The 105,764-nt window shown below is 36.2% G+C and overlaps 2 protein-coding genes across 5 annotated transcripts; one reads left to right on the plus strand and one right to left on the minus strand.

The window, feature by feature from the left end:
* The first annotated feature begins 11,296 nt into the window (after window positions 1-11,296).
* On the plus strand, window positions 11,297-18,411 carry LOC123529431 (ubiquitin thioesterase OTU1-like). Its single transcript, XM_045309759.2, has 2 exons — window positions 11,297-11,424; window positions 17,282-18,411. The coding sequence occupies exon 2, from the start codon at window positions 17,287-17,289 to the stop codon at window positions 18,199-18,201; it is 915 nt and encodes a 304-aa protein (XP_045165694.1). The 5' UTR covers window positions 11,297-11,424; window positions 17,282-17,286; the 3' UTR covers window positions 18,202-18,411.
* A 6,022-nt stretch (window positions 18,412-24,433) lies between these two features.
* Window positions 24,434-61,335, minus strand: LOC123529430 (dentin sialophosphoprotein-like). 4 transcript variants are annotated; one of them, XR_006682138.2, is made up of 6 exons: window positions 61,170-61,335; window positions 47,431-49,257; window positions 45,825-45,926; window positions 43,826-44,407; window positions 38,877-39,267; window positions 31,415-31,550 (listed from the first exon to the last, which is right to left on the minus strand). XR_006682138.2 is itself a non-coding variant. In XM_045309756.2 (5 exons), exons 1-5 carry the CDS (start codon window positions 61,326-61,328, stop codon window positions 30,690-30,692), a joined length of 3,531 nt encoding a protein of 1,176 aa, XP_045165691.2. In that variant the 5' UTR covers window positions 61,329-61,335; the 3' UTR covers window positions 24,434-30,689. The 4 variants fall into 4 exon arrangements, 3 of the variants coding, with proteins under 3 accessions (XP_045165691.2, XP_045165693.2, XP_045165692.2); XM_045309756.2 differs by lacking the exon at window positions 38,877-39,267 and having other exon boundaries at window positions 24,434-31,550; XM_045309757.2 differs by lacking the exon at window positions 31,415-31,550 and having other exon boundaries at window positions 36,137-39,267.
* Between the last annotated feature and the right edge of the window lie 44,429 nt (window positions 61,336-105,764).

Raw genomic sequence — 105,764 nt, forward strand, 5'->3', positions numbered from 1 at the left:
CCTTACAGGTGGCATAACTCTGGAACCCATAATGGAATCTGGCCAGTTCAAGAAAGGAACCAAGATCTTATGGTGATACAAGTTGTGTGCAAGTCTGATAAAAATCAAATCATAAATAAAGCTGCTATTGTGCAGACAAGGTCAAAATAACTTATTTTGGCCCTTTCAGGGGCCATAACTCTGGAACCCATAATGGGATCTGGCCAGTTCAAGAAAGGAATCAAGATCTTATGGTGATACAAGTTGTGTGCAAGTTTGGTTAAAATAAAATCATAAATGAAACCACTATCATGCAGACAAGAAATTGTTGACGCACAGACGGAGGGACAGACGACGGACAAAGGGTGATCACAAAAGCTCACCTTGTCACTATGTGCCAGGTGAGCTAAAAATACCCACGGTGATGACACATAAAATTTGTCTTGAAGAGGCAAGAGGTTATGCAAATGGGATACTTTAGGTATTAATGCTATCACTGGCTGCAGAGTCTGCAGCACGCTTTGACATGATTAATAACTTTTAAAGGCACAAACAAACTGATACCTTTGTAATTTTGGGAGAATAAAGTTAAACGAAATTTGTATGCATTGAATTTTTGCTCAAAAATGCTTTAATGACTGCTCTCTTCTGTCATCCCTTTGAACTCTGCCAAAACTTTTATTAACCAATATATACTCATTTTCAGTTTGCACTTAAACTTACCCCTTCAAGTTTGTCGGGACAAAATTATATTGCCTTTTCGGCTTAACCATGAAACTTGTGCAATCACACATATTTAATGATGGTATCTTTAACAGTCATTAATCAATTAACCATTTACAATTATAATATATGAGTTTATAATTAAAGGGAAAGGCAATGTTGTTTTTATGTTAATTCTCTCTGCTAGATTTTTTTTAATCATTTAAAGAAGTGAAAGAATTTTCAAAATCGGCTTAAAAATGAGAATGTTATGAGTATTTAGGCTGAACACCACTAAATCCAGCTGTTCTTTATTTCATATAAAATCCACTCACTTCATAACGGTGTTTCGACATTTTCTAGCATATCAGATTTTCAGAGACTTATATTCCCATAAAGAACTAGATCGCTACTTTACAAAAACAAAAAGAAAAGGGGGTGTTAACTTTTATATAAGAAAACTACAGTTCGTTAAATACAACACGCTGATTTTACTACTTTTCGCTTCTTTCAATTTCTCTTTTCGTGACATTAAATTCTTACGCCGCCATTTTTATCTAGCAGGCAATAGGAACATGCCGATTTCATTAGAATGCAAAGTGATACATACTGAAACGCGGTAGGGTAAAAGTAAGCACGTTGCTGCCGAGAAAATGCACTAGGAAAGGAAAAAAGATTAGTACTATTTATATTTGGACTACTTGTGACTAGACCTGCGGAGGCTTACATTCTATTTGGTAGTGATCAGCCTATAAGAGAATTTTTTTGTTTAATTTTTTCATGAATTTGCATTCATTCTCAAGGTACACCTATTTCACAATGATTCTGCTTTGTTTTGGTGCAAAATATTGAGAAAATGTAGAGAAATGACAATTCATTACAGGTCACCCCCATCCCCAAAAATATGCAAAATCTAGCCCTGTGCAAGCAATATTTCAATTAATTTTACCTTATTCGTGGAATTTACATTTAACATCCATTTAATCGTTACAATGTTTGTCATTTTCATTCAGAAACATGCTAATTTCAATATTATTTAGAAAACTGAAGAGCTAAAATGCGAGAAAAGACATTTACTAGGCCCTAAAACGAACCAAAATAGTGCCACCTGGTCGAAAATTCTATCTAAATTCCAAAAACACAAGAAATTTAAGCGTTTTCAGCCATTTGTTACCGTTTTACATCATAAAGAATAGATTAATGGCATTTCCATTCATTTTCGAGGGGTTTCAGAAAATAACATGTATCATACATGTGATAAGTTCAGAATCCCAAAACTGGAGGTTTGCCATTTTTCAGCTGGAGTTGGGGTCTCAAAACAAAATAAAGCGCGCAGACACAAAACTAGGGACAAAATCCAACATTTTAGGCCACACAATGAATCTGATCTGAATTTTGACAGAGTTATGCCACTTTTTAACTAACATTTTTTGGTTTTATATAATGTCCAGTATATGTGTTACATTCAAAGCTATTGACTATTATGCCCCTTTTACTCACAAAGCTTAAATTCAGAGTCAGTCACTGTCACTGAGAAAAGTCGACCATGCTGTCTTACAGAAGCTCACTCTTGTTCTAACTTTAAACTTTCTTAACAGATTAAATTTGTACAAACAAAGTCTCAATTTAGGTCTGAAATGGTGGTGAACATGCATTAACATTATTCTACTCGAGGACTCTAAATTGGTCTGAACACAACTCATAAATTATGTAAATTCCTTACCCCACCCACTTTCGTATAAAAACACTGATCACTAATGATTTTGACATGAAAAACAGAAAACTGAAATGCATCAACATGTATATACCCATACCAAAATAATGTAGATTGATGTTATCAAATAAATGTGTGTTTTCATCCAATTTTAAATGAAATAAGTCCGAGTTTAGTAGCAAATTATTTTGGTAAACATTGGAAGAAAATGGCGTAACTGCATAAGGGGAAATAACATTTCATGTTCTAAAAACAGTAATGGCTTGGTTTTTCCAACAATTATTTATGTGATTTTATTACCGAAGAATAATCTAAAATTCATTTCAGCTGGGAATTATTTCTTATGACTGGGAGTTTTTTTGCTTCAAATTGGTAAAAAATCGAGCCTAATTGGCATTGATATTCGGCCCCGTGAGACAGGTGGAAAAGGCCCTGCTTGTCTAATCCCTTATCAAAACAAACAATTAATCATGTTATCAGAATTCACCTGTGAAAAAACAACTCTTTCCTCCAGCTACATGGGTGTCAAACATGTATAATACACAACAGTCGTTGACACTTTGATTTACTGTGTAAACATGTTTGGCACTCCTCGGTAATTATCATCCCAGTCATAATACTGATTTTAATTTTGAAAAGCGGGAGAATTATGGTTTTGGTCGGGAGACGGGAGGCAAGGTGAAAAAATCGGGATTTTAACCCTCCCGCGCGGGAGATCACATGTATGACATGTCTTGCCCCTTATAGGCTGAACACCACTAAATCCAGCTGTTCTTTATTTCATATAAAATCCACTCACTTCATAACGGTGTTTCGACATTTTCTAGCATATCAGATTTTCAGAGACTTATATTCCCATAAAGAACTAGATCGCTACTTTACAAAAACAAAAAGAAAAGGGGGTGTTAACTTTTATATAAGAAAACTACAGTTCGTTAAATACAACCCGCTGATTTTACTACTTTTCGCTTCTTTCAATTTCTCTTTTCGTGACATTAAATTCTTACGCCGCCATTTTTATCTAGCAGGCAATAGGAACATGCTGATTTCATTAGAATGCAAAGTGATACATACTGAAACGCGGTAGGGTAAAAGTAAGCACGTTGCTGCTGAGAAAATGCACTAGGAAAGGAAAAAAGATTAGTACTATTTATATTTGGACTACTTGTGACTAGACCTGCGGAGGCTTACATTCTATTTGGTAGTGATCAGCCTTTAAATATTTGATAAAAATGGTGGCCATTTTGTTTCCATGGCAACAAAAAACAAAATGGCGGATTTATTAAATTTCTAGATATATATCTGAACTGTATTTACTTATTTCTGTAAAACAATTTCTCTACCTTTTCAAGCTATAATGAAAGAAATTACCATGTTTTATATCTTACACTCAAGAAATATATGAAATTAATCTATTTAAAAGGTTATTTGCTAAATAAAGAATCCTGCAGAGTGTAAATGACGTCATAAACACAATAAAATGGCTGCCTCCATGATCAGCTGTTTTCTTAAATTTCAAACTGCCATATCTTTTTCAATAATTATCCGAGAGCCCTGTATTTTCTGTTTACATGGAACCTATATTTTACATTGTGGCTTCTGCCTACGGAAGTGGCCCATATGCATGTACGATGTCATGAACTTATGACAGACTTGTGAATAGATTTTTCTTTTATATTTTTTGAATGCAATTTCCTAAACTAATAATACTTTTTGAGAAAAAAAATCAAAGCTAAAATTAACTCCACTTTTTAAACAACACTAAAAGAAGTTACAATAGCATTTATTAGCTCTTTTGACTGTGTTTCTTCAGAAGTTCCTGTCTGAGAGATCTTCATCTAGAGTAGATGTCAGGATGTAGATGTTAGGATATACCCATAACCGAAAAAGTAACATATATTAATCAACCATCATTATTGACTCTATCAGGTCTAGGAAAGTGGAGTATTTACAGATTATCTGTAAATTTACAGATAATCTATAAATTTACAGATTTTTCAATCTGTAAATTTACAGATCAAGTGTTTGAAAACTGCTAAAATTATATTTAGACACAAAATCGCAGCTTGAAATTAATTGATTTACTTATGGTATGTATAAATAAAGGTCAATTGTAACTTTCAGTCATTTCTGTTGACTTTGATTTTTCCTAAAATGCCAAAAACTCAGTCAACAAAAATGGCTGAAACCCACAAATGACCTTAATTTATGCATGTTGTAAATAAACCAATTAATTCCAAGCTGCGGTTTTGAGGATAAATGTAATTTCATCAGTTTTCATACACACAATCTGTAAATTTACAGATTGAAAAATCTGTAAATTTATAGATTATCTGTAAATTTACAGATAATCTGTAAATACTCCACTTTCCTAGACCTGTCTATAGTTTTACAACCATTTTACACTGAAAGTGTACTAGTAAATGGGTAGAATACATTAACAGAAGTAGAAGAGGAGTACAAGAACTCAAAAAGATTCTACAAGAAGATTCTACAAGACCAATACAAGTTCCAATACAAGAAAACAAGATTAGTTAGTTTAGACATGAATATTTTGTCGCGAAAACACATTATAAAGAGTAACGACTTGCAATCTTTATATCATTTCTTATCAAAAGTATTACAGATTTATTCTATTGTCCAGCTTACATACCATTCGTCATTATTTCATTCTCTGGTGAACAATAAGTTAACTAAATTACGCACAAATTGGCGTCCAGTTGTCACAGGAAGTGACAAATTGGCGTGATTGAATGTAATCAGAAAATATGTTCTGTTGAAATGACTAATAAGCGCATCACATCACAGGAGTCTGATTCTATAATATCTAGATCTAGATCTTCTATTCTAAAAATACCTGTATATAAAATATTTATATAGATCTAATGTTTATTTTGTATTTAGGGGGTATTTCTTAAACTTCTGGAGTCTTATTTATAGAATTTCAGACTCCTGCGGTCACATGAAATGAAATAAACTAAGAACAAACACAAAATACTTATTTTCGTTTGCATATTCTTACTTTCGAGAAAGTAACCCACGCATATATTTTAAACACGCTTGTTCATGTTTTAGGTCACAATAGCCTAAATAGTTTCCCCTATATATTCTATATAAAACTGACCTTTTTCAAAGAGCTACCAAACATAGCTAGACCCATTTCAGAGAACAAATCCTTACCTCATTTTAAAGAGTTATGATAAAACTGATATAAAATGAAGAGAAAAGTAGGGGTCATGTATCTTCTAAGAAAGATTTCTCTGGTCACATTTACTTACTGTAAACTGACATCAAAATCACACTGCTGTGACCTGGAAGTACTACTCATACTAAAATTGAGCTTGACTTCACCAAATACAACCTGCTCTCCCATTTTTCCTACCAAAATGTCAACAATACATCCACAATGAAATTTAAACAAAAACTAGCCTCAACTTAGATCTATGTTGCCATGCCAAGTGAAAAATTAGTGTTCAAATACCTGGCAGCCGTTACGCGACTAGACCAGATGGCTCCCACGCTGGTTCCTTTAGTTTAGTTAGGCCTTCAATGAAACGTTATATATTTTTTTAAGTGAATTAACTGAAATAGAGTATTTTCACAGGAAAAAGATATCACTTGTAAAAGACTATAAAATGGGTAAATTTAGTCAAAACATGAAATAGAATTTATTCATTTATTTATTTTGTCGGGTTTAACATCGCACAGACACAATTACAGGTCATATGGCGACTTTCCAGCTTTGATAGTGGAGGAAGACCCCAGGTGCCCCTTCGTGCATTATTTCATCGCGAGCGGGCACCTGGGTAGAACCACCGACCTTCCGTAAGCCAGCTGGATGGCTTCCTCACATGAAGAATTCAAAGCCCCGAGTGAGGCTCGAACCCACATCGATGAGGGACAAGTGATTTGAAGACAGCAACGGACTTTAACCACTCGGCCACAGAGGCACCTGTGTACAATAAGGACCATTTTGCCTCGAAATTTAGCGTCCTGAATGCTATACTTTGGATCTGAATTGGCAGGCTGAAATTGCCATGCAATGAGCACCCTGCAATAAAGTACTATGTAGGTCTGCATGTGATGGATCTCACTAAAAAGTGACAAGAAGCGAGACGAAGCGTCAAGAAGGTTTATTTTTTTTATTCTAAGTTACTTCTTATTTTTTAAAAAAAGACTGACGATATTTAAGAATGTATGACATTATGCCATTGAAAATATTTATTATTATTATTACATGACTTAATAAGACCAAAGAACAAAATCGTGTACTGCCGTATTTCTTGTCGCTTTCGGGCATGCATAAACAAAGGAAGCGTCAAGAAGGTTTATTTTTATTCTAAATTATTTTCAAATAATTTGAATGGTTGTTGATGTTATAGAATTAGCGTTAAGACATTATATCATGTAAAAAATAATTCGTTTTATCTTTTTTTTATCCAAGATAAAAAAAACGTTCACGTCTGTTGTTTTTTTTTTTGTTTTTTTTTTGTCGTTCTCGTGGTCCACATGCTTGCTGTAGGAAGCGCCAAGAAAGATTTTTTATATTCTGTGTTGTTTTATTAGCAAAAGATAAAAGATATAGAAGATATTTGTTTGTTTTAGTGTAAGATCGAAATAAATTTCACCGAGTGAACACTATAATGCAATATTTTCACGAGTGGCCCAGCCACGGGTGAAAATGTAAATTATGGTGTTCACAAGTGAAATATATTTTGATCATACACTGAAACAAACAAATTTTCTACTTATTTTATGCATTTTTAATGGTTTTAACCAAATTATATCCAATTTTCCGCGAACGTCATGTGCATCGCATTATGATGTCATAATGTCAGAATATAATAGAATATTGTTTTATTACCAATAATGGGTCACATTACATGACATAATAATCACATAATTAAACTATTTGAAGGAAATAATAATATTAGTAACACAAATAAGGCATGATTCGTATTGGTGCGAAAACAACTAACTAATGCTTAATAATTCAAACTGTGCATATTATAAGGCTACACCACCCAACAATTTATAGTATACCCAATAGGACTAACACCTAAATATGCAAATATACCACAAATGATATAAACTTCAGATGAAACAGTCTGTTATCACAATCAGGCAATATTCAAAGAATATTTAACCCCAAATCATCAAGGGGCTATCTATAGTTTTGCAGACAGCTGTCTATAGTTAAGCAGACAATTAATTAAATAACATTAAATGTTTATCTTCTATTGAACTAAAGATTAATAAAATATCAAAGCGTATTTATAAGGTATGTATGTCAGAATAATTCGTATGCTTGATATATTGATAATGTCACACATAAGCACAGATAGTGTTTGACTACCTTTTCATGCTGTAATTGCTATAATTATTATTGAATTGCTGTTAATAATAGGATTTGGGTCATTTGTGCCTGATTTGGGTTCACTGTGTCGATAGCTGGATCCTAGCATCACACATTATGTCATATATAATAGTTTTAACAATAGTTAAAGGGAACCAGATGTTTGATAGAAGAAGTACTCGTTGTAAAATACTATGTATAAATTTGGACCAATCAGAACACGTTCTATAAATAGCACCAATCAAAGCTCACGTCTGCTAAGGAATAAATAGGTAGATGGATGACAGAGAGCTCATTCTGTATCAAGCGATCGAAGAAGACACATCGAGGATTCAACTAATAATTTATCCCAGTACCTTGAGGAAGTTATTGCAACTACACTGTCATGGCGGATAAATTATTAAAAAGAAGACGCTCGAAGTTCATTTGCAGAATTTCAACAAGGTTTCGAGCAATAGGGCCAGCGCATAGGAGTTTTACCTTAAGGGTAGTTCAATGCTATAGACGATAGCAAATATAGGCTGAGCATCGGAAAGCTGAGACAGAGACCCAAAGTTTGGTAATCTACTGAGATAGTAGGAGAGTTCCAGCTTATAGACGGTTCAGCGTTATTGGCGAAGTACAGCCAAGGCATCGGGATATACCTATATGGTAGTTGAATGCTACATATGATAGCATATAGGCGCTGAGCATCCAGGAGTTAGGACCATCATTTAGAGTTGCAACTTAAATTAAGAGGACAGAAGCCGAGCATCTATGCGATAGGATTGTATGTTGTTAATTCAAAGACATTGTCTGACGGGAACTTCAACAAAAAACCCAGTCAAGTATAGAATCTCCAGTCTATAGGAGTTTGAGCTAATTATTGTTGATTGAAGATTGTTAGTTTGAAACATTTAGTGATTAGCCTGATCCCTGAAATTATCTAGCTCATAATTGAAATCATTTAAGAATCATTGGGACACGAATCATTTAGGCAAGGTAGCCAGACGAAAGTTTTATATACGAGATATTTGGTCTCACCAGCTATACGTTTTAACAAAGGACATTCTTTTTCGTTTGTCAGCTAGTCTAAGACATAGTCACCTTAGCGATAGGATCCATTTTATTGTTCAAGATACTAAAGGTACTTCCCTGGCTCATATAACTCGTATCCTAACAATGCATTATATCATCTATATAGTATTGCAGATGATTTTACATGTGAAAAAGATTGTGTAATAGTATAGTAAAACCTGCAAGTTATCATTATCAATACTAAAAACACAAAACTTGATAAAGACATCAGATTGTTATATGTAACTTATACACAAATACTGGATGTTATAAAGATCTTGATTATGAGATATTATTTAAATTCCCATTGCAAAAAAAAAAAAAAAACCTGCGCAGTTCGTTCCGCAGAAGCCATCCAATAAACAACTCTTGGCAAATAATGTCATGACGTCAGGATATCTTTATAGAAAAACTTTAAATAGTTCTATTACCACGGGTATGAAACGTTGCCTGCGGCACAAAATGTGCCGCACTGAAATGAAGGCATCGGGCTTCCGACGGCGCAGGCATTGCGCAGGATGTTTACAAGAATAACGAGCACGGTGAGTAAAATTGAAAGTTTCTGGTTATTGTCTTTTTACAGTAAAACCTTTTTAGAAATCGGGGAATGCAGCGGGATGTAGTTGTGTCTGTCGACAAATCCATGCCCAGTTTGGGAAGAAATATGTAATATTGTTATTTTGCGCGTGTTTTTCATCGGATACAGTAACGTGAAAATTACAAAAGCAGTGAATATTCCGAGTCATTTCACCTCCTGCTGAAAAAGAAATGATGTATTTCTGTTGTATATATATATAAAGACATGATATCTGATCGATTGAGAAAAGAAACATGTCAAGGAAAAGGCATATCCACTCGTTCTGCTGACTTTTCAGTCCAGTGCCGCAGGCATCTCGATGGTGCCGCAGGCATTGTAAGGGGCGCAGTCATCTTGAATACTATTATAGTCAGTTGTGCGTGTAATTTCGACCATTTTCACGTTACTGTATCCGATGTAAAACACGCCAAAATAACAATATTACATATTTTTTTTACAAACTGGGCATGGATTTGTCGGCAAGACACAACTACATCCCGCTGCATTCCCCGAGTTCTAAAAAGTTTCACGGTAAAAAGATAATAACTAAAAAACGTTCAATTTTACTCACCGTGCTCGTTATTTTTGTAAACATCCTGCGCAATGCCTGCGCCGTCGGAAGCCCGATGCCTTCATTTCAGTGCGGCACATTTTGTGCCGCAGGCAACGTTTCATACCCGTGATTACGTTTCCTGATTTCTTTTACATTTTATTATGATAGAATGTAAATATTTATGATCCTGTTATCATTTTCATACATCTATACATGTACTGAAGAACATTTTGCAAGGAATTTTCTATCGTTTATAAATTATATTATTCGCATTCAAGTGCAGTTCCGTACCAGTGAAAAATAAAATGATATTTTATTTCACTGATAAATTTCAGTATTTCACTGAAGAGCATAAAATAAAAGGGTAGATTTCTCGGAAGCACACTGTAATAGAAGCAAGAATGACTGGTAATTTTCAGTGTCGCTTCTTTATCGCTAAAATCCGTCTGATTCCCTTCCTAAATTCCTTTTTGTTTAGTTCTGCCCATTGTTTTCTCGTTTGGGGCAAACCCTTTACTTTATCTGGGGACCAAACGCCGCTCTTCATAGAATTACACGCCTCAACACGTGTATCGTTGAAGGTTCCATGTTCACCGCCGTTTGAATACATCTGCGGATGTCACTAAATTGCTTTTTGTACTTTTAGCATGTGTAAATGTTGAGTTCTGCTCAACCCGGGGCTAGAGGGCGTGGACGGTAGCATGAATTTCCACTACCGTCCATGAACAGGCTCGATCAAACCGAGCCTGCAACAATTTCGTTTTTGCCGTGTTGAGCGACCTGTGAAGTTTCCACTTTTTTCTATTTGATCTTGATGTTTTACGGTGACACATCTCATCAACGTTTTCTCACCGCGCCTGCGCCAAATGTTTGGAGCTTATAATTAATCCAACTTTTTAATACTTCTGATAAATGAATCCACAGGATATTCTGAGGTCCTGTAGCTCTGAATGAGATCGCATGGTAGTGAATTCCAATCGCGTAGCGTGTTAGGTATGAAACTGTACTTATAAACGTATGTCCTAGCAGACATAATGTTAAAATGTTCCTCATGTTTGTTCTCAGTAACACGTATAGATTTAACTAGATGGTCCACTGGTACTGACGCGGTGTTATTTTAACCTTTACAAAGTAAAATAAGACGACTCTGTTTCCTTCTTTCCTTTAGATGTTTTAACTTTAAATCGTTTAAGATCCCAGTCATGCTTTCTAGGTCAAAGTTGTAATTTGATGTGATAAATCTTGCTGATCGCTTTTGTACCGCTTCATTTTTTTTTTTTCGTCTTGTCTCTTTTTAGTGAGACGACGTGCGGTACACTCGCGTTGCATCATGTTTTTTTATTCGCAACCTCAAATGTGTACAGATACAGACCGTCAGAAACCGGCAACTAGCACTGCTAAAGGTACACATAATTGGATGACGTTTTACGAACACAGATGCAGAAGACAACCGGATTCTGTGCATATAGATGTCTATACATGTTGAGGTTATAAAGTTTTTATTAAATGTTTTCCTTCAAATTATATGTGTCAAACTTGGTGCAGATTGTTTGTATGACTCTTTCTCGTTACTCTGAATCTGAGCATTCTCTTTGCTCATAGGGCCAGCTACCCATGAATCCCGACGTCATAATGTTCTCGACGAATTCCAGACGTTTCACCCCCAAGACTTTGTATGACTCTTTCACATACATGTCATCACAGACACTTGGGGATCAGAACCTGTCCCCCCTCCCAATCCGCCCCTGCCAACCTTCCAACCAATATATTTTCACTTTTTAAATCAAACTGAGCACATGTCTTGATCATACAACAACTTCTGTTACCATTTCAATATGTTTAAAAAATCTCCCATATACTATCAATGCTCAGAAAAACTAAAGACAACTTACTCCGAGCGTTTTCAACACAAAATAGCTTGTCCAAGGAATAGGAGAATAGATCCCAGCTTGATGTCAAATTTATTAGACAGAGCCGGGACACAGACAATATCGTTAGCGGTTAAAATAAAAATACTCGCTCATGACGTCAACTGCTGCGGTGGCCGAGAGAGTACAGACGCTCGTTCTGTGAGCTGATTTTTGGGCACGGCTCCGGGTTCGCTCCGCGCTATGGGCTATCTTTTTTTTCTTTTTTAAAATATTTTTTTTTTATATCTTGAGAATATAGTGTTTAAAAAGAAAATGAAAATATTATATTAAAAAAAAAGAAAAAAAGAATGCCCGAAGCGCGGAGCGAACCCGTGGCCCTGCCCAAAAAATTCTTTCAGAACCAGCGTCTGTACTATCTCGACCATCGCGGCAGTTGACTCTCTAAGCAAGTATTTTTATTTTAACCACTAACGATATCGTCTGTGTCCCGGCTCTGCGTAGTAAATTTGACTGCTCAACAGCAAGCTGGGATCTATTCTCCTATTCCTTGGACAAGAAAATCGTGTTTACATTGCGAAGTAAGTTGTCTTTAGTTTTTTTGAGCATTGATAGAGTATGGGAATTTTTCAAACATGTTGAAATGGTAACAGAAGTCGTTGGATGATCAAGACATGTACTCAGTTAGTTTTAAAAAACAAAAATATATTGACTGAGGGTTGTCAGGGGCGACATGGGAGGGGAGGGGTGCTGACCCCCAAGTGTCTGTGCATGTCATAATACAAAATTGATTTATTAGCACCTAAAATAATGCAGTCAACACCTATCAACTATTAGGGCTGTCATTGATTGGGTCTTAGGCATATCGACGATACCGATATATCAGAGGACAAATATCGACGATACATTGATATATCGATTATTAAGTTAGATTAACAACCTATTTGTTCATATGCTTACTATATACCTTTCTGTAAATGCTATTTTTAGTTTTATTGCCTACTTTTCATATTCTGTTTGATTGTGTTGAATTTATATTTACTGTATGAAATAAAAGAAATAAATAAAAATTAATAACATCTTCCATTTTTATTTTGCCTTCACTCCTCTTTTGCATTTTTCCAAACTTACAACTTTGTGAACTTCGGTTGTTTTTGAGGGTTTGAGGGTTTTTCTTGATAGTTTTTTCTCTCTGTAAAATATCGATTTTTGAAAATAGGAATCGATAATCGATCGATTAAAAAATATCGTTGATACATCGATATCGTTTCTATCGATGACAGCCCTATCAACTATACATGGTTATTCCATAATTGAGCTCTGGGCTTAATATTAATAGGTGTCATAAACCCATTAATCACCAGTAATAAGGTGTGAACATTTGTGAAGGGAAAATCTTTTCTTCTATACAATCAAAATTTGTGTAGAATGAACAAAATCCTGATCAGAGTTATAACTTTATTTATAAAACATTAATACAACATCAGAACAGTCACAACTGCATATTTACTAACATATCACACTATTAATTCACTGTTCATCGTTTTTAGGTAGGAACTCGCAGACATACCCCCTGCGCGGTAGCTGTAAAAGACATATAAGAAATATTTATAAGAGATAGAAATCACAAATTGTGCATAAGTAGCTGAAAAAATATAGTAAGAGAATGATATGACTGAAAAGAATGTTAATACCTTTTTACACAAACTATAAATAATAATACCTTTTTACACAAACTATAAATAACTTTCTGAAAAACATCTCTTATGATGCTGTTGCTGGAAAAAATTCAGAAACATTTTTATCAAGACAGTTAAATAGGTACTAATAGTATGAACATAATCACCTGTCCCAAGCTGCGAATACCCTGGTTTGCATGGACCTATACTTTTCCCGCTGCATCCTACAGTAAGCCCAACTCCGACACCAACCTTACCGAATTCCCTGATTCCTCTGCTTCTTCGAACAACACCTTTGTCAGGACACAGAATGGCGGAGAGTCACCAGCCCTCTGGTTCAACCGTCTCAGGTCTGTGCCAGACTGCCATCCTAGAAAAGTTGTCAAAAATGTAGCATAGATATATGTATTTATAATTAAAAAAGCATTTTTATTAAATTATTTTATATTTAAAGTATTAAAAGTTTGAAGTCAAATCATAGTGATGAGCCCAAATATTACAATGAACAATAGCTGTCGGTAGAATATTTTGTTATCTTAATTTTGATTTTTTGTCACTAATACAGATTTCCTCATGGAACGGCCCATATTTCTTCATTATATCGAGATTTCTTGTAAAATGATTAAAATCATCTTGTTTGACAAAATGACCATCTCAAACGTATTTTAGAATGTTGAAACTTCAATATGCTTGCTGCAATAAACACCAATCTGTTTTTTTCTTTCTTTATAATTGATAATGACGCCTTAATATGTAACTTTAATACATTGAATATTTGATCAGAAAAATATATGAATTCCCCCACCATCAGGCATCTGTAGCAAATTTTGATCATGTATGACATCATTAACGCTTGAATTTGATATTGTTTAAACTTGTGCATCTATCTTTATGTTTACTGCTGGATATATACTGTTATGAATAACTTTATTAGAAAATCCCCATATTGTATATGTAAATGTATACTTGGGTAGTAATTAAGAAATCTGTCTGTCTGTCTTTTAACTCTGGTACTTGTAAATAAATATTTATCATTTATTTCTCATTTGTTTTTACTAATCAGTTCAATACATACAGAATCTCTTGATTGAATTAAACACCTTTATTGTAATCTGTTCCTGTTATAACACATTATCTATGTATTTAAATATATAATTTTTAAGGGGGGTGTTTTGACCTGGTAATTTTTGGAAGGGGGGTGTCTTGACCAGAAAAGGGGGACGTTTTGACCAAAATGGGGGGTGTTTTGACTAGGGGACGTTTTGACTAACATCCGTATTCTCGAGCTATTATGGAAATGGACGTTGATACCGTTTTCTAATTTCTGTCGCAGTGTAAAAAGTTGTTGGTTATTTTAACTTCATTTTAAATATATTTTTAATGAAAGGATAAAATGCAAGGAAATAACAGTGATTAAATTGATGGCAGTGGCTACGATTACAGTACCGTAATCCTAGCCTTCGATTCTCGGATTACGGAAGTTCCGTATTCCTAGACAATCCTATGAGGATAGGCTAGGATTACAGAAGTATGTAACAGGCATCAAGTATCTGTTAGAACATGCATAAATGATGTTGTAAACTTACTTATTTCACTTAAAACAGCGATTTTTCATGCCTGTCGTAAATACAGGTGTTGATTTTGCCCGATTCTATTTGCACGGAAATCTAAAGTGATAGGCAAAATCAAATCATAAAATTTAAAGTATGAAATATTTTTTTTTTAAATCGTTTTGAGCTATCTGACATTAAGAATATAAACCACGTTTGTCTGTCAATTTCAAAAATAAATAAATAAATAAATACATGTAAATAAATAAATAAATAAATAAAAAAAAAACCATTTAGTATGGTTTTGGAAAGAAAAACATATAAATACGGGCATTGATTTCGCCTTTTTTTTTTTTCGTGGAAAACTCGAGTGACAAACAAACTGATCTCATAAAATTTTAAGTATAGAATATTTTTTTTTTTTTTAATTTAACCCTCATATCTCTATACTGAATGTTACTGTGCAGCCATTAATATATCATTTAAGTTTATACTAACCCAAAATGGCGGATCAATAACACAAAATACACATAACATGGTAGGCATGAAAAAATCGCTATTTTCAGTGAAATATGTAAGTTTAAAACATCATTTATGCATGTCCTTACATATTTCCGTAATCCTAGCCTGTCCTCATAGGGTTGACTAGGAATACGGATCTTCCGTAATCCTAGAACCGGAGGCTAGGATTACGGTACCGTAATCGTAGCCACTGCCTAAATTGATACAGTACAGATATCAGAGTAGATTTATTATTTTTATTGATATCAAAGAACTATAAAATACACAGAATGGCAACTGGAGATAATCTAGCGTCATCTCTTGTTAAACTAGCGCGTTATGTTATTTCAAAGCATTTGCTGACTTGATTAATCATGATCAAATCAACAGACGCTTACTGAAGTATAAAACTGGCAGTACGGCTGGTGCGTAATAAACTGAATCGAGTCCGTTTTTGAAATGACAACTGTTGATTTCTCAGACTTCCAATCATAAATTCATTCTTTCCCCATGTAGAAAATACTAATAAAATTTAAAAAAGCACCATTTTCATTATAACAAATGATCTGCTAGAAAGTTATATTATTTCAAATCATTTGCCAACTTGATCAATTGTGATAAAATCAACATACGCTTACTACAACGAGATCTCATTCAGTTGTTGCGATATTTTGGGGAGATTTGCTCTATACCAGTATACCTTTCAAGTTGCCGATCTGTTTATTTTTATAGCTATTTGTTGATATTTATTCGAGGAAGGAGGGTTAGATCTATATTGCAGATGTTGGGCGGTCTGTCCGTAGACTAATTGGTTTCGGAATGATAACTCAGTAAGCTTGGGCATAGGATCATGAATGTTATTAGGGAGGTTGGACATGAAAAGCAGATGACCCTTGTTGATTTTGAGATCAGTAGGTTAAAGGTCATAGGGAACAGTTAACTGTTAAACCCTTTCTTGCTGATAACTCAAGAAGGTACGCTTGGGCCTAGGATCAGAAAAGTTGATAGGGAGGTTGGTCATGACCAGCAGATGACCCCTATTAATTTTTATATCAGTAGGTCAAAGTCACAGTGACCCAGAACAGTGAAATCATTTCTGGACAAAAACTTGAGAACACTTTGGCCTAGGAATATGAAAGTTGATTGGGAGGTCAGTCATGACCAGCAGATGACCCTTAATATTTCAAGGTCAGTAGGTCAAAGGTCAAGGTCACAGTGACCCAGAACAGTTAAATGATTTCTGGACGATTACTTGAGAACGCTTGGGCCAATGATCAGAAAAGTTAATAGGGAGGTTGGTCATGATCAGAAGATGACCCCTATTGATTTTGAGATTGATCAGTAGGTCAGAGGTTAAGGTCACAGTGACCCGGAACAGTTAAATGATTTCCAGATGTTAACTTGAGTACACTTAAAATTGGGCCAATGATCGCAAAACTTAATAGGTAAATTGATCATGACCAGCAGATGACCCCAACTGATTTTGAGATCAGTAGGTTAAAGGTCAAGGTCACAGGGAACAGTTAAACTGTTTCCTGATGATTACTCAAGAACTCTTTGACCTAGGATAAAAAAGTTGATAGGGAGGTTGGTCATGACCAGCAGATGACCCTATGAAAATTAAAACAGATTACTGAATGCATCAAGGGGGGCATTTCGTGTTTTACGAGTTCTTGTTTTATAAATACCGGTAGTCAATATATTCTGATATTATTCCTAATAATTATGTGTGTCTCTTTTTTGTAGAAACAATGGCATTGCACCTACGTTGTCAGTCCAAGGCAGGTCAGCATTACCTGACCGGATTGACTTTGTCTTCAAGTATTGGAAAACTTAAAGAGTTGATATGTGAGGCTACAAAAATTCCAAAGGATTGTATCAAAGTTAGACAAGGTTATCCCCCAAAAGTAATAGATCTCAGTTCAGAAAGTAAAGAATTGTCATCCCTCCCCTTCAGGTCAGGTGATACGCTTATTGTTGAGGAAGACTCATCCCTGAGAAAACGTCGAATAGAGCAGGTTGATAAAGACATTCAGGATCAGATTACAAATTCAGGGGGCATGTTAATGAGAAAAGTTGTACCAGCTGATAACTCGTGCTTGTTTACCAGTGTTGACTGTGTGATGAATGGAGGCTCTGTGGATTTAACAGCTGCTCCACAAATGAGAGAACTTATAGCAGGCATTGTAATGAGTGACCCAGGTATGTACAATGAGGCGTTTCTTGGAAAAAGTAATGCAAATTATTGTAAATGGATAATGAACAAGGAGTCATGGGGAGGGGCTATTGAGATCTCGATTTTGTCCAAGTATTACGATGTTGAAATTGATGTGGTTGATACTCAAACAGGAAGAATCGACAGGTTTGGCGAAGACATGAATTATTCTAAACGTGTTCTAGTGATTTATGATGGTATTCATTATGACCCTCTTATAATGGAACCATTAATTCCTGGAGAGGAAATCAAAACAATATTTTCCACCAAAGACGAAAGTGTTCTTGCCCAAGCCATGGAGATAGCTAATGAAGCAAAAGCATCTCGGCAATATACAGATGTTGGAAAGTTTACGCTCAAATGTCTCATATGCCAGAAAAATCTTATTGGACAAAAAGAAGCCCAAGAACATGCCAAAGCATCAGGACATATAAACTTTGGAGAATACTGATTCAGTTTGATTGTGTGTCTAGTTTTCTTACGAAATTTTTTAATATCAGTGGCTGAATGTAACACTGCGAATTACTCAAGGTGAACTGTTGTGATACCTTCATGTCCATCGGTATTAGTCATTGGTCATAAACAATTTCACTGAACATTGGCATTTTAGAGATTACAGTATTTTGTTTTGGTCAGTCTTAATAAAATTTGGTCAGAATGATTCTAGACGATAAGTCAGTTACAGAAAAAACCTTGTTAACACTCTATAGAGGTGATATTACCAGGTACATGTATCTATCTGAGCCATATGGAACTTTGAATGTCTGTTTAAATGAAATTTTTAAAACTGAGTCAAAAACAAGGTCACTTTGTAAGTTTGTCATATCTTAGAAAAACGTTGTTAGCACTCAGTAGACCATATTTCCTTCATGATCTGTGTGAAACTTTATCAGAATGTGTCTCTATCAAAATTAGGTTAGGTTCAAAACTGGGCATCTGGCATCTTGATCATCAGCTCAAATAAAAGAAAAACCCCCAAAAAATGTTTACACTGTAGAGGCCAGCTATATGAAACCTACATGTATTACTGTCTCTGGCTATGAAATTTAAGCTAAGATTGAAACTGGGCCATTTGGGGTCATGAACTAGATAAAATCAAACAAAACTTTTTGAACACTGTAGACCGCTGGGTAATAGATAAGTTGCCTATTTGCATAAATGCACAATCAGAATAATGCATATTAAAACACGCAATCAAGTAAATCCAAAATCTGCAATTTTTTATTTGACTTGGGCATACTAGAACTTGGTCAGATTCAGAGTCATACAGACCACGTCTACAGCATGTGTTATTGATCAATAATTATGTCACTTGAGGTGGTTTTTTTTTTTTGCATATTTTGGACTAAGTCAAAAGCCACAACTCTTTCACAGTGAAATATAAAAAAAAATCTCAAGTGCACAAATTCACATGCAGAATATTATTCCTACATGGTTCATGGCTCTAGGTAAAATATTTTTAGATGTATGCAACACAAACTTTAAAGCACTCTATTTGTATTTTTCTCAAAGTTAAGGACCATAACTCTGGTCTAGCTGAAGAAATCTCAAAAAAGAACACCAGGTGCACAGCTTCACATGCTATATAACAATCCTCTAATGTTTTATCACCAACTCAAATACTTTTCGAGATACAAATACATTTGTAACATACTTGTATGCCCATTATGAATATTTTTGACTTTTCAAGGGCCAGAACTCTGGTTTGACTGATAGAAATCCCAAACAAAAAGTTAACATTGTGTTTTAAGTAATTTTTTAAAAGTTCTAGTTTGATTTAGCCAGTATTCGGTTCAGTCCAAAATGATGGAGTTGACCAAGTTGACAATATAAAAGCTAATTAGTTACTCTATGCCATATTCTGTACTTAAAGTGACATATATCTTAAGAAAATCTCTTAGAGTAATGAAATCATATAGGAATATTATCCAGCATGTGAATTTGTGCACCTGAGTTTTTTTTTCACTTTGCAAGACCAGAGTTATGGCCCTTGACTTAGTCAAAAAATAAAGGTTTGTGATGCATGTATGTCAAAATGTACTTGACCTAGAGTCATAAAACATTTGAGGATTGTTTTATTATATAGCCTATGAAGTTTTGTATCAGGTGTTCTCCTTGGGATTGTACTCAGCTAGGCTAAGTTCTAAAAAGTTTGTGTTGCAAAAATCTTAAAAAATATTAAACCTTTAGTCATAAAACTATGTACAGTGACAGGAGTGGGGGCACCTGTTTCCTATGGACACACATCAAGTTTACACTATTGATCTCATATTTTACATGATATTAATGGAACTTTGACACTGTTTATCTTTAAGAAATATAAGTTAACAATGAAACTAGGTCAGCTAAAAAAACGACAACAACAAGTCACTAAATCAAATAATAGAAAAACACTTTTACATACTAAGAGGACACATTTTATTCTTGATCTCCATGAAACCTTGTCAGAATGTCTTTTTTATACAGCTTATGTCAAAGTGGAAACTTGATCATCTTTGGTAAAAAATTACTAAGGTTACAAATTAAAAACATAGACTTTGCCAGATCTGCATTAAGTATGGTCAGAATATTTGTTTGAATAAAATCAAGGTAATATTTGGTACGAGATCTTCTAGTTTTAGGTGAGCGATATGGGGCATTTTGGTCCTCTTTTAAGCTCACCTGTCATGTAGTGACAGGGTGAGCTTTTGTGATCATATTTTGTCTGTCATCCGTCCGTGGGTCCGTTCACAATTTCTTATGAACACGATAGAGACCACATTTTGCAATCAATTTTAATCAGACTTGCACTTAACTTGTATTGGCATAATATCTCAGTTCCTTTCGAAAACTGGCCAGATCCCATCATGGGTTCCAGAGTTATGGCCCCCTAAAGGGCAAAATTTGCTATTTTTGGCTTGTGAACATGATAGAGACCACATTTTGCAATCAACTTAAATCAAACTTGCACACAACTTGTATTGGCAGATCTCGGTTCCTTTCGAAAACTGGCCAGGTCCCATTTTGGGTTCCAGAGTTATGGCCCCTTAAGATTCCATCAGGAGTTCTAGAGTTACTGTCCCTGAAAGGGGCAAAATCTATTTTGACCCTTTCAGTCATATAGAGGTTTCATTTATGCTTTGATTTGATCAAACTTACACAGAATGATTATCTTGAGGATCGAAACTGGGTCATGTTGGGTCAAAAACTAGGTCATCAGGTCAAACCAAAGGAAAAGCTTGTTAACAACTTAGAGGCCACATTTATGACCATATCTTTATGAAATTTGGTCAGTGTTTATCTTGATGATTTCTAGGCCAAGTTCAAAACTGGGTCATACGGTCAAATCAAAGGAAAAGCTTGTTAACACTCTTGAGGCCATATTTATGATCCTATCTTCATGAAACTTGCTCAGAATGTTAATCTTAATGTTATTCCTTTGTGTCGTACCATCAAAATGGTAATAAACGGTGTAATTAATGATTATTTTGACCCGAAGCCTCACTTCTCCCTAATCTGAGAAAACTTCTCCCTATATTCACTGGAGGGAGAAGTCACTTCTCCCAATTTTTCTGGGCCAGCTTGAACCCTGTGATGATCCCTAGGCCAAGTTCGAAACTGGGTCATATGGGATCAAAAACTAGGTCACCTGATCAAACCAAAGGAAAAGCTTGTTAACAATCTTGTTCTTTAGATGTGCATGAAACTTGGTCAGAATGTTCGTCTGCATGAAATATCGAATGAATTTTTATCTGGGTCATGTGTGGTCAAAACCTAGGTCACATGGTCAAATCAAAGAATAAGCTTGTTTACACCCAGGGGGGCATATTTTTGCTCCAATCTTCCCGAAACTTTGTCAGAATGTTTGTTTTCATGAAATTTTGGAAGTTTGAATCTGGGACATGTGGGGTAAAAAACTAGGTCACTTGGTCAAATCAAAGAAAATGCTTGTTTACACTCTAGAGGCCACGATTTTTGGTCCGATCTTAATGAAAATTGGTCAGAATATTTGTCTCCATGAAATCACTAGGTAGAACATGTTTACCCTGTTATGGTGTGTTACTCAGGTGAGCGACCTAGGGCCATTAATCAGCTTAAGTCTAAAGACAGTCTTCCGTGCAGACACTGATACTTTGTATGTCAATATTATTTTTATAATACTCATTATTTATTACCTCTATTCCCCAGCAGGGTTGTCATGCATGTTTCTTTTTAGTTGGTGTCGCTAAGAGAATTCAATGCCATTCTTACTTAAAATTGTGAAAATAAGTGTTCGCTTAATCACTTAATCAATTCCTATCCATTATTCACCAAACTTCATCAGAATGTTTATGGGCATGTTATCTTGGCCAAGTTTTATAATCAACCGGATAGTATTTGTCATTCTAAAGTTATGTCCCTTGAATTAGATGAAATTAAGAAAAATTGCTCAATAAGTAACTAGTATATTTCAAAAGTAATTGTACATGTATACTTCTTATTCACCATTTCAGTTATAATTTTTGTCATTGTAACAAAATATTAGTAGATAGACCAGATCTCATTCTTAAGGGTGTACTCCCTACAGACAAAAAATTGAAATTGATGTTATGCCATTACTTGTGGTTCCTCAAACATGCAGAACTACCTTAAGTAATATTTTTCATGTTCATGAGAAAATTAGTAACTATTCTATAGAAGGTCAGCTTTCTGCAACTTCATTAAATGTATGCAAATAATTAACAAAATCTTCTCCCAGTATGATATATGAAATTTTAGGACTAGATAAAATCCAGTATATATTTACATGTTGTCCTTTGAAAATTGTTGTATTGTATGTTAAGTATTGATATGTTGACATATATATTCAGGTAGACTTTGTTATAGATGTTGTGTAACTACCGGGTATTTTTATGCCCCCGAAGGGAGGCATATTAGTTTTCAACTGTCCGTCCGTTCGTTCGTTAGTTCGTCACAACGGTAACTTTTTGCATGAAGGATTTTTACTCGTGAACCACTGCATCCAGGACCTTCAGACTTCACCTGCTGATAGTACTTATTGAGTACAACACCCCTACTGACTTTGGGATCACCAGGTCAAAGGTCAAGGTTACAGGGGCCAACGTTAACTTTTTGCATGAAGGCACTTTACTCGCGAACCACTGCACCCAGGACCTTCAAACTTCACATGCTGATAGTACTTATTGAGTACACCACCCCTACTGACTTTGGGGTCACCAGGTCAAAGGTCAAGGTCACAGGGACCAACGTTAACTTTTTGCATGAAGGCACTTTACTCGCGAACCACTGCACCCAGGACCTTCAAACTTCACATGCTGATAGTACTTACTGAGTACACCACCCCTACTGACTTTGGAGTCACCAGGTCAAAGGTCAAGGTCACAGGGGCCAACGTTAACTTTTTGCATGTAGGCACTTTAATCGCAAACCACTGCACCCAGGACCTTCAAACTTCATATGCTGATAGTACTTATTGAGTACAACACCCCTACTGACTTTGGGATCACCAGGTCAAGGTCACAGGGGCCAACGTTAACTTTTTGCATGAAGGCACTTTACTCACGAACCACTGCACCCAAGACCTTCAAACTTCACCTGCTGATAGTACTTATTGAGTACACCAACCCTACTGACTTTGGAATCACCAGGTCAAAGGTCAAGGTCACAGGGGCCAACGTTAACTTTTTGCATGAAGGCACTTTACATGCGAACCACTTCACCCGGGACCTTCAAACTTCACATGCTGATAGTACTTATTGAGTACACCACCCCTACTGACTTTGGGGTCACCAGGTCAAAGGTCAAGGTCACAGGGGTCACCGTTAACTTTTTGCATGGAGGCACTTTACATGCGAACCACTTCACCCGGGACCTTCAAACTTCACATGCTGATAGTACTTATTGAGTACACCACCCCTACTGACTTTGGGGTCACCAGGTCAAAGGTCAAGGTGCTGCGGGGGCATTTGTCACCATAAGTGACAGCTCTTGTTTTTACATATTTCTTCAAGAAATTGGATGTTTTGTGTTTTCTGTAAATCAACAAAAGTTGCTTAATAATATTATGAGGAACTTACTGTTGTTATGCTATTTTTTAAGTGATTTCATGTTGGCATTGGATTGTTATGAAATCACCTAATTTAAGAATGACTAATTTGTATTTATCAACTTTTGTAATATTTATGTCCTTCTTTGTAGAAGAGGGGTATATTGTTTTATCCACTGTCAGTTTGTCAAGAGACCTTTAGCTTCCGGTCAATAAATAATGTTCAGTCTTCATAGACTTCATAGGTCAGTAGACCAGGTTAGAAGTTGACTGTTTCGGAAACCTTTTTCAGTCTAGAGGTCATTGTGACTACCCTGCTGACAGGTCACAAAATAATAGTGGTCAGATTCTACTGACAACAGGCAATCATCCTATGAAGTTTGAAGATTGTTGGCCGTGTTTTTCAGTAATTGAGAGAAATCTTTTCCAGTGTGATCAGTACACAGAAACTTGCCATTATGCTTTGTTTGGGCCATTCAGCGTGTCCTGCAGGCATACAGAATTGATATGCAAGCAACTAGCTCAACTGAAACAAAAACAAATTAGGCAAAATCGGGGTACAGAATCAAGCCAACTTTATGATCACTGCCAAGGTTCAAATACACAGCAGCTTAAGACTAATATAGTGAGGATTAAAAAGGTAAACTGTAAAACATAAAATTATGAAAATATTTATTCAGTATTCTCAATTCAGAATCTGTATTATTTTACAACATTAATAATATAAAGTAAACAAACAAAACTACAAGAGAAAATATAGACTAGAAATTGTATTCAGATGTGTGAAAAACTAAACTAATTGAACAGTGTAAAGGAAAAACAGAACAAGAGCTCGTCGAACACGAAATGCCCCCCTTGATGCATTCAGTAATTGCACAAGGAACAGAAATTATATGCTCACTGTAAACAAAAGTTCTACCATTCTGGTTTAATCTGACTTTGACCTTTAACCTAATAACCTAACAAGAGATTACAGAGTGATCTTGGTGCCACCCACTGAGCCATTTTTGAATGTTCTAAATTTCGAGACTAGCTCAAGGTCAAAATCAAGGTCAAATTTCATTTCGGTAAAAAACAATGTGTATGTGGTCCAAATTTGAAAGCTGTGGCTTGAGAAATGTGAAAGCAGGTCACTAGATCAATTTCAAGGTCAAAGTTCATTTCAGTAGACAGAACTATGCATGTGCTTCAAATTTGGAGGCTGTAGCTTGAGAAATGTGAAAGTAGGTAATAAGATAAAATCAATGTCAAATTTCAATTCAGAACACAAAAATATGCATGAGGTCGGAATTTGAAGCCTCTAGCTTCAGAAATGTGAAAGTAGGTCAGTAGGTCAATCTCAAGATCAAAGTTCATTTTGGTACACAAAACTATGCATGTGGTTCAGATTTGAAGGCTGTAGCTTGAGAATTGTGAAAGTAGGTCACTAGGTCAAAATCAAGGTCAAATTTTATTTGGGAACACAAAACTATGCAAGTGGTCCAAATTTGAAGCCTGTACCTTCAGAAATGTGAAAGTAGGTCACTAGGTCAATCTCAAGATCAAAGTTCATTTCAGTACACAAAACTATGCTTGTGGTTCAAATTTGAAGGCTGTAGCTTGAGAAATGTGAAAGTAGGTCACTAGGTCAAAATCAATGTCAAATTTTATTTTGGAACAAAAAACTATGCATGTGGTCCAAATTTGAAGCCTGTACCTTCAAAAATGTGAAAGTAGGTCACTAGGTCAGTAACAAGGTCAAAGTTTTTTTCGGTACACAAACCTATGCATGTGGTCCAAATTTGAAGGCTGTAGCTACAGAAATGTGAAAGTAGGTCACTAGGTCAAGATCAAGGTCAACTTATGTCAAGGTTCATCTTGCCACTCAAAACTATACATGTGGTCCAAATTTGAATGATGTAAGTTATGGACATGAAGATTCTAAGGTTTTCCTTATATAAGTCTATATGAACCATATGACCCCTGGGGCAGGGCCCTAGAGGGATAATTTGAACAAACTTGGTAGAGAACCACTAAATGATGCTACATTACAAAATATCAAAGCCATAGTCTTTGTGATTTGGACAAGAAGATTTTCAAAGTTTTTCCCTATATAAGTCTATGTAAACCATGTGACCCCCAGGGCGGAGCCATATTTGACCCCTGTGGAATAATTTGAAAAATCTTAGTAGAGGACCACTAGATGATGTCATATACAAAATATCAAAGCCCTAGGCCCTGTGGTTTTGGACAAGAGGTTTTTCAAAGTTTTTTCCTATATAAGTCTATATAAACCATGTGACCCCAGGGGTGGGGCCATATTTGAACCCAGGGAAATAATCTGAACAATCTTGGTAGAGGACCACTAGATTTTGCTACATACCAAATATCAAAGGTTTTGGACAAGAAGATCAGAAACCATTTAACTGTTCCTGGCCAATGTGACCTTGACCTTTGACCTAATGACCTCAAAATCAATAGGGGTCATCTGCTGGTCATGGCCAACCTAACTATCAATTTTCCTGATACTAGGCCCAAGCATTCTCCAGTTATTGCCTGGAAACCATTTTACTGTTCCTGGTCACTGTGACCTTTGACATACTGACCTCAAAATCAATAGGGGTCATCTGCTGGTCATCTCCCTATGAACTTTCATGATCCTAGGTCCAAGTGTTCTTGAGTTATCATCCGGAAACCGTTTTACTATTCAGGGTCACTGTGACCTTGACCTTTGACATACAGACCTCAAAATCAATAGGGGTCATCTGCTGGTGATGACCAACCTCCCTATCAACTTTCATGATCCTAGGCCCAAGCGTTCTTGAGTTATCATCCGGAAACGGATTGGTCTACATTCCGACCGACCGACCAACAGACATCTGCAAAACAATATACCCGTCCTTCTTTGAAGGGGGGCATAAAAAAAGAGGGTCATGATGACACTTTAGCACTCACCAGAGATTCACAGCTCTTACATGTGTAACAAGAAACTTTTTTGTCAGATTATTTTGAAAATTTACCTGCAGATTTAGAGATGAAGATTTTCAGAGTTTTCCACAGAGCAATATAGGGCTGAAGATTGCCAGGCATGTAGCAATCTGATTCAGTCCACGGGTAAGCGCCAACAATTTACAGATCAAACCACTAATTTCATTACAAGGCCAATACAGACCAAGTCAACTTAATATTAACAATGAACTGATCATGCCAATATAAATGTGTATTACTGTCACCATATACACAAGTCTACCTACAATACAGGCATTAAAAGAACAGGAATTCCGTCATAAAAATATCAGCACCAGTGGAAACTAATCTAGGTATTTATGTCACAAGAGAAAGATGAAAATGTGGGAGCACTTCGATACGGCCGTTAGCAACACTTGCAGGTAGTCAATATGACCTCACATTATTTCGCAGTATTTTAATATTCTTAACTTTCAAAATTTTTCTTTGTATATATTTATTTTCAATTAGAATATTTTGAAGAAATCTGAGTAACCCAATTCAGTTATTTTCATGCATTTTGAGAGGTCCTTGCAAGCATACTACAGGCCAAGTTTGGTGACAATCCATCATATAGTTGTTGAGAAGTTGTAAATGGGGCCAAACTGAAGAGAGGAACATACAAACTGGCTGCAGTCCAGTGCCTTTAAATGGGCCAACTGTTCCTGTTTAAACAAATCTGAAAGAGGACCATAAAATGATGCTATAGACCAAGGTTGGTGAAGACCATTCAAATTTTTCATGAGAAGAAGTCATTTAAAGTTCATTTTTAGCTCTGATGGACCTAAAAGGGGCCAAGTGTAATCATTGTGAGAAAGTTGGGCAAAATCCATTCCACGATGAAGTAAGCAAAGTTTTGTGTAATTCTGACCAGCAATTGCAGATGTTTAAAAAAAATTCCTTGCAAGTTCATGGACAATGGACGACGGATGCCAGACCATGAAACTATACTTATTATAGCTCACCCTAAATAAAGTTCTGGTTACCAGTATGTGTGACAAAGTGGAACCATTTGAACATCTTTGAAGGAGGATGACCTAAGGAATATCCAGGCCAAGTTTCATCAATATTTCAGAGGATGTTGTTTGAAGAAAATGCTGGACAACGAGCGATCACAACACCTTACCATAAACATGTTGTGCTCTGGTGAATTAGAAATAATTTCAAAATGAAACAACTCGAACAACAAGACTATTGCCCAGCAATAAAAGTCCCCTATAGGAAGGTGCATTAGTCATATATGCTGCTGTAAGAACCACATCTTCCATACTGAAGGACCTGCATATTCTCTAAATAAACCACAATCTATAAGCAACGATTGGAGGATCTATCTTTTGTGGCTGATGGATGAACAGACAGAGGGACAAACAGATGTACAAAGGGACAAAATAAGATATGCATATTCTGCAGAATGCCTTCTAGGTCCAAGGTTTCATGAAAAAATCTCTTGTACTTTCAACAGTTGTTGCAGAATGCACAATTTGTGACTGATAGGACAGACAAATAGACAATGTTGTTTTTTGTTTTCGTTGGGTTTAACATCACATCAACACAATTTTATGTTATATGGCAACTTTCCAGCTTATGATGGTGGAGGAAGACCCTAGGTGCCCCTCCCTGCATTATTTCATCTTGGATGAGCACCCAGGTAGAACCACCAACCTTCCATAAGCCAGCTGGATAGATTTCTCACATGAAGAATTCAATGCCCTGAGCGAGGCTCAAACCCACATTGGTGCGGACAAGTGATCTGGAGTCAGTGACCTTCACCATTTGGCCAAGGAGGCCATCTATCCATGTACCAAGTTTCATGAAAAAATATCTTGTACTAAAGGTTTCATGAAAAAATATCTTGTACTAAAGGTTTCATGAAAAAATATCTTGTACTAAAGTGATTGCAGGATCCTACTTCGTGTGACTGAGGTACTGATGGGGCACAAACCATAGGTCCCCTCCAGTGAAAGGACAATAATGGACTTATAATCATAATAATGTGTGAAGAACAACTTGCTGAATATTTTACAATTTATGTCATCACAACAGAATAATACTGGTTTTTATTATGAAATTCTTGTTACAAACAACAAAATAATATTTTAACAGTGTGTAAAAATGCTAAATCTAAAATGCTACTGCTAAGTGTGGAGAACTTTTAATTCACAGGTTAAGTTAGTTTGATATTGTTTAAAGCTGTTTTGTATCCTGTCTTCCCTGAAGCAGTTCTCTTCTTAGATATTATTGAACACATGACTGGCTACTTCTTTCTATCTAATATTCTATAGATTGAGACAAGGATGCACGACTCTTTCATACATTTAGCACATTACTTGAATCTTAAATGAAAGTCATATACACAAAGACTGATTCAAAGACAATATAAAAAGATTTAGATCTATACATAACTTGATAATATACAACAATATAAACTAGAGCTAACCGGAGTGAGTAATATCTGCAAGAGGAGGGGGGGGGAATGAAGGTTTTATATCGCCCACCTCTGCCTAAGAAACAAATATATATATAAATACACTTTTTGGTATAAATAAAACTTCACTGCAATCCTTTAAGAACTTCTGGAAACTACAAATTTTCTCAACAAAAGGGTATAGGTGGCCCCAACCTTTATTCCTCCCACTCCCCAGTAGAAAATGATCATGTGTTTTCAAACTTGCTAATTTGTTCAGTCAGTCTCTTTCAAGTAGTTCCCTAAACATAGATAATGATCTTACACTGTAGAAACAAAGTGTGGTCTACACTACACTTGATATGTCAATTTGTAACTAAATGTAACATGTATTTCTCAATTTTCTGATATAATCATGTAAAAATTACCAACATGAAAACACAAAGGTATTCTGTGGGGGGTCTTTAACAGTAAGATATATCCCTATCATCTGTACCTGCTGGTACAACAAAGTCCACATAGTCACACACTCAAAACATAGTACATTTAAAACTTCATATATCTCAAACTCGATCATCCCAAAATTTTGGCTATCTTGAAGATATTTGCAAGTCGTCTCCCAAAAACAGCTACACAAAATATCATTTTATTAGAAGTAAAACGCTCGATCCCTTGGAAATAGAAATACCGAGTTTCAACAGTTACTGTATAATTATTATAAAGTGATAAAATTTCACAAGCCTACAATGACAGATATTTTTTTCTGCATTTACTTAAATCTTTCAAATTTACATCTCCGTAGCAACAGGCTCTGTACATGTACACTTACAAACATAGAGAATATTTGTTTGCTTCAATGTATGATTAAACTAGAAGATGCTTTTGTAGAAAAGTGCATGCCTCCCCCACTGACAGTAGTTATGTTTACAAAACTGACTTCTTGCCTATTACTACTACGGTAGTTTTTACAGAATATAGCGATAACACTTTTTATTACCTCAAATCTGTCAATGCACCACAAGAATTACTCACGAGTTTGTAAGCCCAACAATTCATTTTACTTGGCAATAACTTTCACTAATTTGTATACCTCCAAATAAATTTCTACAAATTTATAAACATGAGACAAATAAAATTTCAAAAACATTTAATACTAAAAATATTAAGAATTATGATATCTGAAAACTAAAGCCAGAGAAAAGGGCAAGAATATCTTATTTATATGCAGTGTAATTTTTCTTTTACTTTTATAGCAAAACCTCTTTCCCATATACAAAAATGTATTCCTCTGGAAACAGTGACTGAAGTCATCATGTAACTGTATACAAATCACTAATACCATAATTCAACAATGTTAGTATGCATGCATACTGTAAACATTTTTCAGTAGATGATACAAATGTATGCATTTTTTTTTTATCTAACGTACAACATAACTTTTTTTTTTCAAAAGGTACCGTTCAATGACACTATTCTTGTATTTTTAACATTTCAGATGAGAAAAAGCAAACATCTGATTTCAACTTCAATCAATGACAATCACGTCTTCTTGCTGCTTTTCACTGTCAGCCAGTTTTCTAACTGGTTTACGTCTCCGAATGTTTCCTCTTCCACTTCTTACATTCTGCTTTCCGCGTTTACCCTTTTGATCTGTAGAAGAACTAGCACCAGAAACATCCTTGTCAACTGAGGAACGAGTTTTGATCATACTATTGTGCAAAGCACGTTTTACTGGCCTTCCGCGACCCCTTTTTACAACTTCTTTTGCACTACTTTTAACAACATTCTCACTAGTTTGTCTAGGTTTTTTGTATTTTAAAGAATAAAAACCAATTTTACATCCTCTACTCCCAGTCCTTAATGTACTAAACTTGGATGGACTCTCGTCTTTTTTATCTGCTTTTGATTTAACAAACCCAACAGAAGCACCACGACTTTTTGTACCCCTACCTATTGCACTTCTCAACACTGGTCGGCCTCTTTTCCTTCTAGTTCCTCTTACTGAGCCCCTACCCCTTCCTCTCACACTTGAGTTTCCACTCAGTTTTCGCACACCCCTTCCTGTACCCCTAGTCCCCCGGCCTCTTGGCCTCCCTCTCCCTCTTGTTCCTCGTACACTTCCTAATTTCCTTTTGTTGCTGCTCTCATCATTCACATCACTTCCATCTTTATCATCATTTTCACCACCAAAACCATAATCACCATCATCACCATAATCAAGGAAACTTTCATCATTCATCCTTTGATAGTTCATGTAATCACTGTCAACTTTTTCAATACCAATACTCGGGACACGAGGAAACTGGCTAACACTGGTGTAATGTCCAGGCTGTCTCCAGTCTGCTAACATGATGTTCCCTTCTACTCCACCAGGCAATGCTAAATACTGAAATAAATTCTACATACATGTATTTAAAGAATATAGCTTTCAAGAGGTATGAATTTTGTACTGAAAATACAGGCAAATAAATGAATTGCCTCTGCTTTTACAACGTAACAGTTCACTCCCTTTAAAATCAATTCAGTTCCATTGTGATCTACTATTTGCAATAATCATGACCTTCATGTGGTTTACCATTTGATTTACCATGGTTCTGTTTTCTGATATGCAGGAATTGAACAATGCAGACCTTTGCCCAAGTGTTTAAACATCAAAGCGTTTTAACGTTGAACTATTTCAGATCAGACAATAAACTCAGGAAGGTCTAGTTTATTTTCATTCTAATATGCTCACTGAAATATTATAATGAAATTATGCTGAGTTTCATTCATACTAGTAGTAATGAACCAACATCATGCAGCAATTTGACATAATAATTGATGTCATAATATTCTCTCACTGGTCTGAATCTAATACACTGTTTATTTTAGGATATATATAATGCTTGAATTCTTTCTTTACTGAAACATGTTAGAATATGAAATCAACATAAAATCAATTCAATTCCAGTGTAATCCCCTTAAATAATATGAAAACAATGTGAAGTAAAGTTTGATGACTGTAGTCAGAGTGTTCTTTAGTATATAATAGGGAACCATTTTCAGTCTCAAAGTAACTGTACCCTTGATTTTTGACCTAGTGACCCAAAAAACATTAAGGGTCATCTGCTGACCAATGGCAACCATCCTATAAAGTGTGACCATTGTGAGACATAGAACTGTTAAGTTATTGATCAAAAACCAAAATGGTCCAGAGAAACACATAGACACTGAGCAAAATAAAACACCCCCTCTTTTCTGAAGGGGAGCTTAATTAAGAAAATTCCAGTGCCACTGACTAGTTGTAAAACACAAAACAAAAAAAAACTAGAGTTGCTTTTAAGAAAAGTGCATGTCTCCCACAACTGCCTAATCATCTGAATAGTAATACGAGTCAACCATGCACCAAGACCTCAACTGCCTTATCAGACTTTCAGTGCTTTGATTATCAAAAAACAAGTTTCAAGAGCCATAATTCCAAGTGCCTGGGCCGATTTGGTTAGTTATCGAACTTGGCCGAGGACTTATTGGCAAACACATTTTGTTCAAGTTTGGTGAAAATCGGATGAGAATTGTTCGACTTGTGGAGTGTGGACAAGATTTGTGGCAGACACACACACAGGAGTAAATCAATATGTCTGCCACTCCACTGTGTGGTGGGAAACTTAACAACCTGAGTTGAGGACTGAGGACAGAAAAGCTGAGTTGAGGAATGAGGTTAGGAAAGCTGAACTGATGACTGGGGATAGGAAAGCAGAGTTGAGGACTGAGGATAGGAAAGCAGAGTTGAGGACTGAGGTTAGAAAAACTGAACTGAAGACTGAGGATAGAAAAGCTGAGGAAAGGACTGAGGATAGGAAAGCTAAGTTGAGGAATGAGGTTAGGAAAGCTGAACTGATGACTGGGGATAGGAAAGCTGAGTTGAGGACTGAGGACAGGAAAGCAGAGTTGAGGACTGAAGTTAGAAAAGCTGAATTGTGGAGTGAGGATACAAAAAGCTGAGGTGCGGACTAAGGATAGGAAAGCTGAGTTGAGGACTGAGGTTAGAAAAGCTAAGTTGATGACTGGGGAGAGGAAAGCTAAATTGAGGACTGAGGATAGGAAAGCTGAGTTGAGGACTGAGGTAAGAAAAGTTGAATTGAAGACCGAGGATAGAAAAGCTGAGGCAAGGAATGAGGATAGCAAAGCTGGGGTAAGGAATGAGGAGAGGAAAGCTGAGGTGAGGAGCGAGGATGGAAAAGCTGAATTGAGGACTAAGGACAGCAAAGCTGAGTTGAGGACCAAGGATAGAAAAGCCAAACTGAGGCCTCGGGGTAGATTTTGTTTGTTTGTTTGTTTTGGGTTTAACGCCGTTTTTCAACAGTATTTCAGTCATGTAACGGCGGGCAGTTAACCTAACCAGTGTTCCTGGATTCTGTACCAGTACAAACCTGTTCTCCGCAAGTAACTGCCAACTTCCCCACATGAATTATCAGAGGTGGAGGACTAATGATTTCAGACACAATGTCGTTTATCAAATAGTCACGGAGAACATGCGCCCCGCCCGAGGATCGAACTCGCGACCCCGCGATCCGTAGACCAACGCTCTTACCTACTGAGCTAAGCGGGCGGGCTCCTCCTCGGGGTAGAAAAGCAGAGTTCAGGACTGAGGATAGAAAAGCTAAATTGAGGACATAGAATAGCCTAGAAATGTGTCCATGGGACACAGATGTCCCCACTACATGACAATGGACACAGATCAACTTTGGGAAAACAATACGCGCAACAAAACATTAAAATGACAATTTTTTACTAGGTCAGGGGCCAAAACTCCTACAATACTGAATGAATCCATATGCGAAACCCAGGTGCACAACTGCACATGCTGATCAACATTCCTGTAAACTTTGGTGACTCTAGGTCAAATACTTTTGGAGCTACGCCCAACCCAACATTAAAATGACCAATTTTTAACTAAGTCAGGGGCCATAACTCCTACACAACTGAATGAATCCAGACACGAAACCCCAGGTGCACAACTGCACATGCTGACCAACATTCCTGTAAACTTTGGTAACTCTAGTTCAAATATTTTTGGAGCTACGTGGACACAACATTAAAATGACCAATTTTTTACTAAATCAGGGTTCATAACCCTACATGACTGAATGAATCCGGACACGAAACCCCAGGTGTACAACTACACATGCTGATCAACATTCCTTAAAGTTTTGTGGCTCTATGTCAAATACTTTTGGAGCTAGGCGCGACACAACATTCTCTGAAGGACTGACGGACGGACAAGGGCAAATATATATGCCCCCCTACCAAAGTGGGGGCATAAAAAGCTAAGGTGAGGAATGAGGATAGCAAAGCTGAGGTGAGGACTAAGGATAAACTCGAGTTGGGGACTGAGGATAGAAAAGCTGAAGTGAGGAATGAGAATAGTAAAGTTGAGGTGTTGACTGAGGATAACAAACCCGAGTTGAGGACTGAGAACAGAAAAGCTTAGTTGAAGACTGAGGGTAGAAAAGATGTCTGAGGACTGAAGATAGAAAAGCTGTGTTGAGGACTGAGGACAGAACAACAGTGCAAATCCATCAATTAAACAGTCATATTATTGTAACATTTTATTTTTCAAAACACGTGTACATTTTCACATCAAGCAAAATAATAAAAACATTAAATAAGAGGGTCAATGACCCTAGGCGCTCACCTTTATAAAAGGCTTCAAGTGTGTTTGTATAATGTAATGGTACAAGTTCAGAGTTAGGATTATATAAATATCAAGGGGTTAGCTATTATGGATTCAGAGATGGTATTTAAAATTTCTCTTATATTAGCCTACATTATATACATGTCACAAATATGAGCATGGCCATTTTTGAACCTAGGGCAGTAATTTGAACAATTATGGTTGACAGTCAGTCACTGATATAGTGCGTTTTATTCGACCTGGCGGGGTGGATTTAATCTATGGCTTATGCAAAAAGGAATAGTCTCAAACAAGAGGCCCTATGGCCCTATATTTCATGCTCAACTGTGGTTTATACAATTGCAATTAGAACAAGAAGGTCCTCAAAAAAATAATTTTAAGGCCCAAAAAGGACAAACAAAGGAAAAAACCTTAACCAAAAAAAAAAAAATCACAAGGTATGATGCTTAAAATACACTAAAATTATTGAGGTACACCAGTGTACCACAGAAAAACTGTCTAAGTTCCAAAAGGCCAAAAAAACAAAGTAAGAAATGTATTAAACGTAAAAAGTAAAAAAAAATTTAAATGGTAAGAGATTCAAAAAGATCTCAATAAAATTGTTGAATAATAATTCATGTTGTACCAAGATGGTCTCGGTTTCTACGCATATAAAAAGTTACTAAAAATAAGGTATTTAGTAGGTAAAAGGAAAAATCAAAGAAATTCATAGTAATACCAAAAGAGGATCTAGCCAAATAAAATCTGTTGACAATAATGAAATTTCAGATCAATCTTCATTAGTTACAGATATAAACCATTTTAATTTGAAATAGGGAGGTAATTGACATAAAATCATCCTAGTTATCTACCTGATTGGCTCAGTCCAACTATTGACAATAATGAAATTCAATAGTCCTATAAGTATTACTGATTGAAATCCATTTTGATTACAATCAGGAGTAATCAATATAAAATAACTCTGAACTATGATGGCTGATTGTCAGATCCAATTATTGTGTTGAGAATTTTGAGTTGACAAATAACCATAATAATCCTATATGGGGAAGCCAAATAGCCAATTGGACCTTAAGGCCATAACTTGGAACCCATGATGGAATCTGGCAGTTGAAGAAAGAAGCAAGATCTTGTGTGATACAAGTTTGTGCAAGTTTGGTTAAAATCAAATCATAAATGAAGTTGCTATTGTGCAGACAAGGTCAAAATAGCTAATTTTGGCCTTTCAGGGGCCATAACTCTGGAACCCATATAGGAATCTGGCCAGTTCAAGCAAAGGAACCGAGATCTTATGGTGACACAAGTTTTGTGCAAGTCTGATTAAATTCAAATCATAAATGAAGCTGCTATTGTGCAGACAAGGTCAAGATAGCTAATTTTTGCCCTTTCAGGGGCCATCACTCTGGAACCCATAATGGAATCTCGCCAGTTCAAGAAAGGAACCAAGGTCTTATGGTGATACAAGTTGTGTGCAAGTTTGGTTAAAATAAAATCATAAATGAAGCTGCTATTGTGCAGACAAGGTCAAAATAGCTAATTCTGGCCCTTTCAGGGGGCCATAACTCTGGAACCCATAATTGAGTCTGGCCAGTTCAAGAAAGGAACCAAGATCTTATGGTGATACAAGTTGTGTGCCAGTTTGGTAAAAATCAAATCATAAATAAAGCTGCTATTGTGCAGACAAAGTCAAAATAGCTAATTTTGGCCCTTTCAGGGGCCATAACTCTGGAACCCATAATGGGATCTGGCCAGTTCAAGAAAGAAACCCTGATCTTATGGTGATACAAGCTGTGTGCAAGTTTGGTTAAAATAAAATCATGAATGAAACCACTATCGTGCAGACAAGAAATTGTTGACGGATGCACGGACGGACTGACGACGGACGAAGGGTGATCACAAAAGCTCACCTTGTCACTATGTGACAGGTGAGCTGAAAATGAGATAAGTTAGTAGAGCTACAGTGGTTACAGTGCAAGGTGGATGGCCAGTGAGTAAGAAGTCAGATTGCCGAATATACTTACACTACATATCCTACACAATAATGCAGTGGACAGTCTTGAAACCCCGCCCCGCCAGGTCGATTAAAATGCACTATATCATACGCCAAATATCCAAGACACATTTTGTGTAAAATCATTTTAAAATAGGGCTGACAAGAACAAGGATCATACATTTATTTATTTTTTTTTGTTGGGTTTAACGTCGCACCGACACAATTATAGGTAATATGGCGACTTTCAAGCTTTGGTGGAGGAAGACCCCAGGTAGGACACAGGGTGTGCCCCCCACTGGTACATTTGTCACAAATAAGGGGCAAGAATTCAAATTTTTGCAGTCTTATGTGGGTAATATAGCCTTAACAAATATTTTATGAAAAGGATTCATTATTCTAGGCCATATACTTTTTGAGCTGTGAGCATCACAAACAAAAAATCCACTATTTTGGCTATTTCAAGGGTCGTAACTCTGTAATAAGCAATAAAATTACCAAAAAGAATGCAAAGTGTGCAAGGTCATGTCATGATAAAGACTCAAGCAAGGTTTATGAATTTACATCAAAATTTTTTTTGAGCTAGGCAAATTATTAGATGGAAACGTGCATTTCTGACTTATTTCAGGGGCCGTAACTTTAAAAATAGGGGGTGGAGCCACCCAAACAAGAGGACCATGATGGTCCTGAATCCCTCACCAGTTACCACATGACCCAGTTTTGAGTACGACATCGTTTTTTTCTACTATTTGACATAGTGACCTAGTTTTTGTGCTCATGTGACCCAGTTTTGAACTTGACCTAGATATCATCAAGATAAAAATTCTGACCAATTTACATGAAGATCCATTGAAAAATATGGCCTCTAGAGAGGTCACAAAGTTTTTCTATTGTTTGACCTATTGACCTAGTTTTCGAAGGTACGTGACCCTGTTTTGAAATTGACCTAGATATCATCAAGGTGAACATTCTCACTAATTTTCATGAAGATCTCATGAAAAATATGGCCTCTAGAGAGGTCACAAGGTTTTTCTATTTTTATACCTACTGGCCTAATTTTCGCTTGTATTCACTCTGGACTATCGGCAGGGAAAATAAAAATAAAATTAGCAAAATCACTTTTATGTTCATTTCAAAATCGAAAAAATCAGGTCGGCGCTTCCGAGAACCATAAAATTAAAAAATTCTGGCCCAATTTCGAGATTTTCCATGATCTGTTTGGGATTTCCATGATAAAATCTATTTTTTCGAAATTCCATTGTATTTCCATGATAGAGTGATTTTCCATATTTCCAGGTCTGTGCAAACCCTGGTTGAGGTTATTACAGCTTGTGATCTCAGTGTTAGCATGTTTTCTCTCCTGTTAAAACACTTCTTGAAAAATATATGTCTCCACCAGTGATACACTAGTAGGGGACAAATAGGCAAACATAGACAACAATTATCATCAAGCATGTTGGTGAAAAAATGTGGCAAAGTTTGAGTTAATGTTCATACCCTTTAAAGCGAACTTTAAAAAAAATCTTTTCCAACAGATTCAACACATTTTTAAGATGAAATGTAAAAGGGTTCTCCAGTTTTAAACAAGAGTGCCAGACTCTCACAAAATAAGCCTGTCTAAATATTCAGTTACGTAAATTTAAGGGCCATACTCCAAGAGTGCCTGTGGCGATTTGGAAGGTAATCGAACTTGGCCGAGATATTATGCCCACAAACATTGTCAGCAAGTTTGGTGAAGATCGGATGAAAACTGTTCGACTTAGAAAGCGGTTAAGCTTTTGGACGCCACAGCCCGCCCGCCATAGTTGTTCACATAATACGCCCCGCTCTTTCAGAGACGCGCGTATGAAAATGATTTAAATTATTGCACATACGTTGAAACATAAATTGGAAATTTAACAATAATGATATTACTTCTTGCTGATTTTCAAAGACGTTATTTATCTTTTAAGAAATAAATATTGGTCTTCAAATTAAAGGTACATGTATATATTTGTTACAAAACAAAACAATTATTACAAACAGCTGAAATGTTTTGCTACAACACCTACAAAATTTCAAGTCATATCTCTTCACATCTACTCCACCAGCCAGAACTGGAAACATCTGTATAAGCCAGAATTTTCCACATTTTTAATGCTTTTCTTTATTTTTGAAGACCATTTGGCTTCCATCCAGAATATCTGTCCTCTTTGATCCGGACAATAATTTGCATTTTGAGCCCTTGTTCTTTTGACGTGAATGACAACCATATGCGAAGATTTCTTCTTTAAGTCTGCTCTCATCTTTCAGCCATCCTCTCAGTGTGGATTCCGCTAAATCAAGGTCTCTGCACACATTAGATCGGCTCTCTCCACTGTGTACACGAGCAATAGTTTTCAATTTTTCATAAATGGTGTAGTTTTCCCTTTTCTTTTCAACACGAGTTTCCATCTTTTTGGACTAAAAATAAATAATACAACATTATCATATGCAGCATTCCAGTAAATAAGTAAATGAAATAGTAAGATTTATTATACCTTACATAAATGTCCAATGCAAATTTCCCATTAGTTTAACTTGAATAATATATCATATTCCCCAGTAATTTTATAACTCATGCGCATCTTTATTTTAAATTTCTGCGCATTTCATATCTTTATATTTCTTCATAATTTATATACCTCATAATTTCATACCACATGCGCAACAGCGCTGTTTTGATTTTCTGTGCATGTGATATTATTTTTTCATATCTCCCGTTGAGAGATTGATACTTTCGCATTGATTAAAAGACTGAGTCGATAAATATTTGAACAGATGAGGCGTTTATTATAATCATACTTTAGGATTAAATTACCCTTTTCTGGTGCTCTTGCATGTGCGAACCAGGCTGAATTTTCTTTTTTATGTTACGTGCAAAATATTTCGAAAACAACTTTTAATTCAATACTGAATCGAAACTACCACCATGAGATTGGAAATGATCTAACTTAGAAAATGAGTGCTCACACTTATATGTTTCGTTTAGAAAAAAGAAAGTTATCGCCGTTTTTCGAATGTTACTGATTAACACAATGTTGAAATAGTAGACTAAATATAGGGGTCGGCGTTATGTAAACGTCTCGACTACCGTATTTTCCCGAATTAAGGCCCCCCCCCTAATTAACGCCCCCACCCGTTTTGGAGGGGAAAAAAAGTCAACAAGAACGAAAAAAAAATCACCTACCTCATTTTTATAAGTCCACATAATAAGTAATTTACAGTAAGTATCCAACGTATTAAGAATTAAACACACTTTTAAACAGTACATGTACCGTAAATCCAAAACGTTTATACTAAGTACGGTACGTATCCAATCACCAAACAGAAAATTAAACGGTAAATCCATTTTTGATTTGTTTTTGCACCACCCGCGCACAAGCTTCCTGTCGACTTTAAACAAATTTGCGGCAAAGTGTTAACCTTTTCTTCGGCAGTTTTAATAACTTTTAATTTAAAAGCCGGCACATAAGCAGCGTGTCAAACCACTGACATTGTGTATTGCTACCCGCATGTACTAAGGAAAATATTATCGGAGTACACAGCTGTTTGGGTATGATGACGTAATGTGTAATGTCGCGAGCGTGTCACGGAATACATGAGGTACCGTATTTAAATGCATAATTTTAAGACACCCTGCATTAATTTGGATGCCAAATAATTACGTTTTGGGGGAATTAAACAACACAGAAACACTTTACAGTTGGTTTGAACGATTTTTTAAGTTTTGTAAAAATTTTAATTTTTTATTTTTTTTTACCTCAAATGAACGCCCCCTCTTTGGAAAATGTAACGCCCCCTGGGGCGTTTATTCGGGAAAATACGGTATATCTTTCAAAAAAGTCTTATTACACAGAAAAGTCAGCACAAATTATGAGTGCTAACAAATAAAGACTCTTTAATTCTGTCTTCATTATTTTGTTAGTAATTACATTTAATGTTAAATAGATTATTATGTTAATTTTCCAGTAAATGTTTTGACCCTTATAATCTTTCGGTATAAAAATAAATATTGCATTCCTGAGAGGGTGGTATGAAAAATGTTCACCTCTCGAAATATGAATATAGACCTCGACTGGCGCCTCAGCCGATATTCATATATCTCGCAGTGAACATTTTTCATCAGGAATGCAATATCTATATAGTATATTTGTTGCACAAATAAGTACCAAAAGACCTACAGTCTCGAAAAAATGTGACAAACAAAACATACAATTATAACAAGAGCTGTCACAATTGGTGACAAATGCCCCCAAATCCTGCCCAAGAATGCTACAGTTGGCTGCGCAAAAAATTACATATCATTTCTTGACCTTGACCTACGAAACCCGGGTCATAAGCATGACACACCTTCTCAATATGGTTAACATTTGTGTCAAATTATTTTGAAATCCCTTGATAAATGGTAGTTATGGACTTTTGACTTCTAAGTGTGACCTTGACCTTAGAGCTAGGGGTCTGGATCTTGTGCATGACAAATTGTCTCATTATGGGAAACATCTATGCCAAGTTATTTCAAAACCCCTTCATAGATGGCAGAGTTATGGACTGAACACGAAACAGTCATGTTAACCTTTAGCTTTTAAGTGTGACCTGACCTTAGAGCTAGGCTGGGTCTTACGGACACAGTCGTGAATTTAAACCCTTCATGACAAAGTTACAGCGGACAAGATCACAGACGCCACAGCGGGCATGTACGGACGGACAGTGTGATTTTAATATGCCCACCTTCCACAGCATTAACAAGAGCTGTCTGTTGACAGCGCGCTCGACTATTCGAAGCATTCACAGAAGTATAGGGTCAAAATATTACCTGAGATTTTCAGACAAAAGAAAAGGAACAGGTAAGACCAACTATGTACCTGCATTTGTGGAACTGGGTATGTCTTGCACTATACTGCAATGTGTGACCATGTTGGTAAGCAAGTGTTCAAAGTTTCAAAGCCATATATCAAACAGTTAATAGACAAAATATCGAATCGTATGCGAAACCTAACTAATTTCTATGTCCAAATAAGGGCCATAACTGAGCTAAAGTCCTTGTCCTAGGTAAGTAGACTATGAAGGTAAACAAGTGGTCAAAGTTTCAAAGCCTTATGACAAACAGGTAAGGCAAAATACAGACTGGTACAAAATCTTAACTGATTTCCAAGTCCAAAGAGGGCCATAATTTAGCCAAAATAGTTGAAAGAGTTATGTACTCTTGCCTACAGATTGGAATCATGATGATAAACAAGTGTTAAAAGTTTCAAAGCCACATGTCTAATAGCTTTGACAAAACGTTGACTTGTATGAAACTGAACCAATTTCCAAGTCCAAAAGCGGCCATAATTCAGCAAAAATAGTTGGCAGAGTTATGTACTTTTGCCTACAGATGGAAATCATGATGATAAACAAGTGTTCAAAGTTTCAAAGCTATACGTCAAATAGCTTTGACAAAACATGGATTTGTAAGAAAACTGAACCAATTTCCAAGTCAAAAAAGGGCCATAATTCAGCCAAAATAATTGACAGAGTTATGTACTCTTGCCTACAGATGGAAATCATGATGATAAACAAGTGTTCAAAGTTTCAAAGCTATATGTCAAATAGTTTTGACAAAACATGGACTTGTACTGAAACTGAAACAATTTTCAAGTCAAAAAAGGGCCATAATTCAGCCAAAATAGTTGTCAGAGTTATGTACTCTTGCCTACAAATATAAATCATGATGATAAACAATTGTTCAAACTTTCAAAGCCACATGTCAAATAGTTTTGACAAAACATGGACTTGTACAAAAATTGTATCAATTTACAAGACCAAAAAGTGCCATAATTCAGCCAAAATAGTTGACAAAGTTATGTACTCTTGTCTACAGATAGAGACTGTTATATTAAACAAGAGATAAAAGGTTCAAAGCCATATGTCAAACACTTTACACAAAATGTGAACTGGTAAGAAAAACTCAATCAAGATTTCTAAGTTAAAAGGGGCCATAAGTCAGCCAAAATACTTGATGGAGTTATGTACTCTTGCCTAAAACTGGACATGGTAAGCAAGTGTTGTAAGTTTCAAAACTTTATCTCAAAAGACTTTGTCAAAAAGTGGACTGGTACGAAAAACTTAACCAAGGTGTGATGCCGAAGCCGACACCGACGCCGTGGTGAGTAGGATAGCTCTACTTATTCTTCGAATAGTCGAGCTAAAAATGTTGCCAATCTGCTACCCTTCTCCATCCCTCCACAAAACAGATATTTGAAGACGCTTCTACACCAATCAGGTCATTTTAGCAAATCATAAAAGTATCACACATACATCCTCTATTTAGGAAATAATGTATGTCTAAATTATGTAAGCAGTATGTCAGTCTGACAGAATGACTACAACTGTAGTCGAGTAATACCCCTAGACGCCACTTGAGACAGAGAAAGTAAAATGATGTGATCATGACCTTTGCTTTTCAAGTACTGGGTTGTAAGTCTTCTTTCTTGTGACAAGGTAAACAATTGATGTTACGGTAGCTTTATGAAAGCATTTCAAGAAGTTAAGTATGTCCGCTCTGCACATCATGTAGATGAGATAAACAATTCATACTTAAAACTAGTTCTATGAGAATTTTACCTCTAAGTGGGACCTTGACCTTAGACCTAATGATTTGGCTTTTGTGATCTGTACATTGTCTTCATGTAAACAACAGAATGTTAGTTTTGAGAAAATCTTCCAAAAGTTTAAACAAAGGATATTTGACCTCTGACCTCCAACTGTGACCATGACATTGGAACTAGTGACCTGGGTTGTACGCTCTGCACATAGTCTTGATGGGGTTAACAATTGAGGCTTGTTTTAAGAAAACTTTTCCAACAGTTAAGACAATATGGAGGGGACATGATGGACAGAAATAGTTATTTGATTCCAATATATCCCCCATAATATTATGCACTGTATCTGGACAAAAAATCATATATTAACATACCAGAAAGTAAACGAAACAACTTACCTTACTTCTGCCTTTAACCCTAGACTTAAAATTTAGAAGTCTACGTATCTGTTGTTCAGATTTCAGCCATGTACGAAGAGTAGATCCAGGAATGCCTGTATCTCTATGTATAGATGTTTGACTTTCACCATTCTTTAACCTTTCAATAAAATGAAGCTTCATCAAAGGACTGTAAAACTGTCTTTTCCTTCCTGTTTCAGTGTTTCCTGACATTTCTTTATCTATGCTGTCAGAAGTTTCATCATCAGTGTTAACTGGAACCTCGACTTTTAACAATATATCATCTGACATTTCATTGTTGGTATTCATAACAATGTCATAAGCTTGCATTTCTCGTTTTCCATCTTCAGATCTTGCTGGTATTACACATTCTGTATTGAGCAATGCTTCTTTTGTTGTATTAACAAATTCTCTCCTGTGTTTATTCACTTCTGTATCAGAACACGAGCCTACATGTAACACAGCTTTATTCTCTATATCAACTGGCATTTCATTAAGTGTATTCACTTGTAGCTCAAAATCTTCCGGTTCAGTCTTTATTCGAACAAGTGTTCCCTCCTGCAGTTTTACTAACGCATCATCCTGTATGAATGATTAATAAATCTCAAAACAGTGTTTTTCTGTTTCTCTCACGCTACAACATTTTAATAAACACTGTGAATGTCAACAACTGGCACACCAAAACAACTCCACAAACATCCTCCTTCATTAAACACTGTGAATGTCAGCAACTGCCACACCAAACCAACTCTTCAAACATCCTCCTCAAATGAACACTGTTTATGTCAACAACTGCCACACCAAAACAACAGTTACTCTCCAAACAGCCTCCTCAATATAACACCTCAATGACCCTCAAAATGTAAGCTATGGTAGCCCTAAATTACACACCTTAGTTTCATAGAGCTCTCAAACAATTACCAATTTTGATAAAGTAGAGTGTCACTAATAAAAAAGAAATTCTCATGAAAGCATCCACAAACTAATAATCAGGAAATATTGTTTTTAGAATAGAAACTGGATTTATCACTTTAGGTGTGTATATCTGCAGATGCCACTTTGGTATAGGAAGGAAAAATGTTGTGGTAATGGCATTTGATCTCCAAGTGTGACTTTGACCTTTAACCTTCTGACCAGGTTTGTGCACTTTGCAAGTTATCTTGATGAGGTAAAATACAGGTCAGGTTTACGAAAATACTTCTAGTGGTATAAAAGATATGGAGGGGACAAAAAGAAAAGCCTTTTGACATCTGACCTCCAAATATGACCCTGACCTAGGATCCAATTACCTGTATTCTCATTAAATACAAAACCGGTAACCAGTCTGAAGTAGGGTAATTTGACCTTTGACATCCAAGGGTGACCTTGATCTTTAACCTTGTGAGTGGAGTCATGAATGTATGTTTTATGAAAATCCTTCAGGCAGTTTATAGAGTGAACAGGCATTTAAGGTATTTGACCTCTGACCTCTAAGTATGACCTTGACCCTGGCATCCTGGGTCATGTATGATACTCAAGGTATTATCAATTTGAACACGTTTATAAATATAGTTATTTGAAAATAAACTGAAAAGTCTAAAATAAGGGTATTTGAATATCTATCTACAAGTGTGACCTTGACCTTGGACTAAGTGATCTGGCTAATGCACTTTACACATTATCTAAATGAGATTAATGACTGATGCTAGTTTAATGAAAGTTTTTCTAACAGCTAAGATGTTTGACTTCTGACCTCCAAGAGTGACCTTTAACTGGATATAGTGACCAGGGCCATACTTGATTTTCATCACATAGCCACGGTGAACATTTATGAAAATCCATCATAACATTTTTGAGATAAAATTATATTCCCCTATAATCATTATATTTTCCCTCCGAGGTTTTAAGAAAATGTTCCGGAAATGAAAAAGTTAAATGCTATCAATCCATCCACCAGCCCACCCACCTTCCAAAAGACAGCAACAATCGAATAACCATATTTTCAACTTAAATAAATTACCTTGTCTTGTTCTGGACTAAACTTTGGTTCCATATGCCACTTCTTATCATAATCCAGTAATCGTTTTTTCCTAGGCGGGCTGCTAAATTCATCACCTGGTGACTACAAATAGAGACAACTGAAGAAAGTTAGTCTGAAAGCAGTTTTTCAAAAATTTTAAGAGCATGGTAACAAATATGTATGCTGTCATATTGTGCATGTTCGAACAGTTTCTAAAACATCATTTATCAAATTGGTTTAAAAAATTTACTTTTCTTTCTACATCAAATAATGGAGACAACTGTTTACGGAAAGTGAATTTTTCTTGTTTATCTCCGTATCATTGAAAAAACAAGAGGGATAAGAAGGCCCTGTATCATTCAAGGGTTTCAATCTTGCCTACATTTTATATCAACATTCTGACAATATTTACTGAATATGAGGTAAATAACTCGTCATTTTTTTTTCAAAAAATCAGATGAGCTAACAAGAGCTGTCAGTTGACAGCGCGCTCGACTATTCTGAGTGCTTGATAGTATAATATAAGCTATGAGTAAAACTATAACATTACAATAAGCATATTCTAAGTCGAAAAGGGGCCATAATTCAGTCAAAATGCTTGATAGAGTTGTCTCCTCCTTTCTATAGACAGGGGTCATGATGGCAAACAAGTATGCAAAATATCAAAGCAATATCTCAATGGACTTTGAAAATATTTGGGGTGGTACGCAAACTTTAACATTTATTCCAAGTCGAAAAGGGGCCATAATTTAGTCAAAATGTTTGATAGAGTTGCCTCCTCCTTTTTACAGACTGGGGTCATGATGGTAAACAAGTAGGCAAAATATCAAAGCAATATCTCAATGGACTTCAAAAATATTTGGGGTGGTATGCAAACTTTAACATTCGCTCACGCCGACGCGAGGGCGAGTAGGATAGCTCCCCTATTCTTCAAATAGTCAAGCTAAAAATGTGCTCTCTAGTTTGTAACAAGATTTTTCCACAAAATTACCTGATGACCCTGTTTTTGACCCAAGCTGAGACAACAATCCTACTGACCTAGCTTTTGACCTCATACAACTCAGAAAAATGTGCCTTCTAGTGTATTACCAATGCTCTTTCTATGATCTGACCAAGTGACCTAGACTTTTAACTAGATAACATAGTTTCAAACCTGACCTAGATTTTATAGTCAAGCATTCTTACAATGTTTCATAAGATCAGGTTGAAAATGTGGTCTCTAGAGTTTTCAGAAAGTTTTTCTATTATTTGACCTTGTGATCTAGTTTCAGATTTCAAATGACCCGGTTTCGAACTTGTCAATATTTTACTGAGGGAAACAATTTGACACAGTTTCATTAAGACTTAGAGTAAAACAGTGACCTCTAAACTAAAGTATCAACTGTAAAATGGTTGACAATAAATGATTGACACTGGTATCACAATAGCTCACCTTGAGCACTTTGTGTTCAGATGAGCTAAAATACCATGAAGATTCAAACCTTTAAAACTGAGTAAAAATATTACAAGACAAGATTGAGGTTACAAATGTACCAAAACACTGACAAACATCATTTAACATTTGATATTTTATGGAAAATATCAGAACATTTATATTTCAACTGACCCGAACAGAAGAATATTCTTCACTGTAATATGAAGTCTGAGCCTGCAAATCTGGTTGATCAAACTGGAATGATCCTGGAGTAGCAGACGAACCCTGACTTGGACATGTTACTGTATCTGAGCCTTGATAAATATCAGCAAATCTGTTACCAGGTAGGTTACTGACATGGTGTAAATCTTGGACTGGTGGTAAAGATGGAATGGATCCATGCACCATGCTTGAGGAGACATAAATTGATTGGTTAGAAGCAAGAGTTGGAAATATTTGTGATAAAGATGATTCTTCAGTAGTGCTGGCTGCACTGTCAACAGATTTCTGTACATCACCAACAGGCATTAGTCCTAACACTGCTACTGCAGATGTAGAAGTAGAATCACTATCTGACACCGACGGAACTGAAGAATTTCTATCCCCTGCATGTTCTGATGATGATTCATCTTTAGGCATAGACATACTGTCCAAATGTTCCATAGCTGGACATATTATTCTAGTATGAACTTTTTCACCTGATCTGTCCATCAAACCTTTTCCTTTTGTTTTCTCTTCAACACTACCAGTTAAGTCTTCCATTACATTAGTAAGGGACTGTTTTCTTCTCGTACCTTCACTTACTGCCTGCTTTTTACTGCTTGTGGTGTTTAGCTGGCTTTTACCTGTATTACTTCTGTTACCTGTTTCATTCAGACTTTCACATTTACTAGGACTTGTTAAAGCATTAATAGCCGAGCCCTTCACTTCACAATCATCTTCATCGTCACTTATAATTGTTACATCTGCATCCTTTTGAATTGTATTAGTCTTTACATTACTTTCTTCTTTATATTTTTCTGATTTATCTGTTTCATCTGTAGTAAAATCTAACATCTCTTCATACTCATCACCATCATTATCATCATCTATTTCATCACAGTCCATGTCAAAGTAATCTGGCTCTTTTTCTTCTGCTATCTCTTCATTTTTATCACGGGCAACAACAGCAAACTCTGTTATGCTTGCAATATCAAGTCCACCAGGAATATCATTTGAATCCTCATCATCAATGCTAATAACTTCAACATCTGCTATACTTTTCTTTTCATTTTGACCTTTCCCTTCATTTTGCTTAGACTGACTGTCTTTGAGAGAAGCAGCAGGCACAGATTTTACCTTTTCTTGGACAGACAGGTCTTGTGTATCTGTTTTGTTTTCATCACGAGTCACATTAAACTTATTCACATTTTTATCTATATTAACTTGTTCATTTGTTTCTTTAGTTGCTACATTTGTCCTATTGTGCAATTTAATATTCTTGTCAAGTTTTGGTTCTGAAGAGGAGTAATTTTGAACATTAGTGATTTCACAAACGCCTTTACTTTCTTTAGTGTCTACCTCAGTGTTATTCTGGCTATCTGGCCCATTTGTAACAATAGTTTGTGACTGATCACCTGATGCTGTATCCGAGTGACTTCTTAACTGATTAATTTGCTGTTTATCAATGTCATCTGTTTTACTTTCTGATTCACCTACAATCCAAACCTCTTTCTTCTCATCATTCTCTGCGTCAACATTTCTAGCTGCTTCTTTCTCTGGTTGCTTCTTTTTAATTTCTCTATCATCCTTTGGTTTGTCTGCATGTAAGTCACATTTGTTTTCATTGACAGCATTTTCAGTGGATTGACATGCTCTGTTTTCTTCAGAATCACTAACAGGCTTTTTTCTGGTTCTATCTTTGTCTTGCTTCTGTATTCTGTGTTCTTCACTACTAGATTCAACAGCTATATTGCTCAGAGTACTTGATTCTGTTGGTTGAGTTTGATTCAGACAATGCCAGACTGCAGCTAGTATCAACTGTAAAACAAGAAATGCTGTTGAGTCATATAAACGACGGTGTCTACTTGTAAAAGTGAGCACAAAACTTTATCGTGCTACCTCACCGGCATATCACACTGCAGACATGTAGCATGATACCCTACCCAATCACATTAAACTTACAGCCACTGAACAGTACCAGAACTATCCTCTAGTACTGAGCATAAAAGAAGAAAACTTTTACCATTTTATCATGTCTTTGGTATGATGCGACCAGGCAGCAAACTCCCAAACAAATTAGGCCCTCTAACACTAGGCTAACAAGACACGTAATACATGTATTTGGACCATGATCTGTGACTTGTCTGCAACATACTTTTTCATTATGCACTACAAATTTAATTACCATTAATACTTCAAAATTTACAGCTAAGGCACAAAGTCCAATACGTAAGACTGCATGAAAACATTTCTTGTGACCTTGATCTCTGAGGTACTGAAATCTGTAAATGCTTTTATCTGATTTTCTAACCTTATCCTTAGAGATATAGTCCTGACCCTTGTAAGTGACACACTTATTACCATAAAGTTAAAAACAGCAAAAAGTACTTTATGAAAGTGTATGGAAACTAACAGTGCCCATTTCTCTAACCAGGGATGAACACAGACCAGTGACTCTTGTGTAAATTTTACAGAATTTTACAGGTTCCCCTATCACTGGCAGGAGATGAAAATTATTAATATATTATTATTATATCAGATTTATATAGCGCCCTTTTCATGATAAACACGTTCAAAGGCGCTTTACATATAACAACTGAGCCACACAGGGCGTGAAATCATCCTCTACTAGTACAGACACAGAGCTATCTGACCAGAGGGACAGAGTGAGATAAAGCCCCCAGAACAGACAGAGAGAACTTTTCAGATACAGACGTGTCCGGCTAACTTAGCCTAGCTCTTTTCGAATACAGTCTGGTTCTTTAATGTGCCCCGTGTATAGCACCGATACATGCAAAGCCGTCTTTCCTGGGAAGAACCAGTACAGGCCTCTAGTTAGGTGGGAGACACTAAAGAGCATCTCAGAAATTTTCAGTGCCTGGACCAGGATTCGAACCCCGTACCTCTGGATTGACAGTCAAGCGTGTTACCACTAGACCACGAAGAGATTTGCTGATATTAGTCCATGGCAGATAGTAATATTATGGATGAAAAGATTTTTTTAGGGCTGAATCAATGGACACCAATAGCATGTGTGTTTGTGTAGGATTAAGTTAAATAAAATTGCCCTGAACACACTGTATATAAACAATGAGGAGAAATTTGGAATCTTGAGTGTATATCTGATAGTAAATAAGGGAATTTTCAAAGTGCCACCAGATACTTAGAAAACTTGTTCATGTTCGTAAGATATATCTGTGTAATGGTAATATGCAGAAAATTGCTGACCAATACTGATATAGCTTGTCAAAGCCCTATGTGTCTGTGTTTCTGACTGATGCAAATGTCAAATTTATTTCTCAGAAATGAATGATGATATGTAAAGTCTACTCAGAAACTGAAAGATACATTCAATGGATGTTGTTGGCATGCTGATATTTAGCACATACCTCTTCTGGTTGAAAAATGACAATGAGTGGAACAGTGTGTCATGAAATGCAGCACTGCAGAATTAAATACCTTTATTCAATTCATATAGTACACAGGTAATGGATTTACTTTTGTGTCCTAGACTGTCAATGGTTAGTCCAAATAATAGGACGTTTTGGGACCAAGTGATAACTTTCAGCCATTGCTGTCCCATCATGTCCAAAAATTATTCTGCATATTTCTGTTAGGAAATCCCAAATGAAATCCGTTGGGAACATTTTCTGGTACATGTACAATGTATTTGTAAAGATTTTATCTCTGATAATTAACTTATAGTGACATCAAAGCACAGAATTGCCTCACTAACATTTTTGAATGTATATTTTGTGTTTTGTTTCTGCAAATAAGTGTCATCGGCAGTCCAGCGATTTTTTTCCTTCTTTATAAAGTACCAGTAAAAGGACCTTTTCCCAAATCAAACAAGAGGACCATGATGGTCCTGAATCGCTCACCTGTCCCTATATGACCCAGTTTTGAACTGAGTATGACGTCGTTTTTTTCTATCATTTGACATAGTGACCTAGTTTTTGAGCTCATGTGACCCAGTTTTGAACTTGACCTAGATATCATCAAGATAAAAATTCTGACCAATTTTCATGAAGATCCATTGAAAAATATGGCCTCTAGAGAGGTCACAAGGTTTTTCTATTATTTGACCTAATGACCTAGTTTTTGAAGGCACATTACTCACTTTTGAACTTGACCTAGATATCATCAAGGTGTATATTCTCACCAATTTTCATGAAGATCTCATCAAAAATATGGCCACTAGAGAGGTCACAACGTTTTTCTATTTTTAGACCTACTGACCTAGTTTCTGATTGCACGTGACCCAGTTTCGAACTTGACCTAGATATCATCAAGGTAAACATTCTCACCAATTTTCATACAGATTCCATGAAAAATATGGCCTCTAGAGAGGTCAAAAGGTTTTTCTATTTTTAGACCTTTTTTTTGACCGCAGTTGACCCAGTTTCAAACTTGACCTAGATATTATCAAGATGAATATTCAGACCAACTTTCATACAGATCCCATGAAAAATATGGCCTCTAGAGAGGTCACAAGGTTTTTCTATTTTTATACCTACTGACCTAGTTTTGGACCGCACATGATCCAGTTTCGAACTTGAACTAGATATCATCAAGGTAAACATTCTGACCAATTTTCATGAAGATCCACTGAGAAATATGGCCTCTAGAGAGGTCACAAGTTTTTTCTATTTTTAGACCTACTGACCTAGTTTTTGACCATACATGACCCAGTTTCGAACTTGACCTAGATATCATCAAGGTGAACATTCTGACCAACTTTGATAAAGATCCCATGAAAAATGTGACCTCTAGAGCAGTCACAAGCAAAAGTTTACGCACGAACAGACAAACGCACGCACCCACCGACAACGGACGCCGTGCGATCACAAAAGCTCACTTTGTCACTTTGTGACATGTGAGCTAAAAATGACAATTTTCCCAATTTCCATGCAAAAATTTTCTAAAAGGCCAAAGAAAACTGGTCAAATTGTCTAGTGGTTTGGTATTTTATTGACTTGTACATGTAAAAGAAATTTTAACTTTGCAGATATTAAGTGAAATTATTCTCGTTTCGAAATTATCAGACTGTACGGTAATTTACTGATCTTGTTGGCGGGAATTTAGAACGGGGTTTTAGTGGTAATTCGGGGGTATTTAAGCGTTACACAGGTGTAGTCGTCACTTGAGGCTAGAATTTTGACAGCAGTACACATCAGGACCCATCCACCCTCCCTTATTTAAAGCTGAACTAAACTATTTAATGGACCATGGATATATCAGAGTTATAGCTTTATCGCTTTATAAAATAAGAATTATTTTGATCCGACTTTAGAATAATTAATTACACTATTCATTTGGATTCAAAAACATGAATAATATACATTTAGAATCATAATTTTAAATAATAGTTTCGGAAAGCTGAGTATTTTAGTTTTGAATAACACGTTTGTACGATTATTGAAAGTATGTGTTAGTTTTGTTTCAGAATATCTTAAAGAATCAAGCTTACAATCCATGCCAAAGCCTGATAGGTACAACAAGAGGAAATCCACACTATAGAAATGTTGTATTTACTCTGCGAAAAATGTTAAGATATTTGCTGTCAAAATACATAGTCTAAACCTATACTGAATCTGTTTTTTGTTCTGATAATTGAGATTAGAGAATAATTGATTTACTCACAGCTTTAGTGTGAGTAATTATTGCTTACTGGCAATTTTATAATAAGTACAGGCCTATGTCGCGATTCTTCCCAATTCAGTAGGTACCAGACCTTTTTCCAGTGACAAAAAAAAATTGCTGCAGTCCACCATGTATTGAAACCAGTGTCAGGGTAGATTTCTCCATGCACCTGTTTACGTATATTTCCGAAGATTTACATGTATTATATAAAGTCTCTTTTTTAATGACGACTTATATTCAACCAATTTAAAGTTTCTACATAACTATTAATGTTCAATTTATTGGAGCAAGTAGGCCTAAGTTTGACCAGTATTTTAAGACTTTTTTTTATTTCTTAATGTCTTCTGGTCCTCGTTTTCCTAACAGTAAAATTCAGATACAGGTAAGGCTTAGAGGGATGACAACTATAAAACATGAGGACCATGATGGTCCTGAATCACTCACCTGTCCCCACATGACCCAGTTTTAAACTGAGTATGACATCGTTTGTTCTATTATTTGACACTGTGACCTAGTTTTTCAGCTCATGTGACCCAGTGTTGAACCTGACATAGATATCATCAAGATAAAACTTCTAACCAATTTTCATGAAGATCCATTGAAAAATACGGCCTCTAAGAGAGGTCACAAGGTTTTTTATTATTTGACATTACCTAGTTATTGACGGCACATGACCCAGTTTCAAACTTGACCTAGATATCATCAAGATGAACATTCAGACCAACTTTCATACAGATCCAATGAAAAATATGGCCTCTAGAGAGGTCACAACGTTATTTTATTATTTGACCTACTGACCTAGTTATTGACAACACGTGACCAAGTTTCGAACTTGACCTAGATATCATCAAGGTGAACATTCTGACTTACGTGTTCAGACTTACTTTCATGAAGATCCATTGAAAAGTATGGCCTCTAGAGAGGTCACGTTTTTCTATTTTTAGACCTACTGACCTAGTTTTTGACCGCAGTTGACCCAGTTTCAAACCTGATCTAGATATCATCAAGATGAACATTCAGACCAACTTTCATACAGATCCCATGAAAAATATGGCCTTTAGAGAGGTCACAAGGTTTTTTTGTTATTTGACCTACTGACCCAGTTATTGATGGCATGTGACCCAGTTTCGAACTTGACCTAGAGTTCATCAAGATGAACATTCTGACTAATTTTCATGAAGATCCATTCACAAGTATGCACTCTAGAGAGGTCACAAGGTTTTTCTATTTTTAGACCTACTGACCTAGTTTTTGTCCGCAGTTGACCCAGTTTCGAACTTGACCTAGATACTATCAAGATGAACATTCAGACCAATTTTCATACAGATCCCATGGAAAATATGGCCTCTAGAGAGGTCACAAGGTTTTTTTATTATTTGACCTATTGACCTAGTTATTGACAACACGTGACCAAGTTTCGAACTTGACCTAGATATTATCAAGGTGAACATTCTGACTTACATGTTCAGACTTACTTTCATGAAGATCCATTGAAAAGTATGGCCTCTAGAGAGGTCACAAGGTTTTTCTATTTTTAGACCTACTGACCTAGTTTTTGACCGCAGTTAACCCAGTTTCAAACTTGATCGAGATATCATCAAGATGAACGTTCAGACCAAATTTCATACAGATCCCATGAAAAATATGGCCTTTAGAGAGGTCACAAGGTTTTTTGTTATTTGACCTACTGACCTAGTTATTGATGGCATGTGACCCAGTTTCGAACTTGACCTAGATATCATCAAGATGAACATTCTGACCAATTTTCATGAAGATCCATTAAAAAGTATGGCCTCTAGAGAGGTCACAAGGTTTTCCTATTTTTAGATCTACTGACCTAGTTTTTGACCGCAGTTAACCCAGTTTCGAACTTGACCTAGATATCATCAAGATGAACATTCAGACCAACTTTCATACAGATCCTATGAAAAATATGGCCTCTAGAGTGGTCACAAGGTTTTTTTATTATTTGACCTACTGACCTAGTTATTGACAACACGTGACCAAGTTTCGAACTTGACCTAGATATCATCAAGGTGAACATTCTGACTTACGTGTTCAGACTTACTTTCATGAAGATCCATTGAAAAGTATGGCTTCTGGAGAGGTCACAAGGTTTTTCTATTTTTAGACCTACTGACCTAGTTTTTGACCGCAGTTGACCCAGTTTCAAACTTGATCGAGATATCATCAAGATGAACATTCAGACCAAATTTCATACAGATCCCATGAAAAATATGGCCTTTAGAGAGGTCACAAGGTTTTTTGTTATTTGACCTACTGACCTAGTTATTGATGGCATGTGACCCAGTTTCGAACTTGACCTAGATATCATCAAGATGAACATTCTGACCAATTTTCATGAAGATCCATTAAAAAGTATTGCCTCTAGAGGGGTCACAAGGTTTTCCTATTTTTAGATCTACTGACCTAGTTTTAGACCGCAGTTAACCAAGTTTCGAACTTGACCTTGATATCATCAAGATGAACATTCAGACCAATTTTCATACAGATCCTATGAAAAATATGGCCTCTAGAGAGGTCATAAGGTTTTTTTATTATTTGACCTACTGACCTAGTTATTGACAACACGTGACCAAGTTTCGAACTTGACCTAGATATCATCAAGGTGAACATTCTGATTTACGTGTTCAGACTTACTTTCATGAAGAACCATTGAAAAGTATGGCCTCTAGAGAGGTCACAAGGTTTTTCTATTTTTAGACCTACTGACCTAGTTTTTGACCGCAGTTGAACCAGTTTCAAACCTGATCTAGACATCATCAAGATGAACATTCAGACCGAATTTCATACAGATTCCATGAAAAATATGGCCTTTAGAGAGGTCACAAGGTTTTTTTGTTATTTGACCTACTGACCTAGTTTTTGACCGCAGTTAACCAAGTTTCAATCTTGACCTAGATATCATCAAGATGAACATTCAGACCAACTTTCATACAGATCCAATGAAAAATATGGCCTCTAGAGAGGTCACAAGGTTTTTTTATTATTTGACCTACTGACCTAGTTATTGACAACACGTGACCAAGTTTCGAACTTGACCTAGATATCATCAAGGTGAACATTCTGATTTACGTGTTCAGACTTTCTTTCATGAAGATCCATTGAAAAGTATGGCCTCTAGAGAGGTCACAAGGTTTTTCTATTTTTAGACCTACTGACCTAGTTTTTGACCGCAGTTGACCCAGTTTCAATCTTGATCGAGATATCATCAAGATGAACATTCAGACCAACTTTCATACAGATCCAATGAAAAATATGGCCTCTAGAGAGGTCACAAGGTTTTTTTATTATTTGACCTACTGACCTAGTTTTTAAAGGCACATGATCCAGTTTCAAACTTGACCTAGATATCATCAAGATGAACATTCTGACCAACTTCCATGAAGATCCATTAAAAAGTATGGCCTCTATAGAGGTCACAAGGTTTTCTTATTTTTAGACCTACTGACCTAGTTATTGACGGCACATGACCCAGTTTCGAATTTGACCTAGATATCATCAAGATGAACATTCTAATTTTCATGAAGATCAATTCACAAGTATGGCCTCTAGAGAGGTCACAAGGTTTTTCTATTTTTAGACCTACTGACCTAGTTTTTGACCGCAGTTGACCCAGTTTCGAACTTGACCTAGATATCATCAGGATGAACATTCAGACAAACTTTCATACAGATCCCATGGAAAATATGGCCTTTAGAGAGGTCACAAGGTTTTTTTATTATTTGACCTACTGACCTAGTTATTGACAACACGTGACGAAGTTTCGAACTTGACCTAGATATCATCAAGGTGAACATTCTGACTAACATGTTCAGACTTACTTTCATGAAGATCCATTGAAAAGTATGGCCTCTAGAGAGGTCACAAGGTTTTTCTATTTTTATACCTACTGACCTAGTTTTTGACCGCAGTTGAACCAGTTTCAAACTTGATCGAGATATCATCAAGATGAACATTCAGACCAAATTTCATACAGATCCCATGAAAACTATGGCCTTTAGAGAGGTCACAAGGTTTTTTTGTTATTTGACCTACTGACCTAGTTATTGATGGCACGTGACCCAGTTTCCAACTTGACCTAGATATCATCAAGATGAACATTCTGACCAATTTTCATGAAGATCAATTCACAAGTATGGCCTCTAGAGAGGTCACAAGGTTTTTCTATTTTTAGACCTACTGACCTAGTTTTTGACCGCAGTTGACCGTTTCGAACTTGACCTAGATATCATCAAGATGAACATTCAGACCAACTTTCATACAGATCCCATGGAAAATATGGCCTCTAGAGAGGTCACAAGGTTTTTTTATTATTTGACCTACTGAACTAGTTTTTAAAGGCACGTGACCCAGTTTCAAACTTGACCTAGATATCATCAAGATGAACATTCTGACCAATTTTCATGAAGATCCATTAAAAAGTATGGCCTCTAGAGAGGTCACAAGGTTTTCCTATTTTTAGACCTACTGACCTAGTTTTTGAACGCAGTTGACCCAGTTTCGAACTTGACCTAGATATCATCAAGATGAACATTCTGACCAACTTTCATAAAGATCCCACGAAAAATGTGACCTCTAGAGTGGTCACAAGCAAAAGTTTTCGCACGCACGGTCACACAGACGACGGACGCTGCGCGATCACAAAAGCTCACCTTGTCACTATGTGACAGGTGAGTAGACTAGCTACTATACTGATAATAACTGTATTTCTATACTGTTTCATTTTTTGACGAATTCAATTTCATAGAGACAAAAGCCAGTCTATTTTAGAGATTTTCACACAGGACTGATGTTGAAATTATCATGATATTGGACATAGGATATAGACTGGCTCAGTTCACTACATTCAATCATAAAAAACTAAAAAGATATATCATAGTCTAGGAGCTAGTCTAACAGGTGAGCTAATAACAGATAATAGAATTAGTCATGCCGATAAGCCAAATAAGTAAGGCTAGTCAATGGTCACATACAGAATCATTATTGTCCAGAACAATATGTGTATGTGTAGATCGTTTCCGCTTTTGTTGTAGCATTGGCCACTAAGTGCATTCTGACTGATGCAAATGTCAACAATACTGTAGTGATAGTAAGTTTACAGGCCACATCCAACAGCCTTGCTGTTGGGTTAACCCTTTTACGACGTGGTTAGAGTCCGCCTACGGATCACAAGGTCCAGGGTTCAAGCCCCAATAGGGACCTTGGTATAAAAATTTTCTCTCCCAGGATTTACTCTAATAGTGCCCACATTTTTGACAGACTCATATGGTAAACATGGAGGGTCATTCTGGAGAGCCAGAGAGCTCTGAAAAGTAAACATGGAAAAGTGTAGTGATAGCAGGTTTATAGGCCACCTCCAACAGCCCTGCTGTTGGGTTAACCCTTTAACAACGCCGTTTGAGTGTCCGCCTTAATATAGCCTTACACATCAGTCAGGGGTGTAACTGTTATAAGTTATGTAACATATTTCAGTTACTTTTTCAAGCATTTTATAACCTGTATTAGTTATAAAATGTAGTTAACTCAGGTAAGTTATTCAAAAAGTCTTTTTGCTGTTCTCACAAAGTGACCTTTAAAGTGAAATTAAATAGTAGCAAACTGTGGTTAATCAAATTCTCTTTTAGTCTGATCATGACCTGATAAGCATAATGGGATGTTAAAGAGTTTTATAGCTTTAAAACTTTTGCGTAAAACTTTATCAGCCTTGCATAAAAAATTTTTACTGCATAGCTGGAAAGATAAAAGTTCAAGAATTCAGGAAATAATTGCATTAGTCTCATTCAAAATGAGGAATTGGCACAGGAAGGCTTTGTAATATTTCATGATAACTGAAACAAGTTATGAAATCATAAGCAATAACTCAAATGGGTTATATTAACTGCGATAACCTGAAACAGTTACACCCCTGACTGCTCATTTGGGGGCTTATCGGGATGACTTATTTTATGATCTGATATTTTATAGTTGTCATCCCTCTAAGCCTTACTCGTATCTGCATTTTACTGTTAGGAAAACGAGGACATTAAAATATCCAAAAAAGTCGTAATATACTGGTCAGACTTACTTGCTTTAAAAAATTAAACATTAATATTCATGTAGAAACTTCAAATGGGTTGAATTCAATTCATATTTTTAAATAAGAGACTTAAATCTTTATTTCGAAAATATGATGTGACAGGTGTTAAGTTAAAGGAAACAATTAACATAAGCTCTATAGAGCTTTTCTGCGACCCTATATTAAGAACAGTTAAAACCAATTATACCTCACCCCCAGCAATTTGCTGGTACCCATTTACAGCTAGGACAACTGAGGCAATCGTGATAAAGTGCCTTGCCCAAGGACACACCGCAATGGGAGTAGCCAGGATTCGAACCAGGGGCCTTCACCTCTGTAGGTGTGAGGTGATATCTACCCTGAAACCGGTTTCAATTATCAATAAACATCAGAGTGCCAATCACACTAAATTGCAGAAACAAAACACAAAATATACATTCATAAAATGTCAGCCAGGTAAGTTTATGCTTTATCGTCAACATAAATTCATTATCAGTCATGTAATCATTACAAATACTAAATTTGTACATGTACCAGAAAACGTTCCCAACAGATTTCATTGGGGATTTCCTAACAGAATAAGTTTGGGCCACAGGCACCAGTATCGGACCTGGGACAAAGAATATGGCCTTGTTTTCATCCCAAATGAGTTCAAAATGAAAAATATGTAATGAAATATGACCCCCCCCCCCCCCCCCTCCTACAAATGATACATATGTCTACTGAAGGCCAGAATCTCCAGAATCGAGCCTGCGAGCAATGGGTTCACTTCCCGAGCTGTTGTGAAATAAATTCTTTAGACAATTAAACACACTACCTATCATTTTTCCCTGTATACATTTAGCTACAAAATGAGACCGACCCCAAGTCTCTAGCCTTCCCCGTTCATGAAATATCAATCAGGAAACGAGTGATTTCCTGATGAAAGTCCCTGGTAGATAAAAATGCGGCACAACAAATCAGTACGTAAACATCTATAGACTAAAGTATGGTTGTCCGCCGAGTACGGCTCAAATTCAACAAAAAATACTAGTAAGTAGTATAAATAAATACATAAACTAGAGCCACTCACAATCGTCAGTTGCATCTTGAACACGCGATATTGGCGTTTCAAATGTTTCCATGGTCTTTCAACTGTATGCTACGCCATTGAACAGAATTCATTAGGTATTTTTAAACGCAATTTCTGACTGGCCAATAGCGGCACACCTCCGACAGAACCACAACGTTTCGTGCAAAATTACTCGAAATTACTCGGATATTATCGTATCGGTTTCAATGGCGGTGAATACAATTGAAAGACCGACGGAAAAATAAAAAAGTAAATACCACGTATAGTAGATGCTACTGACGGTGGTGAGTGGCCATGACTTACATATTTAGTAATACTTGTTATTAATGGCAAATGAATTTGACCCTAGCTAGGCTGACAAACATCTTTTAGTCCGTGATTTCGTACCGTTTCGTTGTGCCACATTTCTGTCTACCTGGAACTTGCAACAGAAAGTCGCTCGTTTTCTGATAGATATTTCATTAACGGGGAGGGCTAGAGACTTGGGATTGGTCTCATTTTGTAGCTAAATGTATACAGGGAAAAATGATAGGTAGTTTGTTTAATTGTCTAAAGAATTTATTTCACAACAGCTCGGGAAGTGAACCCATTGCTCGCAGGCTCGATTCTGGCCTTCAGTAGACATATGTATCATTTGTAGGGGGCTGGGGGGGGGTCATATTTCATTATATATTTTTCATTTTGAACTCATTTAGGATGAAAACAAGGCCATATTCTTTGTCCCAGGTCCGATACTGGTGCCTGTGGTTTGGACGTGAGCAGTCAATATATATCACGAGGTCCCAAAACGCCCGTTTATTTGGACTACCGCCTATGGATCACAAGGTCCGGGGTTCGGGCCCCAGTAGTATTTTCTCTCCCTGGGTTCATCCGAAAGTTTGCCTGACCGAAATTCACCACTGTTTGCAAACATGAATCATTGATATTGGTACTTACATCGCTAGTCAACAAGCTGCATTCTGAGGCAATTTTCTCGGCAAAGTTAAAAATTTCTTTTGATGATCTGATAAGCTTCTGGTTGGATATTAGGCAGCTTCTGAGCTCCATTTCGTGCTTTTCTGTACTGTGTATTTTTTTTCTACTCGATCGATTCATGTCAGAAACAAAATTGTATGTGCCGAAATTTAATCGAATAAACTGTACGCTACAGGGTTATAGAACACCAATTTCCCCCCCCCCCCACAGACTTTTATGATGAAATAATGCATGGAGGGGGCACTTAAGGTTCTCATCCACGTTCAAAGCTGGAAAGTCGCCATATGACCTAAATTGTGTCAATGTTACATTAAGGGTGCACTTTTACTTCCTTACTATTGCGCTAGCTTTTATAGCGACATGGTAATGTCAGCCTTAGGTGTGAGAGGTCCCAGGTTCCCGGTCAGGCCTGATGTATTTTCAGCCTATTACATTATATTCTCAAGAATTATCTATGATCCACCGACATAAATATATATATATATATATATACATATATCAATCCTTAATTTACCTGGTATTTGGGAACATAATTCTATTCATTCCGTAAAGTACCATTATATATACCTGGTTTGTTGGAACATTCTTTTGTTGGGATCTTGGAATGATCATATATCATCAACAAAAGAATGTTCCAACACACCAGGTTATTCAGGGTTTATATATATAATATTCATATATACATATATGGAAAACATATGAATAGTGATACTCCATTTAAGACATATCCGACAGTTTTCTATATGTATATAGGCAAAAAATTTTCTACAGGCAGAATTGCTTTAAATTTTGTGTATTGACTGAGAATCAAGTTTAAAACGGAAATATATAAGCTCATAGGTACCCCGTGCTAGATTCTGAATTATCTGCCCTTTATTTATATTAGATAGATACTACAAATATAATAATATATATTATTCAAACACTTCTCATGAACAGCTTGATTGATTTTCATCAAACTTTGTAGCATTTTAAGGTCCACTCCCAATTTTGTTTAAATGGGGGCATTTAGCCCTACTTTGGAGGCACAAGGGCTAAACATAAAATTACCTTTACCTTTAAACAGCTTCTTCTCATGAACCGCTTGACGGATCTTAATCAAATTTGGTCTGTAGCATCATTAGATGGTCCTCTCCAAAATTTGTTTGAAGAGAGGCATGAAGCCCCTTTCAGGGGCCACTAGAGCTAAAAATAGCAATACCTTTAAACATCACTACAGCTAAAAATAGAAATACCTTTAAACAGCTTCTTCTCATACTGCTTAGTGGATCTTAAGGACACGTCATGGCTGAGATAGTTTAGCATTATTGCAATACACAATCGGTATTAAAATTGTGTTTCCAATACATGTGCTCATTAGATAAATCCTCAATATCTATGTGAAAATAAGGGATGTGTTTTGTATGATTGCAACACTGTGAGTTGCTCTAATTAGTGACAAATGACTGAAACAATAGGAATTCGTACATGACTTGGATAGACAAAACGACAGTGAGGTAACAATATATTCTTTTATTGTTTTAATTTATGAGTTTTAAGCTACAATATAGAGTACCATTTTTATGAAAATCAAACTGGAAGTGAGAAATAACAGAAAAAATTTAATAAGGTCAGGAGTCACCATATACCCGTCAAAATTTGTCATTAGTTTTCACGAGCTGTCAAATTTTTTTTATCTCTCTATTCTGCAAATCCTTTGTTTTTGAACATATCTTGGTCGGATATTGTAGTGTGTAACTTACTTCACATTCCACATTAATATCTGTGCTTGAAATTGCTTTGTTGAGCTCACCAGTCACGTATGAATTTCTATTGTTTTAGTTTATTGTCTGTTATAAAGGTACCAAATCTCAATATTAAGATTTAAGAATTGTTCCTTTCTGGTAGACAAAGGAAACTATTTGGTTGAATCATAACATAACAGTTTTTGGAAAGAACTGAATATTCTTTGGTTTTTTGTTATTCACCGGAAATTCAAAACGTGACATCACCTTAATCAAAATTTTTCAGTAGCATCATTATAAGGTCTTATGCAAAATTTATTTAACTGGGGGCACTTGGTTCTTTTCGTGTGTGTGTGTGCGTGCGTGCGTGTGTGTGTTCGGGTTTAACATTTTTTTCAACAATTTTTCTGTCATATAAATGACGGTGTCTACTTGTAGCAGTGAGCATAATACCCAACTTTATAGTGCTGCCTCACTGGAATATCATGCCGTAGATACGTGACATGATACCCCACCCAGTCAAATTATACTGACAATGGGCTGACCAGTCCTAGCACTACCCTCTTAATGCGGAGCGCCAAGCGAGGAAGCTACTACAGTACCATTTTTGACGTCTTTGGTATGACACGGCCGGGGATCAAAGCCACGACCTCCCACACTAGAAGCGGCCTCTTGCCTTTGCTACTTGAAGTTTGACTACTACCTAGCCATAAAACTGGTTTTTATTCAGGTACATAGAAATTCAATAGTCAGTAAAGGATACCAAACTAGAGATGCTTTTGAGAAAAGCGCATGTCTCCCACAACTGCCCCTATGAAAAATGTCTAGTGTCTCTAGATGGCTTAGATAAGTGGATCCAATTAAATGGTCTGGACGAGTGGATCCAATCAGTAATTCAAGGGCCATAAATAAAAAAAGCCTGGGTGGATTTGGCTAGTTATCGAACTTGGCTAAGGTCTATGGCCAAACACATTTTGTTCAAGTTTGGTGAAGATTGGATGAGAAATGTTGAACTTAGAGGCGGACAAGAGTAAAAAGGCGATTTTTCGTAATTCAAGGGCCTTAACTCCAAAGCTGAACATTTGGCCAGTTATCAACTTGGCGAGGTTCTCATGGTCAAACACATTTTGTTCAAGTTTGGTGAAAATCGGATGAGAAATGTTCGACTTAGAATGCGGACAAGATCGTTTTCAACAATCAACACACCAAATCCTGACTGATTTGTATAATCAATTGTCTCCAACACATCAGTTGGTGAGGAGATGAGAAATGTTGACGAGTGGGTACAAGAGTTGGCCTTTTAACTCAAGGGCCTATCGACGATTTTATTTGCTTTGCTAGTTCAGGTCAAAATTTTATCAATTTAAAATAATAGAATGGGACTTGATGGCCCTTACGCACTCACACTATCACAGCACTATAAACAAGTCTTCGTCACAAGTTGGGACATAACAAGAAGTCAATTCAAGATTGGCTAACTACTAGTTTAATTTCTTCTTTAAGTAAACTTATAAAAACAAGAGGCATTGATGGACTATATGTTGTAATCACCACTAGGCAAGTCTTCAAAGTCAAAGATCTAAGATCAATCAATGGATTTTGAAAAAATATTTAAATTTTCTTTTAAGTAATCTTTAAAAACAGATTTGAAAAACTTTTGTAAGAAGTCCACTAGGCAATGCTACATGTCAAATATCTAAGACTCCTTCTGGTTTATTTTTAGAATTTTTTAAAGATTTTTCTATGTACAAATCAAGTGACCCCATGGGCAGGAGTCAGTTTGACCCCGGGGACAGATTTGAACAAATTTGTAAGAGGTCTACTAGGCAATGCTACATGTCAAATATCTAGTCTAGGCCTTCTAGTTTATTTTTAGAATTATTTTGAAGATTTTCCTATGTAAAATCAAGTGACCCCTAGGGCGGGTCAATTTTGACCCGGGCAGGTTTGAACAAATTTGTAGAGGTCCACTAGGCAATGCTACATGTCAAATATCTAGTCTCTAGGCCTTCTGTTATTTTTAGAAATATTTTGAAGATTTTCCTATGTAAATCAAGTGACCCTGGGGCAGGGTCAATTTGACCCAGGGTCATGATTGAACAAATTTGTAGAGGTCCACTAGAATGCTACATGTGAAATATCTAAGCTCTAGGCCTTCTGGTTTATTTTTAGAAAACTTTTGAAGATTTTCCTATGTAAAGTCAAGTGACCCCTGGGGCGGGGGTCAATTTTGACCCCCGGGTCATAATTTGAACAACTTTAGTAGAGGTCCACTAGGCAATGCTACATGTCAAATATCTAAGCTCTAGGGCTTATGGTTTTTGAGAAGAAGATTTTTTAAATATTTTCCTATGTAAAATCAAGTGACCCCTGGGGCGGGGTCAATTTTGACCCCGGGGGCCATGACTTGAACAGATTTTGTAGAGGTCCACTAGGCAATGCTACATGTGAAATATCTAAGCTCTAGGCCTTCTGGTTTATTTTTAGAAATTTTTTGAAGATTTTCCTATGTAAAATCAAGTGACCCCTGGGGCGGGGTCAATTTTGATCCCGGGGTCATGATTTGAACAATTTTAGTAGAGGTCCACTAGGCAATGCTACATGTCAAATATCTAAGCTCTAAGGCTTCTGGTTTTTGAGAAGAAGATTTTCGAAGATTTTCTTATGTAAAATCAAGTGACCCCTGGGGCGGGGTCAATTTTGACCCTGGGGTCATGATTTGAACAAATTTGGTAGAGGTCCACTAGGCAATGCTTCACACCAAATATCTAAGCTCTAGGGCTTCTGGTTTTTGAGAAGAAGATTTTTAAAGTTTTTCCTTTCGGTTGCCATGGCAACCAGTGTTCTGCATGGAATTCAATTCTTTGAACAATTTTGAAAGGGGGCCATCCAAGGAACATCCCTGTGAAGTTTCATCAAAATTGGCCTGTTGGTTTAGGAGGAGATGTTGTTTAAAGGAAAGTGTGGACGGACGCCAGACGGTGAGCCATCACAATACCTCACCCTGAGCACTTTGTGCTCGGGTGAGCTAATAAGGCAGGTAATGTGAATGTGTCGGGGTTTTTTTGTGGGGGAGGGGAGCGGGCTAGGTGTTTGAGGTAGGGTAAGACATTGGGGAAATGATGTGATATGACAATGTCAAACATGAAGATTTTTAAATTTTCCACACAGATAATGGGTAAAGTAACCACATCCCCTGGTGGCAATGCTTTTTGATGAAATTATTTCTACCATCTTCATAGAGGGTCATCCAAGAAACATCTGTGTAAAGTTATTTTAAAAATATTTATATTTGCCCTCTTCTTTTCCATTGAAAATTGTGACATTCAGCAAAAGGAAAGGCGCAAAGTTAGGCCAATGCTGCTTTAAGTGATAATGGGTCACTTGTTTTGACAATGTCTGCGTAATAGTCAGGGAGAACGTTCCTTTGATGACGTCGCAGTTGTTCCATCCGGGGGAACAGAATGGCCGGGAAGCTGATTTTGATGTTAAATGCAACAAAATGTGTGCAATTTATAATATAATCTTGTAAACAAATGGAAAGGAAATATAATGAAAATAATGAAACTGTTTTTCGTTGTTCATGCAAAATGAATGACAGAATAGGATAGGCAAATTAAACATGAATCTCTGGTGCATTTCATGGATTTGCCAGTCCTATACTGTTGTTCATTTCACATAAACACCGAAAAAAATATTTCATTTCTTAATTGGATCTGTCAGAATATTTTTAAAGTTTCTAGGAACAAGACGGTCATTGACCCTAAAGCACGCATCTGTGTACAAGGCTTCAAGAGATAGGTTTCTTCTATGTTAGCCTAATTATTTTATATTTCACACAAAATTTTGAACCTAGGGCAATAATTTGAATAATTATGGTAGACATTACAAATCTGATATCACACACCAAATATCAAAGCTCTAGCTGTTATTACTGATTCAGAGAAAATTTTCAAAGTTTCTTATATAAAAGCCTATAGTAAGTACATGTCAGACACAGGGATGTGGCCATATTTGTTACCTTCGAGCAATAATTTGTACAAGTATTGTAGAGAGTCAAACCCTTATAACACATGCTAGAGAAAAGAATTTTTAAAGTACGTCTGAAAGCTGAAAACCTATTTTAAACCAAAAAGACCCATACGTTCAATAAACTGGAACCATTTGAACAACTCTGTAAAAGAGATCCAGAGATCATTTGTGTAGTTTTATCAAAATCCATTTAGTGGTTTTGGAGAAGATGTTGTTTAAAGTAATTGTTGGTGAAAAGTGACAATGCCCTCTGGCGGCCATGTTTTTTGGACAAATCAGAAAAATTTGAACAATATTTGTAGGTCACATAAGAACAATTTGTGTAAAATCATTTTAAAATCTGGCTAACAATTTTTGTACAAGAAGATTTTCTAAGTTTCTACTATATACATAAAGGGACGTGACCACGCTCCCTGGCAGCCACGTTTTTTGACAAATCGTAATAATTTGAACAATCCTGATAGAGGGTCACACAAGAACCATTGTGTAAAATCATAGCAGTTTTGCACAAGAAGATTTTAAAAGTTTCAACTATATGCATACTGGGAAAAGTGACCATGCCTCCTCTGGCGGCCATGTTTTTGACTAATCAAAATAATTTGAAAAATCTTGGTAGAGGGTCAAACAAGGACCATTAAAGTAAAATTATTTTACAAGAGATCACAGAGTGATCTTGGTGCCCACCAATGTGCCATTTTTGAGTGTTCCAAATTTCAAGACTTAGTGACTAGCTCAAGGTCAAATTTCATTTCCGTACACAACACTGTGCATGTGGTCCAAATTTGAAAGCTGTAGCTCGAGAAATGTGAAAGTAGGTCACTAGATCAATTTCAAAGACAAAGTGCTTTGTAAACAAAATTATGCATGTGCATCAAGTTTGAAGGCTGTAGTTTGAGAAATTTGAAAGTAGGTCACTAGGTCAATCTTAAGGTCAAAGTTTATTTCGGTACACAAAACTATGCAAGTGGTCTAAATTTGAAGCCTGTAGCTACAGAAATGTGAAAGTAGGTCACTAGGTCAATCTTAAGGTCAAAGTTCATTTCGGTATACGAAACTATGTAAGTGGTCCAAATTTGAAAGCTGTAGCTTGAGAAATGTGAAAGTAGGTCACTATGTCAAAATCAAGGTCAAATTTTATTTCAGAACACAGAACTATGCATGTGGTCCAAATTTGAAGCCTGTCCCTTCAGAAAGGTGAAAGTAGGTCACTAGGTCAATGTCAAAGTCAAAGTTTGTTTCGGTACACAAAACTATGCATGTGGTCCAAATCTGAAGGCTGTAGCTTCAGAAATGTGAAAGTAGGTCACTAGGTTAAAATCAAGGTCAAATTTCATTTCGGAACACGAAACTATGCATGTGGTCCATATTTGAAGCCTGTACCTTCAAAAATGTGAAAGTAGGTCACTAGGTCAATGTCAAGGTCAAAGTCTTTTTCAGTGCACAAAACTATGCATGTGGTCCAAATTTGAAAGCTGTAGCTACAGAAATGTGAAAGTAAGTCACTAGGTCAAAATCAAGGTCAACTCATGTCAAGGTTCATCTTGCCACTCAAAACCATAAATATGGTCCAAATTTGAATGTTGTAGGTTATTGACGAGAAGATTTTAAAAGCTTTTACCCTATATAAGTCTATATGAACAATGTGACCACCAGGGCGGGGCCATATTTGACCCTAGGGGGATAATTTGAACAAACTTAGTAGAGAACCACTAGATGATGCTACATTACAAATATCAAAGCCCTAGGCTTTGTGGTTCGGACAAGAAGATTTTCAAAGTTTTCCCCTATATAAGTCTATGTAAACCATGTGACCCCCGGGCGGGGCCATATTTGACCCTAGGAGGATAGTTTGAACAATCTTAGCAGAAGACCACTAGATGATGTCACATACAAAATATCAAAGCCCTAGGCCCTGTGGTTTTGGACAAGAGGTTTTTCAATGTTTTTCCCTATACAAGTGTATATAAACCATGTGACCCCCAGGGCGGGGCCATACTTGACCCCAGGGAAATAATCTGAACAATCTTGGTAGAGGACCACTAGATGATGCTTCATACCAAATATCAAAGCCCTAGGCCCTGTTGTTTTGAACAAGAAGATTTTTAAAGTTTTTCCCTATAAAAATCTATGTAAATTATAAAAATAAACAAAGGGCCATAACTCATTAAACAAGAGCACCGCCTTGCGGGTGCTGACGCTCATCTGATTTTTTTTTGTATAATAGAAATATTGTCCTACCCATGATTTTCTAAGTCTAAAAAGGGCTATCACTCTTGCAAAAAGCAGGATAGAGTTATGTTTCTTGATGTACAGTGTCCACTTATGATGGTGAAAAACTGTTGCAAGTTTTAAAGCAATAGCTTTGATAGTTTATGAGAAAAGCTGACTTAAACATAATATTCAACCAAGAAAATGATTTTTCTAAGTCCAAAAGGGGCAATAATTATTGCAAAAAGTAGGATGGAGTTATGTTGTTTGCTGTACAGGGTCAGCTTATGATGGTGAACAAGTGTTGAAAGTTTTAAAGCAATAGCTTTGATAGTTTAAGAGAAAAAGTTGACCTAAACATAAAACTTAACCAAGAAATCTGATATTTTCTAAGTCCAAAAGGGGCCATAAATCTTGCAAAAAGCAGGATGGAGTTATGTTTCTTGCTGTACAGGGTAAGCTTATGATGGTGAACAAGTGTTGCAAGTTTTAAAGGAATAGCTTTGATAGTTTAGGATAAAAGCTGACCTAAACATAAAACTTAACCAAGAAAACTGATTTTCTAAGTCCAAAAGGGGCAATAATTCTTGCAAAAAGCAAGATGGAGTTATGTTTCTTGATGTACAGGGTCAGCTTATGATGGTGAACAAGTATTCCAAGTTTCAAAGCAATAGCTTTGATAGTTTAGGAGAAAAGTTGACCTAAACATAAAACTTAACCAAGAAATCTGATATTTTCTAAGTACAAAAGGGGCCATAAATCTTGCAAAAAGCAAGATGGAGTTATGTTTCTTGCTACACAGGGTCAGCTTATGATGGTGAACAAGTATTCCAAGTTTCAAAGCAATAGCTTTGATAGTTTAGGAGAAAAGCTGACCTAAACATAAAACTTAACCAGGCAACGCCGACGCCGACGCCGACAACCGCTCAAGTGATGACAATAACTCATCATTTTTTTTCAAAAAATCAGATGAGCTAAAAACTGTTGAACCAGTCTGATTTTCAGGACACAACTATGGTACCAATACATCATTCTGACAAAGTTTGGTCAAAATCCCCCTGGTAGTTTCTGAGGAGATACGATAATGAGAAATTGTTAACTGACGGAAAGACGGACCACGGACGCAGAGTGATTTGAATAGCCCACCATCTGATGATGGTGGGCAATGGGGCCAGCAGTTTCACGGTGGGCAATGGGGCCAGCAGTTTCACATAAGAACATTTTTTAAATTTCCACTATATACGGAAAAGTGACCATGCCCCCTGGCTTCCATGTTTTTAGAAGAATCAGTATAATTTGAACAATCTTGGTGACATAAGGATCATTTGCATGAAATTATTTCGAAATCGGTCCGTTGGTTTAGGTGGAGACACTGTTTGAAGATTTTTCTATTCTTAGCTCTGGCGGTCCTTATGTGCAACCAAGCGGCACCGTCTAAACAACTTTGATAGAAGACTATCCAAGGAACATCCATCCAAAGTTTCATTGAAATCCATTCAGTAGGTTTGAAGATGTCTTTTAAATACAATTGTTGACAACGAGCGCACCCATGACGGCCACAGCGTGATCACAAAAGCTTACTATGAGCATTGCTCAGGTGAGTTTAAAAGTGGGCAAACCCCCTGGTGTCCATGTTTTTTGACGAATCAAAATAATTTAAACAATCTTGGTAGAGGGTGAAATTATTTTTAGATAGGGCAAGCAGTTTCATACTGTTATTAGATTTTTAAAGTGACCACACACTTCTGGAGACCATGTTTTTGATGGATCAAAATAATTTGAACATTCTTGGTAGAGGCTCACACAAAGACCATTTGGTTGAAATTATTTCAAAATTGGGCCAGCAGTTTCATACAAGATTTTCAAAGTTTCCATTATATACATATAGGGAAAACTGAACACGTCCTATAGCAGGCATTTTTTTTTTTAGGAATCAAAATTATTGGAACAATCTTGGTAGAGGATCACACAAGGACCACAGACACTTGAGGTCAGGACTCCCCACCCGCCACACTCTCCTCCGCCCCTGGTTAAGTTTATCAAATAGCATAGGCGACATAAAATGCATTTTATAACAATTTTAGCGCTTTCCAAAAATGCATTTTTTACCATCAATGCTCTTAAAATAAGATGTGCAACAGTAAAACTGACACTGGGAACACTTGCTTGCCGCTTGAACCCCTGCTTTGTACTGTGTGTATCATACACCGGGTACAAAAATTAATATGCTTACAACTATATTATACCCGATCATCACTTCCTATGATAAAAATCCAAGATTGGTACCCACTTACGATATGCGCAGTGCAAAGCAGGGATTTGCAGGGGAGTGTGTCATTTCAAAACAATACAAAACTTTATTTTGTGGCACAAGTGTAAATAAGCATTTTCTTTGATTTGACTTAACGTTCTGACAAAGTTTCCTGAAGATTTGGGCAAAAGTGGCCTCTAGAGTGTAAACAAGCTTTCCCTTTGATTTAAAAAAATAACCTAGTTTTTGAACCTACAAGACCCAGATTCGAAATCATTTAATACTTCATCATCATGATACTTAACATTCTGACCAAATTGCATGAATAGTGAATAAACAAGAGCTGTCCATAAGATAGCCAAGCTCAAGCTCGACTATTCGAAATATTGTCCCAGAAGCAGGAAAATATTACCCAAAAAGGTTAAAAATAAAAAAAGTTTAAAGTTCAAAAGGGGACATAATTTGACCAAAATGCATATCAGAGTTATGGGACTTGCTGCTATCAACTAGTTTTATAACCCTGAAGGCACATGTGAAGTTTCAATTCAATATCTGCATTAGTTTTGGAGATAGTAACTTGCATGTAAAACTTTAACCAGAATTTTCTAAGTCCAAAAGGGGGCATAATTTGCTCAAAATACATGTCAGAGTTATGGGACTTGACCCAGTGAGGTTGATAATTGACCTAGAAAAAGAAAAAATAAGTTTCAAAGCTATATGCCTTTAATTGTTGGCTGTATGTACTTGCATGCAAAAGCTTAACCAAGGTGTGACACCGATGCCGACGCCAGGGTGAGTAGAATAGCTAGACTATTCTTTGAATAGTCGAGCTAAAAATGTGGCCCATAGTGTAAACAAGCTTTTTCTTTGATTTGACCAGGTGACCTAGTTTTTGACCCCACATAAAAACTCATTCGAGATGTCATGCAGACAAACATTCTGACCAATTCTCATGAGTTTCAAACTTAAAATGTTGTCTCTAGAGTGTTTACAAGATTTCCCTTTGATCTGGCCTACTGACCTAGGTTTAGAACCCACATGACCCAGTTTCGAACTCAACCTAGATATCATCAAGACAAAATTAATATTCTGACAAACTTTCAATGATTGGGTCATAACAAGGTAACGGACTTGAGCTAAAAACTACAGCTGCTTTTGAGAAAAGCTCATGTCTCCCACAACTGCCAAATTGTCTAAATAGTAAGTCAGTCTTTATATACTGTTTACTCACTACAACTAGAGTTGTCACAGGAGAGACGAATTATACCCCCACAATATGGCCTTGGCACAGAACTAAGCCAATGTCAAAGCTGAACTTACTTGACCTTTGACCTACTGACCTCAAAATCAATAGAGGTCATAGGCTGGTCATGATCAACCTCCCTATGAAGTTTCAAGATCCTCGGCCCAAGGGTTCTCAAGTTATTGTCCGAAAAAGGTTTAAATGTTCCAGGTTACTCTGACCTTTGACACTCAAAATCATATAAGGTCATCTGCTGGTCATGACCAACCTCCCTATTAAGTTTCGTGATCCTTGTCCAAAGCGTTCTGACGTTATTGTCTGGAAACAGTTTAAATCTTCTGAGTCGCTGAGACCTTGACCTTTGACCTACTGACCTCAAAATCAATAGGGGTCATCTGCTGGTGCTAACCAACCACCCTATCAATTTTCATGATCCTAGGCCCAAGCATTCTCAAGTTATCATCCGGAAACTGTTTAACTGTTTCGTATTATTGTCACCTTGACCTTTGACCTACTACCCTCAAAGTCGAATGTGACCTGTAATCAATCATGTTACACCTGTGTACAAAAATTTATGATCCTAGACCCAAGCGTTCTAAAGTTATCATCTGGAAACCGTTTTAACTGTTCCAAGTCACTGTGAACTTGATCTTTGACCTACTGACCTCAAAGCAGAACCTGACCTGTATTTCATAATGTTACACCTGTGTACTAAAATTTATGATCCAACGCCTAATCGTTCTCAAGTTATCATCCAGAGACCATTTAACTGTTCAGAGTCACTGTGACCTTGACCTTTGACATACAGACCTCAAAAGTCCAACTTGACCTGTATTTTATGATGTTGCACCTGTGTACCAAAAATTATTTAAATCGGTCAAGCCTTTCATGAGTTATCATCTGGAAACCGTTTTACTGTTCAGGGTCACTGTGACCTTGACCTTTGACCTACTGACCCCAAATTCGAACTTGACCTGTATTTTCTGATGTTGCATCTGTGTACCAAAACTTATTTAAATCGGTCAAGCCTTTCAAGAGTTATCATCCGGAAACCATGAAAACCAACGGACCGAGTCAACAACCGCCAAGCTCACTCCTAATACCACCCCAAACTTCGTTTTGTGGGGGTATAAATATACCTCTCTGAAGTGTAAAAAGGCCAATTTTTGGTAATTCAAGGGCCATAATTCCAAAGTGCCTGAGCTGATTTGGCTAGTTACCGAACATGGCCGAGGACTTATGGTCAAACACATTTTGTACAAGTTTGGTGAAGATCAGATGAGAAATGTTCAACTTAAAGCGCAGACAAGATTTGTGCAAACAGACGGATGGACACACACTCACAGATAGGAGTAAATCAATACGTCTCCCACACTACTGTGTGGTGAGAGACATAATAATGATGGGCCATTTTTTATTAAAGGAACCAAGTCCTTTATCCATTTATGATAATTATTAATTTCTCATTGGAACCCGAACATGTTGTCAGGATCGGTGTCATTTGACAAAATGGTTACAGAATCGTCGATTAATACCAGAGATTCATAGGTACGTGTTAATTTAAAAGCTAAGTCGACTATTGTTTTCTAGTGTCAATATCTTATTTTAAGAGCATCGATTGTAAAAAATGCATTTTAAAACACGCTGAAATTGTAACAAAATGCATTTCATGATCACCTATGCTCAATACATATTACAATGCTAAACAAGAGCTGTCACTATTGGTGACAAATGCCCCCGAAGCAAGCCCAAGAATGCCACAGTTGCATGCACAAAAAAATCAAATATTATTTTGTGACCTTGACCTAAGAGGCCTGGGTCAAAAGCGTGACACACCTTCTCAATATGGTTAACATTTGTGTCAAATTATTTTCAAATCCCTTGATAAATGGCAGAGTTATGAACCAGACAAGAAACACCTTTGACTGCTAAGTGTGACCTTGACCTTGGAGCTAGGGTCTGTGTCTTGCAATGACACCTCATCTCATTATAGGGAACATTTATGCCAAGTAATTTCAAAATACTTTCATCAATGGTTGAGTTATGGACTGGACACTTCGTTGCTCACGACACGTCGTCTGATCATGAGGAACATTTAAGCCAAGTTATTGCAAAATCCCATAATGATGGGAGAGTTATGGACCGGACACGAAATATACCCAGTTAACCATTAACTTCTAAGTGTAACCTTGACCTCGGGTCTGGGTCTTGCGCATGACACATCATCTCATTATGGTCAACATTTATTCCAAGTTGTTTCAAAATCCCTTCATAGATGGCAGAGTTACGGACCGGACACGAAACAGACCATGTTAACCTTTGACCTCTAAGTGTGACCTTGACCTTGGAGCTAGGGGTCTGGGTCTTGCGCATGACACATCTCATTATGGTGAACATTTATGCAAAGTTATTTCAAAATCCCTTTATGAATGGAAGAGTTACAGCCTGGACAAGAATTTACCAGACGCACACGCACGGACAGTGCGATTTTAATATGCCCACCTTCTGGGGCATTATAATATTCACTAAACTTAACTAGGGGCGGGGGAGAGTGATCCCGATCCAAAGTGTCTGTGACAAGGACCATTTGTGTAAAATTATTTCAAAATCTTGCTAGCAGTTTCATACAAGAAGAATTTTTAAGTTTCCACTATGGACATACTGGGAAAAAGAGACCAAAATGCCTGGCGGCCATGTTTTTTGACGAATCACAATGATTTGAACAATCTTGGCAGAGGGTTACACAAGGACCATTTGAATAAAATTATTTCAATATCGAGCAAGCAGTTTCATACAAGAAGATTTTTAAAGTTTCCACTCTATTCATAAAGAGAAAAGTGACTTCGCCCCCTGGCAGCCATGTTTTTGACGAATCAAAATAATTTTAACAAACTTGGTAGAGGATCACACACTGACCATTTGTGCGAATTTTTTTTCAAAATACTGGTAGGACCAGTGGTTTAAGAGGAGAGTTGTTTAAATTTTTTCTGTTTTTAACCGTGGCAGCCCCTATCTGCAACCAAGCGAACCATTTGAAAAACTTTGAAAGAGGACCACCCAAGAAAAATCCAGGCCAAGTTTCATCAACTTCCACCAAATGCTTTCAGAGATGTTGTTTGAAGGAATGTGTGGACTGCTGAGTGATCAAAATAGCTCACCCTAAGCACTCAGATGAGCCAATGAAAGAAATCATCATATTTCAGGGAAATAATTCTGAAGAAAGTACACCAATATTTTTTCTAACTGGGTCTATATGACACATGAGCTTATATTAAAAATACTTTACAGACAAGAGAAGACTAATATTGACTTCTGACCTTCAAATGTGACCTTGACCTTTGAGCTTGGGGTTTGTGTACTAGTACTGCGCAGGACACATTTGTGTCAAGCTATACTAATAGATGAGAGTTTTGGACAAGACAGGAAAATAACCCTACTGACCTTTGACCTCCTTCTGTGACCTTGACGTCGGATTTAGGGAGAAGGGTGTTGCGCAAGACATGTTGTCTCATTATGGGAATTATTTGTCCAAGTTATATTAAATGGACAGGAAAAAGCCGCAACTGACATTTGAACTCCCAAGTGTTACTCTGACCTTTGGTTTAAACTGTATTTATTTCCACAATTATATTTACAAACACGAGTAGTACATTTAAATTATCAAAGTTTGATAAAGAACATACATCAAAATAGTACAAACAAACAAAGAAAATATTAATCGAATTGATTGGAAAACAAGCTACTTAAAACTTACATGAATTCCGCACTTTGACCTTTGAGATAGGGGTCTGGGTGTTGCCCATGATGCAACATCTTATTACGAGGTAGATTTGTTCCAAGTAATATTAACCCTTACCCTGCTAAATTTTAAAATAAACTGGTCTATCTTTCAATTTGGGCAATACCATTTATTATTTGAAGGGGTGTTCAATGAAAATTTTCTGACTGAATAGCAAACAGTTGCAGACCATGATCAGCCTTCACAGATGATCTTGATCTGCACTGGTCGCAAAGGCAGAATGACTTGCTGTCAGCAGGCTAAAGTCCTTTTATGGAGTGTCAAGTTACAGACTGAACAGGAAAAAGGCTCTGCTGGCTTTTGACCTCCAAGTGTGACCTTGAACTTAGAGGTCTGAGGTTTGACACACTGTCTCAACTAGGGGAACATTAATTTGTGCAAAATAAAATTTAAATTCTGATTTGCATGACAATGTTATGGAATGAAAAGGAAATTGCAGACAGACAGAATAACAGACGGACTGAAAAGCGCCATCCTTTAGTCCCCAAAAACTGGTTTTCAACCAGTAGGGACTTATAATACTTCTTTTTACTACTCGATTTTCTTTGCTTCATTTTTTTGTGCAAATTTTCAAAGCATATAGTCAATCGAGGATTGCTACTTGACAGAGAAAGACGTCTCTTGTTCAATTAATTTTCAAAGACATGAAATCCTCAATACATTTATATGGTATTAAAATTATCTATCAAACTATGCATACTCAAAGATATAATTATGTAAAATTTTTATGACCTACAAATAATGTACTTCCTCAGACGAAGTAAGGGAGAAAATAACAAGGTGTGTATTAAACATTTAATCGAAGTATGTTAGTCATAACTGTTTTTATTTTTGTACAGCAACATGTATTTTATGGTAAAATGATAAAAGGTATATGGCTGTGCATACATGTATCATGCATCATCCAGAAAGCACACAATATATACAATTATATGCAGTTTTAAGAAATTCTGAAGAAGTGTTCTTAACAGATAATGGTCAGTCTTACTGGATTATTTCCCTTGCAAAGAGACAAGGATTAAATAACATATCAGTAGTGTGGAAGAATTTAATCTGAAAACCAAAATGGAACATTTTTGAACAAACACATTTTAAAACTTTTTTTTGTACACTACTGGGGATGGGTGGAGGGAGGTACAGCTATGAGTAGAAAAAATTAATTACGTTTTAAAAATTTAATAAAACAAAATGCTGTATCTGAGAATTACACGTTTTAAGCAGATTGTGAAACTATAAACACACTAGCATAATCTCAAGCAAGTCACACAAGAACATATCCATTATGCACAAATAAAAATTTAAACACATTTCAAGTTAATATCGGATCAGTTGAACCATTGCTATAACTTTAGGAGCTCAAAACTTAACAGGTGAAAAAAACCCAGATAATTTAAAAATTCTGAACTGCAATTCTTCAGCACTTGAATATAAATATGCCCAATAATATTGACTGAACACATGAAATAAGTCTTATTATCATAACATTCTCTCATGAACACCAGTATGAACCCTAGGAAAATAAAGTAAAACTGATTCAATGTTATCTACTATTGAAAACTATGAATTTATGATGTCCATTTTTACTTCTAAACTGCCAAATTTCAAAGACAAATTGCAGATGAACCTCAAGACAGGTGAAGGTCATTTCTTGCCAGACTTCTTTATTCCGCCACCCGCTGAAAGATAGAATATAACACAACATTTATTTTCAGTATTACATCTTTTTACAATTATGGAGAATCAGTGAAATAAACGTTAAAGACAAGTCGTTGACTACATGTACACGTGAGCCTATGGATATCATACAATTTCAAACACGTATTTATTTCAAATATGTGTTTCTATTTTGTGAAAGTGTCTTATTGTGCTAAGCATATCTATCTTGCGAAGTAACACTGCAAGATTCGTACATTTTTTCCCCCATCAAAAATATTTACCTTAAAAAAATACTGAGCTGAAATTTTGGTATAACCGGTAGGCCATCAATCATAGTAAGCAGTATATTTTCATGAATGTAAGTGCCAGTTATGTCATTTGACTATGGAATGTGGTGCCATAAATCTTTTTTATCCAACCCATCTGTTCAAGATTAATTTTGTGATTAAACTGTGATCTATTTTCACAATTATTTGTTTAAAAAACATTTTCCTATCTTTTTTTCATTATGACAGGGTCTTTCTCCACAATTAAAACTGGCAAATAACAAAATAAAGTAAAGCTTTATTTTCAATTTTCATCAAGTAGATGTACTTTGAAACTCCTGTACAAAAGTTTGGAAAATAATTACATAATGGGCCTTTCTTTGAAGCCTTTTCTCTGGCTTCCTGCATTGCTTTCTGCTGCTCTCTTTGCTTCTGTTTGAACTCCATATCTTCCTGAAATATATGAAACAGAAACAGTTACAGTATTGTACAACATAACACAAAGGGGCAGTCTTATCAAGTGGACCAAGTTTCTCAAAATTTTATCAAACAGCTAACTTTTGTTTTATTTGTCAGTAGGCCTCATACACAAATGAAACCAAATTAAAGTACTCCAAAAAACAACAGATATCAATATTTGACCAATGCCTTTGAGCTCAGGGTCTTAGTCTTAGCACTTGACATCTTGTCTTATTATGGTTTATGATTTGCTAAGCCGAAAATACCATCCATGCATACAAAAATTACAGACGGGAAAAATTAAGGATCTTTAATTGTTGACTTGTACGACCTTGTGTGCAGGGTCTAAGTCTTGTATGTGACACATCAACTTACTATGGTGGTCATTCTGAAATCCGACCATTCATGACAAAGGTCTATTTACTCCTCCCCCGCAGTTTTACTGGTCCAGGAATAAAAATGTACTAACTTTATTTCAAACACCATTACAAGAGAATGGTCATTCAGTGTTAATATAATGATAATAATAATACTGACCGGCTCTTTGCCAACATTGTTCTGTCTATTAGAAAGAAACAATCAAATGTGCCTTCAGATGAGTGATGAGGCCAAAATATGTTTGTTTGCTGTCTCCCTACCTACGGTAGTACCCGCTTCAAATGCTGCGCCTCAGAAGTTTTTATTGGACAATGCTGGTCAATCTTTTTTGAAGTTGCGATATAACAAGTGCTGCATATATTTCAAGTAAGCAAAATAATAAATAAGAAAGTTTGAATTGTATTATTTAATTTCACATACAAATTTGTCTTATTTTTACAGAACAAATATTCTGTAAGAAACGATCATATATCTACTGGTAAAAGTATAATCCCCCCCACAAAAAAAGGAGCTGCCAACCTACCAACCAAATTATAAAAAGTAGGGCGGGAGACAGCAAACAAAGACTTTTTAAATGTGGCCTGACAAAGATGTGGATAAATATGCATACTTTGAACCTGGAATTTTTGCATGCTATGCATGGTGATAAATGTTTAGACTCTGATGAAATTGTGTAATAAGAGTCAAATCAATACTGTATATACTATATATGCTGTACTATAAATGATTGTGTTATTTACAGTAACTATTGCTCTTTCAAACTGTGCTTAAATAACATTTAATAACTATCAAACAGAAAACACTGAACTAACTGGTAAGGCCACATATACAAAAATTGTCATGAGTTATCATGATTTTTGTAATTAAAAGCTGTACACATGAAAGTTTCTGCAGTAACACTTCAAACAATATGTATATATCAGGTATATATCCTGTAAAGCAATCAAACTCACATCATCCACTTCTCCTTTGTTCTTCTTTGGGGCCTTCAGAGGTTTCTTTTTTCCACCTGCAAAAAAACAACAACAACAAATCAAATATCATTAATACCATAATTGGATCCAATACAAAACAGAAAAGGCTGAACACACCACAATTTCTATCTGTATCAAATTACAACTAGAATGTGTCTGTAGGACACAGGGTGTGCGCCCACTGGTACATTTGTCACAAATAAGGGGCAATAATTCAAAAGTTGGCAGTCTTAAGGGGGTATAGCCTCAACAAACATTTCATATAAAGGATTCATTATTCTAGGCCATCAAACTTCTTTTTCAAACACATTTTTTTCTCTACATTTGTCTTGGTTGTGTGTCTAACATACTTATCTAGGTACTCTGGGAAATAAAAATTAGTTAAAGGTCCAATACTAAGGAAAGTGAACATTTTAATTTCTTTTAAAAAGCACAGAAACTATTTCATTTAATTGGAAAATGAAAGTTGGTATGTAGAAATTCGAAATAAATCGCAGTATATGTACAATTATTTTTCTATGAAGCATGAAGAAAGTTAAAATGACCTGGGGGGTCATTCTGTCGATTCATTGAAATTTCAACATAATACACATATATTTCTTTGAGTTCCAAAGACCAGGGGTCTAGCTAGGTCCAAATTTTTGGGAGAAGTCACTTCTCCCTCAAGCTGATTTAGGGAGAAGTGGGGAGACTTTAGGGAGAAGTGGGAAGACTTTTTCTACCGCAATGATGTTGAGTGATTCGAAAGGTGGCTGTAATTTTCTTGTTTCTTGATAAAAAACATTGATGTGACCATTCATTTTCTTAGTTAGATCATTTCCAATACAGTGGTTATCGTTTTGTTACAAAATTCTGAAAAAAGTCGTTTTCAAAATTCAAGCCGATGCTATAAATGTAACGCGCCGAATTTTGGTTATATCTTGTACATGTATGAAGTGTTTATTATTAACACCAGCAAAGAAGTAGAAGTGTATTTATTTTTATAGCTCTTTGCACCGAGTCATTCACCGAGAAATGTCAGTATCTCACTCGAAATATAAAACTGAAAGTAAAATGTGTACAGTAATCTAGAAATACATATTCAAATAAATTCATCGATGGAAGTCAATTTAACGTAGTTAATACATTACATGTCGTTCTTTTATCATAGATAACAAATAATTGTGTACCATATTCCAATTAATCGCATGGTTAATCAGCAGTGGGTTTTTTTTTTGCACTCGAACCTGTTGACAATTAACGCGAAGTGTCAAAGACGTAAGCGCGGCGCTGATTGGCTTAACACAATAGACTCTGGTGTATCGGATAATTTGATTCGCTTTCACACTTCTCGGGATAATCTCGCAAGTACCTGAGGTAGGCGGAGCTTAAATTATGCTGCCGGCGTGTGTTTGTGTATTCGACACTCATTATATGACACGGTGCAAATTGTCAACAGTCTGGGTAGCAGTAATTAGCGAGTGCGGAAATCAAAGAAAATCGGGCGACTTGCATTTCGCTTTGAGGTTAGATCTGAGCGAAGTTTGAAGTTCTAGAGCGCCTATTTCGCTCAAGTCGCCCAGTCGCGAGAGCCCTGAAAGACCTTCTGTAAATTCTGACCTGCCAATCTTCATTATTTAGTGTCTTGCAGAAGTCTATGCACTGGCTATGAAAACAAGAGGACCATGATGGTCCTGAATCGCTCACCTCTTCCCACATGACCCAGTTTTGGGTATGACGTCGTTTTTTCTATTATTTGACATAGTGACATAGTTTTTGAGCTCATGTGACCCAGTTTTGAACTTGACCTAGATATTATCAAGATAAAAATTCTGACCAATTTTCATGAAGATCCATTGAAAAATATGGTCTCTAGAGAGGTCATAAGGTTTTTCTATTATTTGACCTATTGACCTAATTTTCGAAGGTACGTGACCCTCTTTTGAATTTTATCTAGATATCATCAAGGTGAACATTCTCACTAATTTTCATGAAGATCTCATGAAAAATATGGCCTCTAGAGAGGTCACAAGGTTTTTCTATTTTTATACCTACTGGCCTAGTTTTTGACCGCATGTGACCCAGTTTCGAAATTGACCTAGATATCATCAAGGTGAACATTCAGATCAATTTTCATGAAGAGCCATTGAAAAATATGGCCTCTAGAGAGGTCAAAAGATTTTAATAATTTTAGACCTACTGACCTAGTTTTTGACTGCAGTTGACCCAGTTTCAAATTTAACCTAGATATTATCAAGATGAACATTCAGACCAACTTTCATACAGATCCCATGAAAAGTATGGCCTCTAGAGAGGTCACAAGGTTTTTCTATTATTTGACCTACTGACCTAGTTTTTGAAGGCACATGACCCAGTTTCAAACTTGACCTAGATATCACCAAGGTGAACATTCTGACCAATTTTTATGGAGATCCATTCAAAAGTATGGCCTCTAGAGAGGTCACAAGGTTTTTCTATTTTTAGACCTACTGACCTAGTTTTTGACCGCACATGACCCTGTTTCGAACTTGACCTAGATATCATCAAGATGAACATTCAGACCAATTTTCATACAGATCCCATGAAAAATATGGCCTCTAGAGAGGTCACAAGGTTAACCTATTATTTGACCTACTGACCTAGTTTTTGTAGGCACGTGACCCACTTTTAAACTTGACCTAGATATCATCAAGATGAACATTCTGACCAATTTTCATGAAGATCTCTTGAAATATAATTATGGCCTCTAGTGATGTCACAGGGTTTTTCTATTTGTAGACCTACTGACCTAGTTTTTGACTGCACGTGACCCAGTTTCGAACCTGACCTAGATATCATCAAGATGAACACTCAGACCAACTTTCATACAGATCCCATGAAAAATATGGCCTTTAGAGAGGTCACAAGGTTTTTCTATTATTTGACCTACTGACCTAGTTTTTGATAACACGTGACCCAGTTTCGAACTTGACCTAGATATCATCAAGGTGAACGTTCTGACCAATTTTCATGAAGATCTCATGAAATATATGGCCTCTAGAGAGGTCACAAGGTTTTTCTATTTTTAGACCTACTGACCTAGTTTTTGAGGGCACGTGACCCAGTTTTGAGCTTGACCTAGATATCATCAAGGTGAACATTCTGACCAATTTTCATGAAGATCTTGTGAAATATATGGCCTCTAGAGAGGTCACAAGGTTTTTCTATTTTTGGATCTACTGACCTAGTTTTTGATGGTACGTGACCCAGTTTCGAACTTGACCTAGATATCATCAAGGTGAACATTCTGACCAATTTTCATAAAGATCTTGTAAAATATATGGCCTCTAGAGAGGTCACAACGTTTTTCTATTTTTAGACCTACTGACCTAGTTTTTGACGGCACGTGACCCAGTTTCGAACTTGACCTAGATATCATCAAGATGAACATTCTGACCAACTTTCATAAAGATCCCATGAAAAATGTGACCTCTAGAGTGGTCACAAGCAAAAGTTTACGGACGCACGGACGGACGACGGACACCACGCGATCACAAAAGCTCACCTTGTCACTTTGTGACAGGTGAGCTAAAAATTGCCTACTCACTTTCCCTTAGTAATGGACCTTTAACTTAAATATTTTTTGAAACATTGCAGTTTTTTTAACATTTTGACAGCTCTACTTTTACTTTAATTTTGCAATTTTTGTGAAATGTACATGGTTCGTAATACTTTTGACTCCCGAAGTACCTGGAGAAATATATTAGACACACAATAAGGCCAAAATTAAAATTAGGTTTGTTTGCTGTCTCCCGATCGACCCGCTAAAAAACTTGTGCTCTGAATTTGTTTTTTTGCCCACTGAGTAGAATATTTTTTTTTATAAGTTCCAATCAGCTGCAGAACATTAACCCGAACTGCATTCACGTGACAGTTTGTTTTTTGGGGTTTAACACCGTTTTTCAACAATATTTCAGTTATGTAACGGCGGGCAGTTTACCTAACCAGTGTTCCTGGATTCTGTACCAGTACAAACCTGTTCTCTGCAAGTGACTGCCAACTTCCCCACATGAATCAGAGGTGGAGGACGAATGATTTCAGACACAATGTCTTTTATCAAATCGTCACGGAGAACACACGCCTCTCCCAGGGCTCAAACTCACAACCCCGAGATCCATAGATCTGCGCTCTCCCTATTCACGTGACAGAGCAGCACCTCCAATTAACCCCCGAATGTCTATCACTTTCAATTAACCCCTGAATTTCTATAACTGGCCAACAATTACATTAGTCTGTGTGTTTGCATCACAAGGTGTGAAAAATGTATTAGATGACATTTAATCGGCTGATGATTGCTGAACTGACAAGCTTACAAATTAGGTGCATGTTGCCGACCAGTGCAAAAAGCTAATTTTCAAAGCGCGAAATACCATACTTAAGTCAGACCATTATAATATTTTTCTAGATGTAAATGTTATTTTTGCTCATAAATTTCAATTATTATGTTGCAAATAAGAACCTGTCTTTTATAGAAAGCATCTTAAACAAGAAACAACTATTCACATGCACAAAGTCGTCTGCTGCAATATTGCTGTACGTTCTAAAGAAACAAAAACGTACTGAACCGCAAAAAATAAACTATATACAAAACTGTAAGAACCTCTTGTGTAACATCTGAGGATACTTTTGGTAAATTTGAAATGAGATCGATTGTGCATGCTTGCGAAAATAATTACGTTGTGGACACGTTATTATAATTTTGGTGGGAAAGAAGCAATTTAAACTTTCTAACTTCTAAGGTATGATTTTATGAACTCCTGTAATTTTATTTTATCACTTTCTGTTAAGGAGGAACAATTTTGAGGGGCTGATTTGAAAATTTCAATGAAATAATTGTTAAATACTTCCCCTCTTGGTAAAAAAAAACCCTGTAATGGTTAAGACTTACTACTGACATGAGTTCAAGGCATTTTTAAATGAATAGGTTAACACTAGTAAATATTTAACGGTAATGAAAGGGAAGTGAGGTACAGGTCTCCAGATAAGATGTGTATTAGTGTAAATTACGCTTTGAAATAATGCATATATGCATGTCTGATAATTTTTAAGCATATAAATGTACATGAAATTGCAGAAACGCATGCAATGACTTTTTACTAGCGTAAACAAAATCTCAATTATCCGGATGCTTCAGGTAACAGAGCATGGTCAGCATTAATTCTCCCACATTAAACGTACACACGTATTGAATGGTACTCTCTAAACCTAGATTTCATACTCATGTGTGCGTAAATCAAATAGTTGGGAATTAATATTGATGGTACAGTAGTGTATTTTTAAGTGGTATTGATTTAAAATATCAACTTTGGGTGCGGAGTAAAGGTTACAACGCACTAAATAGCTGTTCTTTTTTACTCTTTATAAAACTGACATATTTCCAATGGCCACAGCTCACATCACGACCCATTTTAAATGTCTGTAACTTACATTTTCTTCAAGAATATTGTCAGTGCTGAATAAAAATCAAAAGAAAAGTGTCGGTCATGTTTGATGCAAGAAAACTATTTTCAGTCAAACACACAAACTGCAAAATCAGCTAAAAATGAGTCCCCAAATTGTAGTGGTGGTGTATGATCCAATTTTCCATGAAAAGTTCAGTCATGTTGTTATTTCATTATGAAAATGCTACCTGCATGTCAATCATAGATCTGTCATGTGATTTGAGCAAAAAAGTTGCATAGAAAATAAGGAAAAAACAAGGAGCTGCGTTCAATAAACGCTTGATGCCCCCGGTGGTATCCTTGTCGATACAAAGCAACCTAAGTCAAAAACGAGGTCAAGGTCAAACTGAGGTCAGATGATGTTTGACGATGAGGAATGGTCACAGGTTACATCTGTATTAGTATCAATTCACTCTTGTAAGCAGTATTGATGCTAGACGAAACGGTCCCATTTGGTTAACCAAGAGATGGCCCATATAAAGCAACCTAAGTCCAAAATGAGATCAAGGTCAAACTGAGGTCAGGTGATGTTTGAGGATGAGGAATGGTCACAGGTTACATTCTGTATTAGTATCAATTCATTCTTGTAAGCGGTATTGATGCTAGATGAAACGGTCCCATTTGGTTAACCAAGAGATGGCCCATATAAAGCAACCTAAGTCCAAAATGAGGTCAAGGCCAAACTGAGGTCAGGTGATGTCTGAAGATGATTTTGTTTGTTTGTTTTGGGTTTAACGCCGTTTTTCAACAGTATTTCAGTCATGTAACGGCGGGCAGTTAACCTAACCAGTGTTCCTGGATTCTGTACCAGTACAAACCTGTTCTCCGCAAGTAACTGTCAACTTCCCCACATGAATCAGAGGTGGAGGACTAATGATATCAAATAGTCACGGAGAACATACGCCCCGCCCGAGGATCAAACTCGCGACCCCGAGATCCATAGACCAACACTCTTACCTATTGAGCTAAGCGGGCGGGCTGTCTGAAGATGAGGAATGGTCACAGGTTACATCTGCATTAGTGTCAAGTCATTCTAGTAAGGGGTACTGATGCTAGACGAAACGGTCCCATTTGGTTAACCTCCTATGGACGGACGGACGGACAGACAGGACAATCACTATATGCCTCCCGCTTCAGTAGATGCCGGGGGCATAAAAATAACTGAGGACTATTTGTATCCGCTATTATGCGACTACCTTTTTTTTTGCGCCATTTTCCTATTTAGTGTCTGTATGCCTATACAACAAGAATGTTTCAGCAATTTTTTTCCTTCTTTATAAAGGTCCGGTAAACGGAACTTTTCTCAATTGAAAAAAGGTATATTTTTTCCCAATTCTCATCCAAAAATTCCCAAAATGACCCAGACAAACTGCTTGTATCATATAAATTTACAAAACGCTCGAGGCCGAGAACGAAAAACCTTCATTCTGACGTAAAAAAATAAACCCCGTCCGCCGGTATTTCCGTAAAAAAGACGGCCCGGTTTACCACGGCATTCAGTAGACCCGAGGTCCCGGGTTTTGACCCACGAAAAACCGAGAAAAACTCGTATTTGACCCGCTCATTATATGCCTCATGCGTCTGTTTGACTCGCGGAAATTTTTTTGATGCGTCTAAGTTCGAAAGTCCTGCCCCTTGTCAATCAAAATCCCAGAGAATTTCAATACTGTTTGCCGGCACGAGCGGAATTATAGCAGGAGGCGGAGCGTCGTATGTTAATTAGCTACTGATAGATGTCAACCACGCCACGTGCCGACTGACACGTGATCATCTCGCGGTTTGTATTTAGGACAATGCCGTGTCATTATCAACGGTGTCTATTGATAAATGTGTAAAAGTTAATTGATAAACAATGCAGCCTTACAGTATCTTGTTTGTACCACTTTTTAATTAGCGGTATACAGCTTATGTTGTATTGTAATATGTCTTGCCAACTTAAAATAACTACAAATTGGATAATTAAAATCATTATTTTGTGTCCTCGATACGATTACGCAAGCCGGTCAACCGTTACGGTCTATAGCAATTTTATTATCATTGCCGAGGCTTTGTTTGGTCCAAAACAAATTATATGCTGTAAATAAGTAGAAATTGTAAGTACTGAATAGGTATGGTGAAAAAAACAAACTTGAAACAGGTATTTTATCAAGAATTTAAAATGAAACTGAACTGTAAACAAATTAATGGGTGTTACGCTCAATAAATATTAAATATGTTATAATACTGATTTCTGTTTTTTTGTTGTTGTTTTTTACATTTGCAATTTTACAAGAGTAAAATTATTTCTAGTCAATTTCAGATTTTACCATTTTACTCATTCGCAAAAATTATGATGAGTAAATACTCATAGGCCAAAAAAATTATCTGGAGCCCTGAAGGTATCGGTAATATATGTTATATATAAACAACTATTGGTACAGAATAGAACAGAAATAAGTACAGTGATTCAGAATACCCCATATTTAATGATTTTTGTTTAATATAAACAACTTTTTTTATTATGGTAATGTTAAAATATTTATATATCTATAGTATGATAGGTATATATTGTATACCATGTCCATGCATTATTTATCTGCGTACATCACCTGACAATTAAGTAAGAGTCTCTTGAAGAGATCATCTCTATATTTTCTCAGCAAAAATTAGCATCTGAAGTCATAGTTCTGGATACCATAACTAAATAAGGTAGGTCTTTTATATACTGACTGTGACCTTTTAGTTATGGAATTGTCCTTTTTCAAAATCAACTGTTTAAGACCAGCGCATAAAATGTAAGTTCACTGTTCGAATATTGCAAAAAAGTAACGTCTACATACAATTGTAATATTATTCAAATGTTTTGTTGAAAAAAAAATTCGATATAAAACCTACATATAACCATTTTATGCCAAAATTCCATTACTTCTCAGGCCTTTGTTAAATCATTTTGGGAATGCCACCGACACCGGTGGAATTGGGAAAATGCTCTTGGAAATTGTCTTAATTGGGACAATTTGCAAATTACCAAAACCTATATAAAGGTGGTTTTTTTGTGTGAAATATTAATGAACTGCATTTCAGTAAGTGTATAATTTTCCTACATATACATACAAATTAGCAAAACTATCTTAAAACAGCAAAAAACCTAAAAGGTATAATCATTTGGGAATTTTAAATTCAAATTTGGGAAAAAAACATACTTTTTGCATTGGGATTACCTCCTTTTACCGGAGGTAGATTTATAGGGGGAAAAAGTCCTGCTTCTTTATTCTGCATCGCTTTTTTATCAATTTACTAACGCCCACGAGAATCTCGTACAGGGCTCCAGAAATTTTTTTTGGCCTATGAGTATTTACTCATCATAATTTTTGTGAATGAGTAAAATGGTAAATTCTGAAATTTACTCATCATAATTTTACTCCTGAAAATTTGTAAATGTGAAAAAAAAAACCAACAGAAATCGGTTTTATAACATATTTATTGGGTGTAACACTCATCAATTTGTTTGCAGTTCAGTTTCAATTTAGCATTCAAGTTTCTTGCTTTTTTTTTCCTCCCTTGGCAGTGTTGTTATATTTTCTGGTCCTCTGGGATCATGGAGTTCATTCAACATATGTGTAATAGAGTTCCGCTTAAGCCGGTGCTAGGGGGCGTGAGAGGTGTTGCACATTTCATTACCTCTCATGAACAGACTCAATCAAACCGAGTCTGCTATTACTCTTCTTTGTTGCATTCTTTGCTTCCAAAGGATCTTTTTACAGATTTTATTGCTTTGGCTTAAAACACTCGCTACTGAATCCAATAGTGTAAAATGCGTAGAGTGTTTGTTCACTTTTTACATTCTTAGAAAGAGACATTTTGTTGCTTACTCCACACCAGAAGTTGATATTTTAAATCGACACCGCTTTAAAATACACTACCGTACCATCAATATTGTTTCCCAACTATTTCATTTACACACGCATCGAGTGTATAATACAGTTTAACTTAAGTTTATAGAGTACCATTAAATACGTGTGTATGTTCTATGTGGGAGAATTAATGCCGACCGTGCTCAGAGTGTTATGTAAAGCATTTAGACGGTTCTGATTTTGTTTACGCTAGTAAAAAGTCATTGCGGGCGTTTCTGTAATTTCTGATACGTTTTTATACGCTTAAAAATTATCAGACATGTATATATGCATTATTTCAAAGCGTAATTTATGCTAATACGCATCTTATCTGGAGCTCTGTCGCAGGTACGTGCACGCGCAATTTTTGGAACATCCTTGATTAAAGTAGAATAGGCTAAGTTAAAAATAGACTGTATCAACATCAGCAAATACACAGTTTAAAATATGTCTGTGGAAAAAGTTGATTTATTTCTTAAGATTTAATTTGATATGGAAAAGCTTGGGAAACCAAAAAAACAGTTGATTTCTTTCTTTTAAAATTAAGACTTAATTCGACACGGAAAAACTTGGGAAACCAAAAAGCAGTCACGTGGTTTACAGAATACTTCGGTTATCGTCAATTCCGAAAATGGCGAATCAACGGGAAAAACAGTAAATTGCAGTGGTTTGAAACATCGACAGAATTTTGGTATTTCTTGCACAAACATTTTGTTTTTCAGTGTACGCTGATAGAATGTGGTCCAACTGATGGGATACCAATAATTAATTTGTTAAAAACTTGCGTTTTGTAATAAAACGAACGCGACTACTTTGGAGTCATACACCTGTTGACTTTCAAAGAACAACTTACTTTGATGATAAAATGAAATGTAATCCTCATGATCAACGTCAAAGACCTTAAACTACTCGAGTCAATATACAACATAGTTAAACTGTGTTTATCGCTTGAAAAATAGGTAAATGAAATAACCTACGGTTGTTTAATATGCACAGATGCTTAAAAGATTACAAACAACCATTTTCGAAATTGTTGTCATCAGCTGTAAAACATTTCAAGTGGCCGCATTTTAGACTGATTCGGAATACACTCGTTCTGGCTTCCATGACTTAACTGACGCTATTTTTATATTCCGATGGTCGCGTCCATTAAGTTAGAGCGTAACCCCATAAAATTTGTTTACCCAACTGGGTCAAGCCGTAACATCTACGCACTTACTCTCGCGAGAAACTGATGACGTCATGCAAAGTTCGTGGCACATGGTTATTTTTTAATTTCAGGATTGATTTTTTTATATTTAATGAATTTAATCAAAGAGCTATAAAATAAATAGATCCGCAACTTGAAAGGCTTACACGCCAACATCACTGGCAACTGAACGAGATCTCATTGTAGTAAGCATCTACATGTAATGATCACGATTGATCAAGTCGGCAAACGCTTTGAAATAAGAGAACTTTCTATCAGATCATTTGTTTATAATGATAATGGTGCTTTTTTAATGTTATTAGTATTTTCCACATGAGGAAGGAATGAATTTATGACTTGAAGTCTGAGAAATCAATAGTTGCCATTTGAAAAATGGACTCGATTCGGTTTATCAAGCGCTGGCCTGACCGCCAGTTCATACTTCAGTAAAGCCCCCATCACACCAAACTAGTTTTCAAAACGTCCCAACCCATCCTAAAATATTGTAAAACCGGCTGCGATCTGGCTAGAATGTTTGTACTTTGGCCGGAAAATATCCATAATGCGATCATAGTTAGTTCTTAAACAGTTCTCGATACGTCCATCGCGTCTTTATCGGAAATTCAAACAAGTAAAATTAAAGTCACTCCCTACAAAGCTTGTTGAGCAGCTGCAAAATGTGAAGACTGAAAATGACTTGTTAAAAGAAGAGCTTCAAGTACTAAATAATAAGCTTCAACTACAAAATCATAAAGTGAGTACAGCCGAAAAAGCTGAGCAACTGAAAGTGAACCCGCAAAAATCTGCGAGCTATTACAAAATAAAAGCAAACAAGCTAAGGCAAAAAATCAGAAACCAAGAAAATCCCAATAATGATTCGAAAGAAATGTTGTCTGCAAAAGAAATTGAAATTCAAAATCTGACAGAGAAAGTTGAAATACTAACTGAAGAGCTGAACGACAAACACTGCACGAAAAATAAAGATGGTTCATACACCAACAATGTAAGGCTTTGCGTCATTGAACTTGCTGCTCTGGAAGTTGCGACCGAGAAAATTTCTCCTGTTATGCAAGTGGTGTCCAAGCACATTTTTTCCAGGGAACTTACAAAAGGCGATCTCCCAAACACAACCTCAGTTCAGTCTATCTTAAATGAAGGACATTATCTTGCTAAGGCTTACATCACGACACGAATTGATGCTGCAGAGTCATGGGGACTGAACAGAGACGGAACTACAAGAAAAAAGAAGAAAATAGTGGACACATCTGTAACGTTAGATAGTGGTGACATCATAAGTCTGGGCTTCACCCGTGTTGCCCATGAAAGTGCCAAAACTATTCATAATGTGACTGTTAGACACATGGAACAACTAGCACATTTACAATGTGAAACTGGACTGATCAAAGACAAAACGAAGTTAAGTGAGTCCCAAAGTGTGAAAAAAAATCCTAATCCAAAACAATTCCCTGCTGACAGTGACAGTTCCCCACAAATCCCTGCTGACAGTGACAGTCCTCCAGAAAGTGAATCACAAACTACCCAAGAAGTCCCACCACCCCCAATGACCCCCACCCAAACAAGACACCAATCTAAACATCAGACTTCATCTGATACTATGGGACATGATTTTATCAGTGACTCTTTAAACAAACTGGCTTTCACGATGAGCGATCGTGCAAGTAATGAGAAACTTGCCGACAAATTACTAGATCAGTGGCGCAAAGAGATCATTGAAACATGTAATGATGAACAAAAACAAAAAGTACAACACTTTCACTGCATGGCCCATGTTCTCCTTGGGTTCCATAAGTATGCCTGCAGTGACTTAAAAGGCTTTGAAAACAAACTCGTCAACCAAAATGGGCCTCTTGGTCGTGACGCTCTTCCACAGTTCAAGTTCTGGACTAAGAAGGGAACCAGTGTTGAACGTGTAACAAGAACCGTTTCCGATACCTTCGGACCTGCTGGTGATCATTTTGGCCTACGCGACAGGTGGGAAGCCTATTGTTGGCAAAAAGGAATCAAGACCATTATTGGAAATTATCGTGACAATCGTTTCAATTCTTTATTCCAAACGGCAGCTGAAGTTCTCCTCCATGCAGAAGATATTCTCACAGTCATAGATACTGTTAAGCAGCCCAACCAGAAAATTAGATCGGTACAAGCAGACCTGCAAAGTGACACTCTAATCACAATGCTTCAATGCTTTGGATTGTTCTATGTCAGTGACAGGACCATATTGGAATCTGATGACAGGAGGTGAAGTTCCATATCTTCTGTTATATTCACATATACAGGATCTCGCAGACTTTCTACGGCAATGCGCAACAGCACCCAAGACATTATTACTGAACCCAGACAGTCACTGGTCAAATGATGAAAATACTAATGTGTCAGAAATTCCTTACCGTAACCGACTCAGTACAAGATTGTTTAATGTTGACAAATGTAATGAAACTTTACTGCATGAAACTGTTCAAGTTGTCGCCACTGCCATGTTGAAGTGTGTTGAAAAACAGTTAGTAGATTTTATGCCAGGAGGCCAGTACGCGAAAGAGCCAAGTGAGAAAGACTTGAAACGGACAAGCTTTGCCCACACCACAAACCTGGGATGTGAGCATCATTTCGGTGATCTAGACAGTTCACAGAAACGTAGACCCAATGCTTCCATGCATCATCACACTACAGTTCAGTTACTAAAAAGAAACAGAAAGTCACTTATGAACTGGTTGTCTGATATGCCGTCACAGAGTAGGTCAAGTTTAATGCAAAAGGCCAGAAAAGGAGGGAGAGAGTTGAAAGAAATTAGTAGGAATATAGAAAGGTCTGTTGTGAAGGAAATCAATGAGGATATGATAAAGGAAAGAGATAACCCCCCTAAAAGGAGAAAAACCCTGAAAGAGCCTGAAAATGACCTGGAGGAGGAGGAGGACTATGACATCTCAAATAAATTACCAATCATAGAGCAATTCACTGACAATGTATATGTAGCCATCGCCTATCAAGACCAGTGGTATCCAAATCCCAAGGACCGGAGGCAACTGTGAAATTTATGGCACCGTGTAGGAAACCAGGCCATTACATTTGGCCAGTAAGAGATGATACACAAACTGTTAACAAGGAATTTGTATTGATGCGCTGATTTATACCGCAGTGTGTCAATTCCCGACGTCAATGATATTTTGAACAATATAAGGAAATAAATCAGTTATTTGAAGAATACAAATACAAGTTTTTTAGAAGTTAGACACACCAGTGTTAGAGTCAGTTTAAGCCAGTGTCCATCAGTATATAGAATCTAACAGATTGTTGTTCATAAATGTACAGTTTGTTCTAAACATTAACAGTATACATGAGCCATGTCCCAGACAACTTACAAGTGCAATAGTGCCCGTATGACATTCATGATTTGTTTTATTATACATATATAATTGCATCCAATGTGTTTATGTTAATAAAACACTATTTTATTTTTACAAGATACAATTGTGTGTTGCTTTATTTCTGTCTACAGTCGGAAAAATAATTTTTTGTAAAAAAACTGTTCATTTTCTTTATTTCATAATGCAATAATTTCATTGGTTGAAGAGATACAACTAAATTAATTGCAGAAATGGATTCAGCATAAGAATTTACATTAAAGTTGAAAATTTCATGCAATTATCTGCAATATTACAAAAGTTACAGGCATTTTACTGAATTATGCTCGATTTTCGGTGCCGTCCGTTTCACGCGTATTCTTACATATTTCTTAAGGAAAAATTCTACAAAACAACTAAAATTTGAGACATTAAAATATTCATAACTTTACTTCTAGTAGAGATATCTTCAAAATTTAAAGTGTTCTGAAGAGATTTACAATATGATTTGGTTTTTATAGTTATAAAATGAAAGTTAAAAATCAGCTGTGGTTGCTATTTATCCCGTCTGTAGTCCGTTTGTAGTAAGTTCAGTTCGGAAAAAAATGCCCGTTCACCTCGTGGACATCGTTTGTAGGCAGTCCAAGTCCGTCTGTAGTCAGATTAAAGAGGTTTGTAACTAGTCCTACTTCGTTCCGAGTACGTCGACATAGGTTCTAACTAGTTGTTAACTCGACCAACTCGTTTACAGACAGTTCAGCTCGTTCTGATTACATCCTCATCTCTCCCTAGTACGTTCAGAACGTAAATTGCAATCACCGTTTAGCCCATCGGCTATTAAAAGCCATCACGTTTCGCCCAGTTCTCATTCTTGTTTGTCTCTTCAGCCTCTCAAGACACAAAAAAAATCCACAGCAATAGGCAAGTATCAATATGGCTACAAAGAAAAGTGAAGCCAAACAGAGACGGGTGTAAAGTGTTAAAGCAGTAAAAGACCAATGTCTCACAGAAGCCGATACAGAGTCTATTGAGTCAGCCACTGAACGTGAAAGTCGAGAGAATGTGCATCGTAATTTATTCCCTGCACCTTCTGACGAATCTGTCTCCAAGTCCGAGGATGAAGGAGGACAGAGTAAGAAACCAAAGAAGAAAAAAGCAAAGGCATAAACTTGGCTAAACTTTATGCCCAAATCTTAAACCTGTATGGCAACGGCATGTATTAATACCCTAACTTGTGTAATTGTATTGCAGACGGGATCGACGTTGTAGGAACTGTGAATAAACGTACTAAAGACATGCGGGGCGTACTGAGAACGTATTGCAAACTCTTAGAACTGTTTCGAAACGTACTGCAAACTTAGTATTTTATTTTGATCGTATTCAGACGGAATAACAACGCACTAAGGATGTAATGCAGTCGAGTTAAGACTTTCTGTGAACGGGTTAAACGAGCTACAAACGGATTCGGTCGGTGTACACACGCACTTAAATTTACACCCGATTGCATTACTTCATACCACGTCTCTAGTATGATCGAAGTACGGCGGTTAAGTTCATAGTACGTCCATCTCATTTTAAGTACGTTGTCAGTCCGTCTAACTGTAGGACGGAATGATCGGCAGAAATTTTTGAGTAGGCTCAAAGTTCTGGAGCACCTTTCCCGTTCAACCCCGTCCATGAAGTTCTTAGACAGACTGTAGAACGTCGCTACTAAGTCTGGTCCATTGCCACACAGTTTGAGCCCGTTCGGCTACATTTTTTAGAACGTACTGAAAACGAGCTTGGTGTGATGGGAGTATTAGCGTCTGTTGATTTGATCATGATTGATCAAGTCGGCAAACGCTTTGAAATAAGATGATGCGCTAACACGAGCCAACGCGAGATTATCTCCAGTTGCCATTCTGTGTATTTTTTAGTTCTTTGATTTAATTGACTTAAAAATAAAAGAATTTTTAACAAAGTTCATAAAATCACACCTTAGAAGTTAGAAAGTTTAAATTCACAAATATTCCATAAATTATAACGATTCTATACCGCTACAGTGTGTGACATTAACTTTTTAACTCCGTAGCCAATGGGGCTACAGACTTCCAATTTTTTGTTGCCCGACAGAATTTTTCATAGCCCAAACAATTTTCCAGGTCTGTCACGAGTCTCGCTAGGCCCAATTTTTTGGGAGAAGTTACTTCTCCCTCAAGCTGATTTAGGGAGAAGTGGGAAGACTCCATCCATTATAATATTTCTACCTCAACGCTGTGAAGTGATTCGATGACCATTCATTTTCATTTACAATACAGCGATTTCACTACAAAATTCAGAAAAATGTTATCTGTTCAAGACGGTGCTGTACCTAACCCACCGATTTTTTGGTGCCAAATCGTGTAATATATGAATGCAGGATGAAAGGGGTTTATTATCAATACTGAGTCACTACTTGTGTGAACAGTCTCTCATTCGAATAAAACTGAAAGTAAACCGTGTCAAACCTAGAAATACATATTCAAATCAATTCATCCATCAAAGTTAGTTTTACGAAGTTAATACTTTACATGTCGTTCTTTTACCATGGATACCAAATAATTGTGTCTATAATTTCAATTAATCTCACGGTTAATCGAAAATTTCTTTAGAAAACGACTCACGCATGTTAACAATTAAACGCTAAATGTCAAAGATGTAACTGCGGCGCTGACTGGCCGATTACAATTGCCTCTGGTGGAACGGATAATTTGATTCGCTTTCACACTTCTGGCGGAAATCTCACAAGTACCTGAAGTAGGTGGAGCTTACATTATGCTATCGATGTGTGTGTATGTGTACTCAACACACATTATGACATGGTGCAAAGTGTCAACAGATTAGCGAGTGCAGATCGAAAACCAGAGCTGTCCGTAAGACAGCGCGCTCGACTTTTCTCAGTGCTTGACTCTGAATTAGAGCTTTACCAGAAAAAAAATTCCATGTTAAAAAGGGACATAATTCAGTCAAATTCAAATCAGAGTTATGGGAACTGTGTCTCCTGGTGCAGACTTTGATAGAAAATAACTATTTTGAATTTCAAGTCAAAAGCTTTAATAGTAACAGAGATATTTGACTTATCAAAAAAAATAATTTTTAAATTCTAAGTTAAAAAAAGAGCATAATTCTGTCAAAATTCAAATCAGAGCATGGGCATTGTGTCTCCTGGTGTAGACTTTGATATTAAAACTTAAATAACTATTTTGAGTTTCAAGTCAAAAGCTTTAATAGTAACAGAGATATTTGACTTAATCAAAAATTTTAACAAAAAATTCCAAGTTAAAAAGGGGCATAATTCTGTCAAAATTCAATCAGAGTTATGGGGATTGTTTCTCCTGGTGTAGACTTTCATGGTAAATAAGTATTTTCATTTTCAAGTCAAAAGCTTTGATAGTAACAGTGATATTTGACTTTATCAAAAATTTTAACAAAAAATTCCAAGTTAAAAAGGGGCATAATTCTGTCAAAATTCAATCAGAGTTGTGGGGACTGTTTCTCCTGGTGTAGATTTTGATGGTAAATAAGTATTTTAAGTTTCAAGTCAAAAGCTTAAATAGTAACAGAGATATTTGACTTTATCAAAAATTTTAACAAAAAATTCTAAGTAAAAAGGGGCATAATTCTGTCAAAATTCAAATCAGAGTTATGGGGATTGTTTCCCCTGGTGTAGACTTTGATAGTAAATATCTATTTTAAGTTTCAAGTCAATAGCTTTGATAGTAACAGAGATATTTGACTTTATCAAAAACTTTAACCAATGGCGACACCGACGCCGGGGCGAGTGCAATAGCTCTACATTTTCTTCGAAAAGTCGAGCTAATAAAAGATCAGACGACTTGAATTTTGCTTTGAGGTAAGATTTGAGCGAAGTTTGAAGCTTCTAAATGACTATTTCGCTTAAGTCGCTCCCTCGCGAAACCACGTTTTGCAATGATCTTTTTGGTAAATTATTCCACAGCATTTTTCATAGCCCAACGGGCTACGATCTGCTGATTTTCTGTCGCCCGAGCCGATTTTTCGTAGCCATTGCCGATCGGGCTACCGTTAATGTCACACACTGCCGCTAGATTTGTTTTCAAAATGTAGAGTACTTTGATCACGTGCCAACTGCAATGGTGGGCAAGTTATAGACAGTGGTATCCATTTGAAACTTAAATGTATAACTCATTTTCAAATGGTGTTGCATGGTTTATTTTATGCCAGATTAAAAGAAAAATGGGTTAAAATATATTAAATTAAAGGCAGTGGCTAGAGAACCGGAATCGGTTCCCTAGACTGCGAACTTATTCGTCTGGAACCAGTTCTCTAAGCAAAATACCGTGCATAGGCTAGGGAACCGGAATTTTATTTCTATGCATAATGCTGCCGAAATCCACTTTGTTTCTTGGTAAGTGTCATGCATATTATTATCTTAATTAATTTTACTATTCCCTTGCATTTAACCCTTTACCACACAGAACAGAAGCCAAAGTAACCTCTTTTACATAACACTGATAAGTGATAATCAATAATCAATAATCGGTATATGGCTGATAAAGGTGACTGTCTTATCTGAACAGAGGTGTTGGCATTATTTTGTGATTACACACACTTATGTTAAAAATGTCATTATTTTAATATTTTCTGTAAGTTTGACATTATTTTTGTCAATATAAAGTTTATAGCAATTTAAATTCTCTTTCCGATGATACAAAATTTATTGTAGTTTCTCTTTGAGTTTCGAAGATATAAAGTGTTAAAGTACGGGAATATATATTTTTAGGCATAAAATTCTGTTTTGGATTACTTTCACATTGAAATTCATATACAATTTCATTTTGATGTTTGAAAGTTTGATTTATAGTTCATAGACTTATCTTCCGAATCGGAATCGGTAAGTATTTATAAAAAAAAAACAACCATCAAACTGAATAACACTACAAAAATAACGGATCATAAAATTTCTGAAAGTGCAAAAAGATCGCTGGGATCGAGACTCGTAACCGACTACAGTATTCTTGTGCTAAAAATTAAAAATTTTAAGATAATATTACGTAATATTTTGATGATCAAACGTCGGTACATCACGGGTGACTTCCGCAGCAATTAACTCTTGGGGTGTCATAAAATATTTGAAAGCCGCGGTCCTTCTGTTTTGATTAACACTTCCCGTTATGTAAGGCCATAAATTCCAAGCCATCGTATACACAAATTGTTGTTTAGGGGAAATCCGCATGTATCACGCGTGACCTTCATGACCTAACACATTTAAAAATACTTTGATGTTAAATGGTTGTTATTTTTAGAACGAGGAAAGCCCGCGAACCGGCCAGTTGCAAGCAGTTTTCTCAGTAATTTTCCATGACGTAGCGTCGTGCACATGTAGGAAAAAACCCCGGTGTCTTTCTTTGCAAAGTACTCGATAAATTTAAATAGTAACCACATGATCTTGTACGTAAATAATGATGACGAAATCCCATAATTTGAGTTAGTAAACATCCGGAATTTGTTTCTTTAGGAAAAGAACGAAAATAAAGCGATTGATTATGAGACACGGGATAAAACGATTCTGTTCAAATGGCCGTTAATCGGTATAATACGTTTCTATCGGGGAACCGATAGACTCGGGTCAATACGTTTCTGTTCGGTAATCGATAGATACGGTGATAAACGTATCCGTGTGGGAAAGGGTTAACTGCGTTTACTGTCTCCAAAAGTGTACTCGCCGCATATATACCATGTCTGCCGTATTGGAATGATATAAACTAGTACGAATAAATGCGTGAAATATACTTCACAGTTTTTAAATGTTATTAAATTTTGCTTTAAACTTTTACTATAATATTTAAATTATTTAAATATAAAATAATATTGGTTTGTATTTGCGTCATTACATGTTTATAGATGAACAAATTAATTTAATTGCCCTTAAAACTTCATACAGATACTTTAAATACTGGTTTGTAACACCTCGGCATTTCACGTTAAAAGATATGTAATCAATACTAATTAACAGAAATTACTTAATTTGTTTTAATCGTTTCTTTTATTGTCTTACACCATGTAAGTTTAAATTTCAAGTTTATTTCGGCTTTCGCATTCATTCGTACTAGTTTATTTTATCATTCCAATATGGCGGACAGTTTGCGGCGAGTACACTTGACACTTACGAAAAGAAACAAAGTGAATTTCGCCAGTTTATGCACAGAAATAAAATTCCGGTTCCCTAGCCTATGCACGGAACTTTGGCTAAAGAACTGGTTCCGGACGAATAAGTTCGCTGTCTAGCCACAGCCTAAATTAAAAGGCAAGTCTGTGGCATTTGATTTGACAAAATTATAGCGCGACAGACTTCTGGCACGATTTCTGGTTAGGTTTCAATATGGGGTACATTTCAGCTCAGAGATCCAAACCAACATATAACATCTCAACAAGCTGAATTGTATTAGCTAAGGATACCAGAGTATGTTCGAGAGTATTGCGCAACAAAATTTTATGTTATGAACTCATCTCCTGTTATGACCTTTTACTGTTTAATGAATAATTAAAAACTATAAATATATATTTTCTAATTTTTTTTACCTTCTCTGCCTGACATTATTAGAATTTACACAATAAAAGTATTAAAACGTAAGTATTCTTTAGCACCACGTCCACCCGCTCAATCTAAATCGGGATAATTCAAACGCCTGAAGCGCTGTACTGTATCGATGAATGCAGAAATGATTGCATTTCGCGGAAAGAAATTTATATGTTTCATCTCTGAAGTACCTGCAGATTCAGCGAAGACCTACAAAGGAACTGCACAATATATGGCATTCGGTACGCCCAAGGGAACACGAGGTGAAGCGGGCAGAAATAAAAGTAAGACTAATGACTTGCACCTACGTACTACAAACAAATGCAGCAAAAGTTATAGATATACTGAATACAGTAGAGAAAAGTGGAAACTTCACAGGTCGCTCATATGTCATATGAAAAATTAACAAAGCAGAAGTCACCAGAACATGCCAGCTATGTAATAAAGCTGACGAAGATTTACAACACTTCATCCTGGATTGTAGAAAATTGCAAGAGTCTAGAACAAAGGGACTTCAAATGCTCAGAAACGTACTTGATAGAATCCACCCTCACGGTGCACAATCACGCGTCTTGTGACGTTTCAAGTTGGGTATCACGCCAAGCAGAATTTGTACACAAAACGGTGTTTTTGAAGGTAAAGTTTTTAAAGATATATTTTTGTAAAATGACACCTAGCTGGTGCAAGTCCTTATATCAATGCGTACCTCCGGTGATATAACATATGTCCGTGTCTTCTTTAGTTTTGCTGTTAACCCGGACAAACCGCAATGCTTCCACAGCAAGCGTATTTTCAAATGGCTTGAAAACCAAACCCAAGCGACTGTTCCTTGATAAACGACCAACTGCTGCGTTCTCTTTGATATCTAAGATCATTTTGGTAGAATTTTCGCTCAAAAAATGGCGTATTTCTGGATGATTCGCCGAACTCGAAAAATGTCCGTTCTAATGTCCAAAAGCTCTCACAGAAAGCACTATTTTAAATCGCGATTTTCTCGTTCCTTTCGTTAAATGCAATGCCGCAATTAACGCAGGTAACGTTTTTCCCTACCAACGCAATATTTTGTAAAGTTTACTGCACGTGGATAGTGATATTTTCAAGAAAATGTGGGTAGCTCAAAAACATGCCCTCAAAGCTAGTTACTTTAGCTGGACATAGAGCGTGGAAGCCAAACCTTATGCTACCATCTTCACAGCATCCGATCGCTCAAACTTAAACCTAGCTCAGCTAATTAATATACCCCTCATTGCCTCTATCTGTCAATTGCAAATAAGTACTCAGACCACAAGAGTAAAAGTAAAAATAACAATATTATTATTATATTATAACTGAATACTCAGACCATAAAATATTAAGACTGAACTGTACAGTATACTGATAAAGCGCGTGTGTGAAGTAGACTGAGAATATAGAGATAACTTTGCAAATGTGATATTGATTGATTATTAACTGCTGGATACAGATATGATATGATAAGTGATGTAAATAGACAGTCAAGTGTATATATGTTCACTGCATGATGTTCACGGTGATGGATTTATTTTGATTCAAATGGATTATACCCTGCCAGCTGCTCTGCCGGCAGTGCCAATATAGAGATTGGGAAATTACCTGAAGAACCAGAACCAGAACAGGTGCCCGTCCAGTCTTGGTGCCCATATATGGGTACCGCCCCCTCCAAAAGGAAAAAAATGTATATATACTGTTTTAAGCCTAAAACGGACAAATAAAATAAAAATTTTGAAAAATTGTTTTTTCCTATATATACTGCTATATTTTTTTTCATTTTTTTTTCGTTTTCGGATTAAAACAGTGGTTTTTAACTATCTTTTTGTCGGGGGGGGGGGGGGGGGGGGGCACCCATATGGGCACCAAGACTGGACGGGCACCTGTGGAAATTTATGGCACTAGATCATTGGATGATGTAGACTCTTCCGCGCGTTTATACTACATATTAACGACTGCTATGACGCGCCAGGTATAAAATTAGTAAAAGATAGCAATCGCTGGTTGGCTGAGTGTATATATCTATGTAAACGTCACGCGGAGCTTCCTTTTATTTTAGATTTTTTTTGTCGGCTGCTATAGTAGATCTATATACATTAAGTAGATCTATATACATTAAGACTTATTTCATTATGCGATGGAACTTACAAAAAAAAACATTAGAGTTTTCTGTAAAAACCAAATATGCATTGTTTTGCAACAATAAAGAAACAAAATACACAGTTTCATATTTAGAAACATTTAGGAAGATAATTGATGGAGATACAGTACATTAGTAATTTTAACCACTAAATATGGAAAGTCATTAATTTATGAAGTTTTGCAGAAGATTTCATTTACTTATACTTGATTACAATGCTATTATCTATACTAGATACCTGCTTAGATAGAGATGATTTATAGTATATTTTACACCATATGAACAATAGATGACTGGAATTATATGCGCTTATCAGTTGTGTATTGTTTAAACCTTCGTAGTTGTAGGTTTAACATGTTATCTTTGTTAACTGACGATACGCATGTTAAGTTCTTTGCTTTTGAGGATTAAGACAATTTTCTATGAACATTCATTACTGATGTTTATATTGTGGTACATTTCTCTTAGGGAAAGCCTGTATATTTTTAGATTAGCATTCACGCGGTGGATCATGGTATTGATACAGAAATCTGTATACTTGTAACTGGCTTGTTACTGACTCTGTACATATTGCTAGACAGATCAGTGGAACAGACTATGGATGCTGCAAATAATGTCTGTCAATAGCTATACTTAGCTAATGTTGTCTATTTATGTAACGCTGATTTTAAATAAAATTTGCATCTTGTATTTATCTGTACACCTGTATGTCACAAGTTAAAAGGAATAACGATTGAAGAGTTTTTATCTATGATGTGAGATATGGTACAAATAAGATTATATCCAAAGTTCAGCTTAAACAGTGAATCTTAATATATTTTATTATACTTAAATACCAGGGTAAAAGTATAAAAGGCAGAAAGCTCAGAAAATGTCTACTTTTCAGCTGAACACAGTGCTGTGAACAACAGAAAACTCATACATTTTTTCTAAATATCTCTACTTTTATTGAACTTTATTTTTTGAAATTTGGAACATATGTTCTCTAGTATGACAGAATTCAGTGTGTAAAATTTTGTAAATTTGAATCAAGTAATTACTGCCTTTCTGAAAAAAAGTTTTTTGTTGTCTGCTAGAAATTCAAATTTACCTCTACTTGCTAAAGCCAGCCCACATAAAGGTTATGACCTCCCTTTCAGCCAATAACAGAATAGGGAAGTTTACACGAGTAACATCTTTATCTGACAGATGGCGGGAGATGAAAAAATAACTCCATTCAGCATTTATTAGATAAAGAAAAGAAATAAAATATTCTGCTTTTTCTATAAACAAGCTAGATTTACTCCATAAATGATAATTCACTTTCTGATTTAACCTTCAAAATGTTGAGCACATATTATATCACATTGTTCACATATTCTACATTTGTTCCACTCAATTATCAAGAGTTATAATCCCCAGCATCCCTGTATTGCACACATTACAGTAATTAGCTACGCCACCTGAAAGCTGTAGATAAAAGAGATTTATATCTAGTTCCCAAAACATTGGTTGACCCATTAGGTTAGAAGGTTATTTGACTTTCTTCAGTATTTACCTACTTCAAACAAATGAACAGTAGCTGTATAATTTGAAACTGTTACAGTTAAAATATATAGCTCTTACAACCAGATGAGTATTTTTGGTATACTGAAATAAGTACTAGTAAAATTAGAAGGTCTGATTACTCTGAGTACCCTACTTTATAAAATGGGGGTATTCTGGACACTGTGATAAGCTGAACTAAAACATTCCTAGGATATTTAGTCACCAGGTGTATGTTTTTAGTGCAGTTTGTTAGTATTTATATGCATATTAAATATGGATAGCAGAGCAAGTAGTTTCAAAATTCAAATACTGGGAGATGTAAAAACAAATATTCAAACATTCATTATGTAATACACATACTGACTAATATTGTTATAACTCTGAGAGATTCAAAAATTCTATGGAATATGTTTCAAAGAATTGTGTAAGTAAGCAAAAATATTTCCACATTTTAATATTTATTACATAAAAAGCTAATTCCTGTGTACCATTGCTCTGATACTGAGCATAAAAGCAAAGTTAAGTTTAAACTTCTTAACTTCATCCAGTCATGTAAATTATAAGTATTTCAACAATGCCAAATATTTGTAGATACCCTTGTAGATACATAGGCTTTTTAATTTGTAGATGAGTATTTACTACAATTTATTCAGATCTGAAAAATATACAAAAGCACACGTGGCTCTGTTTACTAGCGATAAAGTTTCAGTGTTATCACCCATCATCTGTCAGATAAGCCCAGCCTACTCTCTAAATATGCTTGATGGCTTTACCACCGAAATATCAGCCAGGTAGGACCCGGCGTTTAAAACTTGGCATTTTCTGATGCCATGCAATATGCATGTATTTACATCTTTTTGCATTGTGATAAGTTCTTTCCGCATTAATCCAGTTATAACTGATCAATGGCTTCATAAGTAGGACTATCTGCAAGAGCGGCTATATGGAATTTGACGAATTTGGAGAAGTTTCTGAAACTCTTAAACAACATACTTTTAAATTATCAAATCAAGACTAATTTAAATGCCATTCCGTCAGAGCTACTTCAGTTAAAAGGGGTTTATCTTATCTGCAGCAGCAGCTATGTCTACTTTGAGGATTTTCTTGACACCTATCGTGTCAATATCTATGTTAGGCATCACTGGATAGAATGGGTTCCTTAGAGCATTTCTGCCTAGCTTAGACAGCAAGGAGGGAAAACAACAGACTGAAATTTTTATTTAAGATGCTTGCTTTTCCAAGATTTGATGAATTTACAATATCACTTTTCTGATCGTTTAGTGTGGAAACACTATGGTTGTATTATCTTATGTTTAATGAGTGAGTAAAGAATTTCAATCTCATCTGTGTGTTGAATGTTCAGGATGTTTTTTTTTTCTCTGTAAATGTTTAATATGATTTCTTTATTTGAATGTATCGTATGTTTTATAATTGTTG

Source organism: Mercenaria mercenaria, chromosome 13 (genome assembly GCF_021730395.1).
Source record: "Mercenaria mercenaria strain notata chromosome 13, MADL_Memer_1, whole genome shotgun sequence".
In the NCBI taxonomy this organism is placed as follows: Eukaryota; Metazoa; Mollusca; class Bivalvia; order Venerida; family Veneridae; genus Mercenaria; species Mercenaria mercenaria.

Bases quoted from the DNA above. Each gene is read 5' to 3' on its own strand.
- LOC123529431 (XM_045309759.2), top strand. From the start codon at position 17,287: ATGGCATTGCACCTACGTTGTCAGTCCAAGGCAGGTCAGCATTACCTG.
- LOC123529430 (XM_045309756.2), bottom strand. From the start codon at position 61,328: ATGAATCGATCGAGTAGAAAAAAAATACACAGTACAGAAAAGCACGAA. The intron at 44,408-45,824 runs GTAATTTATTTA...TCATTCATACAG, and splicing joins TTAGTCCAGAACAAGACAAG to GATGATGCGTTAGTAAAACT. The intron at 31,551-43,825 runs GTAAGTTGTTTC...AATTTATTTCAG, and splicing joins GGGTTAAAGGCAGAAGTAAG to TATTTAGCATTGCCTGGTGG.